A 144,179-nucleotide genomic window follows, 5' to 3' on the forward strand; every position below is an offset into this window, starting at 1 on the left:
CTCATAGGAGGTGACTATGTCTGTAAAACAAATCCAAGCATGCCATTGGCATGGCAAAAGCTATTCTCTGAGCCCACAATACATATATATATATATATATATATATAGGGGGGGGAGAGATTTAAAAAAAATTATAAGACACAAAACCAAAAAATAAAACAAAAAAAATTAAAGATCCCTATCTCAAGGAACTTTGAAACTAAGCATAAATTAAAATTTTACTGTAGTGGACACGCACCAGGCATAGGATGCAGGAAGTTCCCAACAGAGTGATCCTTTAGCATGGATTCACCTTAAGAATGATAAAAGGTAGAAGGAATAGAAACATTTTTCTATTCAATCATATGTTGGTTGAATGTGTTATTTTGAGCTGTATATCTCCCTTGTAGCTTGTAGCTGTTTTCGGGTACATGTCTCCATCAATTACCCCTGTAGGAGAGAAAAATATTTTAATTTCTTTACAAAAAGGTCTGTGTGTGTGTGTGTATGTATGTGAGAGAGAGAGAGAGAGAGAGAGAGAGAGAGAGAGAGAGAGAGAATATCCGACATATTGTTCTACTTCTTCAGGTTGCCTGAAACACAATACCATGGACACACCCAACTGCTGAAATTCAGGGGAAAGTAATATTTCCACATTTTGCTGATCACATTTTGGAGGGTGCTTGAAAACAAATATGGTTCTGTAGCCCTTTCCCTTTTATGCAAGCTGAAATAAATTATAAGCAGCATTTTAAAAATTAGCATCTAAGTGGTTGGGGGAGATAGGGGTTCGTCTCTGGAGTATTGTTGCTAATATTCCATGACAAGTAGTCTAGGTTTCCTATCATATGAATGGTTTAATTTCAGGGCTGATATATTGTTAACAAACGGCTGGATAACTAAACTATTTGCCGTAGAATATCAGAATCAGCATAAAGCTCAGAATGTGCCTAACCAGTGCTCTTTCGGGGGGTTGCGGGGGTACGCATACCCCTAAACATTTTGTGAATCTAAGTTTGGCCTCATTGAGGGGCAGTATTTCAATATGAGTGGGAAAATGAGAGTACCCCTAAACATTTTTTTTAAGAAAAAAAGCACTGTGCCTAACCCTTTTGGTTCCCCCTGCACAGGATCCAACTCCTAAGGGCTGAGTTCCCTTTGATTCCCTCAATAAAATATTTGAAGGGGATGACCCCCTCCCTCCAAATTGATGGGCATTGCCGTTCAAAGGGTGTATGTTTGTGTATCTTGTGATTGATTTAGTGACGCGAGGCTTATCTGCTCCCCAATATTTTAGTCAAGTTGGCATTCCTGTCCCCCCCATTTCTCCTCCCAAAATGAAATGCACAACCCTGGGTTCTTCTTACAGTCTGTATTTCCACATTGTGGAAGACCATTATGATTTTGAGGAGATAGTGCCCAGCAATAGCCCCTCTCCTGAGCAGCTAATGCCTTAAGATCTCGTGGGATTGGGATCTTTAAGAAGCTAATTCTGTTTGTTTCCTATTATTCTATGTAATAGTAGTTTCTTACAGATGGTTATGTTGAGATGGCACCATGAGGATATTTTAGTCTTTCAGATAGGTTTCATACAGTATTGGCTAGCCTTAGAAGTTGTTTACGTTATCTGTCTCCCCCCCAAAAAGTAGCTTTTATCTTGGGTGAGAACAGAGGTGTCACCCAAACCCCACATGTGAATGTTAGCTGTGGCTTACGTAACCCCAATAATATATAAATCCCAAGAGCACACCAGTTGGTTGAGTTCCTATGCGAGGCTATCTGGATAGTGATGCATACTGGCCACTAGCTCAGCCTCAAGAGTCGTGTCCATTGCTGACTGACATCCCAAACCAACAGAGGGCCTTAAGATAATGGCAACTCTTTGTCGATTTATTTGGGCTGTTTAATAAAATATTTAACCTTCACCCCATTTGTTTGTTGATTCTGTTCTGAATCCCCAAAGAGCCTCTGCCTCATTGGCAGAATATAGTCAAACAGAGAAAACATTGGAGACAAGTATACTAAGGCTCATTAAATGAGTAAATTAGCCATTAGAGCATCAGACATACCAGCCTCTGTGTGGTTTGTCTTCATGAGGGTGGCACTGTGGTCTAAACCACTGAGCCTCTTGGACTTGCTGTTCAGAAGGTTGGCGGTTTGAATCCACACAATGGGGTAAGCTCCTGTTGCTCTGTCCCAGCTCCCGCCTAGCAGTTCAAAAGCACGCCAGTGAAAGTAGATAAATAGGTACCGCTCTGATGGGAAGGTAAACAGCATTTCCGTGCTCTCTGGCTTCTGTCACGGTGTTCTGTTGCACCAGAAGCAGTTTAGTTATGCTGGCCACATGAAAAGCTGTCTGTGGACAAACACCGGCTCCCTCGGCCTGAAAGCGAGATGAGCGCTGCAAGCCCATAGTCACCTTTGACTGGACTTAACTGTCCAGGGTTCCTTTACCTTTACCTTACCTTAGACTTCCCTGCACCATGTGAACTAAATGCCAGGACCTGTAAGTTCATGAACTGATACATAAAATGTGCACATTTTATGAAAATTTTGTACATTGTATGTAAATTGATTTATTGTTATATTAATGCCAGTTACATCCATTAGTTAGACTGAACTATTTTAATAATGCACAACACATGACACAAAGTAGATAACAGCCTGTAATATGTAATTTTGTTATCTGTTACCACATTGTGCAGTTAACACATTTTGGGCATCCATTGCTGCATCTTGCATGCAATGTGTAAATAGATCTGGATATTAGCCCCTAGCAACCTTGCAGCTTTAAGAAAAACACACAGATGAGATATTTGAATATTCATGTCTTAATTCTATAGTCAAACTCAATTAGGTGTGTACTTTCCTAGTTGTGTTTTTCAAATTAAGCTGTGGGTGAATATTGTGCATTAATATGTTAAAAAACAGAATCAGATATATCTTCTAACTCCAGTAGATTTCTAGCTGAGCTTTGTAAGCAGCTCATTGTGCAGCTCATCTGCAACTATACCATTTCAGCCTGGGGTGGGTGGTTAAGTATTTGAATGCTCCCCTTTTAAAACAACAGCACCCATTTCCTGTGAATGGATAGGAATTTTCTTAAAGAGTTCGCACATGCGAGTAGGTGCTTGCAACCAAGATTTTGACTCATAACACCTTTGTACACAACATTTCCCAAATTCATCAGCAGCTCATGGGAGAATAGCCTTCTTCTATCTGCTGGTCTCATTTTTAAGAATTCACTTTCCTCCAGTACTGACTCCCCAATCAACACCCTTCATATTTCCCTTAAACCCTAGAGCTCACTTTCCCCCCAAAGATTTTAATCACAAATCCCACTCTTTTATTTCCTCTTCTATCCCAGCTCTCTCCCTCTCTTCCATCTTACCTTTCCACATGGTATCTCTTTGTCTGTCTGTTTGTTTCTCCCTCCTTCCCTCTATGTCCTTTCTGATGTGTACACCACTGATGACAAAGCTTTTCAGGAGCAATGTGTTATAAGATGTCTCTGTCCACATTTCTTGTAGCTTGGCTCATTGGCTTATTAACACAAGTTAAAGTTACTTAAGAAAATATATGGTTTTATTATTTGTACCTATATCCAGAGCTTGACTCTGGACTCCCTGTCCCATCATCCCTGACCATTAGTTTGTGGTGTGTTGTATTGGCTTTTCCATTCAAGTGGTCACTGGGTAAATTCTAGTGAGCACATCATGAGCTCTGTGAGTACATTGGAATTTCCAACCAACACAAAATCCCTGGATACAGTAATCATGCTGCTGTTCCATGCCTACAATGCTTTGTAGGGTCTAAAATTCTTCTACTGATACAGGATCAAGGTGTTTTTGCTTTTGCTTCCTGGATGGTGCAGATCACAAATGGTGGGTGATGTGCAGTCCTTAAGCATTTAAGTTTTCATTTTTTGAAAATACTTTGGCTTTCCCTGATAGTTACTAGAAAAATAGGAGGACAATAACCTCGGCCAAATATTCAGAAACCAATGGTATTTTAGACAACTTTGCTTATGCAATATTTAGTATTGTATTGACAGTCAAACAGAAGACATAGAAGATGAAATATAAAAAAATCTCTTTTCAATGCTGTAAGTCAGTGACACTGATTCTGTGATCAACTGTAGCTGAGCTTTAATAAGATTCCCCATAATATTTAGAGTACTTGTAAGCAATGTGTTTGGAGGATCAGGAGATAATTCCTTTGGGATAACTGAATATTTAAGCCCATATGAGTGGGCTAAACAGAATAATAATTCAGCCTTAACTGTCCCTTGTTCAATATATGATTAATATAATTTGTGTTAGTCTCAATATTTTTTATGTTATATGTTCATTGATGGATGGGTGTGTGGAAGGAAAGAGCAGGGTGAAGCTTTTTTAGCAGCTTTAGACTTTTAAAAAGATATATATAAGTGTGATTTTCTGTTCACCATAATAATTGTTGAGTACATGTAAATTCTTGTTTATGGATTTTGTATGTTATAAAATTATTTTTAAAGAGAAAGAGAGAGGAATAATATTGAGCTAATGAGCTATAATATTTGTGACCATTTGTCATGAGTATGTCTATATATATGCAGCAGGTTGTCATCCTAATGGGCCATGGTTGTATTGTATTGAAAAGCAAATACACAGGTTATATTATAACATGAGTCTGATGCCATGCATGCCAGTGCAAGTAACTCTGTGGAGTAAAACAGGCATGTTATTATTATTTTTTAAATGATATTTATTGAAAATTTTAGAATTACAAAAAAAAAAAAAACAAAGAAGAAAAAGAGAGAGAAAAACAAAGGGAAAACAAACCACAATCAAACAATACAAATTAATAGAAATCAAAATCAAAAAATAACACAACACGATCAAAAGACAAAAATATACCACAGACGTTTTAAAACAAATCCAATATTCTCAAATCCTTAACTGTCATTACCTTCTTTCTTTGACCTCCTCCTCCTCCCTTTTTTTGTATCCTAGTTGTTAATTGTCGCAGCAAATCCTTTCCATATTTCATAATATTCTGTCATTACATTACCTTAATCTATTTTAATCTTATCTTACTATAAAAAACCTTAAAATTTAAAACTTAGATCTTATTTTTGCCAATTTCTCATAACCATAATAGTCTTACATAATTCTTTAAACATTTTTGCTAAAGCCAAATAATTTCGTTCCAACATTTTTCTAACATTCATCAATTTTATAGAACAATCCTAATAAAAAAAATTTTTTTTCTTCCAATCTTCATCCAGCGTCTCTTCCTCCTGGTCCCGGGTTTTGTCAGTCCTTTCTATCCCATCAATCTGGCGCATTAACCTGGTAATCTTATGTCCGAGGCCCTTAAGTCCCTTCCATGTCCCTTCCGCGGCTCTTCTTCATATTTATAACTGTACTTTCCTTTGTCTCCTGCTCCTTTCACTCGTGGGAACTCCAACTTGACAATGTTTTTGACCCTTCTCGACAAATCAGCCCCTTTTCCATAGTCCACACTAAACTCCATGTGGTATTTAAAAACATGTTTCAAAGTCCCTCCAAACTTAAGAGCCCCCACAACCCCAAACATCTCACGGCCCATTGCCAGACTTGAAAAGTCCAAACATCCCTGCATGGGGGGGGGGGTCTATCCAACCCCCCATTTCCAAACCAAACCAAACTTTATCTTTCCAAATCTGGCTTTTTCCAAGTTTATTTGTCAAATCCAAGAACTCATGTTCCTGCTGGGCCACAGCTCCCTCCATCTCTGGCGCCCAAGGTTCAGCAACATCCTCTTCCCTCATCTGTTCTGTCAGAGCACACTCCTGATTTGATTCCTGGGTGGGCTCTATATAATTTCCCACTGCCTGTCCAAAATTTCTGATCGCATCAGTCATCAAGTCTGTCTTCTCGTGTAGCTGTTCCAGTAGGGCACTTGTTTTACAGAAAGCACGCAGCAGAGCTTCTGAATACATTGTCCTGCAAGGTCAGAAGTCTATTCCCACGATCGTAATCTGTAGCAGCTGCAAGCTCCCCGATTCAGAGTTAGTTACAGTTTCATAGGCTCCCTCTAGGGGAAGAACTTCTATTTGTTCTTTTCTTTTAAAGACAGATCTAACAACAAAGTTTCCTTTTTCAGATATTTTGTCAATATTTGTTCCTTTAAAATGTGAAGGGGAACAATGGAATCACTATGTTTCTCTTCTTTTAACTATCTGTCAAAAACGTTTGTCTCTGGTCAATGAGCTTCCCAAAGAACGTCAGTCCTGACACCCCGCTCCAGGATCAAGATGGTGGAAAGTTACTTTGCTTTACACTCTCTTCTGCAGGTTTAAACAGTCCGGAAAAAATCCCCCCTCTTCTCCTGCTTCCGAGGGGGGTTCAACAATTTTAAATGATGAAAGTTAATCCTTTACAAGCGATTTTCTGAACTCTAGTTTGTCATGTCTTTGCTTTAATCTATCTACAAAGAAACGGAAGGCTGACTTCCTGTTTAGACCTTCCCGTTTCAGTGCCAAATTGAAATAAACTTTTAAGTCCAATTTTCCTTTCTACTCGCCAATCATTATTTAGAGTCCAATTGTCCGAAATTTAAGTACTCACGGGTGATTGTTTTAAAAGCCAAATTGTCCCAGGAAAAAGGCAGCGCTCTCCGGCAACGGCTGTGCGGCTTCGCTCCACGGAAGAAGCAGTTGACTCTCAGCACCGCGCCACTTCCCCCTCTTCGCTCCGGAGCCCGTTAGTGGGTTCCTTTGCGGGTTGGGGGGGCGCTAAAGGTGCCCACCGAGTCCCATGGTCACAGGCTTCATCCGCCTGTGATTTTTGAAAGGGTCCCCACTTCGCAGTAGTGGAAAAGACCCATTTCCCGTGGAGCTGGTCCCTCCAGATCAGAGGGAGTCCGCCATTACCGATGGCGCCACCCTGGAAGTCTCTAAAACAGGCATGTTATTGCACATAGCTACTGTATACCCAGAGGCTTGAATCAATATGCTGACGTACGTACTGACAAAAAAAATATGTGAAAAAGTTTGTTTTGTCAATGTTCTTGTTGGGGTGCTAGACAAATATTGTCTTTCTTCATAGAGTTTAAAGCTATCTGTGTTTGAAGGGAAGGAGATTCATCCCCCAAATGTGCAAACATTAAAAGCATAAAAACCTTTCTGGTTTCACTGGAACATTTCAATAATGAAAAAAGTAACAAAAGAGAATGACCAATTAAGTGGAATTACTATATTCACTTTGCTAAATGTACTAGCATCTATTATATTTTCTGCCGTTGATCGATTTATTGATTCTGGTTCACAGCTTCCTGAAATCAGCAGAAAGCCTCCTGTTAATATGTTTGCCAAGCACATCTATTTGGAGTATTTGCAGCCAAAATCTTGGCATTGTACCTTGATAAATAGAAATGCTAGGACCTAGTTTTGGAGAAAACATAGAAAGGCAAAAGCAATTTCTTAGTGCAGGCATGGGGAACCTGGGGCCCTCCAGATGTTGCTGGACTCCCTGTCCCATCATCCCTGACCATTAGACATGCTGGCTGGGGCTGATGAGAGTTGGAGTCCAACAGCACCTGTAGGGCCACAGGCTTCCTATCCTTCCACTAGAGCTTCAGTCATGCCAGGTAGGCAGTATTCCTCCATGTAGTGCCCTCTAAATGTTTTGGACTCTCTCATTGGCACCAGCTAGTAGGGCGAATGGTTAGGAATGATATGAGTTGTGGTCGAAAACATCTGGAGGACTCCAGGTTAAGGAAGAGCTGTGTGAGCCATTTCTGGGGCATTAGTGGATCTCTCAATTCCCAGACCACACTCCCTGCTCCATAAGCTGTTGGATGCTCCAGTTTGGGAATGACAGGTAAAAATTAAAGACGCAAGCCCTCATCAGACAACTGCCTGCCTCACATGTCCAGTGAGCACACCTGCTGACACCACAGGGCTTCTACTTGCATAGAAGAGCCCTTTTCAGAGACTCTTTGCACCTAGGCTCCCCTTCCACACTCCCGTCAGACACACAGCTCCTGGGGGCATGGATAGTGCACATGAGTAGCAGGCACAAACCCAGCTAGGGAAGGGTGATAGCTCCATGAAGAGCATCTACTTTGCATGCAGAAGGGAATGTTTCTGGTCTGAAACCCTGGAGAGCCACTGCCAGTCAGCATACCTAACACTAATCTAGTTGAACTAACAGGCTGACTGAGTATAAGGTTGTTTCCTATGTTCCATTCCCCCATCTTGTGTTAAGTGAATGCATGGAAGAGATTTTCTGGAAAGGGCTATAGTGAATTGGCTCTTGTGGTTCTGGCATATGCTACACACCATCATGATAGCATAATGCTGTGTAGATGGCATGACTGTGGACTCAAAAAATTGAATAAAACCCAAGCCTATCCCTTTTTAAGTGGACTTCATTGTGTAAGCTCTGGGGTACAAATATTGCAAGGATTGGAATTTGGATTCCAACTCACGTCAACCCCAGCATGGCCAATGGGTACTGAAAGGGAAATTGAATCCAATAACATCTACAGGGCCTGCTCTATAAGCTTCAATGGCTAGGAAAGACTATAGGAGTGGATTCTGTTTAGGAGGTAACTGGCTTCAGAATGGCACATTTCTCTGTATCACGTCAGTGGTAGACATAAAGAGATCCTAAGTGGTCAGACCTTAATGAAATCATTGTACTGTTATGAAGTTGTCCTTCATAATAACCACAAAGTAAATTGGTGCACAACTGCTAGAGCAGAACAAAGTGAGCTTCCCTGTAGGAAAACGTTAATTGATCACAAATTGCCTTGAAAGTAAAGGGGGTGGGGATAATGGATCGGTGCCTTGATTTGCAAACTGTATTTATAAACCTAAGGCACTTTCTTCTATGGCTATTTTTGTAAAGACCATTTCAGGGTGAAATACTCATATCCTTGTGAGTTACGTATCACTCTTCGAATTCTCAAAGGAATGTAACATTTAATATTTATTCTTGTGATATTTGATATATATTGTCCCAGACAAATACAACTCTATTTCACTGAAGGCTTTCATGCCTAGGATTTAAGATCCCACTTTATGTGTTACTAATACCCTGGTACTCATTCATTCATTCATTCATTCATTCATTCAGCCTTTATTGGCATAATTAATACTCTAGTACAGGCATGGCCAAACTTGGCCCTCCAGCTGTTTTGGGACTACAATTCCCATCATCCCTGACCACTGGTCCTTTTAGCTAGGGATGAAGGGAGTTGTAGTCCCAAAACAGCTGGAGGGCCAAGTTTGGCCATGCCTGCTCTAGTATTTTCTTCTTTTTCTGCAAGTGTGAGTGTCAATGGTATAAATGGTATAAGGAATCTTGAAGCTAATTTACATGCCATTTTCATGGGGTGAGGTGTTGGCTCCTAGGCAAGTGGTGAGCAGCAGCATATCCTCCAGGAAGTTGTTGCAGAGCAAAAGGCAGGACAAGGCTCTGAAAGAAGTGTCCAAACATTAGAGATCCATCAGTGGAATGTGGCCTTTATTTGGACTTCCTCTGTCAATCACTCAACTAGACCAATAATGCCTTTTATGACAACCTAGCATTTATCACAGCTTGTCAATAATGAAATTAAGTGATCAATTTCTCAGTGGTTTGGAAATGAAAATGAGTTCAGAAACTATTGGGGATCAAACATGGCAAATTCCAAGGATGTACAGAAACAGAAGGTGGTTGAAGGGGAGGATGCAACTTTGAGGTCCGCTCCCCCCCCCCACTTCACTGCTGTATCTTTCGAATCCCATGAGATTACATTTCTCAGTTCCATTCTTACATTTAAACCTATAAAGTTTGAGAAACCATAACTATTCGGCATAGTTCTGCATATCAAGGGAACAGCATTTATGGGAGCCTACCTCACATGATAAGAAAATTCTGGTTGCAGAACTAAGGTTATGGGTTGGAATCAGACTTCGCCTTTTTCAGGCAGAAAGATTCCTTCCATCAATGAAACAATTTATGAGCCAGCAGGACCAATGGTCTGGAACTGTGCGGGAGGTAGCGGTGTGGACTGTAGTAGAGTTTCTCTCACCACCCTGCACCAGTTGAAGAGTCTGTCTGAGTTGAATTTTGCTCTGGGGATGCTGCTCTTGGAGGAAGAAAAGTCTAGATGCAACTCATTTTCAGGTATTGGCCAAACAGCTTATGCCAACATTATTTCTCCTATTCTTCTGTATTTCAGATAAATAGAATCTTCTGCATAAATAGATTTCCATTATCATCCTTATTTTGATTTCCAGTCATTCTTGGATTCCACAACGATAAGAAGTGATTGTTTTGTACATTTACCTGATTATGTATTTTTTTAAAAATAAATCAATAAGGGGCCTGTGTTGCCTGTTCTGTTTACAATGGCTTGTGTTGTGTGAAGGCATATCAACTGTTGTATGATATTTTTCTTATGTAAAATTCACGCTGAAAAGACCATATAAATGTATGTGTGTGTATGTGTGTGTATTGGGATTTTGTTAAACTCTACTGGTATAAAAATGTGGTTCTAACTACATGAACTTCTGTGATAAATTTTTATCATAAAAGTTTACATTAAAAATCAACAACCATGCTGGCTCAGTTTATATCATTATTAATTAACCATTAGAACACAATTGCAAATACGAAATGATTGATAGATCAGACCTGTGTGGGGACTGGCAATCATCACCAATGTCATATTAAGGGCCAGACTCAATGTGAGATCAAGCACATAATTAGCCCTTGACATTTGTTTTTTAAGCAGCCACTATGCTTAAACCTGGCCTCTTTTGTTTTGAATAAATAAATACAAATAAATACAGACTCAGGGGAGGGCAATGTGGCACTGTTTACTACAGACAAAACCTTCATGAGCAAAGAACAGCTCAGTGGGAGGGGGGGTGATTCTGGGCTGGAAACTAGTGGTAGACCAAAACCCCACCTTCATTTTCATGTGATCATTTGCTCTCCTGTAATCCCACTATCTAAGGTGCCTTCAGTGGTTTTCAAAGTGGTGGAGGAATACATTTATAATAATTTTTCATGGGTGAATTTTTCTGGGGGTGGATGGAGTAAAATACTGAAAAAGGGGGAAAGTTAGTTTCTCACTCAAAACGAGAGGGATAGTGCCTGTTCATTTTAGCTCTTATCTCAGGTTCTACTAACACAACTTGTGTTGAAACTGTGAACTATGATTTATTTCTCCACCCTATAGAGAACCACATCTTCCTGAGTATCTCTTGCTGTGTGAGATCTGGCACAGGAAGTGGAACTATTTTATTTTTTTTTACTCCCCCTTTGGTATAAAAAATGCAATACTAAACTGGGGGAACCTAATTCAAATTGGGATGACGGCAGAAGGGAGGGCATGGTTAATATTTTCCTCTCCAGCTACTATTTGAGGTAGATGAAATGACTAATTGCAAAATGACTAATTGGTAGCTGGCACCTTGGGAACCATCAGCATCTATGGGAGAAGATCGTTAACAAGCATCTTTCCACACTTTGTTTATTTTCTCATTTCACTGTAGTAAGCAAACAAAACAGCTTCCAATTACTGTGGGCAGAACACTAAACAGCTGGCTTTCACCAAATATCTCCCAAATGTCACAACTCTAAAAGCAAAGTGGCTGGCATATGAAGCTCTCTGATACTGTGTAAACTGAAGAAGGTTTTTTCCCCACCAGAGTTCACTACCAGCTGCTGGGAGAGAGTGGTTGCATTCACATCAGATTGCTCACCATGGGGACCAGTGTCTCCTTCTCCTGCTTCTGCTTGCCATGTCATTTAGATAAGGGATGGTGTCAGAGCTTGGCATCACTGGGCACCTCTTAAGTTCCACCTCTCTGCATGGGGCCCACAACAGATCACCCCCCCCACACACACACACCTAGGCCCCTAATGCTCCTCCTGTTTGTTATTGCTACCTGTTTATATGTCTACATCTCTTGCCAAAGCTTTCAATTTATGCATCCAGTATGTCTATCAAGGAATCCATTCATCATGATGTTTCTCCCATCCCTATCTAGGTAGCCCAGGCAGCTGCTCATTCTTGAAAGCAGCCAACTTTTCCCCAAATTTTGCTTAGCAGCATCTAAACCACTGTTCTCCAAACTTGGGTCTCCAGATGTTATTGGACTATAAATCTCATAATCTCTAGCCATTTTAGCCAATGCTTGGGGGTGATGGGAGTTACAGTCCAACAACATCTTGAGCAAGCAAGGTTGAAGAACACTGATATAGCTGTCCAATGAATATTCCAGAGTCTTTAAAAATCCAAAGCTCGCAATGTAAAGAATAGTGCAATAAGTTAAGAAAGAAACTCAGGCACAACAATCAGATTTATGCACAACTTGAGTGGAAACCAGACTGAAGGGAAGGAGAGATTAACCGCCACCCCAAACACACACTCTCACACACAGTTCTGTATCCCCCCACCCCAGTTCAAAACCATTTGTATTTCTTTTCATTTATTCATATTTTCTTGGCAGCCAAGCTGCAACGACACAGAACATTAGAGGAAGGAAATCAAAATTAATTATGTGGCAGTAAACAAAAGCTTATTCATGTTTAGCACTTTGTCAGCAGACAGAAATGATGCTTGAGAGGAAAACAGGATTAAAATATATTAACTATTCTGCTTGTCACAAAATATAAGTGCCTTTGACAAGTGAGAGACATTCAGGAGGTGTTTCCTAACGAAATATGATAAAAGAATGGTCGCACTGGAAGACAGAGGAGGCCTTTGAAGACGCAAATAAATCCTCACATGGCCCACAACCATGCTGATTCAGTGTTAATAGGTGAAGGGAGCTATCCTATGCTCCTTGGAAAGGTGGTTGCCAAAATATACATTTATTGTTTGTTTCATACAAAAATTATATACCCCTTGATTGTGAGAAAACCTCAAAGCAGTTTACAAAAGGTAAAACAATAAACATTTCAATAAGAAGAATTAACACCAATAAGACTTCAAAAAGTTAAAATAATGATAAATTCAATATAGATTGAAATTTTCCTACACTTTCTAAATATCTGGATAGGCTTGTCTGAACAAAGGCAGCCCTGTTCAGGGAAGTTTTTAATGTATGACATATTAGTGTATTTTTGGTCTTTGTGGAAGCCGCCCAGAGTGGCTGGGGAAACCCAGCCAGATGGGTGGGGTACAAATATATTATTATTATTATTATTATTATTATTATTATTATTATTTCTAGCAGGTGCCCAAAAGAGCACAGTGAATGTGCCAGCCCAATATCAATGGGCAAGGATTTCCATTGTTTCTGTTCTTGAACTACCACTCTCATCATCCCTGATGGGAGATGTGGTCCAACAACATCTGGGGACCCAGCATTGAAAAACTGTGTTCTAGAGTGGCTGTTACTGGAGTGCTGGTTCTGGATGTGGGGAGGAAAGGTCCAAATTCCAGCTTTGTTATGAAGTCTGACATCCGATTTGACCAATCTTGAACAATTTAATTGGAAGACTTCCAAACTGTTCATTTTCAATATATTTTACCAAATTGAATCTTCTTTAATTCTCAGTCTGTCACTTGATAGAGATAACATCTCCCCTTTTCATTTCATTTTGCCTTTTGTATCTTCCTGGTAAAACATTACTGTCACTGAACCTGCCATCGCTTATGTAAATTTCAATACTGACAAAGGATTTCCTGGTGAATATTCATATAGATGCCATCATTAAAGCATACTTAAGCTTTTGCAAATTAATTCTGTAGAGGGTTTTGGTTTTTCCCCCATTTGCATTTGCATGTAATGCATTTAGTTATGATGGATCCCATTCCTTCCTAATTAAAGCTGCTATTCCAAAGTATTCTTCAGTTTCTGCCTTGGGGTGATATTTTTCTTTTCTGTATTATATCTAATTTCTATTCAGTGCTAAAGATTACATCTTCTGGCTTTCATAGCAGATCACACTATCATCTGGCTGTAATCCAATCTCTAATGAAAGCAATGGCAAATCTGCAGGGACTTTAGCTAAGCTTTGATTTTACTCTACAGAGAGCCATGTTTAATAAGGCTCTTTAAATTTTTCTCTTTGCCAGTGAGAGCTAGATCTTTTAAACTTTTCACTTTTCCCAAACTGGAAAGGAAAGGAGATGTAGCCAATCAAGTTAGGTAAACAGGCTCGCAGCCATGAACATCTGCAATCATTAACAGTGCGAACATTTTCATTGCCATGCTTGGGGATGTGCATTAACCACATCCATGGCTTTGAATAAAACCAACTTTGAATGGAAGCAAGCCACTTCATGTATGGCCATGATCATGATCAAACGGCAAATCCTTGAGATTTCAGATGGTGCGACTTTCAAGGGACCTAAAGAATGTACTCTCAAAACTGCAGGCCTCTTATTTAAACATTATGGTGAACCCTAGTATGGTGGGGCACAAGATCTTATCCACATGTGACCACCTCCATCCTCTTTGCACAGTCATCAGGATGCTTGGAATACTATACACATGTAAAGACAGTGCCTAGACTCCTGAAGCTCTGCTTGGCATATGACTGTGCTGAGCAAGGGCTTATGTGAGCATGGCAGTGGAAGTGAACAGCATCATAACCTGAACAACAACAAAAATGACATCTTTGGCATCAAAAAGATAAGAAAGATGGTGTGAGGACAATAATATCTGAAGCATCATGGCAGAGCAAGCCCTGTCTCTAGGTACCACCCATCTCTCACATAGGCAGTTGGAGGGAGAAGGCTTTCACCCTATCTTAATTTTCAATATTCATTAATAACATCTGTAGGTTGTCCTGGACTTCCATTAAAAGAGCAGCATCCAAATGTGATTGATAAATTGTGAGAATTATGATAACCTGAGATCTAAGGAAGCAAAAATACATTTATCCAAGCTCTTTGGTTGCCCATTTCCTTCTGAAATGTTGTGAATGTACATTGTTAATTAAAGTTTTTCTGTGGTTAACCTGGAAATTATGCCACATGCTGCACATGCATTCGGCAGGCACTCTGAACAGTCCTTGTGTGTATTTCTGGGACATTATATTGCTTTGTTTTATTTTTAAAAGGTGCAATTATGCTCTTTAGGGCATCATTTGTCATTTTGCTATGGCTACTGGTGAGTCACTTTCTCTTTAGACACCTGCCTCCTAGGTGTGTGATTATAATAATCTGAAGCTTGAAAACTTGTTGAGAATAATCACTTTGTTAGGTACTATTCAGTAAAAATCACAGTCTTGCTTTTGTGTCATGTAGCTTTTGCATAACCATTTTCTGCCACTGAAAATGTTAACACCAATCACAACCTGGACTTTCCAGACAAACACAATCTTTGCCTTCTTGTTTTTACTGTTCCTTTCAAAAATAATGGGGGGCACCTTACTGAGGCAGGCAGGTTGTGCATGGAAATATCCTCTAAGACTTGTTTCTTTTTCTTCCTAACTCAGCATATGCACATGGGTACTTCAAATCATCCTGGTACATTTCTGATCTCATCTGTGGTCTGTGATAAGACCTGGCTTTTTTTCAGGTGATGGTAATGTTACACAGTTGCAATGCATTGTTGGTTTTGTAATGTTGGGGCTACAAAAATCACAAGCTGTTAATATTTCTCATCAATGTATCCTTATAGGAAGTGGTCTCTTTGGGATATGTAGGGGTTGACATATCAGGAGAATAAAGGTATCACAGGAATGAGTTGGTACCAATAACAGAATACTGCTGAAAATGTGGCACACAGTCCAAAATAACACCGGTTTGGGTAAGACAACCTGTGGTAAGTCATTTTTTCTGTTTTGTTGTACCCTAAATTTTGAACCGCACACTGTTTTGGATAGAATACACTAGCAGGAACCTCGAGTTGTTTATTCTGCAGTTTTCGCATCTTTGTAAAACAGTGAATTCCACCCACCACAGATAAAAGCCTTCTTCACATTTACATGATTACTTACTTCAGTAAAGCTAAGTCAAGAGCCCTTGATCTGCCAGCAGTTGTTGATGGTCTTTCAACATATTTAATTTCAACCTCTGATTCACCTCTTGAAAGTTTAAACAAATCAGAGGGTAATTGAAAGTGCAGCCCTCAGCATCCCAAGTGTTTAAAAAAGTTTCACAATTGAGGGGGACGGGGTTTGCTGTCAACATGGCTCAGCATGCAATGTTTCTTTTAAAAAAATAAAATCCCAGGCAAGGTCGCAATCTAAATATCCATCTACATATGCATATACTCTTTAGAGATAAGGCTTCCATTAGGGCTGAGCAGACTGAAGACAGGATGCTTTTTGAAAACATCTACACCACCTTTGAAAGCCACCCCTTTCTGCAATTCATTTGGGAGGCCTTTTTCTACTAGGGTTGGGAAAGCAGAGTCCTGACTGACTCCAGCTGCAAAAGCTGAGGCTTTGGGGCTAGGGTTTTGTTTAGAGGGTTTTCTATGCGGGGGGTGGGCTGTTGTTATAATTTTTAATATCTTTATTTTAGATTTTATAATGATATATGTGGAAATTGTTTGATTTGGTTGTGTACTTTTTGATGTTTTATTGTTTATTACTATTGGTTATGCTGTAAATATGTATTTTGTCATAATGTAAGCCGCCTTGAGCAAGGCTATATAACGATGGAAAGCCAGTGTACAGATAAAATGATGTAGGTACGTTAAAAGAAAGGGTAAAAGTCTTCGCAACATGGTTCCCTTCAAATAGCTTCTGAGAGTGAGAAGAACAACACCTATTTCTGAACTGGCTTTGTGATATAATGTAGCCAAAAATGACTGGCAATATAGTGTTACCACAAAGCCAGTTCAGAATGAGAGCTGGAAGCCTTGCTCCCACTTTGAACTGACTTTGTGTTTTCGTCATATGCCCATATCTGATTGGCTTCGTGATGTTAGTGATATCATCCCCTGTCGTGGTGTGTGTGGTGAGGTGGAGTCTCCATTCCAGCAGAGGTGTCACTGTTGCTCACCTGGATGGGCCAAGGCTAGGCAGTGATAAGGTTGGGGCAGCACCAATCCAGCACGCCAACTGTGCAGCTCCAACCTGTCATCACCCCACTGCATCCAGGTAGGAAGTATGTTGTGAGTTTCCTGTTTGACTATTGTGCATGGCTCTGACACTATAATTTGTCATGAAAGTGCAAAGAAGAGGCCAGGCATAGGGTAGAGGCAGCTAATAAAGTTGACAGTGTGCCCCAATGCCAATGTAGGCCTCTTGTGAAAGAGCAAAGGGGGTTGTAATGTTCATCCATGAAGGCTTATACAGAAGAACCATCCCTGCCAAAATGTAGCACCAAAATTGCCACCAAGAGAGATAGAGAGCTTCATAAACAATGGCAATCAAGAAAGAGAAGGGAGTCTGGAATGCACATTTCAATTCCTTCAAACCCACCTTTCATGCCACAGATATTTGATCCTTAAACGTTTGTCATGGCCCCAACTTTTGCTTTTTCAATGGACTGAAAATCTGTGTCCTGAGCAGCTGCGTAATAGACAAAAATTTACAAGTGAAGCTTTTTGTAACTTACATATATAAAGACTGCCTGTTGCTTTATGCTGGTGTCAAAAGCTGCCAAACTCTTGACATTATATGGTGTGGTGTAAGTGGTCCTAATTGGCAAAGGCAGTTTTAGAAATATATTCCAAAGGGATTCCCAGAAATAAATGCACTTTTCAGATTTCCAGGTCATCCTACAATACCATATTATAGAAAGCAGAAAAGTCACTGGATTTCACTGCACAATCTGCAGAAAGCCAACCCCCCCTCCCCCGCCGCTTGTGACCTTCTAAAAATAGAGCTGTATGTTTCAATTAGAAGCTAGTGATAAAACACGACAGCATTCTGCACCTCATCGTGTGGTGTGAGCTTGCTTTGAATGTAGGGCAGGGAAGCAGAAAACCAACACTGAAATCACCTGTATTCACCACTTGAAAATCGACACAGGATCTTTAACAATTAAAGTTTGAAAGCGACAAATAAAAATAGCCTGTTTAAACCCCTTGGAAGGAGCAGACTGCATAATAATTGATTGCATGTTCATTTTTAGAAGATTGACCTTTCCTTCCAGTTGTGTGATGTGGAGATTTGCTTTCAGTACTTTAGCTATCATTTGCCTTTGTTTATTCCATTAAAGAAAAAAAGGGGGGAAAGGGCGGGGGGGAGCCTCTTCTCTGCCCAGCATGGAATATCACTGCTGATCTCATTTGGTGTCTTCTAATAATTGCAGGTTTTAAGCAAGCTGGAGACATCAACTTTCGCAAGAATTAAGCATGCAGTGAAAAGGAACAAGGGGGGAAATGAGTGGGAGTATGGTAATTGCATCCCTCTAAAGGCAGGGAAAGTGAAACAGAGCAGCAGATGGTGTCGACATCTAAAAGAAAACACGACGTGGACAAATGCAGACAATAGAAAAGGAAATTATGAGATTTTTAAAAAACAAAAAAAATCCATAAACCATGGTTCTACAGGGCAACGAAGACTTTCTAAAGGGCACTAAGAGGTGGAAATGATTACATACACAAGATCATTGCACTGGCATCGCTGTAGAAGTTAGGGTAGTGAATGGAGGGGAGGAGTCTGCTCTGACTCCACAATCATTTTTGCAGGTTTGTAAGAAGCACTCCTGCAAACTCCGGGAGGCAGTGGAAGACAAGAGTTCCTGGCGTGCTCTGCTCCATGGGGTCACAAAGAGTCGGACACGACTAAATGACTAAACAACAACAAGAAGCACCGTGACAGAGGATTTTTTTAAAAATCCAGTAAATTCCCTTTGCTCTGTCTACAAACCTGCTCTTGCTTCCAGTCCTATTCAGCAGAGGATAAACGTCTGAACCTGAACTACGCAGACAGTGGATAATTGGGTAAATTGTGTACCTGGACTTTGCCACTTCATCCTGCAAGAGGAGAATTGTATCATCTGAACAGTTTCCTGTATAGCTAGCTAGGTAGATGCTATATCTATATAAAGCCTCTGCTGCAGTCAGGCAAAAACCTTGAAAGAGAGTGTAGGAAATGGCAGTGGTCTTGGGAGTGTCCAGAAAGGGGCAGAGAGAGTTCTATGGAAGCCACATTCAGTTGGCAGGCCAGAGATTCTCCTCCCACCTCCCCAGAATTAGCAGATTCAAGGAGCGGGACCTTCTGATTTCCAATGCTACAGTTAAGGAATTCCCTGCTTTTGATCAGGTTTTGAAACTTTTATTGCCTTAGGTATTTGGTGTTGGAGATTTCTCTTGTGGTTAAAATAGTTTGACACTAGTTTTAATGCCTCTCTCTGGGCTTATCCATACTTTCTTTTGTTTCATGTTTCTATATTGCAGCTTAAAGCAACTGGAGGCATAAAAACTGACTCCTTCTGGAATAAAGCATTGTTCAGACCCATAAATTGTTATTCAAAACTTTAGTTGCAGAACTTCATTCAAAACAGAACAAAAACATCAAAGATACATCCAAATAATTCCATACAATATATTGTGCATGTCCAGCACAGGCTCGGCATCTTATAAGAAATAAAATATAGTTTTGAACAAACCTAGAAGCAAAGGTCTGTCTCTCTTTACAGCCTCCATTTTGCCTGGAGCTGTATTCACTCTCTGGAGAGGGTCTTTTACACATTCTTACTCTCACAGTGTAAAGACAGCTCCCTTTCGAAATGGAGATGTGCAACCAAATACCCACATCACATGTTCAAAGGTAAACATTCAGTTTTAGAACAGATAACATTTACAGTTCATTATCAACCAATTAAAGCTCAGAGCCCTTTAGTATGCTGCCATGGAAAAACCCCAATGTTAGCAATACACATTTAGCCATTCTCCATTTCAGTGTCAATTAAACAATTATACTTAATATTCTAGGCACAGGTCAGCACTTTAAAGCTCTGTATCTGAGCCCATCACCTTTTTGGGTGCTTTTCCTATGAAGACCTGCTATCACAGAATTGGAGTAAACGGCAAACCACATCAAACTTGAATTGCTGTTTGTTCTGATTCAGTGTTAAAGAGTGGGTTTTCTTGGGGGAAAGTGGTGTGGCCAAAAGAAGGGGGGGGGGGCTCAGACAAAGAGCTGACCTGTACCTACAAAGCATAGGCAAAAGGAAAGTGTGAATGCGCCTCCTCCTGCTATATTTGTACTAAATCTAGTACAAATATTTGTACTATTTAAAATCTATTATATTTATATTATATTATATATAGTATATTATATATATTTATATTATATATATATTATATTATAATATATATTTAAAATCTATATTTGTATAAATCTAGTTTGATTTGTACTGTTCTTGTATATTAATATATTATTGTTGTTTATATTGCATTCTGGTTTGGTTAGATTTGTAGAAAATGGGGTAGAAATTAATGAATAAATAAAGTTCCTTAATGGGGCAATTCTATAACTTTCCACTGAAGATGGTTTATCCCTGACACTGGTGCACATCTCTGAGGTTTTTTTCTTCACTGCTCTGCTTAAGCACCCCAGCACAACATACCCCAGCTTCTCTGTAAAGGAATGGCTTTCAAGGGAGCCGATCAAATTTACAGCCCAGATTTAAAATATTTCATGTTAGACTTCGTCTAGAACATAGCATAGGTCACCACTGTATTTTCAATGAACTTTTCAGGTATCATTAATAATAAAGACTACGTTTCTTCAGGCTGAAAGTGTACTTCTGAATACAACATTAAATATGAAGAAACAGATGTTGTACTTGAGATTTGCCAACAGTTACACCACACTTTTCATGCTGCTGTTGCTGTTGCTGCTGCTACTGCTGCTGCTGTTGTCATCATTATTAATTTCATTTATGAATTACTTTCCATGAAGTATCCCAAACAATATACAAAGGGCTGTTATTTACCAATGACAACCATTTCACAATGCTGTATTGACTAGTTGCGTTCTGACCATCCTGGCCAATGCAATTTCATTTAAGCCCAATATAGGCTTGAGTTTAGTTTCAGTAATCATGATTTAGAGACAGCTATGCAAACAGGTCATTCCAGGGTGTTTTGGTTATAACCTCTTAGCAGTTATTTCTAATTATCTGCTGTGTTTCTCAATGAACAATAGTCCACAAATCAGAGATAGCAACGCTGCTGTCGAAGCCATACTTTTCACTTCCCAATGATGGCAGAGGTGAGGGAAGAGCCTTGCTTTTGCCAAGTCGCTAATATCCACAACATCTTCTGTTTCCCCTCTTTGAATGGAGATTTGTTATCTGCGAATAACTAGCAGAGTACATTAGCCTTGCATGTTGCTTCACTGCGCACAGTGCGCATGGAGGGGAAGACTGCACCTTCTGGCCACACCTCCAACTTTGCCTACCAGCTTCACCCACATCTGAAAAGGAGAGACTATGCATGGACACATAGTATTATTACACTAGAGCTGCTGCCCCTGTTCACTCGCCAACCCCATCTACCCACCAACCCCTTGCTTACCTGTCTCCCTTTATGCCTGACCAAACCTCCCTCCCTTGATACCTCACCCAAAAGAACCTGTCTTATCACCTCACCCAAACCATTTACCACCTTGCTGAAAATCCTCTCTTCTTCCTTTGCACCTCACTCCCCAAAAGCCCAGTCTGTCACATGATCTCATCCCTGCCCCATTTTCTTAGCTGATGCAGATTCCCCAGCCTTGCAGTAAAGTGAGGTCGCCATGATGAAATCCAAGAAGCGATGCATCAAGGTTTATTGAGAAAATAATGTTTAAAGTTATATTTCCCCAGTGTAACTGTTGTCTGTTTTATATATATATAAAATACAGCCCTGACATTTGTTTGCAACATGTTTATTCCACATGCCACTGGGGAAAAAAATCCTTGATATTTTTCTTGTTTAATATACGGAATAAGCAATATCTACTCTAGTTGTGCAGTCATTTTGTCTTCCCAGATAATAGCTCTTTTCATACAATCAACAGTTTTGTCCCTGATTACATTTTTATTCCGTGGAAAAGTAAGTGTTGGGAGTTTATATTTAGGCATGGATGAAGAAGGATTTTTTTCATAATCTATTTCATATTTCACACAGCGCATTAATTATTTTAGCTACTGACTTAACAGTGGCAATTTCCACCCGTATCTCATAGTTGGATAGTTTCTTTACCACATCTAACAGGAAGTTTCAGATAACCAGGTGTCAAGTAAGATGTAAGTCACCATCAGACTGCCTAGATGTTCTGCAACATTCAGCATAAGTAATAACTGAGAGAGAAAAATACCCATTACCCACTTGTCATTTTTGAGAAACAAAGATTCAGGTTATTATCATCCCATTGTCCTTTACATCACTGAACATGAAATATCACTGTTGCTTTATGAATATACTGCTTGTTGGCCAAACCACAAACACCATTTGCTTTTAATTAAGTTTCATCTGCTTGTGATAATTTAATGGGCCCAAGAGCACTGCCCCTATTCCACTTACCCTGCACTCGGCTCCCACCTGTGGCTCCTAGAAGCTGTTACCATGCAACAGCGGCCACACCCAGGAACTGCTTCAACTGAACGACTAAACCAGGTGAGGAGAGCCGATGGGTGTCAAGCCCTCGTTGAGTTAAGGACTTCCCCTGCATGCAAAGATATGCTCTGGCAGATTGAGCAGATGAAACCAATAGTAGGTCCAATGGTCTGCATGTGCTGTAGAGGTAAGTGAGTGGCAGATGGGGCTTATCAGCCAGGGAAGGTAGCCCATCTAGACCATGCCTCTAAACTTCAATGGGCCTACTCTGAGTAAGACCAGCATTGGCCACAAGTCAATGTATCTCACCGTGAACAGAGGGTGAGGGGTCATGAAAGCCAGCCCTGCCCCAAATATCCCCACTGCCTGTTCCACCCCCAACTAGGAAGATCTGAAGGGGTGCATTTGAGTGAATGTACTTTCAGGACTCCCACAAGTAAGCCTGATAATGCAGGATTTCCAATTGTGGGGAGGCTTCTATGTGTGTTCCCACAAACTGTTAGAATCTTCCTTCATATCTTTCCACACAATATGAAATCATATAATTGTAGAGTTGGAAGGGACCTCAAGGGCTACCTCAACTGCCTGCAATGCAGGAATCACAGCTAAGGGGAAGGTTGAATAAAGATAAGGAAATGGGGGGTGGGGCCAGAGCTTAAATCTTCTGTTCCATGAACACTTGGTATGCTCTCTTCAGGATCAGTCCTTCCCAGTGCAAAACATGTTTACTAGGAAGTAAGTGTCACTGTTTCCAAATGCCTAGGGTTCAGGTGGGTTCAAATATGCAAATTTCTCCATAAAAGACTTACTGTGCTTCTCATTAAATCTGAGTTGATTAGTTCTGATCCTGATGCAATTATATAAAAAATGTTTTCCCAGGACTGTATTAGAAGTACAAATATTGTTTATTCTCAGCAAAAAAATTCAATTAAGAGAAGAACACAGCACATTCCAATTATATAATACCTCAGGCTTCCTATGACTCACTCAAACCTATTGGCTCCAAGTATACTGATGGGTTTAATGAAGCATAACAACGTAAGCAAGAGTAGACGAGATGCCACAGCGGTCACATCTAAATGCTTTGTGGATTCCCTATAGTCTTTACATTGGGAGTTCACATTAACTGATTCTCAAACCCTATTCTTGAATCTAGATTACCTGCAAATATAGCAGATCTGTTTTGAATCAGAGCTTAATGTATGCAGTCAAAGTGCAGGAATAAAATGCAGGCAATTCATCCACAGAAAAAGATTCTGGAAATTACTGGCAATTTGAAAGGAATATTCCACTTTAAAAATTGGAATGTTAAGTACTTTACAGATAATTTGACTTTAATGCCTGGGGTTTAAGCATATTCACAAACTGAACTTCTTGAGTTACATCAAACCATTGGTCCTGGCTTTCCAAGGGTTCCTTATTGTGTTCACCATGGGAGGCAGTTGAGGAAAAGAGCGAGGAGATAATCCTGTCCCTGGCGCTGCTGGTGATGAACTAGGGTATCTGTTGCCAAGTCATACCTCTCCTCCAGAGCAAATTGGCTGTGCCGGAAGGCCTCTAGGGGTGGGACACTGGAGTGGATGCAACTTCTTCCTTAAGATTCACTCCCAGGCTATCATTGAGGCCTTACCTAGTAGCAGATGGTGTGATGGGGCTGCCCTCACCTGACCTCCAGGGCACAGAATTGCTGCTGCTTACTGAGAAGAAGCAGAGGACCAAGTTGGTAGGGAGGTCAGTGCAGTGCACACACACAAGTGGAGCCCAACCAGTGTTTCTGCTGCTGTGTTTGCACTGTGCTAACCTCACCAATGCCCATCCCCTCCCCTCTCTTTCCCGATAAGCAGCAGAAATTCAGCTGCCTGGAGGTCAGGTAAGTCCCACCGCCCCACCATGCTGTCCACTACTGGCCTTATCTAGAACTCCAGGACTGGAGTAATTGACTTCTCCGCCCAACCATGTTTGTCATTTCTATGGACAAAGGTTAGCACCACTGGTTGGTGGGACTTTGGTTGCCATCCATCAGTTTTGGGAGGCAATGGTAAACTGCTCCTTCAGGGCTGAAGTCAAACTGTTGAAGAGTTACAGTACCTGCTGTGGCTGTAGAGACCGATATGTGAGAGACATGTTTTGCTGCAGTTGTGGCAGATGAAGGCATCCAGTTGTGCTCTCTGCACCCCTCCCAGCACTCAGTGATCCTCTAGACACTGCTGTGGCTTCACGACTTGGCTGATGGGGCTAGGGAGGAATTTTATGTGCACTCATAAGCCAGCTTCTAAAGATTTTTTTACCATAGATCACTTGAAAATTGTTGTAGAAATTGTTGTGCATTGGGCTGGATGCTGGATGGTTTTTATTGTATTTGCATTGCTTCTTATAATAGAATCATAGAAATGTATGGTTGGAAAGGAACCAAAGGGTCATCTAGTCCAGCCCCCTGCAATGCAGGAATCACAGCTAAATAATCCCTGACAGGTGGTCATTCAACCTCTGTTTAAAAAGCTCCAGTGCATGAAAGTCCACTACCTTCCAAAGTAGTCTGTTCCACTCTTACCATCAGAAAGTTGTTCCTAAAGTACTCCACAAAGTGGCACTAGGCAGAGAGAGCAAATATAGACTTATTTTGTACGTAGGAGTAAGGAAAGGAGGAAAAGGCCCCTTTTGTGAGGTGAAAAATTGAAAGAGCCTCTGAGGTTTGGCCTACGTAGCAAAAGGGATGCCACTTTCAGTAAAAATAATAATTGAAAGTTCACCCATTAGTGTAAATAAGGTGTCATCCTCTAGAGTCCCAGTTTTCAATTCCCCCTGCTTCTTGAGTCAGCGGATGAGGTAAAACTGAAAACAGTCTTAGATTTACAGAACGGAAACATACCTTTCCTTCAGCAAGAGCCGTCAACAGATTCACAGTAGATCTAGCCATTCTAGCAGATCGGAGCAACAAGCAGAAGTGGATTAAGCAGCCACTTGTAGATAAATCAAAATTCGCACGCCACACTCTTCTATAAATATCTAATTCAAAACCTAGAGTGACGTCAAGCAATAATACATCCTGACAAATGCTAGTCCGTTCAGGTGACGAAGTATATGCCTGAATGAGAGCAAGTCTTTGGACATTTTGAATTTTTGACTCATAGCTGAACCGCCACAAGATTGCATTAAACGTGATGGATTCACTGCCTCTGGGCACAGTTTTATTGCTCAGAAACTCTCTTGCTGTGTCAAAGCAAAGTGGAACAATCCTATTCCAGATTCCAGCCTTTTCATGAAATATCAATACAATAATTTACATTATGTTCAGAACAAGACTGTGCCTTAAGTCCCTAATCCTGAGAACTGAGATCCATTTAACAAAAGCATTGTCTTATTCGGCCAGGGCTTCAGAATGATTCATATATGACAAAAACTACACAAAAAGCGCCTACCCACATGGGTACTTCATGAGACAGTATTGTACTTAAAAGATTTAAACTCCATGCTTTGGTCTACATTAGGGTTGCCATATCCCAAGAAACGAAAATCCAGACACAGATGTTGTTGAGCTTTCTTGGCAAAATTACAAAAAATTATGTTTTTCAGCTATTGGGGGTGGGGTGGGGGACGGCCAAAGTGACATTACCGACAAGGGTTGCCATATACCTGGATTTTCCAAAACATTTTGCCGATTTCCAACAGGACACTGCTTCCAACTGCAGTATTCTGGGTATGTCTAGGAAATTCTGGAAATTCTGGCATAATCAGCCTTTGGCTGATTATCATTCCATGTCCTTTTAAATGTGCTTGTGGGAATGGGTTTATCGGTTTGTTTTTATTTTATTATGTATTTTGTATTCCCATTTTGTTTGATTTTTCAGTTGCGAACTGGTCTGTGATCTTCGGATGAAGGGCGATATACAAATTTAATAAATAATAATGGTGATGCAGGAGAGATCCAAGACCCAAACAAATTTGAGGGATTTGCACAGCCATGCAGTCAAATTGGGGGGGGGGGGGGGAGAGATGTACTTCCCACTTCTGACCACATGTTTAATTACCACAACAACCATTCCAATCTTCTGCAATTCATTGGTCAGTGCCCAGCAGTTCCTCTATCTGCTCCTCCTGTGCCAAATCTCTTCTGGTTCACAGGACATGCCACTTGCTACTTGGTTGTTAGAGGAGAGATTAAAATTAAGCCACTATGAACAGTCTTCTGGGAGAGCATGCTGGCTGTTCCTTAGCAACCCACCATTTTTTCTGTCCTGCTGCCTCCTTAGAAGGTGGCAGTTCTGCTCTGTGTCAGTCATGTGAGCATGCTTTCTCGGACAAGCAGAGGGCTTAGGGAGAGAGATATGGGGTGATGGGAACATTTTCACTATATGCACTACTGGAAGTTAGGATTGACAACTGAACAGGAGGTAGGAACAGTGCTTGATAGTACCCTGATGTGGCCAGGGGATTATGTTACATTCTCATTAAAGGCACAGCTATGGATGCCAGTTGAAAAGCTGGCAACCCCAGTGAGAAGTCAGTGGGTCTAGGGGAAGTTTCATGCTGGGAGAAGGCTGGGGGAGAAGATCTCCCCAGGTGGACCTGCTGTGATCCAAGGCTGTCTCAACCTGCTCCAGCCAACCCATGGATTGACCCAAACCTATCTGATTTCATTTGGGATCTGGGATCCCAATTCACAGCCCTAATAGATGCCATCCATTATGGAGAGCACAGTTATTTTGTATAAAGATAACCCTTTTGGGATGGCATCGTCACTCAGTGGTCCAGCACATACACAAGGTCCCAGCAGGGGTGTAGTTTGGTAACCTTTGGTAATATGGTGCCCTGAGCAAGGCTAAAATTTGGCAACCCAAATGGATTTTCTCCATTATGGATCTTCTCAATTTTGTACCCCCTTCCCCACACAACCCTATATCCAGCACTGGTTCTAGATTCAATCCCTGGTATCTTCAGTTAAAAGGAGTAGGTAGCTGGTGATGTGAAGTCCTGCAAAGCCACAACTAGTCAGCAGCAGACAACATTGGTGTTGATTGACAAAAATACTCACCTGGTATAAGGTATGTTCACCATGCAGTAATATATGAAAGGGAAGACAATCCTTTTTTAAGCTTCCCGTTTCCTTGTAATCTAAAGGGAAAGAAATGGAATTTGTATATATGTGCCCTTCATAATCAATGCTTTGTGCTGGTATCATGATGCACACATACACACAGCAGAGGTTGGATGCCTGTCATAGATGCTTTCGTTGAGATTCCTGCACGGCGAGGGATTGGAATAGATGCCCCTTAGGATCCCTTCCACCTCTACAATTTTGTGATCCTATGACATACATGCACACATTCTTCAGCCTCATTACCTGTAAGCAAGCACTATCATCAGTTGGCTGCAGCGTGAAGACTTGCAGTGGTTGGAATGTACGTGCTGCTTGCTTTTAATGAGACTTAGTCACTCTGCACATTTTGTGGCTTCTGTTCATCACAGAGGATATGTTGGTTAGTGTTAATAAATTGAATATAACAAGTATGTTGCACATCCACTGTCAATTTCCTACTTGCAGCAGTTTTATTTTCTTTAGTTCTGAATGTGACTGAGACAATCATTATTATTTTTTTACACGTCTCACAAGTATATACTGAGTAAGACAACCACTGCAATTAAAAAGCATAACCGTTAACAAACAGTGTACAGTAGTACCTCGGGTTACAGACGCTTCAGGTTACAGACGCTTCAGGTTACAGACTCCGCTAACCCAGAAATAGTACCTCGGGTTAAGAACTTGGCTTCAGGATGAGAACAGAAATCACACGGAGGGGGCGCAGCGGCAGCGGGAGGCCCCATTAGCTAAAGTGGTACCTCAGGTTAAGAACAGTTTCAGGTTAAGAATGGACCTCCAGAATGAATTAAGTTCTTAACCCGAGGTACCACTGTACTTAGGAGGGCTCAGTAAAGTCTTGTTACTATGCATGATTCTATATGTGACACAACTGGCTTATTTTCAGACATAAGAGAAGAGTTGAGGTTCTGCCATTGAATGGCATAATAATGTTCAAACCCTATATAACTGATACAAGCTTACATCAAGTTACACAAGTTGAAGAAAATGTGCAGTACTGACTGGTTGGTTGTTTTACAAGCTGATCTCATTCATTTATAAAGACAGTAGCAACACACCGTTTTCACATACATTATCCTTATATCTCTGCAAGGCAGGTAAATACTGTTATTTCTGTGTTGCAGGTGTGACGCAGAGATGAAAAAGAATCAATTTTCTAAGCTCACCTGTTGAGTTCATGGCAGCAATGTCTTGATTCAGGGCCCAGTTGCTGTGCTCCAAACCTCCTCATCTTTCTGGCCCATCACAATCTAACTATAAAGAAGCCTGCTTTTCAATGATTTTAACTTGGTTATGTCCTGCAAATCACTAGGAGGATACTCAAGCTACTATTAATGTTAGAGAATGGAAGTTTCCCTGGTATTCTATCTGCTAAAGATTTCTCCCTCTCACTTGTCCAGTGAACCTGGAAGTAGCAAGAATATGGAACACTAGTTTAAAGATGATGTTAACTTTATAGTGAGACCAAATATTGAGGTCACTTTTAACACATTTGCAAGGGTGGTGCATTTGTTAAATATTCAACAACAATATGGTGACTGGTGATGGGTAAGAGTGGTCACTTTTGCAGAGCTATTTGCCCACCAAGCTGTTGCCTTCATGACATCATGCTGAAATCTGTTCCAACATGGCCCCAAGTTGGACTGATCTGGCACCACAAAGGTGGTATCTGAAATAACTCTTGAAAGGGCACCATTTTAATTGCTTTTGCTTTAGACATCTTTGTTCACTTTTGCATTTTGTTTGTTGGATTAATGACAGAACAGGTGCCACTGATAGTATCTTGGACAGAATCTGAATTCTGTCTCCCAGCTTAAAAGTATTTCAGTGCTGAATCTTGAAGTCTCATTTCCAACCCCAAACCCAACCCTTGTATTCACAGAATCTTTAGTTCAATGGTTTCAAGGAAGTACATGGTCTGAGGTTGTGTATGTGTGGAATTTCTTATGGTTATAAAGCCTCTCCTCTGGGTCAGAGAATACCGGTGCCACATGCAATTGTTACGCATCAGATCTTTTTAGAAGACAATATTTTATTCCACATTTTTCAGATGATAATATAAATCTAACATTAAGTAGTGGAATCCCAAGATATTCTATAATAAAAGATCCCTAATACTGTCAGACAGGGTTGATATTACATTCTACTACGGGAGTAGGTCTCAGTTTAGATGCAGAGCATGATAGCATAATTTGTTACACTGTAGAAAGTTGTCTATACTGCTGGCGCCTCTGCCTTGCTCGCTGTCTGTTCCGCCGAAGTGACAGACTAATGGGCTGTTTCCCAAATTTCTCCATGATCTCTTTGATTCGGGCCAGGTTGGTTTTGCTGATGGTGAAGTCACACCGGGTCGCACCCATGTCATAACCCACAGCACAGTTTTTGGTGGCAGCAGTATAGCCCTCCGCTTTTGCAGTGACGACGTATTCTCCAGGGTTTAGAAGGCGCCAATAATCTCCATCGCTTGCTGTTGAAGAAGGAAAGAATAAATATTGTGATACATTTTTGTTTAGCCTTAACTTCCATCTTTCTATTTAGTATCAAGGAGCTTATCTATCCTTGCACGTGAAATTATTGCTCTAGGATGGGGATTTGGGGATTGGTATAGGAAAAAACTTAATTATCTCCAAGACTGGTCGCTTGTAACCTTGGGGATTTAGCTACCATTTTCATGTTCTAGTTATATAGGCTTGAGTTATTCAATTTATTGTTTCCAATTTGTAATGCTGGGGAGTCCAGTCTATATTTCGTACCAGTCCACCTAGGTTTGCAACAGTTCCAGTCAAAGTTTCACCCAATAGCTTTAGAACCAAGACTGGGGCAGCTGGGGACATGGATCTCTGGTGTGGTTTTCCTCATGTTTGTTTGAGTTTGTTTTAAATAAATAATTTTGGTCACCGTCCTTTGTGCCAAGACTACATCTTCCAATAGTTTTCCTTCCCCAAACCTTCCCCAAGGAAGTTCTAACCAGCCTTTAGGAGCCATTTTCATCTGATGGAAAGAACACTGGAGACTTATGGCATCTTTTTAATAACCTGAAAATATACAGGTTGAAGAATAACTTAAGGCTTGCAGATACTAACACACAGGTAGTGTGAGCAAAACAGCAACATCATTCCCTCAAAATTAACCTCCGCAATGCAACAGAAAGGATGAAGAGCAGTATACAAGTTATAATAAATAAAAAATAAAAAAAACCATTTCCTACTCCACTGTTAGCAATGGAGGAGTAGGTAGATAGAACTAGATGTCACTGATCAGTAGTTCTGGAGATTCATTTTTCCAAAAGTCAAGAAAAACCGGGTTCTGTTTGAAGAATCCGAAGAAACAAAGGAAAGATTCAATGCTCTGCACTGCATTTCATTTGATAATAGATTCTTGCATCCTTCAATAGGGAAATGTAGAAGAAGACTCTGTATGATTAGTAAAAATGTGAATTGCCATCATGTAATACTGGGTGTGTTCGCATTACCACTTATTCCACATCCAGTGCACTCCCACTGCTAGTTTTTAAAGCTGCGTTCACACAACTTTAGCCACAATCATATAGACCCTGTAGTTTATCAACAACAACTGCTGTCTGATGCACTTTTCCTCTCAAACCAGATTCAATCTGACTAGAAAACCTAAGCTGCATTCGCTTTGTATTGACAGCTGCTACACATGCGCAAACAGCAACTTCACGAATAGGAGTTCCAGGGGGGTTGCAGGGGCAGGGAAGCCAAAAAGGTCAGGTGCATCAGGAGAAGACTTCCCTGCCCCCTCTTTGATGTAAACAACACCATGCAAATGCAGCTTGAAATTCAGCGGGGGGGGGGGGAGGACTTTGCTGCGTTTTAAGCCACTGATGTGAACATAGCCACCATTACAGTGTTTATGTCTCATTCTATCCTTCCACAATAGTGATTCTGCTGCCTGGGAAACTAAAGCGTATGATTAAACTTTGTTTGAAACCCATTGATTCCAATGAGACTCAATTGGCTGAAATCTAAATATTGTGAATTGGGCTGCTAATTAGCAGGCTGGGAATCTGTTGTGGATCACAGCAACACACATACACACACGGGGGTTCTTTTGGGGTGGAGTTAGTACAGTATATGCATGATTTAACTACTATGAGCTTTGCGGTATAAGAGAATGTTAACTGTTAGAAAATAAGATAAATTATTGCGTATGAGGACCGTATCTGTGCATCCTGCAGAGTCTCCTTTATTTTTCTGAGCGCATAATAGAGACACAGGAAGCTACCTTATACTGGGTCCGACTGTGGGTTCAGCTATCTCAGTATTGTCTACAGTCTGGCAGTGGCTTTCCAGGGTTTTAGGCCACAACATTTTCTCCAGTCCCTATCTGAAGACTCCTGGGATCAAACCTTTGACATTTTGCATTCTGCATTCTACTGAGCTGCCTTTTCTCCCAATACTTAATACAAGCTGCACTTCTTCTGGAGCTTACAAGGGAAAGAGGTAGGCAAATATTTGAACATATTTTCAAGTTTCCTATAAACAATTCCTATGAAGAATGTAGAAAGTCTCTTGCAGTTGACATTTCTTGCACGATGCAGGGCATTTCGAAAGGTAAATTGCCTGCACTTTGTTTTGAAGTATTGTCAGCATGCTGAATCTGGGTTATTCCCTGTGAAGCCAGTGACTTCTCCCGCAGATTACCTGTAGCCCGCTGAGAGCCTTTCTCCATGTTTCTGAGCATGTAATGCTACATAAAAACATAAATACACAAAACAGCTCCCTGTTTTCACACTAATGCAAAATGACACCGTTACTATTATTTGTCTTGCCCGTGGGTAACTTACAATGCCCTGAAATACTATACTAAAAAGACAAGTTACATTAATGGAATGCATGTTGATCATTGTTGGGCTGGTACGGCTCATATTTAAGAGGATATGAATTGTGCCCCAGAAGATAAGTGGGTCATGAGTAGCACAAACAAACAAAAAAGCTTAAGCCTAACCTAACCAGCAAATATCCAAGGTAACTTCTCTACCACTTCCTGTGAGCAGCTGAGAGTTGAGACTAAACCATCTATACTATAGCAGTGAACCTGAAAGACCTTGGCAAATTATACTAAATTGTTGAAATGCGATAGAACACACAGAGCAGGCTGATTGGTATTCAGCTCACCTGACTTTTCATACTGACCCTCAAAACCTATTTGCTTAAGAATGGCACACAGCAAGCAGGTAAACATTCCAAACAAAGCTTGCCCAAATATTTGATACCTGAAGCACAGGGGTTTTGTTTCCAGATTAAAACTGGAGGCACATGTCAGTCTTCCACTTGGAAAATATTCTAGGTATTTTTTTGATCTGCAACAACTGGCAAACGTTCTGCCTCCACCCCCAATTTCTCTCAGTAGGTTAGTTATCCTGCCCTCTGTTATTTTTCTAGTCTGGGCTTGAGGAGGAGACTTTGCTTTCTGGGCAACAGTGATGCTTCTGAGACAGTGATATACATAGCAACTGTAAATATAGGCTGCCTCAGGGAATGCTCGACTTCTTCCCTTGCTATGGTGTCACAAGCTATACACTGTCTAAAGTAGGGTGTCAAGAAAGCCTGGTTTTGCTGTTCACTGAATTCAATGGGTTCCAGTTCTGAGTAGACATGCATAGGATTGCACTGTAAAGATCTGCTTCATTTTTTAAAACAACAACAACAAACAAGCAAAACCTGATTTTTCAAGACAGTAGATAACTGACATGCATACTTAGACAAGTTATTTTATGCCATATGGCATAAAATATGGGTCCATCATGCAGCAGCCTTGGCCCTGTATACCTGGAGTGTCTCCACCCACATCATTCTGCCCAGACACTGAGGTCAAGCTCCAAGGGTATTCAGGTGGTTCTCTCACTGGAAGAAGTGAAGTTACAGGGAACCAGACAGAGGGCCTTCTCAGCACTGGCACCCACCAGCTTCCCAATCAGATGTAAAAGAGATTAACAACTACACCACTTTCTGAACACATCTGCAGGAATCCCTGTTCTTTGATGTTTGATGTTTTGCTGTGCTTTTATTATGTTGGAAGCTGCCCGGAGTGGTTGGGGCAACCCAGTCAAATGGGCAAGGTAATAATTAATAATAATAATAATAATAATAATAATAATTGTATACCACCCTTCATCCATAGTTCTCAGGGTGGTTCCCAACATAAAAATACAAGATAAAAACAAAACAAAATCCACAACAAAAATAGGAACTAGAATAAACCAATACCTCCCCCCATTGTGATGTTAAGTGGGCAGCTCCACCAACATGACAAATTTAGACCACAATAATGCTGTGCAGATGTTGTACCAAAGCCCATGCTCAACTCAACCAAGTGCCTCATTAATAAAGTTGCCAGCTAATTAACTTGGCATTGTGTGTTCCAGCCCTCCTTCCAGCCCTTCTCTTCCGACACAGAGGCATGCAATTACCTGTGCGAATGTCGTGGTTAACGCCTTCTACAGAAATAATAGCATTTGGAATCCCCTTGCCATGTAGATCCCTCACCATGCCTTTAATGCCTCGGTGCACCTGTCAGTAGAAGCAAGTACATGGAAGTGAAAAATTAGGCATTGACAGAAAAAGAGAAGACATGCCAGTCATGCTGAACCAAATGATGTCAGCTAAATCATAGAGAATGGTATTTTTGCATGATATATATGCTGTTCCAAAACTATGTAATTCACGTTAGGTCAAAAGCCTGAAAAGAAACATATGCTCTTAGAAACAAGAAACAAGTAAAGTGATGAATGTCAGAGGTGCCCATGAATGATATTTTACTGTAAGTTTATGAATGAGATCATTTTCTATCAATATTGGGTGGTGCCATATTTCCAGCATCAAACATGACATGGATCTTGTGGGATATATTCAGTTGGTATTTATTGACTGCGTGTGTTTATGCTTTTTTCTCCTTCAAAATATGACACCTTAGACCCTACAAATGTTATTAAAATGATATCTACTAAAGCACATAAAAATAATTCCCAAAAGTGTATTTAGCACAAACACACACAAACTTGAAAAAAGACCATAGCTCAGAAGCAGAGCAATTGCTTTGCATGCAGAAGCTCTCAGATACAATCCATGGCATCTCCCAGTAGGGCTGGGAAGGCCCATCCCCAACCGAAATCCCAAAGAGCTGCTGCCAATGGAATGACTTGATGTAAGCCAACTTCCTATGTTCCTAAACTCCTCCCATAGCAAGGAATTACCTCACCTTGAATGCCCATAAAAGCTTTGTTTTAAAACCTTCAGCGAAGGGCTCCGATGGAACGTGATAGGCAAGTTGTTCCACGGCCTTGGTACCATGACCCAAAAGACAGTGTGTCCTTCTTTCACACAGTCCTCCTCCCCTGGAGATCTCACATGACATGACACGACCACTCTTTATGGCAGGTGAAATGCCACAAAGCATTTAGCACCTGCACACAGCGACTTGGTTTGCATGATACGCATATCGTTCAAGATCCTTCCCATGGCCTCTTGAGCATGCTGTAGGATGGATAGGAGATGGCTCTAGCAAGATTGCATTAAATAATCCAAGCACACAACATGACCTGTGCACCTGGTGGCCATGGGTATTTGTATCATTTATATAAGAAGGGTGAGGGTTACGTGTAGATGGGCAGAAAAGATAAAAGCAGTGCAGATACGTCAAGTGGGGGAAAGAGTTGCTGATGTGTAGAAAAAGAGGAAGGCAAAGTTAATGCCGAGGACACATGCATAGGTGCGTAGAGTCTCACAGAATTTTCAGCAGTCATTGCTTATCCAAATGTACTTTGCATCTCATCCAAATCCACATTTAATAGCATAAGGAGAAAATCAAAGACCCTGTATTTTGTTTACATTTAGAAACATGTTCCGGTGGCATGAAATTCATGGAGATGGCAACATGTACGTATGTCTATTTCTGACATGTACGTATGTCTCTGTCTACTTCTCTCAGAAAGAGACACATACATTACCAATACTATATTGCAGTTATTTCTGTTCTAAGATAGGGAAATGGTGGCGCATGTTTTTCAAAAGCAACATTGAAAGCTCTAAGTCTTGGATCCAGTGCTGCCATCTTGCTCATGTATCAGACTTCTGCTTGTGCAATGTAACTTTCTCCTCAACGCTGCAGCCTCCGAACACCTTCTAAATATGCTCTGAAGCTGATTCTGGGGACACAACCTCAAGTTTCACGGGGCAGGCCCCACGGAAGTAATTTGTTTTGACTTTTTGGGACGTGATGTGCCAGATGTATACCTTTCTGTTCTGAGTTAGTGGAGCATGACCCAGATTTTGACTCAACTGCCAGTGTCTTTGGAAAGACTTTGCATTCTGCTCTCCCCCTTGATAAACTCATAGGCAAGTAATGGAAAACAGTGTTGTGGTAACCAGATGTAAAACACCCCAATTAAAGAAAAGGAATTCACTTGGAACAAAACCAGTTTTGAATCAGCCCAAGTGTTCTTATTTCATACCTGCTCCATGAAAACAATAAGGGACTCCCTGTTATTTTCCCACTCTTCAGGTAATTCACTTTCGTGGGGATATTTATCACAGCCAACATATATGGATAGTTCAAAACAATTTGTATGTAGGTAGCTGAAGTCATTTATACCTGTCAATGCAATGAAAAGAATAAATAAAAATAATGTAATAAAAAAATAAAATACAGCTTTTATTTAATCTAGGAACTAGACACAATCATTTTAAATAATTAAATTTTCCTAATAGTTGTGTTAAAATAGATTCGATAAAAAAGCTTTTATGGAAATGCATGCATTTTGTAATGATATCAATAATTTAATTAAAATGAACTCATAAAACATTCTGCCAGTAAAATGTGGAGATTTATATTCATTTTTAAAAATATAACAGACATCTTGAAATTTAGCCTGGCCTTGTATTCTGTCAGGGTTTCAGAATCTGGATGGACTTCCAGGAACTTTTTAGAAAGTCATGAATTTTAAGATGGCAATGTTACAAAAGTCTTCAGTTTCAAAACGCTTGACATGCATGTGATTAAATTGTAAATATTATTACTTTCTCATCCAAAGAGGATAATGTCAGGCCACCACAACTTAGTCTGCAGGTCATCAGGATAATGTTAAATGGTTGGTAAAAAAAAAAGGGCATTGTTCCAGAAACACTTGCTACTGTCAAACTGAAATTAATTTATAAATATTATTCACAAAAATGCAACTAAATTGCTGATGCCAAAGGTATGTGTACTATTCCTTAAACAGTTGTTATTGTATCTGGGAAATTCATTTTTTATTATTATTATTTTGCATGCATATATATATATATGTAGTTTTGTCTCTTTATTTCTCTTAGTGGGAATAGGAATACTTTGTTCGTGAGCAAACTGAATTTCAAATTATATGGCAAGTTTTAAGCTTATAGATGAATTTTAATTGTTTTAATTCATTTACTTTATAATGACCAAATATAGAAGAACATGGATGGAACTAAGTGAAAAGAGGGTGGGGGGCAGGAATCTATTACTATACAGCTGCTACCGAACACTTAATGAGCCTGAAAACACCTTCTGGTTTCTCTGTAGGAGGATTATGTAATGCAGATGTTAAGCTTGTCGATAGGGAAAGATTAAAATATCACAGTGCCGGGCTCTGCTGGTATGCTAAAGCTTTTCTCCTTCCCAATTAAGAGTAAGAAACATTTTTACTCAGTCTGAATTAATATTTTTCCAAAGATGCTTTATCTACAAAGTTTCATTCAGTTTTTTAGACTGTCCTAACCCAGAGATAGGTGCACGGGTGGCGCTGTGGGTTAAATCACAGAGCCTAGGACTTGCCGATCAGAAGGTCGGCGGTTTGAATCCCCGCGACGGGGTGAGCTCCCATTGCTCGGTCCCAGCTCCTGCCAACATAGTAGTTTGAAAGCATGTCAAAGTGCAAGTAGATAAATAGGTACCACTCCGGCAGGAAGGTAAACAGTGTTTCCATGTACTGCTCTGGTTTGCCAGAAGTGGCTTAGTCATGCTGTCCACATGACCTGAAAGCTGTACAGCAGCTCCCTCGGCCAATAAAGCGAGATGAGCGCTGCAACCCCACAGTCGGCCACAACTGGACCTAATGGTCAGGGTCCCCTTTACCTTTCTTTAACCCAGAGATGGGGCACCTCTGACCCTCCCAGTGTTGTTGGACTACATCCCCTATCATCCCTGACCATCCTGGATCAACCTGATGGGAGTTGAAGTCTACCAACATCTAGAGCAGGGTTCCCCAAAACCTCAGTTTCCAGCTGTTTTGGAATACAACTCCCATCATCCCTACCTAGCAGGACCAGTGGTCAGGGATGATGGGAACTGTAATCCAAAACAGAGGGAGACCCAAGTTTGAAAAATCTGATCCAGTGGCAGAGCAAGCTGCATGGGCAGCTTGGATAAACATTACTGTTAAGAAGATCATAATTAAAATGTAGCAGGAATTCTGCGAAGTACTGTAATAGAGTCAGATATTTATTGAACACATGCTGTGTAAAAGCTGCTCTCATTCAATTAACACCTTTTAGCTAATTCCACTTTATGTTCATTAATCTGAGACAATTCTTCTTGTATGTCAAGAGTAAGTAGATGGAATTTTAAGTCAATATTTGAGAATCATCATCACACAATGATCCAAAACTTATCATTGCATTAGGATGCATATTATTATTATTATTATTATTATTATTATTATTAAAACAAATCAGAGTATAATATAGCTGTAAAAAATGAATTTGATGAACTAAATCCAAAGCAATAATTGCTGCTAAGAAACCAGGTAGTACTTATTTTTGTGGTTAAAGCCCTAGCATTCTGGATCAATTCATTATCAAGTTTGCACAGCACTTAAAAAAATGAAAGTCATCAATTAATGAAGCAGTCAATTCTGAATTTAAAATGCATATTGTATGGGGGGGGGGGAATAGGACATGTATTGGGCCAACTTATTCAAATGTTTTTTTTATGCTGTACCACAAACATATGAAACTATCTCCATTTCCTGAGTTCAAAGAGTTTTTGCAGACAGCAAAAGAAATATTCTGCATGCTGGCATGTGAATCATTATGTCCAGGCCAAGATTAACTTCATGTGGTCCAATGCAAATATTATAAAATTAGCTTCCAAGTTGTGCACTGTTTGTTCAGTGAAAGCGCAGCTTGTAGCAACGAAACAGGCCAACAAAAGGACTGCAGGAACTGTTATCCTTATTATTGCTAAAGAGACAATGATATGGAGCCATTCATTACTCTGTGCCCAACACACACAATTCGCTTGAGGTGTTTTTAGCTTGTTTTTACCAAGGTTCATCTTGATGAGATTTATGCCAAGCAAATGTTCAAGCAGGAGCTTTGAAAGCAACTGAGATCTTGCCCACCCTGAATCCTCTACTTTGCACACAATATCCATGGAAGCCAGTTAGTAGTCTCATGTGCTTCTAATTGGGTACCCAACTGATCTGTAGGCAAAGGCATAACAGAACGTCTCTTCTCTCTTTCGCTGTTAGGCGGAAACAAGAGAGTTGGATGTGACTGATCATTTCTGGTCTCTGAGTACATCACAAGGACACTCCAGGAGAGCACAAGGGATGGAAAGGCCTTTATACCCAACACAGAAGCATTCTTCTCCCGCTCATATCCCAAAATATATTAAATGCCTTCCAGAATGATGATGCCGTTAGAATTCATCAGTATATTATTCTTTTCTTAACATAAGATAACTGAATATTTATTTACCGATAGCAAAAGCAGGTGCATATGTGCAGCTAGTGGTTGGGTGCATGATTTTCAATGTATTGTCAGGTTTCAAGAAGAGAGTTTTCTTCCCAGACTTGTATGTGTTAATTATATCATTTAATGCTTTAAACACCAAATCCCTCCACTGCAAGGTGAGATTATATTGGGCAAAAGATTCCTTTTTTTTTTTTAATGATATTTATTAAGAGTTTTAAAGTTACAGAAAAAACAGAGAAGAAAAAGAAAGAGAAAAAACAAAAGAAAAACAAACCACAATCAAACAATACAAATTGATAAAAATCAAAATCAATAAATAAGAACAAAGCACGTAACAGAACACAATCAAAAATCAAAAATAAGCCACAAAAATTTAAAAACAAATCCAATATTCTCATATCCTTGACTGTCATTACCTTCTTTCTTTGACCTCCTCACTCCTCCCTTTTTTTGTATCCTAGTTATTAATAGTCACAGCAAATCCTTTCCATTTTTCATAATATTCTGTCATTACATTACCTTAATCTATTTTAACCTTATCTTACTATAAAAGACCTTAAAACTTAAAACTTAGATCTTATTTATACCAATTTCTTATAACCATAACATATTCTTACATAATTCTTTTAACATTTTTGCTAAAGCCAAATAATTTCTTTCCAACATTTTTCTAACATTCATCAATTTTATAAAACAATCCTAATAAAAAAAAAATTTCTTCCAATCTTCATCCAGCGTCTCTTCCTCCTGGTCCCGGGTTTTGTCAGTCCTTTCTATCTCATCAATCTAGTTCACTAACCTGGTAATCTTATGTCTGAGGCCCTTAAATCTCTTCCATGTCCCTTCCACAGCTCTTCCTCATATTCATACCTGTACTTTGCTTTATCGCCTGCTCCTTTCACTCGTGGAAACTCCAACTTGACAGTGTTTTTGACCCTTCTCGACAAATCAGCCCCTTTTCCAAAGTCCACACTTGACTCCATGTGGTATTTAAAAACATGTTTCAAGATCCCTCCAGAATTAAGAGCCCCCACAACCCCAAACATCTCACGGCCCATTGCCAGACTTGGAAAGTCAAAACATCCCTGCATAGGGGGGGTCTATCCAACCCCCCATTTCCAAACCAAACAAAACTCTATCTCTCCAAGCCTGGCTTTTTCCAAGTTCATTTGTCAAATCCAACAACTCATGTTCCTGCTGGGCCACAGCTCCCTCCATCTCTGGCGCCCGAGGTTCAACAACATCCTCTTCCCTCATCTGATCTGTCAGAGCACACTCCTGATTTAATTCCTGGGTGGGCTCTATATAGTTACCCACTACCTGTCTGAAATTTCCGATCGCAACAGTCATCAAGTCCGTCTTCTCATGTAGCTGTTCCAGTAGGGCACTTGTTTTGCAGAAGGCACGCATCAGAGCTTCTGAATACATTGTTCTGCAAGGTCAGAAGTCTATTCCCACGATCGTAATCTGCTGCAGCTGTAGAGCTCCCCGATTCAGATTTAGTAACAGTTTCACAGGATCCCTCTAGGGGAAGAACTTCTATTTGTTCTTTTCTTTTAAAAGCAGATCTAACAACAAAGTTTCCTTTTTCAGATATTTTGTCAATATTTGTTCCTTTAAAATGCGAAGGAGAACAATGGAATCACTATGTTTCTCTTCTTTTAACTATCTGTCAAAAACGTTTGTCTCTGGTCAATGAGCTTCCCAAAGAACGTCAGTCCTGACACCCGCTCCCAGGATCAAGACGGTGGAAAATTACTTTGCTTTACACTCTTTCTGCAGGTTTAAACAGTCCGGGAAAAAATCCCCCCTCTTCTCCTGCTTCCGAAGGGGGTTCAACAATTTTAAATGATGAAAGTTAATCCTTTACAAGCGATTTTCTGAACTCTAGTTTGCCATGTCTTTGCTTTAATCTATCTACAAAAAAAGGAAGGCTGACTTCCTGTTTAGACCTTCCTGTTTCAGTGCCAAATTGAGATGAATTTCTTAGTCCAATTTTCCTTTCTACTCGCAGGTCATTATTCAAAGTCCAATTGTCCAAAATTGAAGTACTCACGGGTAGTTGTTTTAAAAGCCAAATTGTCCCAGGAAAAAGGCAGCGCTCTCCAGCAACAGCTGTGCGGCTTCGCTCCACGGAAGAAGCAGTTGACTCTCAGCACCGCGCCACTTCCCCCTCTTCGCTCCGGAGCCCATAAATGGGTTCCTTTACGGGTTGGGGTGGCGCTAAAGGTGCCCGCCGAGTCCCATGGTCACAGGCTTCATCCGCCTGTGATTTTTGAAAGGGTCCCCGCTTCACCGTAGCGGGAAAGACCCGTTTCCCGTGGAGCTGGTCCCTCCGGATCAGAGGGAGTCCGCCATTACCGATGGCGCCATCCCGGAAGTCCTGGGCAAAAGATTCCTGCATTGCAGGGTTTAGATTGGTGACCCTCGGGGTCCCTTCCAACTCTACAGTTCTATGATTCTATAATACACTTGGACCCTGAAACTCAGACGTTTTGGCTCCCGAATGGCCCAAACCTGGAAGTGATTGTTCCAGTTTGTGAACATTCTTTTGAAACCCGAACATCTGACGGGGCTCCTGCAGCTTCTGAATGGCTGCAGGAGCTTCCTGCAGCCAATCAGAAGCTGCAATTTGGTTTTCAAACATTTTGGAAGTCGAAACAGACTTCCAGAATGGATTCTGTTCAACTTCCAAGGTATGACTGTAATTAGAGAAGAAATAAACTGCAGTAGTGTACACCTAAGGCATATAGCTTCTGATCCCTGAATATATGGCTTATCAACTAGGTACTTTAGGGCTTAGCTATATATTACATTAATTGCAAGGTTTGCGGCCATATGTAGGAACCTTTTTTAAAATAATCATCATCATCATCCTAGGTGTATCCTCCTCCTTGATTTCTATGACAGGAGCAAGTAATGATGGGAGATTTGACTCTTCCATCTTCTACAATGATCCAGCTGGAAATTAGTCCCACACCATAAGTAGTGGTTGAGAAACATCAACAACTTCCCATTGTCGCAAATGGGACCTTTTTTTATAGATAATTGCAGCATTTGCCACTGCAAATGGGGGAAAGATTCCATTGGGATTGTGGTTAAGGAGAAAAGGATTAAACATCACCCTCTCTACATGGCAGTTGTGATGGAAAATGAGCCCCCGCACCTTGAATGAACCTTGCGACTTGGTTGCAAGTCACACGGTTAACATGTAGCCAAGCCCTTAGTTTCATATCAATTGCCGGTTGCTTAAACAGATGCGTAGTCCCTACTCTATTAAATCGCTTTGACAGGTACCATTTAAATTCGTTGCACTATAACGGCAGAGTTGTATGCACAGCTGTTGAGATCAGCAACAGAAACCAAAACCTCCGTGGTGAAAATCTGACAGCTCTGCATCAATCCAGGATGCATTGTAAAACACAAAGAGGAAAAGTTAGTAAAGTATTGTTTATGCGCTGCGTAGGTGGGTGACAGCCATTCAATTTAAGTTAAGGTGCTAGAACAAATAGTACAGGCGGCCTTCTTTATTTTTGAAAGTTTAGGGGTGTTCTGCTTTACAGACACTTACTTCCTGCAACAGTATGCCATGAAGCTCCATTTACAGTCCCGTCTTCCTTCTGGAAGTCCTCCGTATGGCACACTCTCCGGCGAGCGTCTGTCATCAGCCGATGGGTGGAGGCATAAGAATATGCCAGCCACCTAAAAACATGGTCATCTGGGGTAGGCGTGTGCTCCTGGGTTTTCCACGTCGACCGGACCATATCATAGGGGTAGGCAACAACAAGTTCTCCACCTTGTAAGTTGCCACCAAGCACAAAAGGGTTTTTCTCCATCCAGGCAATCACTGCTCGTGTTTCAACTGCTACCTGGGAAGTGAAGGAAGAAAAATAAAATCAGTTCAAGAGGTATGAGAAACTCATCTTGGAACAATTGCCACATTTATTTATTTTTTAAACCAAAGGCGTTTTTAAACAAATGGCAGCCATTTTTAGCACATCTACAGAAGAAGAAAGTAGTCCCAGTTTAAACACTGTAGTTTCTTGGCCCATTGAGGGGTGTAAATGGGAGAGGTATGGATGGGAGAGAGTCCCAAGGGCCAGATAGGGAAACATGGATGGCCGCATTTGACCTGTTTTAAACCATTTCAAACACAGAAGGTGAGTTTCCTTCCCAGTAGCACTGATCCTACTCACTGTAGCGTTTTCAGACAGGTACCATTCTGGTATTGGTATGTGATGATTTGGGACCTTTCTCATAACCCTTTTACGATCTTCAGATTCCCAAAGCAGAGTATTTAAGTCAGGGAAGTTATTGTTGATGTCAATGCCATCTTGAGTCCACCTTCCTAAAGACCAGCCTCCTAATTCTGAACCCTGTAACAAATTAGGTTAGGTTGTATTATAGTGACAAAGTCTGTGTGCCTTTCTTATAGTAATAACACAAGTCTCCTGAATGCCTACGATTATGGCAGAGCTGCAGCGTTTTCAGGACCTTGGTGTATTCCCCTTTTCTAGAAAGCTCACATTCCTCTAAAAAAAAAATTTATGGCACTCCTGTTTCCTTTGTAAAATGTATCCCACTGCATGGCTTATGGCCAAAAATTGTGGTTTGCTGAGTGGAGATTTATAAAAGCTGAAAGTGAATAATATTCAGAGAAAACGCTAATTAATTTGTAGAAAGAATCAGTGCTGAGCCATAATTTTTAAAAAAATTACTCTGGTGCAATAAAGCATTGTTTATATACAGCTTCAGTTATTAACTTAATTGCAAGCAGGAGAAGAAATAAATTCAATATCACTTAACTGCAAAAATCTATCTAAAGACTCTTTATTGCTTCTCCTGACCACTCTTTTAAATTGCAGAATATGCCACCAAGGCACTTTTAGGTCTTAAGAAATGTTGGTGCTTTGATCAAGATGTCACGTTAAGTGAATTACTGGAAGAAAGGCGAGTCGAGGAGGTAATACCAAATCAGAGAAGAAACAAAATCTCTCAAAGTTTCAGGGTGTTCGTATTTTGAAAGCTGAATTTTGGTGTGGACATTTTTCCTTAAAATATGACGCTGGAAATTCGGGTTCTAAATTTGGCACCAGAAATCACACATTCTGCTTATTTAAATAAAGTCATAATATAACATTAACCAAATTATGTTGCATGCCACCTATCATATACTGTAAAGTGCTGCTGCCAGTATTTTTGCTTGCGTTGCACTCCCTTAAAACGTTATCAGGATGGCATTGTATTTGACTGCCCATGAACAGGATGAAGAAAGGTAGGGGTGGAGAACACTTCAACTCAGCCCTGTTTATGACCACTATTGTGTACTCTTGTAGTATCTATACTCTTATACTTCTTGAAATTGTATCAACATGAATTACATAAAAAAATCCAAGCACACTTCTTCAGATACACAGTATATCTGTATATCTTCAGATATATATCTGTGTATATATCTGTGTATCTGAAGAAGTGTGCTTGCACACGAAAGCTCATACCAAGAACTAACTTAGTTGGTCTTAAAGGTGCTACTGGAAGGATTTTTTTATTTTGACTATGGCAGACCAACACGGCTACCTATCTGTAACATGAATTACATATTATTCTAATATCTTCCATTTAATTTTTTTCATGTAATCCTACCAAATACCAGGAAACAATCTTCTGACTCCAAACTCCAACTGAAAGTTCTATAATGCCCATGTTTCTATGCCTCAAAAGGCAGCATATGTCTTTTCTATTAATCGATCAGCTTCATCCCAGTGCAGTTCTTCCTTACCACTTCGTAAGCCTTTTCATATCCGTCTGGGTTGATTGAAGGGAGAAGGTGGATTCTGGTATCCTTAATGAGGCGTACAATACGTGGGTTCCCAGCCAGATATTCCTGGCACATAAACTGCATTAACAAAAGCAGTAACTCGCGTCCGAGCACCTCATTCCCATGAGCCCCTGCCATGTACCGAAATTCTGGCTCACCTGTTCAAAAAACAAAGGAAGATGTGAGCACACCAAAAACAGAATCCAACTAAGGTAATGGGATTTGGAGGGTCTGGCACAGAAGGAAGACACAACAAAACTTGGTATATTCTAGCATGTCATTCATGCCTCTTCGATACCATATGATAGGGACAGGCAACTACATGCCTGAGGACCAAATCTAATAGTTTTATAACCAGCAAAGCTATGTTTCCAAAGAAACTTCATCTCCCAAGTGTATCTCGGTGACTTTTCTCTAAATGTGCAATGGAGGCAAAGGGGTCTCTTTAACTCCCTTTCCTGCGCTTTGAACAGTAGGAGAGAAGCTTTAGAACAGTCATCCCTTATTACATATATCAGCTGCTCTTTCCAATGTACAAGGAGAGATCTGTCAATTTTTATTTCCCTCAGCTTCACATTTTCCCAATCTTAAACTCAGTTCTCCATATTTCCCTATCAGTTTGCAATTATTATTGCAAATTTCAGGGCAAATTAGCACGAATTTCTTCTAATGGCATTGTCTCTGTATACATTTGTCCCCAATTTGCAATTTTTTGCAAAACAATTTCTCCCAATATAATGCTTTTTGTGTGTGTTATTTTCCTAAATATATGCATTTTATGCACACTTTTAGTCTGTGCACTTTTGTACAGAATACTTGGCTAGAGAACTGAACTGCAAAATTCAGAGAATCTCAAATTTCAAAGGCTGGCTGTGTTTTGGTTGGCATATTGTTTCACAAAGGGCAAATTAGGTGGGTTCACCTTTAAATGCAAACTGAATCAGGTTTCTCACCCACCCCTATGCACAAGACAGGGGAACTTCTGTGTGATAAAAATTGAGCCCACTAAAGCCTCCGCTGCTCTTCACATGGAGGAACAGGCTAAAGGGCTGTTTGTTGGTAAGTCAATTGGCAGACAGTGTTGCTGCCTTGCACAGTCAAAATTGTTGCTGACTAGGACCACAAACTCTTTCTCTCCACATTTATGTATTCCCCCTGCATGATTATGCAATTTGAACCACCACAAAGCACACAAATATTGGGGCAAATGTTTTCTTCTTACATCACTGTAACCATTTGGTTACTAATAACTACTTCATTATTATTAATAGTTTTTTAACTATAGTACAATATGACCAGCAAACATTCATAATCTAGATTTTATTTATTAGTCTACAAAACCGCCAAGTTATGTTATACAGCATGTGTGTGTGTGTCTGCATATATGCACAGAAAATTCATTAAAATATGTGATTATCTCAAACCATGAAGTCAAATATATCCATATTCATGAATATATGTATGTGCATATATAATAGAATTTCTCAGTTCAGAGTGCTAAACTTGAAAAAATCACATTAAGCAACCATCTCTCTCTTTTCTCTCTCTCTCTGATGATACAAGTTCTCTATGAAAAATATTGAGAGGGGTGAGGAAAGGCTAGGATACTTTAATCAGTTGGTGTAGCCATATTTGAAATATCAATCCTGTCAATGGTAGTTCTGTTTTGGCTAGGCTGGGAGAGAGAACACAGGTAAATGCTTTTGCTTCCAAGAGTGGATCCACAAGTCATTTCCTTGTTACAGGGCTGACTTACATTTGTTGTCTACACAGGAGACAAATAGACCAATATTTTCACATATTTGATATACCTTTGTTCAAAGGTGGAACGAAAAAAGATTTTATTCAAATATATAGCAGAAATTGGGGTGGGGTGGGGGTGGGGTGGCTCAGAACCATAGCCTGGTGGGGTGGTGTTTAACACCATGGTTCTGATCAAAATCTAGTAGCCTCATATTTACTATATGCAATTAGAGGGAAGCTCCCATTGGGACCATGCAGCATAAAAGTGTAACATTAAGAAGGCCCTCAGATACACAGAAATTGTTAACAAGATTGTCTTCTAGCTCTTGCTGTCTATTCTGACAAGGACTGTCAGTGCATAGTTTTCATCATTAAAGTTGGCTCCATTTTTTATTATTGCAAAAGAAGAATATATGATTAGCATAAAGGAGTTTGATCCCACTCTTTGGATGGCTTCTATTTATATTCCTCTTCTTCTCTAATTAGAAGAAGTATAATCAAAATTCCTCCCACATGTACTCAACACCATGACTGCTTGTAGGCACATGCCTCCACTGCGAAGTGCTGCAGACATGTGGAATGTTAAAAATTTAAACATTCTAAACCACTTCATCCACCAGTCCGCCAGCCGGGATTTTATCTGGTCAGAATATATCGTCCTAACCAACTTCGTGTTCTCCTGGGTTGTCTGAGATTTCAACAGCGTACAGCTTTAGCCCTTGGTGGCTTTTCCCAATATTGTAAATTCTTGTGATATTTGGACACATCTCATTCACCACTTTCATCAGCTGTAAAATAATCAAAGAAAGAAAGACATTTGTACAAATTAAAGAGAGGTGTGATATAGATAAAAGTGTGTACCTCACCCCATGATTGTTTCCATGTTGTAAGACGTGGGGACAATGAGTATCACAGGTAGCACTTGACAGGGATGGGAAACTAGTAGCCCTACAGATGCTGAGAGACTCTATTGCCCAACATCCTTGACTATAAGCCATGTTGGCTGAGGCTGATAGGAGCTGGAATTCAACTTAATCTGAGAGGGGTGTGGGTTCCCCAGAGCTTGAGGCAGTATGCAATTTAAAAAATTGCCCTCTGGTGTAGGATTATGTTTAATGTCTATGAAAATGAAATAATTATGTAAAAGGGAGGAATAGTCCAATAAGAAGGATGCAGGGTTTTTAGCATTATTCAAGAAACTTTGTGCTTCATTGATTAATCATTAAAGAAATTGGAGTTCTTGTTGAAACTACACTGAAAAGGATATATCAAGAACTCTGGCCAAAAGTTTCAATATAAGGAATAATTCCTACTCAAGAGTTGAAATGAAAAACGTGTGTATTCTGCTAAGAATAACAGTTTGAAGCTAGTAGTAGATTTAAACACAACGTATAAGTATGATAGTTTTAAAGTAATGGTAAGTTTGGATACAACGTTTAAGTGCAGAAATAATGTCGTTTCAAATATACAATGATATAGTACAAAGGTACATGAAATACCAGTGCACAACAATTGTTTTATACAAGTCTCAATAGCAGTCAAAACAAGTCCACATTATATAAAATTAGAATAAAGAATAAAGAATGAAGGATCAAATGGGGCCAAAAAGGAGTATCCGGAGTGTGAATCAGATGTACGGTTCAGTGGTGGTAACCAGGACAGGGCCCTGTTTCGGAGTACACGCCTTCTTCAGCTCGGTTTTTTGACGACACAGAGAAACGCAAGAAAACTTGGATGCAATTATCTAAGACGCATGTCGAAATAGAAACATAAAAGAACTAAATGATACAGACTTCCAACAGATTTATAGTCGTCAAAAATGTGGACTCGTTTTGACTGCTATTGAGACTTGTGTTTAAATCTACTACTAGCTTCAAACTGTTATTCTTAGCAGAATACACACGTTTTTCATTTCAACTCTTGAGTAGGAATTATTCCTTATATTGAAACTTTTGGCCAGAGTTCTTGATATATCCTTTTCATTGATTAATCATACAGGTGTTGCTTTAGGGCTTCCCAAAAGCATCTCGTTGGCCACTGTGATAACAGAATTCTGGACTAGATGGGCTATTGGCCTGATCCAGCCAGCTCTTCTCATGTTCTCTTACCACTTTTTCAGGGTTGATTCTTATCTAATAGACTAAATATGTGGTTGGTTGGGCTGTGTGTATAGTATATACAACAGTTTCCACCATGTGTGTACTCTACATAACAATTTCTCCAGTTTGAAAATGTACCCACAGGGCCAAAATGTGGGTGACATTTTGACATGGGTGATATATAGATATATGATGTTTAAATTAAATGACAATAGCAATTGCTTGGTCTTATGGTAAAATGACTTTTCCGTTTTTTTCCAGAAATGCAGTAAATAAGAGAAAGCATTTTTTTGCCCTATTTCCCTCTCGTTTCCAAAGCTGTGCAGTACAAATTGCATATTTGGCAATGTGATATGTTAATGCCTGCCTCCCCCCTCCACCTTTTGCTTGTGTTTGCAGAAACAGAGAAGCCTCTGATAATATGCCGTCAAAGCTATTAACAACCAGAAGACTATAAATCATGCCCAGAGTAAATTTGCTAATAGACAATTATTATGAGTTGTATGCAGCAATTATTTCTTCTATTAACTTTCTGGCAAAAAAAGCTGCATAAATTCCCTCAGAGAACCCATTAGTTTCAATCTCAGCTCATGCGGTGCCCAAGGCTGCAGAAGGATTTTGAGAGCAAATCTAAGCCAGTTGTCGCAACCTTTGAGGAGAATGTAGTGCTGTGGGGCCAATTTATGACGAATTCTCTTTCAGGTTGTTGACTAGGTCCTTAGCCAGACTCATTCCATATATTTATCTCTTTCTCTTTCAATAAGCCCAACATTATCTGTTACAAACCATATGAGACTAATGCAGAGATCATTTTAAGATCTCTTTCCTGCAACGTGCAGCACATGCTGACATTCAATTGTGGTCGCAAAACACAACACGGCTTCTCTTGGCTCAGGGTTTCTTTTTCATTTTTGTTATGACAATTTATTTAGATATAGTTAGATATACAGTGGGAAACTGTTTGGTGTGTCCCGTCCCCCCATTGCATTGCTTCCTGGAACCTGCACACAGACTATAACAAGTCTACGAAACAGACCTACTAAACCTATATTCATAATTGCCTGGAAGTAAGTTCCATTGAACTCAATAGAGCTTGCTTCTGGGCACACATTTGAATAAATCTCTGGCTCTCCAAATGTTGTTGGACACCCACATCCATCAACCCCAGCCAGCATGGTCAGGGATGATGGCAACTGTAGTCCAACAACATCTGGAGAGCCACAGGTTCTCTATCCCTGATGGACAGGATTGCACTTTAAGGTAGTTTTTGAAGGCTGGTTGAGACATTTTGATAATAACTAATATAATAAGTAAAATAAAATATCACCTAGCCAAAAGTGATTATGTAACATTAATCTCGCATCATATTGAGTATGTGATCCTAGAATGGCTGGTATCACCCACGTGATCAAAGAAGGAAGAAAAGGACCCAATTATTTTCTTTCTTTTTTGAGAGGTGGCGGTGGGAATGGCACCTAGATATCAGCAAAAGGAAAATCAATGCTAACAAGCGACAAAGGTGAACATTAAGTCAATTGTGGGACATATTTTAGCCCCTTTGAGATATCTAGTTCTGCCCTAAAAATCAAAACAAGCAAATATTACCTCTAAACACACACATTTCTTAGAATTAGCGAATCACTTTTTGATTACACCGTAGCTAATATTTGGATTGTGCAGAATCAATATCAGTGAAAAGAGACAACTAAATGCTGCTTAATGGCCCAATTATAATAATACTCTCCAAAGGCTCTGTGATCAGAGAAGCAGAGAATGTGGAAGGCTCTGATGAAGGATTTTGCTCTCCATTGACCAGTTAAGCTGCTGCTACCATTTAATCACATATCTTTTTGCTCATTATATAAGACCAGAGGAAATAATTTTCTCCTGCTTTAAGCTATTAGTTTTCCCCAAATATATTTCAAACCTGACCAACCTGTCTTTGCACAATTAGGATCTAAAATGCATTTAACTTTATTGTTCTTGACACTAATTATGCCAATTGCATTTCTACTCATCTAATCTGTCTGCTGAAAATATAGGCCATGAAATCTCTTGTGAGCGCAATATGTGACTCAGTACACAATTGCTCAATAAAAAATGAATGATGACTCATTCAGTATGAATACGCTGAAGATTCAGCACACTAAAAATGATTCACATACTTCTTGTCCAAACATATTACCTTTATATATTTGAAGAAAAAGATAGGAATAAATATCTTTAACGCATTCTACACCTACATCTGTGGTGATATAAATCTGTCCACAGTGCCATGTGCTTGAAGCTAAAGGAGCATAATTATAGCTGGTAGGTCTAAACTTAGACTGGCAGGGATTAACGCCTATGTGAATCTTGGTCATTTGTGTGGCACAAGCCTTCTGTTGCCAGTCACAGTACCTGTCAACTCTAGATGAAATACTGTTCATGTCTACAGTGGTATAAAATTATAGCTATAGAACTGTAAGGCTGGGACCTTCCTGAAGTACATATGCCTAAGATGATCCACACATTAACCCAAATCCATGCCACAAATTCACATAAATGGTCAACATTGTGTTGTATTACAAGGAGAGAAGGGATGGATGAATCAGTCCTTTTCTGATCTATTTCATGTGTTCATCCAAAGTATGTTCCATCATGTTTCTGCATTAATTTGCTACTAAAAAGAACTACATGAAAATACAGGTGTTAATGTATATATTTATCTCAAAGTTGATTTTTATTTATTTATTTATTTGTTTATTTATTTTTTGGAGCCAATAACTACATCAGAACATTTGGGTAGTGTGAAGTCCAATGGATAGCTATGTTCTTGGGGTGTGGGACATACAGGAAGTCCCATCCACTCCAAAATGATACTTCTGATTGTAGGCCCTTCTCTTCTTTAATACTCATCAGTGGAGCAAATGTTCTTAATGGACTTGTGTGGAGCACAAGGGTCTACATCTAAGTGGTTTTGGCGCCAGCAGACTTTCCTTTTATCTCATACAAGTGGGATGAATATCCCCCATTCACATGTGCAGAACCAACCTGACAAAAGTCTTTCAGATAGAACAGTTTCAAAAATTTTGTGGAGTGAGGAGAGTTCTCCACTTGTGGAGGTGAGGACTTGTGTTCTTGTCTTCAACCACTTACGCAAAGTGCCTCGGCCCAGTTCAATCTCTGCCTTTCTCTCTCATTCACATACACTAAGACGCATGGCATTCTGGAGGGTCCTTTAACCCACATTCTGCTCATGGAAGTCTAGATCCATGCATAGGTATCCAACCCAAAGTTCACAACTGAGGAATCTGCAAGCACACATAGCTTTTTTCTTCTTAAACAAGTAATTACCTCACACTCCAGCCATAATGCAAAAAATTAAATTATTTGGACAGACGCAGTATGAATCTTTATATGAATATAAGTAAATTTCAGTGGGATAAGATTCAGCAGAAATAGTTTTTATGTAGCGTGCTCTGAAACCCACATATTGTTTCAGAACATGCTGAATTTGAAAAGTGATTCAGGTGGCCTATTATTGCAGTGCTAATGATCCAGTCTTTTAAAGGTCACCACACAAAGACATTTGCACCAGAACCTCTATTTGTTGTGTCCTACCTGCCTCATTTCTTTGTAGTTGTGGTGCTTAAAATCAAGGTTGTCTGTTGTTGTCATTTCATTTCTTCTGTGGTAATAATTATTTGGGTCTATGATAAAAAAAAAACCCAGGAGGATACAATGAAGAACCACAAAACAATTTAAAAGTAAAATACTTTTAATCTAAAATTGGGGTCCCCGATGCGACTCTCAGACACCCACATTGCCACCCCCTCTAAAACTGAACTCTACCATGGTACCCTTGAAACCCACTAAAACCCCCTCCCTTTCCATTTCTTTGTTTTTAAAAAAATATCCAGACATTTTAGCTTGAGGAGATGTTAGTTGATGGCAGATACCAATGGGGATATCAGAGAAGGGTTGCCTACTTTATTGTCTACGGTGTACTTATTTTGATGGGGATATAAGTGTTTTGCCTGCTTTTTGGGGGGAGGGAAGGGTATATAAGCATCATCAGTTTCTCTTCTGTGAAATGGGTACCTGAATCCAAATGTGTACCAGGCCCAAAAAGGTTGAGGTTTTTTTTTTAAACAAAAAACAAACAAAACAAAAAACAAAAATGGAAAACCTGTAGCCCACAGGCCCCTTGGAGCAAGCAATTTGACCTGCAGGGCCTTTTCCTCCAGAATAGGCTCACCTGTTAATCAGCTGGTATTACTTACGATAACTGCTGATTTGGGGGCAGGGGGGGAGGTTGAATTTTGCATTGACTTTCCAAGAGTGAATAGGCACCTTCAGCCAATGCAGCAGTCAAGACATGTACTGGAGAATTCCCCAAGTACCATTTCAGAAGAAGTGCCAACTTGGCCCTGCAACCGTGAGTGCCTGACCCCTTCATGGGGAATTTTGTGGGTGCTTGGGCACCCAGGGCCCCAGGGAGTTGGCACTTATGGACTTCAATGTGGTTACGGAGGAGGAACAGATGCTAGTAGTCATCTTCTGATCTTCTGATTCAGACAAGTAGCTGGCTGTGTGACTATATTGTTATGGAGACCACAGCTTGCCCAAGACCACCCAGTGAGTCCTGAGCTAAAGTACAGTCTGGATCTACGTTGCTATCTGCTACATTACCAAGTGCCTACAGGTGCATAATGATTCTCATTCTGCAAAAAATGTCATCCTGCCTTGAAGCTACCAATTCTATGACATACTCATAAATAAATAAATGTGTGTGCTCAAAGACATTTCCTTCTCTGCTTATATCAAGATACTTTCTTTTTTGAAAGTAATTTCCGGGTGGTTCCCTCCCCCCCTCTTTTTTTTCTTTGTGTTCAATTTGTGAGAGAACTAGAAATAAAAGTACATTGATCCCTTTCAGGCAATTGCAAATCTCTGTATGTCATTCTGTATCCATCTGCACAGCAATATTCTGGAAACCAGAGAAGAATCTGAAGAGCTTTAGCTTCCTCCTCTGAGCCTTCATTACCTTCCTCTTCAGTCTGTGCCTGTCATATTTCCTCTTTCCTTTTTGAAGACCGTTTTGCTGATTCTCCACTGCTGGGACTATGAACTGGTTGAAGCACACCCCGCCCCCCAAGAAACCTCAAACATTAATTGCCTGCTTTTAACCAGCTTGGTGATTCACTAAGGAATTCCAGAAAACTTTCTGGGGATTCTGGGGCTATTCAATAAGGATGTTTCATTAACTTTATCCCAGAGTAATACAGAAGAATTATTCTGTGCTCTGAAAAAACATATCCAGCACATCCCCTGAACCAAGGGAGACAGGCAGGATGCTTGCCATCAGGCACAGTTGTTTTAATAAATAATTCAGACAATTCCCACTGGAACTGGTCCAGGAACTTTGCTATTATGCCAAGCCTGGTCTTAAGCTTGTCACTTACCTGGGAGAGGGCAGCCTAGGATTTCCAGCCTCATGCATATGCTTCCATCTTCATACCACGTCCTAGGGTTTATCCGAATGTAACGTGCAACAAGAGGTACTGGCAGCTCATTGAGGACTGGGATCTCCTTTTCACTATTGCCTTCAAAAATCTATTTCAGCATACAAGTAAGTGAGCATCGTTAGTCACAACACCTGGAATAAATCAAAACGTTTTCTCCCTCTTTCATAACACTGGGTCTCGTGGACACCCAATGAAGCTGTGTGTTGGAATTTTCAGGACAGATAAAAGGAAGTATTTCTTCACACAACACATAGTTAAACTATAGAACTGTCTCCCATGGCAGGCAGTGATGACCATCAATTTGGATGGCTTTAAAGTAAGATAAAGATAAAGGAACCCCTGACCATTAGGTCCAGTTGTGGCCGACTGTGGGGTTGCGGTGCTCATCTCGCTTTATTGCCCAAGGTGCTGGCGTACAGCTTCCGGGTCATGTGGCCAGCATGACTAAGTCGCTTCTGGCGAACCAGAGCAGCGCACGGAAACACCGTTTACCTTCCCACCAGAGCAGTACCTATTTATCTACTTGCACTCTGATGTGCTTTCGAACTGCTAGGTTGGCAGGAGCTGGGACCGAGCAACGGGAGCTCACCCCGTCGCGGGGATTTGAACCACCGACCTTCTGATCGCCATGCCCTAGGCTCTGTGGTTTAACCCACAGCGCCACCCAAGAAGGCAGCTATTGATGGCTACTAACCACAATGGCTATGTTCTGCTTCCACAGACGGAGGCAGTAATGCTTCTCAATGTCAGCTGCTGGAAATCACAGAAGGGGAGAGTGTTCTTGTGCTCAAATCCTGCTTGCTGGTTTCCAACGGGCCACTGTTAGAACAGGATGCTGGACTTAGATGGGCCATTGGCGTGATCCAGCAGACTCATCTGACGTTCTTATCATTAAATCTGGCCAAACAGAATGAAGAAACCAGAAGCACAGGATATGTAACTGGAATCCAGTATCAACTATCAGATATGCCTTTTGCCAATTTCAGTTATTCTGCTCATGAGAACTTGACAAGAAAAGCCTCCACTGAAATTGAGGGAGTGAGTGTTACCCTTGAGACATTTTATCAAAATGGAGCTGTGATAAACAAGTGTGATGGAAAAAAATATTATGTTTTGCGATACTAACCATGTCTCCAGAACCATTTTTGACAGTGATCCATGCATGGCTGTCATTGCTCACCATGACTTTGTAAGACGTTACCCAGTCACTCCTAGAAAGAATCAAAAGGTTTTCTTTGTTAAAAAATGAATATTGATTTACTGACTCACACAATCTTCTAGTAAAATAAATCCAAACAAGGGAAGTTATAGAAATGTAAATTTAGCAGACAATGCAAGAAAACCTAAGCTTATGAGAAGCATGGAGTAAGAAAAGTAAATGTGAACACATCCCTCAAGGAAATTCTCATGCTGAAGCACCTTCAACATAAATGGGAGCTGTACAAGAGTGCTTGCAGAGTTTAAATTCATTTCAGTGGGAGAACTCCCTGGAGAAATTTTTGCCCATTCTTGTTTCTCATCTTTTCCTTTATCTTTACTGCAACAAAAACTATGCATGTCAATATAAAGTCTATAACTCTGCTTACTTATATACTAATGGCTTGCAGATGAAGTGTTGATGTGTTCAATGAGTTGTTCACCGGAACATGGTCTTGCTTGCACACTATTTGAATTTAATGGTGCTAAACTCTAAATGAACTACATTTAAAGATCCACAGGATCAAAATTGCTTTTCCAAATCAGATCAAAATGCATCACGTCCATCATTCTGTTTTCGAACGACACCCTGCTCCCAATCAAATGGAACGGGAAAGGTCCATGATTAGGTCTTCCAAAATCTTTTTCTTTAGATAAAAGCAACAGGGGTGGGGTGGGGTTTGAACTGAATCAGCGCTCTTTCCTTCATCCACCATTTCCCTTATTTTAAAGCTCTATTCAGGCATTATGACCACAAATAAGTAGATTCTCCACATGGTGTAGAACACACTTTAACTCATAGAGGGCAGCCACCAATGCAATCATCCCCATGTACACATTTCCCCATACCCAGTAAAGGCTCATAGGCATATTTATATCCCGTCATTCCTTCCCAAGGAGCCCTGGGTAGCAAACAGATATGCCATTTACTTATATGTGCATCTGTCAAAGTGAGATGGTCCTGGGCTACTATGGTTTGGCTGCTATTTTACAATTGGATAGCACATAGCCATATCACCCCTTGTAGTTCTACAGGAAAGGAATCACTAACCCCAAAAAAGTTCATACACTCGGAAATTAATGCGAACCTTTTTGCAATGCAATTTGCAGGCAGTAGAGCCCCTGATGCAAATTGGAACCATAGTAGGATGCAATGAGTTAAAGTCTCCTACCTATCGATTGTGTACCCGTCACCCACCCACACTGACAGTCTGTGGAAACAAAAGCAAAAAATCTTGTTCACTCAAGGACAGAACTATGCCATCTAATTTGTCTCTCAGTATAACACGACCCTTAGGTTCTTGAGGGGCAGGTAGTAAGGATAAATGATATAAAATTAATGTAAGTTTTGAACATAGATATGTTCTCTGTTTTCTATTGTGTGACCGAGTTTGCTCTCTTTCTTGACAGATCACATTGGACTAAAGTAGCAGGATTGATCCCACTTAAATGAATAGGTAATTTCACCATTATTTCAACAATCTGGTATTTAAAAAAGAAATCTGCTGAAGATACTCGGGGGGACGGGACAGATTTGTGGATTATGTTTGTATTTAAAAGCTGGAATCCGAGGGCTTTTTATACACTGGTTTAATGCTTGTCACACAATCTTTTGACATCAATAGCCCCAAAGCCCTTTAAACAGTTTCCTAATCTTCTATCTGTTTAGAAATCTCTAAGGGCTGAACTTTGATAGAGTATTAGCTCAGGGGACGAAACAGAGTGGCGTCTCAAGTCTTTCTAGATGTAAAGTGATACAAAATAATGCAAGTACGAGCAATTTCAAAGCTTCATACAAGTTCAGTAACTAATCTCACTTTGTTTATCCTTCCCTGCTCCCCAACCACATTAATGAAAATTATTGTCCTACCTGATCCTACTGGAAAGGTGAATATTGCTTTGGTGACAATATTCCATCTAGCAGTGTTAGAGAAGAGGAACCCAAGCCAAATGCCAATTAAAGAGAAAGCCAGTAGAAGAGTGCAAAGAGAAAAGAAAAAGCAGACAAATACCTTATCCTAAACATACAAAATACAACCACTAATGAGATGCAGCACTACTGAATTTGTTAATGAATGAAATTGCCTAATTAGTTAAAAGCAGGGCAACTGGAATTTTTAAAACTCTAGAAGCAGTGGCCAGTCCAGATTTTTAGTTTGCCTTATATAAGCATTCCTCACAATGATATCAGTTCAACGCAACTTAGAATTACCAGGAACATGTAAAAAGCATCTGGCCATGTTGTTCATCAGTCTTAGGTATGTCTATTTTGGAGTCAGGCATCCTCAGAATAACAGTTCTGAAGGAAGTCCTGCTGAGTTTGATGGGGCCTACTCCTAAATGGGATGCGGGTGGCGCTGTGGGTTAAACCAGAGAGCCTAGGACTTGCCGATCAGAAGGTCAGCGGTTTGAATCCCCGTGACAGGGTGAGCTCCCGTTGCTCCGTCCTTGCTCCTGCCAACCTAGCAGTTCAAAAGCACGTCAAAGTGCAAGTAGATAAATAGGTACCGCTCTGGCGGGAAGGTAAACGGCGTTTCCGTGCGCTGCTCTGGTTCACCAGAAGCGGTTTAGTCATGCTGGCCACATGACCCGGAAGCTGTACGCCAGCTCCCTCGGCCAGTAAAGGGAGATGAGCGCCACAACCCCAGAATCGGTCACGACTGGACCTAATGGTCAGGGGTCCCTTTACCTTACTCCTAAATAGGTGTACGTATCAGAGTGCAGGTCTGAATCTCCCATCAGGAAAAAAGCATGAGATTGATAGTATATTTCACGGTGAAGCATTTTGGAAAGAAAAGTAAGCACTATTATGTCTTCTCATTTATTTCTCCCTTCTTCCTATAAATCTGTGGTCAGATTTACCTATTAGTAAACAGATGCATGCTCTCCATGTTTCCAAACACACATTGGGTATGGCCAAACATACTTTTGGAAACGCACATACAAAATGTAAAATGTGTCACGTATGCAGCAGGCAAAAAAATCCTAACTATAGGAAGCTAGCTGGAGTTTCATTGTCTTAAGTTAAGCTGGAAAAAGTTGCTCCAGATCCAAACTCCCAGCAGGAGCAGGGCTACTGCCAGTTGATCAAGCTTTAGCCTGGCAGAGGGAAAATAAGTCTTTATTTTGACTTACACCACCATTTTCATATGTTCTGCTGGGTTGCTAGATCATGTAACTGAGCTGAAAGGTGGTTGGACTGGGTGTAAATCTGCTCTTGTTTTGTTCCCAGCAATGAGAGCTCCCCCCATGGCCCCAGAACACCCATTTCAGGAATTACACCAGCCTTGGTTCAATCAGCTTCTGCCGAGTCCAGACTGAGTTTGATGAGGCCCTAAACTACTGAAGGTAATGGGGCCCTTTATATGTCCAGCTGTGCTTTGTCAACAACAAATTGTCACTGTTTTTTGTGTTGAATATATGCTATATGGTAATTCACCTAATAGGTATCTAAAGCCATTTGTACATAACAAAACATGTATTTTATCAAAGTAATTGTTGAACTGAAATACAAATCCATCTGAACTAGGATGAGGGACTTCAGCTGGTGTAGCCTCAGCTGAACCAAACTTTTTCCACCTCAGCCAGAGATCTGCTTATTCCAAACTTGCCCATCCTGGTGGATCTTGGGTTTGGCTTATGGTTAAAAATGTAGTTTGTGAAGTACAATACATATACACACAGTGAAGTACATCAAACTGTGCACAGATCACCCCCCCCCCCAAAAAAAATCTCCTTCCTTTTTTGGGCAGAGTAATTGCGAGGACCATTTCACTGATTTTCTCAGGGGGGAAGATAATTTCTCCAACAATTTATCAGGGGTGGGATTTACCATTAGGACAGCCTTTTCCACCTCCTTGGTTTTTCATTTTCTGTTTATTTGTGTTGCCTCTTCTGAAAGTGGTAGCAAGAAGTACTGTGTTGGCATTCTCCATAATGAGCAACGTCTTGGATCTTCCACAATGCTCTAGGACCTAATGTCATCCATAGGCATTTGGGAGATGTTGCACAGAAACATGGTGGAGAATATTCAGAGAAAATTTTCTTTCTTTATTGAGGGGGAGGGAGAAAAAGATAAATCATTCGAATGTTTTGAGGGGGGTGGGATGTATTTTGAGAGGTTTTGACCCAGCTCTGATTGCAATTGTCTTCTATATCAAAAATAGCTCACCCATGTTTATGTAAATAAGCTGCAATAAATAAAATCTGAAAGAGATTTTTCATGTAATTTTCAAAAATGAAAGATGTTTTTTAATCACAGAAAACATGCTGAGGGGCTGAACTAAATTAGTTCAAAACTACTATATGCCTGTAGCATGCAAAATTAGGGATATGCATCCCATTTATGGCTATATAAAAATATAGGAGGGAAAATCAACCATCTGCATAAGAATAATGAATTCATTATCAAGGCTATTTTTGAGCATAGAACAGACAGTTCAAATCTGAATTTTTAAAAGCTTAAAAAGCAATGTTGTCACAAATATATTTGTGCAAGCATGAACTTTCATAATTCTGCACAAAAAGCTGAATCTAAAAAGAAAGAAAAAATTTAAATATTTAGCTATTTGACCAATTGGGGTCATTGGAATCCTGTTAGATTCAGATACTTGATACGAATAAGTTCTATTTTCCGTTTGAGTCCCTTTTTTGTCAATTGGTTTAGCTTCAGTACATAGGAACAAAAGGAATTGCCTGACACTGTGTCATACCAATGGTCTATCTACCTGAGCAATATCCACACAGACTGGCAGTGAGTTTCCACCCTACCAGGAGATCCCAGGGATTGAACCTGTGCTGTTGACATGATCATTCCCAAGGGTCCTCTCTGGTGTCGCAGAACCCACACTTCAGACAATGAAGCAAACTGGGAGACAACTGGAACTCAGGTGGTGGAAAATTCACACCAAAGCTGGTTGAACACTTGTTAGGCTACATAATTCTGCCTACCAAATGACAGGGAAGATGGCAAAGGAGAACTACTTTGCGTTGCAGCCTCAAAGAGTTGTTTTGGGCGGTCACAGTGGTAGATGGGCCTCTGGTGTACTCACAGGCATGCTGTGACCAGTTTGCATGGCACTTTGACAATAAAGTCATTAAATTCCATGTTGCCTCAAGTGGTGTGGCTGTCAAATGCAGCAGCTTCCTATACCTTCTGGAAAACAGCTCTGGTGGAGAGCATTGTCAGAATCATAGGATATGCAGAAGAGGAGGACTAATACCCTTCCCTGCATACTGCAGTTCCCATCCCAGTTGCCCCCTTTCCCCACAGCTGCTATTTTTAAAATAAGAAACAAACACATTAAATGCTGTCATGCACTTGATACAATATTCTGAACACAATCACATCCACTACTGGCCTACCCCCTAGAGAAGGCAGGGCTCCAGATCACATAGGCACAACACACACCTGTATAGTTTGTATGCCTTTAGACCTTATGATGAGCATGCATGGGGTCATGATCCTGCTTCTTCTTCCTCTGTGTGTGCTCACAATAACTTCTCAAGAGGGCCTTCATTTGAAAACATGGGAAGTTTCAATGTTGGAATTTCCAGAGGTGAATACCCAAGCAAAGCTTCTGCCTTCATGAGTTTGTCAGACTAGCTCTAATCCCCAAAGCACTTAAAGGATTTGTCCCTATCACCACATAACCTCATACTTCAATGCAATTCAACATGATTGGCAGTTTCTCTTCAACAGAGGGTCAAGTCTCGAATAGCAATATTGGAGATTATTCATTGGGGAAGTTCAGGGAAACGCTCTTCGCAATATATGCAGCACCTGCAGATAGAATTCGCCTTTCATTGCCGCAGAAACCCAATTTAACTACATTACACAAAGCCATAAAGAATGAATGGAAATTCTAAATAGTCAAAAGAACAGGTTTTCACCTTAATCATAACCTTCCTAACATTTACAACTAGAACACTTTGAAGCAAATCACACTCAAAGACCAGGTTGAGATTTTCTCTCTCTAATACTTTAATTTGGTAGTTGTCTCCTATGCACAGCCAAATGACAAGAAAAAAGTATAAAGCTAAAGGTACCCCTGACCGTTAGGTCCAGTCATGGACGACTCTGGGGTTGCGGCACTCATCTCGCTTTACTGGCCGAGGGAGCAGACGTTTGCCCACAGACAGTTTTTCCTGGTCATGTGGCCAGCATGACTAAACCGCTTCTGGCGAAACCAGAGCAGTGCATGGAAACACCGTTTACCTTCCCGCCTGAGTGGTACCTATTTATCTAGGGTGGTACCTATCTTTATCTGAGTGGTACCTATCTTTCGAACTGCTAGGTTGGCAGGAGCTGGGACCGAACAACGGGAGCTCACCCCGTCGTGGGGATTTGAATCGCCAACCTTCTGATTGGCAAGCCCTAGGCTCTGTGGTTTAAACCACGGCGCCACCCGCGTCCCTATAGTATAAAGGTACAGGTAAAGGTAGCCCTGACTGTTAGGTCCGGTCGTGGATGACTTTGGGGTTGCGCGCTCATCTCGCTCTATAGGCCGAGGGATTTAAATAAATTTGTGCCTGAAATGAAGTTGGTCCTCTTGGGCAATTGTGTTTTGCTTTGTCATTTTTTTAAAAAAAGCAAAGGGGACACTCAACTTATTTTTCTAGTTGCACATAAAATTAAGAAAAGGGGGCACATATGGGTAGGGTGCCAAGAAGGGAGCCTCAGGGCACTATGGTGCCCAAGGGCACCATGTTAAAGACCTGAGGCTTAGTAAAGCTTCAAGGCAGGGTTGGTAATCCCTTCCAAGTTTATTTTTTTTTTTTAAAGCAATTTATTGGGTTTTACAGTAAAAAAATAAACATAATAAACAATGTAACCTTTGTCTTAACATAGTTTCACATTTTCTTTGGACTTCCTCACATCTCCCGCTCCCACTTTCATCGTTGTAACATTTTGTCAGCAATTTATCATCTTATTTAAATTCTTATATCCCTTCTTTATTTCATGATCTTATAATTCTCGAAAGGAGCTAAGTTTTCACAGTCTTACTTATTTTCTTTAAAACTTCTAAATTTAGTGGTGCTCAGTTATTTTAGTCTAGCATCTTATTTAGCATTCACTCAAATTACAATGCTTTTGTAAATAGTTCTTAAATTTCTTCCAATCCTCCTCAATCCTCTCTTCTCCCAGGTCACGAATTCTGCCGGTCATTTCAGCCAGTTCCATGTAGTCTATCAGTTGCATCTGCCATTCTTCCAGTGTGGGTAGATCTTGAGTTTTCCAGTGTTTTGCGAGAAGTATCCTTGCTGCTGTTGTTGCATACATAAAAAATGTCTGGTCCTTCCTTGCCACCCCTTGGCCGACAATACCCAAAAGGAAAGCCTCTGGTTTCTTAGTGAAGGTATATTTAAATACCTTTTTCAGTTCATTATAAATCATTTCCCAGAACGCCTTCACTTTAGGGCAAGTCCACCAGAGGTGGAAGAACGTTCCCTCACACTCTTTACATTTCCAACACTTATTATCAGACAGGTGGTAAATTTTGGCAAGTTTGACTGGGGTCATATACCATCTATAAATCATTTTCATTACATTTTCTTTCAGAGCGTTACATGCAGTAAATTTCAATCCATTACTCCACAACCTCTCCCAGTCCTCAAACATGATATTATGCCCAATGTCCTGTGCCCACCTTATCATAGCCGATTTAACCGTTTCATCTTGTGTATTCCATTTCAACAGCAAGTTATACATCCTTGAAAGTACCTTAATCTTTGGTTCTAACAATTCTGTTTCTAATTTCGATTTCTCCACCTGGAACCCTAGTTTCTTATCATTTTTAAAAACTTCTTTAATCTGAGCGTAATGTAACCAATCTCGCACTTTGTCTTTCATTTTCTCCAAACTCTGCAATTTCCAATTGTCTCCATCCTTTTCTAATATTTCCCAATATTTTGGCCATTTAGCCTCCATATTGGGTCTTTTTCGGGCCTTAGCTTCCAGAGGTGAAAGCCACCTTGGTGTTTTATTTTCCAGCAAGTCTTTATATTTTGTCCAGACATTAAACAGTGATTTTCTGACAATATGGTTCTTAAAGGCCTTATTTGCTTTAACCTTGTCATACCATAAATATGCATGCCATCCAAAAGCGTTGTTAAACCCTTCCAAATCTAACACGTCAGTGTCTTCAAGAAGTAGCCAGTCTTTTAGCCAGCAGAACGCTGCGGCTTCATAATACAACTTTAAGTCTGGCAGGGCAAAGCCCCCTCTTTGTTTTGCATCGGTTAATATCTTAAACTTAATTCTGGGCTTTTTGCCCTGCCAGACAAACTTAGAAATATCTCTCTGCCACTTCTGAAAGCACTCCGTTTTGTCCAAAACCTGAAGTGTTTGAAATAAGAACAACATCCTTGGCAATACATTCATCTTGATAGCAGCAATTCGGCCTAACAAAGAAAGTTTCAATTTTGACCAACTATCTAAGTCTCTCTTGATTTCTGTCCAGCATTTTTCATAATTGTCCTTAAATAGACTTAGATTTTTTACTGTTATGTTTACCCCTAGGTATTTTACTTTTTTAACCACATTAAGTTCCGTCTCATTCTGAAACCGTTCTGACTCTGTATCAGTCAAATTTTTCCCCAAAACCTTGGTTTTCTGTTTGTTTAGTTTAAATCCAGCCACCCGACCAAAGTCATTAATCAGTTGTAATACTCTTTTCGTACTGGGCTCTGGCTTCTGCAAAGTCAAAACCAGGTCATCTGCGAAAGCTTTTAATTTATATTGTTTCTGACCGACCTGAATTCCTTCCACCAACCGATCCCCTCTAATCATGTTCAATAGCACCTCCAGAACCGAAATGAATAGCAAAGGGGAAATAGGGCAACCTTGTCGTGTCCCTTTTTCAATTTTGAACTCTTCTGTAACCACATTATTAACTATCAATTTAGCTTTCTGTTCTGAATATATCGCCTCAATCCCATTCTCAAAACCCCGTCCCACTCCCATCTCTTTTAAATTTCCCATCATAAATTTCCAGGAGATATTGTCAAAGGCCTTCTCCGCGTCTATAAAAATTAAAACTGCTTTTGTATTTATATCTGTTTGCAAAAGTTCCAAAATGTCAATAATGTTCCTTGTATTAGCAAACAGATGTCTACCTGGGAGAAAGCCGGCCTGGTCCTTATGAATTACTTCATTTAAAACTTTTTAAAGTCTATTTGCCAAAATGTCTGCAAATATTTTGTAATCCACATTTAAAAGAGAGATGGGACGGTAGTTCTTAAGTTGTGTCTTTTCAGCTTCCGACTTTGGTATTAATGTGATGAACGCTTCCTTCCACGACTCCGGTGCCCTCTTCCCCTCCATAATTTCATTGCTGACCTCCATCAAGGGTTGTATCAAATAGTCTTTTAATACCTTATAGTACTTGGAGGTCAGCCCATCTGGTCCTGGAGATTTGCCGAGTTGCATGTTCTGGATGGCTTGTTCAATCTCCTGTCGTGTTATTTTAGAATTCAGGATTGTCCTATTTTCTTGTGACAATTTAGATAGTCCGTTTTTTGCCAAAAATTGTTTAATCTCAACATCGTCTTGCGGCCCTTGGGTGTATAATTTTTTGAAATATCTCTGGAAACACTTTCTGATGTCCACTGGATTCTGAATGTTTTTTCCATCAACCTCTAAGTTTATAACAGTATTTAGTCTTTGTCTTCTCTTCAACTGCCAAGCTAGCAGTTTTCCACATTTATTCGCCGACTCAAACGTTTTTTGTTTCATTAATTTAACCTTCCATTCAATTTCCTGATTTATCAATTTAGAATATTGTGTTTGATAAAGTTTAATTTCTCTCAGAGTTGGCTGTGACTTCGGATTCACTCTTAATTTCTTCTCTAATTCTTTTATTTTATCCAAAATCTTATCTTTTTTCTCATTTTGTGTTCTTTTCTTTACTGCATTCTGTTGTATCAAGAATCCCCTCATTACAGCTTTACTTGCGTCCCAGACTATTCTTTTTTCCACCATATTGTTCATGTTTATCTCAAAGTAGTCCTTCAAAACTTTTTGGGCCTTCTTGGTAATTTCCTGATCTCTGAACAAATTGTCATTCATCTTCCATCTAAAGGAACCAGTTGGTAATAGTGTCATATCCATCTTTACTGCATTATGGTCGGAACAGGTCTTTGGGCAGATTTCCACTTTTCTGACCTTAGGTGCCAGGCCTCTGGAAATCCATATTTGGTCGATTCTTGTCCAGGTCAGTTGGGCTTCAGAAAAGAATGTTCCCTCTCTTCCTAGTGGGTTCTTTGTCCTCCAAATGTCAATCAAATCCATATTGTCAGTCATTTCAAAAAAGGTTTTAGGTAGTCTGCCGTCTTTTGTAACATTTTGACTTTGTGACTTGTCCATGTTAGTTGATACGGCCCCATTCATATCTCCCATCATTATGATGTTGTTGTAATCCAGATAGTCCAGCATTGTCTCCTGCAGCTTCTTGTAAAATTCCGATTTCCCTTCATTAGGTGCATAGATTCCTAATATCAACAGTTTCTCTCCTTGGTATTGTATCTCAATAGCCAAAATTCTTCCATGTTCATCTTTAAATAAGAATTTAGGTGACAGGCTCTCTTTTGCATATATCACCACACCTCTCTTCTTAACTTTGTCCGACGATACAAATTCCTGGCCCAATCTTTTATTTATTAACACTTTTCTGTGGAGCCTCGTCACATGTGTTTCTTGTAAACAAATAATGTCCAATTGTTCTTTTTTTAATATGTGAAATATTTTCTTCCTTTTTTCCGGAATGTTACAACCATTAATATTCCAACTCAGCAGTTGCAGAGACATCCTGGATCAATCTGGCTATTTCTCCAGGGGTGGTATCTTCTCTGAATCTTCAGGTTCCCCAGGTGCTGGTGTTGATGCTGGCGTTGCCCCAGGCCCAGAAGGTAGTTCAATTCCTTTTTGAAGATCCTCTCCGTATGTAGCCAAAAATTTGTCTCTCTCTTCCAATGTTCTAACTTTGACCTTTCTCCCTCTAAAGGTAAAAGATATTCCTTGGGGAAATTCCCACCTGAATGGAATTGCGTTGCTCCTTAGTAGTTTAGCAAGTTCAGAATAGGCGGCTCTAAGATCCAGCAGTAGTCTTGGGATATCTTTATAGATTTCAATTCTTCTATCCAAAACCTCCAGTGATTTTACGAAATGTAGGCCCAAGATCTTATCCCTTTCCTCCTTTGATCTCAATGTTATCAAACAGTCTCTGGGCCTCTCCTTCTTTATGAATCTTCCAAGTCTGAAAGCTGACACAATTTTAAAGTCCTTTTCTTCCAAATTCCAGAACTTGGAGAATTCTTTGGTCAAAAACTCAGTTAGATTTCCTTCTTCTGCCTCTTGTAAAGATCTAATCCTCAAATTATTCTCACGATTTCGCAATTCTATCATAGAAAGATAAATCTGATGTTCCCCAACTTGTTTAGTGAGTGGTCTTACCTCTTGCTCTAAATTTTCCAATTTTTGTCTGGTGTCCTCAGCCAATTTCCGATTTTCTGCTGAGGCCTCCGTTAACTGTCCAATTGCTTGTGTATTCTGTACCACTTGTATAGTTAGTTTATTTAGACATTCTGTATTTTTATCAATCTTTGCTGTTTGCACATCTACTTTCTTGTCCAAAGCTTCCAATTTTTCAAAAATTTTGTCTAGAACAGAAACAGATACTCCTGAGGCCATATCTTCCAATTGTAACTGCTCTGCTTCCCCCTCTCCCTCTTTTGCCTGTGACAAGGCAACTTCTTCAACTTCTACTTCTGAGGGCAAAGTAGGTACAGATGATCTACGTGTCTGCGAGGCTGAGGTTAAAGTTGTTAAAGTTGTTTGTCTAACTCTCCCTCTTTTTCTTGTGCCACTCATTCCAACGTTATCTATCAGTCAAGGTCACACTGAGTTATTCCCATGGGAATGGAAAGGCCCAGAGCAAGCAAACAACAAGGGAATCGAAAGTAAAATGTACATGTAAAGTCACTGTTTTAATCCAATCCTCTAGAGGGAGCTTAAAATGTCTTTCAGAGTCTAATTTAATGTCCAAGAACCTTCAGATACAAATATTTAGCAGAGCTTATAAATGGTCACTTTGTTACAGACAGTGCTTATTTATCTCCAAAAAGAATGTTTCAAATTTAAAAGGTCTCAATACCCTCAGATTGTTGCAAGTTCCAATATACAGTATCCAAATCTGCAGTGCTGACAGCTCAATCTCTTAATGCTCAGGCAGCTCCTGACTCTGGGTTTCACCTTCTAGTTTGTAATCCAATAAAAGGAGGAAAGTCAAGTGCAAGTAATAATCCCAAATCTTTAGCTTAAAGTCTTTACTTTAGAATGCAAGTTCAATAGATGCTTAGATCTGTAAAGTTTAGAGTCTCTTTCTTTTAGCCTCCACTCCTCCAGCTGATTGCTTTTTTCAAGTTCAATGGCTGCGGAAGACGGACTTCCTGTTTCCACGTCTCTCCGCTTTCAGCCAAGTTCAAGCCAATTTAGGTTTTTCCTTTAAAGTCTCTAATTTCAAGTGATTCAGTCTTTTACTCACAAATTAGTTGCTTTTCGTCCGGATCCGTAATTTGACAGGAAAAGGGATCAGCGCTCACCGGCAGCAGCAGCGCGGCTTCGCTCCACAGACTGTGAAGCAGCTCTCAGCGCCGCAACCCCCCTCCGCGCTCCGGAGCCCCTTACGGGGTTCCTTTAGCGCTTGGAGGGTCGCTCAAGGCGCCCGCCGAGCCTCAAGACCCCAGGTTCTTGCTGCCTGGGGTTTTCCGAAATGGGTCTCCGCTTCGCCGTAGCGGACGACCCGATGTCTGCGGAGCCTCCTCTCCCGTTCAGAAGAGGACCGCCATTGCCGTTCGCGCCGCCCCCGGAAGTCCCCCTTCCAAGTTTAAAATGCATTCATTTCTGCAAGCCAGGTTGCATGTCTGGTTCTCATTGGTGCCTTCTTTTTATTTTTCTAGACAGCCTCCTCAGGTTTAACCTCCTGCTGGAAAGGCTTTTTGGCACGTGGCCATTATTGATGTCTGTTAGCAGCTTCGTGGAGCCACCAGCAAGCATTGAGTATCTGACTGGGAAATGAATGCCTCTTATAAAAGAATGTAGCTATCCTCTGGCAAAGTGCCATTGCTGGAAAGACAATAGAAACTGTGTGTGTGTTTGTGTGTGCACGCACACACATACACATAGAATTTCTTAAATGCACTTTCTTAAGTTTTCAAGTAAACACATTTATTTGAAGAAAGAAAGAAAAAAAAAAGAAAGAAAGAAAGAAAGAAAGAAAGAAAGAAAGAAAGAAAGAGAAAGAAAGAAATTGCTGCATAATGTACAATATTTGGATGGCATCCAGTTTTCTTTCCAATGTTGCAGCATTGAATAACCTATAGAACAACCTCATCCCAAAGCCAACCAGGTAGTCAGTATTTAAACAATAAGTGTCCAATTATCTCTGAAGCTCAGGAGCGTCTGGCAATGGAAAGGGAGGGAAGGGTTGCACAAATGTCCTCCTGACAGCAGGATGCTTACCTGCTTACCTGGACAGGACAGGACCAAGGGAGGGTCAAGGTTGGAGCTGTGCAGGTACACTGCCAGAGCCAGTCTAGTGCTACTGCACAGTCCCATGCCTTGCCTATTCTTTGACCTGATCCTGCACCATCCCCATAAGCTATAAACAATCGCAGGCAACATGCCTGTGATTGTTTATAAGTCCTGTTTTTGCAACACAGGGAGTTTCCTTTGTTCCATCCCCATAAGCAGCAGTGATGCAGCTGCTGAAAAGGCAGCTCCCCTGTGCCAGCTCTAGCATGACACTTCCAGACAGATTTTTTAAAAAGAAAAGGGAAAAAAAAGAACAGCCAGTGTGAAATATATGAGCACTGAATTAAATCCACCACTGAATTATGGTGAAAATAAAGGCCTCAGCATTCAAGTCGAATGAAGTAATACTTTGGCTGTTGCAATGCTTTATGTCTTGTTGTTTAGTCGTGTCCGACTCTTCGTGACCCCATGGACCAGAGCACGCCAGGCACTTTTGTCTTGCACTGCCTCCCGCAGTTTGGTCAAACTCATGCTGGTAGCTTCGAGAACACTATCCAACCATCTTATCCTCTGTCATCCCCTTCTCCTTGTGCCCTCCATCTTTCCCAACATCAGGGTCTTTTCCAGGGAGTCTTCTCTTCTCATGAGGTGGCCAAATTATTGGAGCCTCAGCTTCAGGATCTGTCCTTCCAGTGAGCACTCAGGGCTGATTTCCTTAAGAATGGATAGGTTTGATCTTCTTGCAGTCCATGGGACTCTCAAGAGTCTCCTCCAGCACCATAATTCAAAAGCATCAATTCTTCAGCGATCAGCCTTCTTTATAGTCCAGCTCTCACTTCCATACATCACTACTGGGAAAACTATAGCTTTAGCTATACCGACCTTTGTTGGCAAGGTGATGTCTCTGCTTTTTAAGATGCTGTCTAGGTTTGTCATTGCTTTTTTCCCAAGAAGCAGGCATCTTTTAATTTCGTGACTGCTGTCACCATCTGCAGTGATCATGGAACCCAAAAAAGCAAAATCTCTCACCGCCTCCATTTCTTCCCCTTCTATTTGCCAGGAGATGATGGGACCAGTGGCCATAATCTTAGGTTTTTTTTATGTTGAGCTTCAGACCATATTTTGTTCTCTTCTCTTTATGTCTACTGTTGCACAAATACCGGTACATCCCTAAAGGGAAAAAGCAGAAGCACCACACAGACAAGACCAGTAAAAGCTCTTCTTACCTAGGTAATAACCCCAGCTTAGGTGGTGATGAATAGTTTCAGCTCTTAATTAAAACTGTCAGCTGGTATTTGTGTTACGTCAATAGTTCCCCCCCCCCCAACTTTCTCATAAACTGGTATTCAGAAGAATACTGTCTCTGACCATGGAGGCACCACATAGCCTCTTAAATGGCTAATAGCTCCTTTAACAACTGGATGTCAGGCATGTTCTTTTAACGGGACATTTAACTACATCTCAGGGGAAATGTCTCCTGACATGTGGCTGTTGAAGGCAAACCAGCACACAACATAATTCTCCAGGTCTAATCAGGAAGATTTCCCATTATTGTTCATTAGTCTGAATAAAAAAAGCTTCATTTTAATCAGCACTCTATAGACCATAAGTGTTTTTGTTTAAGCATCTTAAATTAGTATTTTGATTGAGGCTACAATGCTAAACATACTTACTTGGAATAAAACTGAAATCAGCAACTTGCATCTGGGAAAATATGTTTTGGGTGAGTGTAATAATAGGAAAGAAAGCTCTAATCTATGCTTGGAAAGTTATAATATGTGAAACAAAGCTTCTTTCCCCAGCCAAATATATAGTTTTGCTCCTCCCGGCCCAACACACACATTAGAGTGAAGACATGAGGCAGAGTTATGGTTATAAAGTGTCTTGACTGTGTGGTGGGCTGGATGAGGGCCAATAAACTGAAACCAAATCCTGTCAAGAGATAGGCCCTGTAGGTGAGTGGTTCCACAGTCTAGTATATAAGCCGATTACCCATTCTGAGGGGGTTACACTCCCTCTGAAGGGATAAGTACATAGTTTGAGAGTAATCCACAACCCACTGTTTTCCTTGGATGCTCAAGTGGCCTCAGGGGCTAGAGATGCTTTTTACCAGCTTCAGCTGATATGCAAGCAATGACCATTCCTGGAAAGAGATAGCTTGTCTACAGTGGCCCATGCACAGGTGACCTTGACAATGGATTATTTCTATGTACTCTATGTTGGGCTACCTTTATGTCCAGAAGCTGCAGCTAGTGCAGAACTGGGCAGTGCCACTTGTGGCTGGCACTGCCTTCTGTCAGCATGCGACACTGGGGCTGAGGAAACTGCACTGGCTGCCAATATGCCACCAGACCAAGTTCAGGATTCTGTTGTTGGTATACAGAGCCCTAAAGTAATCAAGAGCAAGATTCTCTGTTTCCCTGCTCGATCACTATGGTCATCTCTGCAGGCCCTCCTTCTGGTACTGCATGTGCCAGAGGTTTCCTCTGTGACTTTTTGCCCCAGAGCCTTGAGTGCAGTGGAACCTGAGCTGTTGAACATGCCTCCCCTGAAAAATAAGACACCAATGACCAGGACTTTCCATTGTATGCTAAAATATTTTTTCTTTCTTTCTGTAGTCTTCCTAGAAATAGGAGCCTATTCCCTGATAGGAATTTGTTGTCAGATTTTTTTAAAAAAGAAAATAAATGGTTTTTAAATTTTAGTTTTATTTCTTGGTACACTTATATTCCAACTTCCTTCCAAGGGGCTCAAGGTGGGATACATCATTCTCCCTCTCCTTGTTTTATCCTCCGAAGAACCCTGTGAGGTAGGTTAGGCTGAGAGTTGGTGACCACAGCACCACATTTTCTGCATTTTGATGTAGGTTGATCAATTTTTTTTTGGTGGTATGATAGCTCTAAATATTTCCTGGTTTGTACATATTTCAAATAAATCTAAAGGGGCCATGCACACTAACTTGGCGATCTGCAGCAAACATTGACAAATGTAACTATCCTGAAAGAAGACATAGGAACAGCCTCCCTGCTTTCTGCCTCTGAACAATACTGCCCTGGCTCAAAAGAGCCAGATTGAAGAGAGCCAATCCATGCCTTTCATCACTTACTCAACCAAAAGGAGTCCCCCACTGGTTGAGTGGATCTGTATTTAGGTGCACAAGGGCTCCAGCACCCAAAGGGCACACTATTCCCACATCCTCTTGCACCAGCTGGCAATGAGAAGTAGGTTAGGTGACTGCCCCTTCAGCTTCCAGGTGCTTCAGGACAGCCACAGTCAATGGCCAGGAATGGTGGGAGTTGTGGTATATCCCTGCACTAGAGAAACATTCATTCCACACCTCTGCACAAGATGAATGTCTCTTTTAAAATGCCATTGGGCACGGAGAAAAAAACATAACCAATTCCCAGGAATGTTTGTGTTACCAAACCCTAACAAATTCTTGTGGAAGGATAACACAAACAACTTCTGAGCACTTAATATCATGGATGTCTTCACTTTTTTGGTACTCATGCTCCAGAGCAGAAGTCATAATAAATAACCACTTGCACTGACATGACAGATCTTAACAGCTCTGCTTGACAGTAAGCAACAACATCTGCTCTGGGGAAACAGTTAGAATATATCATCCAGACCTTTCTCTTGACTTTGTTTTAGTTTCACTGGAGCAGGCTCACAAGAAAAGGGTATAGTGCATGACTCTTCAACTCAACAGCAAAGGCAACTAGCTTTGAAAGTGCATTGACAGCATTAATAGTAATAACATTAGATGAAAATGGTAATCTGATTCTTGGCCTAGCAGAAAGTCAGGAAGATCTGTGTGATGCTTGCTAGCAAATGCTAACTAGATAGTGCTAAGCACTGGAGGGCTTATCCTAAAAGCCACAAGATTGTACACAAACACCAAGCTATGAAAGTGTTCCTCAAAAAGCGGAATGTATCCCAATTGCTACAAGTAGTGCAAAATGTCCCTGCCTTCTAAAACAGGAAAGTAAGCCGTGATCATGCCTAGAGCAGGCTGGTAGAAGCAGTTTGGCTACAGACTCAGGATCTTTTGTTTACCGCGATTCCAGGCTTGTTCCATAAATACATGGCAGGTAGGAACTTCATTGTGTGGCCTGAATTATCCACATCAGAAAAGCAGTGAGGTAAAAGTTTGCAGAAGAATAAGAGTTGAACATGAATTGAAATCCCTTTTTCTGTGTATACAAACTCGATTAACTAAGGGTGAAGTCAGCTGGATCATAAAAGGTAGGCTCAGTGAACTGTAAGCACAGTTCACCACTGAACAGATGGACAGACTCACCAGCCAATCAAACAGTGGTTCAGAGAAAGATCCTGCCCTTCCCTGCCCATCTTTCCACTTACTCTTTTGCTTACGAATGCTCCTGCTGCCTCCTCCTTCTCTTTCTACAGCAACTGGGAAAAGTTCAGTGCCCTGAAGTCAGATGCCTGCAATGGAGCCAACACTGCCTTCCTCCCATTTGAAGCACCTGGCAGTGGTGTGCTTCACTACAAGGGTCACCAATGTAAGGCCCATGGTTGCACATGCACCCACAAACACCTTTCCTCTGCCCTTCGCCAACTGAAATAAGACCTGGAAGAGGCATTCTGTTGTAGCCAGTAGCAAAAGAGGTGTGTGTGATTGATTGATTGATTGATTGATTGATTGAGTGAATGAGTGAAGGTGCTTTTGTGTTTGTGTGGTGCCTATGAAAGTTTATAAAATCATGGGACAGCCACATTACCAGAATATTAATTAATATTAATTAAATGTACTTTCCCAAAGAGACAGAGCAGTGGTGGGCAATCTCCAGCCAACAGGCTAAATTAGCCCTGTCTGTCCTTCCTATTTCTCTCAAGTTAAGCTCCAGTCAACATGAGTGAAAGAGAATAATCAGTCCCAACTTAGCAACCTGTCAAGAGCATTTGCTAACAAATCCCAGAAGCCAGAGTTGAGGAACTTCTGTACATGATGGGAAGTAGTGTTGGTTGTTTTAAAATATTGTCTTTCCCTTGCACATTATGAACAAGGCTTATTTCTCTTGCGTTTAATTATGTCGGTATCATTATTATGCATGCTATTGACTTTTTATTAGGTTTGCGAATCTGTCAATTTCAGTTTCTCTCAGTTTCTCATTTTTCCAAACTTAAAGTTAGTTCTCCACATTGCTGCATCAGCTTGTGATTCCCACCCACCCCCACCCCCATTTATAGAATCATAGAATCATAGAGTTGGAAGAGACCACAAGGGCCATCGAGTCCAACCCCCTGCCAAGCAGGAAACACCATCAGAGCACTCCTGACATATGGTTGTCAAGCCTCTGCTTAAAGACCTCCAAAGAAGGAGACTCCACCACACTCCTTGGCAGCAAATTCCACTGTCGAACAGCTCTTACTGTCAGGAAGTTCTTCCTAATGTATAGGTGGAATCTTCTTTCTTGTAGTTTGGATCCATTGCTCCGTGTCCGCTTCTCTGGAGCAGCAGAAAACAACCTTTCTCCCTCTTCTATGTGACATCCTTTTATATATTTGAACATGGCTATCATATCACCCCTTAACCTCCTCTTCTCCAGGCTAAACATGCCCAGCTCCCTTAGCCGTTCCTCATAAGGCATCGTTTCCAGGCCTTTGACCATTTTGGTTGCCCTCCTCTGGACACGTTCCAGTTTGTCAGTGTCCTTCTTGAACTGTGGTGCCCAGAACTGGACACAGTACTCCAGGTGAGGTCTGACCAGAGCAGAATACAGTGGCACTATTACTTCCCTTGATCTAGATGCTATACTCCTATTGATGCAGCCCAGAATTGCATTGGCTTTTTTAGCTGCCGCGTCACACTGTTGGCTCATGTCAAGTTTGTGGTCAACCAAGACTCCTAGATCCTTTAAAAAGTCCTTGGGAATATTTACCAGCATTTTCATTTCTCCTAATATCCACATTTTTGTTTGCAATTTTGCCTAATGCACACATTTTTAAAAGCCATTCTTTCTAAAGCAATGCATTTTCTGTGTTATTTTCACTTTATGCATTTTAATGCAAACCGTACCTTAATAAAGTATAAGGATTTTTGTACACATTACTTGGCGAGAGAACTGCATTGCAACATTCAGAGAAGTGTGAATTTTGAATGATGGCAGTATTTCAATTTACATCTTGCTCCAGAAAGTATGAATGTGGTACATTTGGCTTTATATGTTCTGAATCTAATTTCTCCTCCAGTCCTGTTTTTATATAGCACAAAACTATCACCCAAATTTCTGGGTTTTCTGTAGAAAGTCAGAAAGAATCCATGCACTTACAGCCAGAGAGAATTCCTTCCTTGCGTGATAACTCCTGTGAACTTTGTTAATCTCCGAGCATCAACTTCAATCCACTGGTACGGATCATTTCGTCCTGCACACCAAGCACCATCATAAAAATCATTTTCATTAACACCTGCCTGAAAAGAAGGCAAAGCTGTCTTTATAAATATGAATAGATACATTTTGAGTTGTTGTTGTTGTTTTTTAAAAAAATACACAAACAATGAGAACATGAAAATATTGTTTACTTCATTTTTTGTCAAGACTGATAAGTCAAGGCGGGGAACATGGAGCCATGTTTAAGATAGTTGTCAAGACTGGAGAGTTAGAACTGCCTTTCTCTCACATTTTTCAAAGTTAAATTCAGTTTTCTGTAGTTTCTCAGCAACTTGCTTTTTTAAAAAATGGGGGGGGGGGAGAGAAAAATCCTGATTAAAATCTGCCAGTATTTTAGTGCCAATTTATCCCAATAAACACATTTTAGTACACATTATACACATTTTTACAAGAATTCTCCTTTCCCTAGACACACATTTCTACCTATCTTTTACTGCTAAAGCCCCGTGCTATATCCTTGGACTTAAAAGAATCAGAACAAAAATAATAAATTTGTGGGATGCAAAACAGAAATGAGAACAGAATTATGTAAGCTGGTCAATACATTCTTCAGATGGCTTGGACTACAATTCAATCATCCCTGACCAGTGGCCATACTGGCTGGGGCTGATGGAAGCTATAGTTCAACAACACATAGTAAAGGGCACCAGGTTGAAGAAGGCTGAGGCACAGGAAGCCATCATGCACGATGGATGGTACATCTCTGTTTACCTGGAGCTCTTTTAATCTAATGTTGTATTGGACAATTATGCACAAAAACTAGGCATCTTTGGAGTGCTTAGAGGATCCCTGCAAATCTAAAGCAAGCAGAGCTGTTGCTACCATGCACTGTGCAATATCCTGAGCTTTCTTAACAATAAACTAGAGTCTACCCCCGCCCCCAAGAAACACCTCTTCATTGACCCAAAATCCCAGTCTAGCAGCAGCTAGACTGGTGACTGGGAGCAGCCGCTGAGACCACATAACACCGGTCTTGAAAGACCTACATTGGCTCCCAGTACATTTCTGGGCACAATTCAAAGTGTTGGTGCTCACTTTTAAAGCCCTAAACGGCCTCGGTCCAGTATACCTGAAGGAGCGTCTCCACCCCCATCATTCGGCCCGGGCACTGAGGTCCAGTACCAAGGGCCTTCTGGCAGTTCCCTCATTCCGAGAAGCCAAGTTACAGGGAACCAGGCAGAGGGCCTTCTCGGTAGTGGCACCCGCCCTGTGGAACGCCCTCCCACCAGATGTCAAAGAGAAAAACAACTACCAGACTTTTAGAAGACATCTGAAGGCAGTGCTGGGAAACTTTTAATGTTTAATAGACTATTGTATTTTAATATTCTGTTGGAAGCCGCCCAGAGTGGCTGGGAAAACCCAGCCAGATGGGTGGGGTATAAATAATAAATTATCATCATCATCATCATCATCATCTCTGCATGGCTCAAGGTGTCATCAAAACCACAATGCTCCTCTGATAGGCAGGACAGTTCTAAAGGAAGCTTAAAGTGAGAAGTTTAAAGCATTGCACAATCTCTGATGGCATGGAATTGTGATGATTGAAACAATCCCAATTAGCTCCTTAAATGATTTGATGCAGGGGTTTTCAGGTGCTACCAAGCTTCTAATCAAGCCAGATGTCTTTGCTCCACAAACACTCAGCAAAATTACACGTTTCTTGCTGTCATCGTCAATATAAATAGCAAAGAAGAACTAAGGATGTCTCTCAGCATACTGCAACTGGTCCTCCTAATCAGCCAACTCAATGGCTCGCTCTCCCTTCTTCGTACGTATATTGGGTATCTGGCACCTGGGGACAACACTCCATACATCTGACTAAGTGGGCTCTGGGAGCACATGAAAGCTGGTGTCACAATACATTTGCTGGCCTTTAATGTGCTACCAGGCTCTTTGTTCTTTTTACAAATGCTGTGCATTTGATTTTAAATTCTGCTGACAATCGTACAGTGAAAGACTTAAAGATGGTTTCCTTTATGTACACAAGTTTCCTGTACATTGTAATCATGTTTATGTGATGAGTTTGAGTGATTTCTTCGTTGGGCAATTTTATTACACTTTTCCTAAGCTTCTAAAATAGTAGCTATCATAAAGTGGCAAAACTGGCAAGGACAAACCTAAGGGAATGGAAAATCTAGAAATGCCCCCCCCCCCCCCAGTTCGAAGCGACTTGGAAATGATTGATTTGAGACCAGAATGATCTTAAATGGAAAGGATAAAGAAAAGAGTAGCAAAAAATCTCCCATTGACACAAACTGTCAGTCATGGTGCACCACATGAATGGTTGATCAGAATTATGAGATTTAGCACCTGGTTATCTGGCTGCCACATAGCAGGAAGAGTGGGACTCTAGCATTACTGGGCATGTCCATTGCAGATAAAGTTATATCACAGAAAATAGGCAATGTCTGAACAGGAAAAGCCAAACAGATAAACTCAAATGATTAAACACTGCCATGGATTATGAACTTGAGTGCCATTTATCAACATGTGCTCCTGAGTGACAGGATTTAATATATATATATATATATATATATATAGAAAGAGAGAGAGAGAGAGAGAGAGAGAGAGAGAGAGAGAGATAAAACTAGAAGTCAGAAGCAACAGAGACTGCTGAACAGAGACTGGATAAAATCTCTATCCTATGGGAAATGATAGTGTTGTGGCTACTGACCTCACACAGAAGAGAAACAATAGGTCAAGTCTAGAATGTGAATGTTTCAGTAGGCTTTGAATTGAGGATCCTCATTCTAAAAAGTGACTTAAAGCTGAGACGTCCACATACCGGTGGAGTTAACCCACCTGTAGCTTATTATAGCATATGTGGGCTACATAGAGTCTCCTTGAAGTTTTTATCAGTAGCTATATTAGCATCTTAAAAAGTAGAGACATCACCTTGCCAACAAAGGTCCGTATAGTAAAAGCTATGGTTTTCCCAGTAGTGATGTATGGAAGTGAAAGCTGGACTATAAAGAAGGCTGATGGCCGAAGAATTGATGCTTTTGAATTATGGTGCTGGAGGAGACTCTTGAGAGTCCCATGGACTGCAAGAAGATCAAACCTATCCATTCTGAAGGAAATCAGCCCTGAGTGCTCACTGGAAGGACAGATCCTGAAGCTGAGGCTCCAATACTTTGGCCACCTCATGAGAAGAGAAGACTCCCTGGAAAAGACCCTGATGTTGGGAAAGATGGAGGGCACAAGGAGAAGGGGATGACAGAGGATGAGATGGTTGGATAGTGTTCTCGAAGCTACCAGCATGAGTTTGACCAAACTGCGGGAGGGAGTGGAAGACAGGAGTGCCTGGCATGCTCTGGTCCATGGGGTCACGAAGAGTCGGACACGACTAAACGACTAAACAACAACAACATATTAGTATTGCCATTATTATGGGAGTACACTTTGGAACCAGAAAGCCTTTAAATCTCTTTTTTTTAAATAAGTTATTTATTAAGATTTTTTAAAATATTACAATAAAAAAGAAAAAAATAACAAAAATACAAAATAAAAATGGTTAAAAACACACAGATTTTCCATTACTTATTTTCCATTAGCTTGTTTCCCGGACCTCCTCATACCTCCTTTTTTTGTATTCCACTTCAATCTGTTGGTTCAGCAAATCCTTACCCTCTTTAATTATCCTAATCCTTGATCTTAGAAATAATAGCATTAGATTTTTACCTATTTATAACCCTTTTTTCATATTCCCTTAAAGCATTACAGCTGGAAACCACTTAATTTCTATCCAACATCATACTAACATTCATTAATTTTACAATATTTCTGTAGATAATCTTTGAATTTCTTCCACTCTTCTTCCACCGACTCTAGAAAACCTTTAAATCTCATGCCAAGAGCAATTTAAAAATAAATAAATTCCCAATATCATTCCAATAATAGTCTCATTATAACAGTACCATTTTTATCCAATTAATATAATTATTAATGTCAATTATTCAATTATAATTATTCAAATGTCAAATTATACAATTTAATTAAACTGGCCCCCTCACATACTAGAGTTGATGAGTTCATCCTTCTACATTTTTTCTGCATTCCAAAATTTTAATAATTCCATTCCATTCCATTCAGATGGGAACAGCTACAATTCGTGTTGGTATAATAGGTAATTTATGAAGTTTCAAGTGAGGAACTTTAGCTGTAATCCTTATTCTTTCCTGTGTGTGACAATTTTTTCCATGATGTTTTCCCATCCATATATAATGTTGTATCCTTTACTCTCACAGCTGGTAGACTCCTTTCCTCCCTGCAGCTCATTTATGGCCATTTATCTCAAACACATTCCTTTGTGGATAATGGAGGTTAGGGAGGATTTTGCTCTATATTTTCAAAGCATAGCATTTCTTCCCCCCTTCCCTCTCAGTTCCTTTCTCTCTCACACACAGTTACAGTTTTGTTAAAATCCATACAATATTCCAATTTTCTCCATCCTCACTTGTGCAGATATTATTTAATAAAACTTGCATTCTGGGGTGGGGGTTTGTCATATCATAAATGTCAAGAAAAACCTTAAGTAAGCAAACCATGGGCTCTCCTCCTCACATCGTCTCTTTCACCAAATGAAATCTCAATCCAAACCTTTCACATCCTTGTAGCTGGGTTGTTTTTGCAGTTTCTTATCTCATTGTCTCTGGCATGTGCCTGTAGTTTACTCCAATTAAAGTCCAATTAACAGGATGATCTGTGCTTCCAAGAACGGGAGCGGAGTGGGGGTGGGGGTTGTGGCAGCCAGAGTGCTCCTTGCATCCAGTGCCTTTGCCTGCCCTCACATTCCATGGGGAAGTGAGTGCCAGACCACCAGGCAAACTGCGGATGAGAGACTGGTTCCTCTTCCAACCCTATCATTATCTGATTATCTCTGTCTGTCTTTCTCCCATGTTAGTAGGAGAAGCTCTGTTCTTGGCACACCGGAAACAGGAAGCCAAAAGCAACTTGTTTAACTTTTGTAAACCTCCCTGCTGATAGTTCCCAAAGTCATTTTTTATCATCTGTGTTAAATTTTCTTTTGGACATTAATGCCAGAACATTCAGAGTAAAGAAACAACATTAACTAGCATATATTCTTTAAAACAAACAAATTAACAAAAAACATGTTAGCCATCAGTATGGTCAAAATTTGTAAGTGTCCTTTGGGGGAAATTGCAGAGCAATCCCATCCTCTTGACCCGTTGGAAAGGTGAACCTACCTGAATATTTAGCCGTGCTCTGTGGGCCCCAAGGCCATATCGCTTTACAGTAGAAGCATGGAGCTGGAAGTCAGTAATTTTTAATGTTTCAAGACCAAGTGGAGGGCAACCTGGAAAGCAAGGATTTATATCTTAAGTTAAGAAAACAGTGTATGAACCACTATATTTGATTGTGTATATGCACAGGTTATATGTGTATAAACACATTTTCTGACAAATGCATCTCAGAGATAGATTAATTAGTTTTACAACTTCATATTTTTTTTAATTTCAATTTAGCAAGCTGCCATACAGCCCAGGTTACTGTTTTTAATTAAAACCAATTATCAAGTCCTTCATCCTTCTTTCCCTTTCCCTTTGAAATGAACTCAGTCATATCTTTCCAGATTTAGACTGAAAAATGTTTTCCACAGCCCAAACATTTCAAGTTCTTCCACTCACAATCTCCCTTCCTGGGGCTTTTGGGCCAACTGAGGAAGTGAAAAGCAAGACTGCAAATCATAGTTCTTTAATCTTTGTTTCTAGTTCATCCACTTCCAACTATTAAGTTAGTATTTAGTCAACATACCAGTAGAATAATATCTGTGTTCAAAGTAACCACGGCATCCTGATTCCTCTAAGGTCAATCGCCAGGAGTTAGTAATGATTTAGAACTGTGTTGTCTTCAGTCTAAAAAGCTATTTAAAATCCATAGCAATGTCTTTATTAGTCCCATATGAGGACCCGACCTCTCAGCAGTCCCTTTGAAAAGCACAAAGTTTTCTAAAGAAAGGGTTGAGCCCTTGAGTAGATATAAACATGCTGGAGATACAAAGGACACAGTTTGAAACAGTTTGAAACAAAGTTGGTGCGATGCTAACAGAGGTTTTCTCCCATTTTATTATCCGTAATTTATTCACAATTGTCTCATGGCATCACTGCAGCCATATTATTGCACCCTTCTGCAAAATGAAACCACTTGCAGCATGACTTGTATTAATTTGGCTGGATTTAGAAAACAACTATCATCTGAGCCATACACATGGAGGAGACAGAGGAAGCAGTGCCTTGCCTGCTCACCTGTTACCCTTGTCCTGCCTTCAGTGTTCTAGGATGTCCACACAGGGCACTAATGTCTGAATAGCTCTGGTGTAAATAAAATCCAATATACAATGGATTGTGTGGTGGATCACCAGTCCCCCCCCCCCCCCGAAATAACTGAACATGCGAAACCGAATGGAGGATTTTATGGTCCTTCATGCAGGGACGTCCTGGGATGTTGTCACTGCTGTCTCTACACGTGGGGCAGATTCAGGACAGGTGTCAACCAGCCCAGCATCATAGTGGTTGCTACATAAAGCATCCTGGGTGAAACAGTGGAAGGATGATCAATTGGTGTTTCCTAAGAAGTAACAAATGACTGGAGATGTTTTCTTGAATAGGCCATTTATCTGTATGGTAGTGTCTACTCTGTAAGCGGTGATGCAAGAGAAGAAAGAAAGCAGATGGAACACTGACCCTAGAGCTGACCTCTGGACTCCTCACTGTTCAAAGAAGTGTGGAGAACTCAGCTGTTATGTTGCTGAAGTAGAGTCAGAGATGTTTCTCAGTAATATTCTACTAAAATAACATGGGAGGATCATATGTAATGATGTTGGGCTCTTTCATATGTCAGCGTTGTCTGTAAGAAGAAAGCACATGGCTTCTGATTCTGAATGTTACCAGAATGGTGTTGGACTGGACCTCCAAATGTACATAAGAGCATAAGGCCAAGGGACTATCCAATCCAGTACAGCATCTTGCTCCCCTCCTGGCCAACCAGATGCCTATGGGAAGCCCACAAGCAAGACCTGACCACAAGAGCATTTCCCCCATTTGCAATTCCCATATTGTCTCCAACAGTGGAGGGAGATTGTAGCCAGCATTGAAACTCTGGCAACATACTGAACATACATATTCCTAAACCTACATTTCCAAAAATCTACTAAAATGAGTTCACACTGACCCTCTCTTCTTTAAGGAAAAACTTGTTAACATAATCTCATTACAAACAAACTGCAGTATAAACCCAGGGTTATGATTATTTAAAGATTTCTACCCCATCAGAGCAATATGATGGGGCTGAAGTGCCTCTCTCCGGGACAGCTCTATGGGAATAAATCTGTTGCCAATGATGTTCCCACATGAGGTATTGGCCAAAACAAGGCATTCCATGGCCATGCTGTTACCGCCCCTGGATCAAAAGTCCCCTGTGCTCACAGATTGGATCCTGCCGTCCCTCAGTAACCTAGCCTGCTACTGGCAATACTTAGCTTCTCTCCCACTGGTGTCAATCGGATGGGAAATTATTGGGTTAAAAAAAATACCTGCTGAGATAAATAAGCAGTAAAACAACCACCTCAACTCCCGCCCTGACCAGATTTAGATGGCACAACAGGGAATTTGTTTGTTTACTAGTCCGCCCTTCCTGCCCAAACAAAGACAAACAATTTAAAAAAAAACAAACCAAAACAGTTAACTTATAATTGCTCTGTAAGCTGTTCAGATAAGAAAAACAGCATTGATTCAACCTGCTCAGTAAAAATATGCAATGCCACACAAGGGATAGAAGCTGGATGGTGCCAGAAAAATTATGAGTATCTTTTTCTTTCTTTTTTTGCAGATTTCTGCTATTCAGTGTCTTTCACATGCATAAACTGATAGAAATTCAAAAGTCACCTTTGCATTTCAGTGACATTTTTTACTCTCTGCAAGAACTCCATTATGAATATCTGACTAGGTCTGCCAATATTAAATCCAGTGATAGTAAGGCTTTTACGCTGATGTAATTAACTACTTGATCTTTGATATTGAACAGAAGAAAATGCAATTGACATTAACAGCAACGAGTAAAGATGTGAACAAGTTACAGAGAGTGAGGAAAATCTAATATTGGCCATCTCTGCTAAGTACAGATGTGAAGTTTTAATAGAATGCATTGTTTTTGACAGGAGAGGTCTGAATGTGATATCATATCTAGAAAAAAATACAACACAGTGTTCAGCCTTCTGTTCTCAAGCATGAAGCCAAACTTTGGATTTGTAGATGTGCAGAAATGTGCCATATTCATTGATCTAAATTTGATTGTTACCAAATTTACAAATAAACAAAAGGGGGGACTGGATTTAGTTTTGGAGGCATGGCTCTGATTCGGAGCAGAAAATATATAAACATACAAACACTGCAGATAGAGCTGAATAATATCTGAGTTTTTAGGCTTTTCTTCCAGCCTTATGCTAAAACATGGTCCAAAATTAGTTTTTGCGTGTCGAGGTCCCCAGGTCCACCCCAATAACTCACACACCACACAGGATTTTTTGTTTAAGATTTTTGGCATAATTAAAATACAAATTTGTGAGTGGTTGCTTAGGCATTGGTTGTGACTATCTGCCCCCACCATGGGGGACAGACTGACATTCCGCACGATGCGAAAGTCAGTATAGGGGAATGCACTTGCGGGTAACGCGGAGCAGGGAACCTGCCCTCACCCCAAATGCAACCAGGAGCTCATTGCTATGGCCCGAGCCCCCTTGACAGAGTGGACAAGCAATAGTTAGCCCCCAAGTCCTTTAACGGAATCCCTTGCAGCAGCAGCATTAGAGGGGAAGGCACAGCCAATCCATGCCCCTCAACCAACCAAACCATAAACCAATGCCTAACCGCCAACCTTACAAGTTGTGACGATTTGCTACGCAGTAGGCAAAAACCAAATGGCCCCAGCCAATCAGCCAGATGGACAAAATTCCTACCAGGCCCCCGCTCCAAAGCAGATGACCCCATGACAGGCATAGCAAGGTCAAAGCGAACAACCCTATTCTAGGGAGGGAGGGAGGGGCAATCTGATGCACGGGCGAAAAGAGGAAGCCCTAGCCTCGTGCAAGGAGTTTTAGTATTTCTGGCTGTCAATCAATAAATGGCAACATTAACTTCTCCCCAACAACAAGGGAAGCCCCAATCGCATCAGTGGCCAACGATCAATTAGCCCGCCCCCCAACTTTGGAGTGTCCTGGCGGCCCCCCACCATGAAGGAGAACACGCTTTGCAGGCATGGCTAAGCTGACATATTTTCATAGATATCAGGAAGGAAAACATAGACAAGATTTCTTGGTAAAGTTAACAGAACATTATTGACTATACTAAAAGATAGGGTTCATTACCAGAATTGAGTTATGGATTTACACTTTTGATGATCAATCAATAATTAGTAAATAGCTTCAGATATAAGTATAATGATGATCATCACTGTTGTTTTTCTTCTTGTTATCCTTGTCTTGTAACCGACATCCTTTGAACTGGATTACATATGAAAGATTAACATGCATGGGACTTACTGAGAAATTTTTTCTTCTTTGTTGATTTATTTAACAGAGCTATGGGTGTCTGGGACGCAGGTGGCACTGTGGTCTAAACCACTGAGCCTAGAGCTTGCCGATCAGAAGGTTGCAGTTTGAATACCTGCGATGGGGTGAGCTCCCGTTGCTCGGTCCCAGCTCCTGCTAACCTAGCAGTTCGAAAGCATGTCAAAGTGCAAGTAGATAAATAGGGGAAGGTAAACGGCGTTTCCGTGCGCTGCTCTGGTTTGCCAGAAGCAGCTTAGTCATGCTGGCCACATGACCCGGAAGCTGTACAGCGGCTCCCTCAGCCAATAAAGCGAGATGAGAGCCGCAACCCCAGAGTCATTCGCAACTGGACTTAACTGTCAAGGGTCCTTTACCTTTACCTTTTTATAGGTGTCTAGCTGGCTTTCTTCTTTCTTAGTCTTAATTATCAAATTGTTCATAATCATGCTGTTATGGAATCTTGCAAAATTTAATAGTAATAATGATTTTAAAAATAAATTAATTTGGTCTTCTGAAAACTCGGTTTTGGTAAATTAAGCACTGTTACTGATGACCAGCCCATTAGCACATCTTAAGAATAGTTGATGGTCAACCTTCCACAGGAGGTATATGCAGGAAGTCACCCTCTCTGTTTGTTCCACACTTTTCAGTGTCCTTCAAGACCCCTGCTTCACTTTGTTGTGTGTGGTAGGCAGGATTCTCCAGGTATAAATCAACCTATGAGAAGGATCCGCAGTCATGAGCTGGCATTGTATTGGATAAAATATCAAGAGCTTCATTTCATGTGGATTACTGCCAGAGAATTTCTTTGTGGGACACTCAAATGTTTCCATCCCTTCCCCTTAGTTAGGTTTGGTTCCCCTCCTGCCCTACCCTTCTCCTTGTATACAGGTCCTCCATATGTTGTTATACTACATTCCTCTCATTCCTGGCCATTAGCCATGCTGTCTGGGACTCATGGGAGTTGGACTACAACAACATCTGGAAGACCAGAGGTTCCCCATCCCTGCTGTATTCCTTTCTTTTCTGTTTTAGTTGTTTTGAATTTGACTCAGGGCCCCAAGAGAATATATTGCCATGCACATTGCCTCTTAGCCCTATTCAAGGAAGAACCACAACCAAAAAGGCTTAAGGAACCTGTAGGCCTGCTAGCCTTAACTCTCCACTAATACAAACCCCAGGAACCCCAGATGGTTCAATGCCAATAAAAGTCTATAGACTTAGCCCTCATCTCCTTTGCTCAGGCATCTGGGAGGTAATATTGGTAAAAGTGATGGACTCAAAAGATTGACTTACAATGCATCTGAATCTTGCCATGTGACCCACAGGATTTACTCAGTATAGGAAACAATAGATGCACCGTTTTCTGCCACGAAGCTTTTTTGAGTTGAAAATATGGTTTGATCACTTGGTGTTGTTAAACATTGCCGTGGACAGGCTTTGTGGAGGTAGGATGAGACTGAACAACATACTTCATACAATTGAAATAATTCCGTTTTATTTATAGCTGCAGACAATTGATAGGGGGCGGAGGATAAATTGCAGCTATATTCTGCCACCTTGAGGATGGATCCACTCATATGATATTTCCACATTTGTCCCTAATTTATATCAGATGCTTGGTATATTAGAGTTTTGAGGGCTTAAATTCCAAACATGGAAGTTTGGGCATCTTGAATACCCCTTACAAGTCACCAGCAAAGAATCAAGTTCTAACATTTTCACACTTAGCCATTGTTGATTTTTGGAATGATGTTTTGTGTATTATGGGCCAGAGTTAAACGCTTAATTTGTTTCTTATATTTTTAAAGCAACAGCCAAATATCAGCATTGGAAAGAAAGAGAAATTGATCTCTGTGTGCAGTTTTGTCTTTCTTAAGCCACAAGCAGCCCCTGTTTAACATATCCTCATTAGAACACCTTCAATTTGGCCTAATCCTAACTTTTGCCTTTAAGTAGGGTGAGCGGACATGGCACACCACGAAAAAATAACCTCCTTCCCTACAGACCCTTCTTGGGTGAAGATTAGGTGAGGAGGCCCTCCTTCACCATCAGAAGTTTGGGAGAGAGGGCATTCTCTGTGAACACCCCTAAACTGTCTTTTTTACATTGTTGTAATCTGCCCTGGGACCTTATGGTGAAGAAATTTAAAACAACCACAAAAGTGTGAAGAGTACTTGAGAAAATTGAAACCTCTGAGACTCTTGAGGTAAGCAGGGCTGGCCTAAGACATTTGCTACCTGAGGCAGAACAACAAAAGACAGTTTTGCTGCCCACCAGCACACACAGGTCAAGGTTCATAATACCCAAGGCCAGCCAAATTATTTTGGTATCTAAGACAAGTGCCTCTCCCTGGGAGTAAAAAACCTGTTTTTCTTTTTCCTGGAAGAAAAATGCAACAACAACAACAACAAACCATTTGCTAGCCTTATTGACATCCAGAATGAGCTGCCTGCAGTTTCTTTCTAAGAGTTGAACGAATACATACATACATACATAATTTTGTATGCCACCTTTCCATAGTTCAAACCATGCTCAAGGAGGGTTACAACATGAAAATAATACATAAATCTGCAACATAACAAAAGTAGCCGTAAACAATCATTAGAAAATACACAACCAAACTGAACGATTTCCACATAAATCAAAGCAAGATTTAAAATAAAAATACAAAGATGCCAAAAGAAAAAACCCAACAGCAACAACCCCCGCCCAACAAAAAACAGCAACAACCCCAAACAATACCCCAGCCCAAGAGTGTGTTCAGCAGCAACTTTTGTAGCTGTAGTGAGTCAGGGCCCTGCCCTCCTAAACCTGCAAGGTTTTCCAGGACTCATAGCCTTAAGTACTGGCTGATACCTTTTGTCCCTGCCTGATCACTGAGGGCCTTGGGAAGTCATTATTCGTGGATTCCTTTGGCTCAGGTTTATGGTAGGGCTTTTCCCAGACATTGCTGGGATTTCAAAGGTGGAATTGAGGTATGGGGAGAATTTTGGGGGGTGGGGGGGGAGAGAAAAGCTCAACAACTTTGGTGGTGGCTTCATAAGAAAAAGCTCAACAGCTTTCAGTTTACGGCTCACATCAACCAGCAGCCATGTGTTTAGTGTTGTAGGCTAACTTCTTTGGAACTCCCAGCTGAGATCAGAAGGGCCCCCTCCCTGTTGAACTTCAGGTGCTTGGTGAAGACCTTTTTATTATTGCAGACATTTTAGCTAAGCTTTCCTGATTTTATGTTTAGTTTAAACCAGGGGTCAGCAAGCTTTCAGCAGGGGGCTGGTCCACTGTCCCTCAGACCTTGTGGGGGGCTTTTTTATTTTTTGAAAAATAATAATGAACTAATTCCTGTGCCCCACAAATAACCCAGAGATGCATTCTAAATAAAAGGGCACATTCTACTCATGTAAAAACACGCTGATTCCTGGACCGTCTGCAGGCCGGATGTAGAAGGCAATTGGGCCGGATCCTTAGTTTGCCCTAGTTCCTTAGTGGGCCTTAGTTTGCCCACCCATGGTTTAAATTGATTTTTCCCTTTGTATCTCTTTAGTGACCTCAGTGTACGCTGCTTTGAAACAATGGTGTAAGTGGCATGTATAAATTGCTGAAATAAATAAAATAAAATAAAAATATTTCTGAAACAGCCACACTCTGGAAGCCTTTCCCTAGAAAAGCACAAATGTGGATTTTCAAAAGCAGGATGGGGCCCCCTCAGCTCTCCATTGTCTTTGGAATTTCATAGGTCTTCACTTATGCCTTTTAAGAGCTTAATGATATCGTTCCCTTTTCTGAAACCAGCTGCATCATGTCGCGTTCACAGAGACAGATCAGAATGCTTCAGCTTGTTGGAAATATTTTTGGAGTTCAGTATCAGTATTGGGGGTAATGCCCTCTCCTCCCACTGAACATTTCGTCATTCTTTGCATGATAGCAAAAGAACAGGGAGATAATTATCACTGTGGTCCCTCTACTCCAAACATGGAATTGTTGAACCAAACATTTTGGATATTTAGAAAGGCTGAATTGTTTATTCATCAGTCTCCAAAGGAGTGCTCCTTTGCACTTCTGGGTTCCAGCTGGCTGTGTGGCTGCCAACTTTTTTTGTTTTTAAAAAGCACATTTAACGTTGAGCTTCTGTTATTTTGGCAGGCTTGAAAGTGGGAATTTCCAGTAAATCTGTTCTCATGAGATTTCCTCTCCAAGTTTTCAGACTGAAGAGGTTCAGTTAAGCTTTAGATAACATACAACAGGATATCTTTGAAACGGGTATGTTTGAAACTACTGCTGTTGCCTTATCTTGTCTTAAGCAATATAATTTTATGATGCTCATAAAATGAATGCTGTATATATATCAAAGACCCTGTGGACATCCTGTTTTCAAACTGTTCTAATGATTAAAAACATAGCTTGAAAAGAGGTTGCTTTCCTGTTTGCACGCACAGTAACCCAATACCAAAATGCAGGTAAATTATTATCATGTTCCTCCAAGTATATTGCTGTGATGTGTATCTCTAAAGCAGTAATGTAATGGAGCATCAATATATTTATTAAAAAACCAAGAATCAGAAGGGATTCTCTGAGCAGAGAAATTGCAAGTGGTAAGAAAGACACTGAGGGTAGATGCTATGTGTGGCTGAGTAGTTAAAGTGCTAGATTAGGATCTGGGTGACCAGGGTTCAAATGCCCATCAACCATTAAACTCACTGGGAGACCTTGGGCCGGTCATGAACTCACACTAACCTACCTCACAGGAGTGTTGTAAAGATAAAATGGGGAGGAGAAGAACCAGGTACACCACTATGAGCTCCTTGGAGGAGCAGAACATCAGTAGTGGCCAAACTCGGCCCTCTAGCTGTGTTGGGACTACATTTCCCATCACCCCTGACCACTGGTCCTGTTAGCTAGGGATGGTGGGAGTTGTAGTCCCAAAAACAGGTGGAGGGGCTGAGTTTGGCCACCACTGACTAAATGATAAATATGGAGTAGAGAAATGTTAGGAAAGGATGAGGTAAGCAGCCCCTTCCCTAATAACTTTTCTTGTTTAAAAAGAAGCCCCCTCTTGAAACTGTTTTGCTTTCAAAATAAAGCACAAGGACTCCACTACAAATCTTTTCATGTACTGTTATTTAGAATTCTTTTCTGAAATCTCTATGCTTGAAGGAATTCTATCACCGAAGCCAGAATTCTGATATAAGAGCCCCTATGTCCTCCTCACTAGGATGCCATTTGCTCCTAAGTCAACAGTAGGAAGTAAGTCTGGTTTTGTTGTGGCTCACTCCCTAGTGCATGCGCTTCAGGATTATAGCCTAAGCCTTGGAACAAATTGACAGCAATAGCTATGCCACTAACAAGGCCCTGGTTATAATAATGCAATTGGAGCTCTTGAGACCTTCCTAGGTTGGGACCTCACAGCTGACCTAAATTCCCAGCTTCCAGTTTTTGAAAAAAATCCAAGTCTCTAGTCCTTATAGAACCCGAGATGGGAAATGCTTTAGATCAGAGTGAACTTGACAACATTTCCAGCACAATCATTTTGCGTTTCTATACTGGCATGCAACACAAAAAGACTACAGTGCAATCTGATCCTGTGGAGCAGAGGGACAGAGGACATCCCTAGGAACACCTTCATACAAAGAGAGTTCATATATGCAGCCTAACCTTAGGAGAATCCCTGGACATCTCAGAGATAAAACTGGAAAAGCAAGCATTTACTACTAATGACCAAGGACAGGTTAAGGTTGTTAGAAGACTAAGAGCAGTTCCAAAATTAACAAACAAACAAAAATCCATATGTGCTTGTGGTGTGGTTCATCACCTTAGAAATTATCCTCACAGAATCCATAGTAGTGACCTCTACTTTCTTGCTCACAGCTCAAATGATAAAGATTTTTTAAAAAATAAAATCCACTGGATGCGTCCAACCATGCCTAAACCAGAACTTTGGATCCTTGCCAAGGAAAGACAAATATCAGATCAATCATGGGTTAAGCCAGGGTTAACCAAAATGGTGCCCTCCAGACATTGCTGGACTACAATTCCCACAATCCCTTTCCATTGGCCATCCTGGCGGCTGCTGATTGGCACTGTAGTCCTGGCAGCCACTAGCTTTGAGAGTGTATGACTTTGTTTTTAGACATTTTCAATATGTTATTTTATTTTAAAATGCATTGTTTTAACACGGATGTGTTTGCCACCATGGGTTCCCTTGGTATCAAAGATAGATTATACATTTAATAAATAAATAACATTAGAGGACACCACATGGGCTATTCCAGGGACATAGGCACTGACTCCTAGGGGCTGAGGCAGTTTTGTCTACCCCCCCCAAAAAAAAAATTATAAGGGGGCCAGGCCCCCTGAATATTCAGGGGATGTCACATCTTGGCACATGCTTGGCAGGGGGTTGGACTCGATGGCCCTTGTGGTCTCTTCCAACTCTATGATTCTATGATTCTATGACATTGTGCAACCTCATTCCCGCCCCCTCCGCCTTATCCTCTGGAGAAGCTGGCACCTCTGTCCGGGGGTAATAAGCTATGCAACTACTAGTATTAGGTAGGTACCATCATTGTATTGCTTTCACAATACGGATCTACTCAGGCATGCTATTTTTATTAGATGCATATGTTTTTGCTTTTGTATTATTAAAAAATCTTCCAAAGTTATCTCTATTTTGATAATTTTATCATGTCAACTTTAAAAAAAAAAAAGTTATGTTTTTATTGCTTTTTAAATGAGCCACCATTCATGTAAACTAGTTAATGATTTATTTAGCGGTATATACATATTGCTAAATATATGGTTTTCTTTTCCTGCCAAGACACTCTGACTATAATAATCTTCATACAACAATCCACCAAATATTCATTTTTCATAATGGAATCAATGATGGAATGGTTTACAAGTCAAGATCCTCTTGAAAAGAAATAAATATCAGTAGACAAAAGGAATCACATATAGGGAGAGCAAAATAAGCAGATTTTTACACAGTCTGGTATGCATGAGGAGGCAGAGCAAGAAAAAGATGGAAAGGAAAATTGCTTTTTTAAAGTAGGTAACCAATATACCAATCAGTTGAAAAACTGGATCGTTTCTCCTCTTCCAAAATATTTCCATTTGCTTTCTGGCAACAAATGCTTTCTTTTTTAGGTTGCTTTAAAAAATCTTCAATTCTGCCAGGCACAACAAGAAAAAAACCATTCTTGTTTCCCTACAGAACCCTCATGAATGATAGTGTCTCTTCTCTGCATGAGTATAGGAAATGAGACTTATATAAGTTAGTTTAATAAAAATGCATAGGCCCATATCTATGTCAGCTCAAAGATTTTGGCTCATGTCTTCCCATGTACAGCATGGCCACAATGGAGTCTATTATTTTTCAACAACTACTATAGCTAGTTAAATGTGATTTACATTCAGTAATCAAGTTCAATTAGAAAGCAATATGCAATTTGTATCTTAAGATTTAATTGTAATGAATATTGCCTCTCAGGATGTCATGAACTGGCAGGATAGCAGGGAAGAGGATCCCAGTGAGGGGGGCAGCTGACACTGGGACACACCAGGGCAAACAGGATGGAGAATGAAGCGCTCACAGCATGATGGAAGATGGCAAGGGGATGAGGACCAATGCACAGAATCCGGAGCAGCAGGACCCATCACCAGAGCCAGAGGGACTCCTGTCCTCACAAACAAGGCAAGCTCTGAGGCACAGGGAACAGCAGTTAGGGTGCTCCAGGAGTGAGGCAGGCAAGGGCCCACTGCCCAGCTCTCTAGCTAGCCAGGTGGGGCTTGTTAGCTCTGGGATGAGATGTGTGATTCCTCAGCTGAAGTAGGCTCAGAACAGGTGAGGCTCACCTGCCTCATCAAGCCCAGATGCTGCAATCAGCTTGCAAAGTACAAAAGGGAAGCAGAGCTGAGGTGCTGTGTCTGCACAACTGCTCGTGTTGTGAGGCCTTGACTTGGATGCTCCTGGACCTCTATGGGATTGTGTTTTGGGTTTGACTGGACTGTATCCTGACTGCTGGACTTCAGACTTGGCTACTTGGATTGACCCTGGACTGCATTTCCTGACCTTCGGATTTTGTGTGGCTCCTGCACTATGAACTTTGGACTTGGCTTACTGACTTGCTACCAGGTAGGCCAGGGGTTCAGGACACAGGAAAAGTGAAGAATAGCGTAAGTTCTTTTTGCAATAGAGTTGAGTTTATGTTGTTGGACTCCCAGTCAACACAGCCAATGATCGTGAATTATGTGAGTTGTAGTGCAATAGCATTTGGAGAGCCACAGGTCAGCTAGCTGGGTGAATCTCTTGATCTGCACCACACCTCTCACTCTGTGAGAGGTCTGCCACTTCAGTTAGGCAGGAACCTGACAATCTCTAGCTAAGCCTTGAAGCTAGGTTATTTTTCTAATGTTAGTACATGTAAATGAATCAACGTATCCAAAGACAATGGCCTTTTTTCTTTCTAGAGAGCAGATGCTTTGAAATTCCTTTTTATACTGGGTGAGAGATTTCTTTGGCAAAGATTTGTGATTCCCTAGAGGATGAAATTTGGAAAGCCAAAATGCTCCATAACAGTAGTTGTGCCAGTACAATGCCTATCAGGCCAAATTCTTTAAAGCTCCAGTCCAAACTATTAGTCATATATGGTTTGGCTTCTTCCATTATAAAACAAATGCTTTCTTTGAAAATACCTCTTCTGATCCTATTTCGCATCTCATGGGGCAATGAATAGCCTTAACTCAAAATCTGCCAACGTTATTGAAACAGGAAGCTTAGAAACTTTGTAGAGGTATTAGTCAAACATTATTTCAGATGAAAGCTTTCTTTCCAGTTCACCTGATTCTACTTTATTTCCCTTCTCCATCATAAAGCAATACCCCCGTCTCTTTTAAGGTACATGTCAGAGCCCAGAACAACTGTATTCATTTTTCCTTTTCATTGTACTTGTTTAAACATGCCTTTCAATGCTTTTTTCCAGTCAACCCTTGATGGTTTATTCCTAATATATAATGTAGCTACTTTACAATGCTTCATTCCAAAGATCAGACTGTTTGATAATGATGTACCTGCTCTCTGTAGTGGCAGATTTGCCTCCCCCCCCCCCCCATGAGAAAGACACTCAACTTGGTCTCTCCCGGAGGGAGGGGGGTCATGAGTCACCAGATCAGAGTGTCCAATGGAGTGCCAGAATAGTAGACAAGTCTCTCCCTGCCCTAATTGGAGATGCATGGGATTGAGCCTGGGACCTTCAGGCTGATTGGTTTGACATGGCCAGAAAAAAGCAGTGAGATGTAAACAAACTGGGACGAGCACAGTATTTTCTAGCTGGTGCTCTTGCTTAGTCAGGAGGGAATGTAACTGAACCCAAAAAACCCTGATTGTCCTGGCCAATGGTTGGGCCACAGCATGATTCCCTTCTACTTTGTTATCTCAGAGGAACTGACAGAACCAAATATAATTTCTGAAAGGCAGAGGGAAAGGAAATCTGCCATGACTGTTCCTGCTCTGGATGAGGGATGAGGCCAAGTTGCCTCCCCCCCCCCCCTTGTGTGAATATTCTTCCTAGAAGGCAAGAGATGCCACTTCTCTGTGGCCCTTGGTCCCCTAGGTGATGGATGGGGGCAGAGTGTCCTTCCCGCCACTCCATAGTCCCGGGAAGTGTGACAAATGGAAGCATGATTCAGAATTTGAAGTCTGACTGTCAAAATGTGTTTGGCTATTTTTAAGTCTATATTATTGATTTATTTATTGGTTTCCATGTGGATGCAATAATTTGAATCTCTTGCCAGATTTTTAAACATAAACAGTGATGGTGTTTTGGCTGGAGTGGAACAAATGCAAATCATTCAGATTTGATTTCGCTTTCACTATTGCCAAACAAACGAGCCTTAACATCTGTTTCGAATGATCCTTCAAAATTGTCCTGGATACTAGAAGGAATATAACCAAGCAGCCATTCAAGCTCTAGGGAGCCATGCATCCCAAGTTAACCAAGGAAGCTCCTGAACAAAGGCGCTAAGAATCCTTGGGTTTGTATGACCTGACCAAAATTGAGGTAAGGATTAAGCCAGGGTTGGAAAACATGTGAGCCTCCAGGTGTTGTTGGACTCCATTTCCCATCAGTCTTGGCCAGCATAGCCACTGGTCAGGGATGATGGAGTGGTAACCAAACACCTGTACATGCCTATTCCCACCACAGGGTCATACTGTTCCAACGTGCTGCCAGACAACAGGCTTGCACCTCCTTCCCCCAGCCTGGGAAGCATTTGCCCAGTTTTGGGAAGGAGGCACGATGCTCTGACAGAGCCCTCCCTCCTCCTTCCCTCCCACAAAAAATAGGACAGAAAAAAGCACTGGCTGCTAGCCACGATTACTATATTCATGATGGTACAAATGTTTAGGTTTAGCCTCCTAGCAATACTTTAATTCCTAATCATTTCCTGATGAGATTCAAAAGCATCAAAATACATAAGTATATTGATAATACAACTGAGACTGACCTATATTTAAGATAATGGCTGCAATCCCACACACATACTGTACATGCAAGTAAGTCCCATGGAGTTCATTACTGTAGCCTTATTTCTGAATAAACTTACATAAGATTGCATTGTACTAAGCATGCACTTAAAATACTATAGCATATGGGGGGGAGTGTTTTTTCATCCTATTTTTACTGCAGATGTACAATTTGTAAAGATGAACTTTGCACAGCTCCCTAGGGGGAACCAACCAGGAAATGTTCAGAAGCCCACAAGTGTGTAGTGTTTGCTCAGTATGGTGTAAATCTCTGGAGAATAGTTTGAAATTGGTCTGGTGTGGCCTATCATTTCCTCATGATTCATTTTCATCTGTTCTATGGCACTTAAATAATATTTTTTTCTAGGGTTATACAACATCCATTAGAATTTACCTTTTGAGATAGTTCAACTCTATATTGTGGGGTGGGCTACTGGCATTTATTTTGAAGACTCTATAGATTTGATGGAACTACTTAATGCAAAAGTAAACTTTACTGCTGCAGAAGTGTTTCTGCAAATTTTCTACAGGAGTCTAAGGAGAATGTGAAAAAATGCATGTCAAGTTTCGTGTAAAGTACAACTCGAATTATTTTTTCTTAAGTTTGCCTAGTTCCTGAGGGCCATTCTGTGCATAATGCAGAGTGAGGTGCTAGACTGAGGTAATTTTGAGCCTGACTCCTTCCTACAGAAAGAAGGACCATATTTTTGAATGCTCTCCCATCATAAAAAGAACCTCCCTGCTGATAATAAATAAGCGCTTTGGGAAGAAAGTTATTCTCTGTTGTGTGGCAGTTCACTACCCGCAGGGTGCTTCTTTTAATCCAGTCAAAAATTCAAAAATATGATCTTCCCTTACAATATGATTTCTGTCTCCCTGATATGCTGGATTATTACATGCAGGTATTTTTTTCATTTAATCATTCAAAAATATTATGCCTTCCCTTTGCTGAATGAAGTGGTTCAGTTCAGAAAGCTACCACCTACATCTGTCCCATGCTGCCCAATGTAGACAACATTCAGTCCTGCTGCTGTTTCAGAAACCCACCAATCAAGTACCTTTACAATATTCGTGGAAAACTAGTTTTGTTGAACAAAATCTTTCATAGGAATGAGGGCTGCCGCTAATAACTAGGCAGTTTATTCATCCACCCTTTCCCTTTTTGTGAGTTCAATGGGAAAAACTGGGGGGGAAACAGTCTCAAGGGTTAAATGTGGATTTCCACCCCTCTTTACCTGACCCACAGAACTCTCCCTAGACCACCTTCACCATTTCCCCAGGCCACAACCCTCACTAGCTCTCCCCCCCCCCTCGTGTGTGTTTTTTTGTGTTTGTTGTTTTGTTTTGTTTTTTGCCTGGCTGGAATTTGTCCTTGAATTCTGATAATTCATGTTGCTTGTCTGGATGTGACATGGAGAGGGCTGGGTGAGTGCCCCCCCCTCCACCCACTTTAACATCTTAGCTCTGCCCACCACTTCCATGTGGCTCTTGGAAAGTTGCCAGAAGGGAATGTGGCTTTCGGGCTGAAAGAGGTTTCCCATCTCTCCCAAGACTGATCAACATGGCCTGAGGTGTAAATTAAAAGTAAACACAACAGCAAAAGCTGCAGGTTTGGAGCCTGTAGTTTTGGTCAGCAGCTAATAAGAAGGTTCCAGAACACACATCTGGAACTGACAAGTGTTTCGTAATGAGCTAGGCTCTCTTGAGGAGGTACCATTTCACCTTGTTATTTCTCTCACAAAATTGATCACCAAAGAATGAAAAAAGTAAGATGCCATCTGTGAGGATTCAAGCTTACTTTCCCAGCTCTCCTCATAAGTGCTTCTTCTTTCGTAGTCGCCATCTGGTGTCCTTTCATTGCTTTTCTTGTTTTTCTCACCTTTCTTGTTCCCATTTTTAACTGTAAGGAGAAAAGAAAAATATGGTGTATTGTTTCCCCCCAAATATAGACGATCGAAACATAAAATATAAAATCCACTAAATGAAGGGGGGACCCCCATATTTTAATCCCTTCCTCTTTCTGCCAACAGCAAAAAATCGTTCCGGTGCCTTTTTCAAAGGCCTCAAAAATCAGATGACTTGGGGGGGGGGGAAAGGGTCATTGCTCAGTGCTACAGCGCCTCTCTTGCATGTAGGGGTAGATGGGCCTGTCAGTTATAGGCCTTTCTCATTTTCCTACTCTTAAATTCAGTTCTCCACACTTATTTATTTGGGCGGGAATATCCTCTTGAAAATTCATATTTATTTACTGTTTCATAAAATTCATATACCACTTGGTTGTAAGAGGAAACCTTAAAGCAGTTCGCAAATTGTGGGCGTTGTGGATTTATCCTAACAAACACATTTTTTTGCATGCAGATTTGCCTAACATACACATTTCCTGCAAAGTACTTCCCCCTCGTATAATTCACATCTGTAGGTTATTTTTGCATTTTTGTACCCAATCCTTGGCTGTCAAACTGGGCTGCAAAATTCAGAGAAGTCTGAAGGGTGATTTGTATATTGTTTCTGAAAAGTGTGAATTTGGTGAGTTTGCCTTTTGAAGCAATCTTAATGGAATTTCTCCCCCATTCCTATTGGAAACACTAGAGAGCTACTGCTGGTCAGTATAAAGTATACTGCTAGATGGACCAATGGTCTGACTCAGTTTAAGGCTGTTTGCTAAGTTCCTAATATTAGATACACTTCCGAAAAAAGTGAAATGTGTCTTATGAATTCCCATGGGGCATGCAGTGCAATCCTGTGTGTGTTTATTTGGAAGTGAATTTCACAGATTGCAATAGGACTTGCTCCCTGGGAAGCATGCACAGTTTCTCCAACCAGTAGTCTAAACATCTACATAGACAGATTAATGGCACAGTGCACAATCTAGCCCAAGTCAAGCATTTTAAGTCTACTTTCAGCTGAAGATTTAAGAAACACACACTTAACTGTTTCTCCCTGAAAATCAAAGTGGTGTGCAATTGCTTAACTTATGTGGCAGAGTTTTACCAACAGATGTCAGGACCTGGTTCCTGTATGAAATCGGGATTCTTAACAGTGACATTCTCAGTTTCCAGACTTCAAGTGTATCTGTATCAGTGAGGATGCAAAGTTAAGAACCTTACAGTCCAATGGGTTGATTGTGACCTACAGTATGTTTTTGTAGGCATTGCCTTATATTTTGGTACTCTTGACATGACTCATAGAGAGCAGACAATTTCCTACAGAAGTTCATGACCCAAATTCCCATAAGTATGCTGTAAATCTTGATATGAAGGTACCGACTACTTGAGTCTCGGGGAGTAGCATTAATAAAGGCTGTAAGAGTGGAACAAGCTGTGAGCTGGAAACACTCTTCCATCACTGGCAAGTAAAGGAACATGGCAGGCTTCCTATTTTATCTTCCAGACACAACCAGTGAATTGGTTTAAATTCCATCAGGGGCAGAAAACAAAGAGGCAGTGTCTTTCACATGTTATGCATTATCCATAGACAAATTAAGGTGCAAATTTAGATCCTGGCCTTCACCAAAGTATTGGAGCTTGACTATATTTGGGAGAGTGCAATTGTGCTCATGAGCTGCTTGTGAGTTTCCTATAAGCAATTGTTTGGAGACTGAGAACAAAATGCTAGATGAGATGAGCACTTGGCCTTATCTAGTTGGGTTCTTTTTAAGTTCTTACGACCTAATACAGAGTTTCAGAACAGGCATATGATTCACATCTAGTGATCTCAAGGAAGTTTTGGCTTGTAAACACTTAGCTGGGAGTAAATCCCGTTGATCTTCATAAATTTTGTTTTTAAATTATGTTGCTTGTAGGGAGGAGGACTCCACCATACTTGGATTCCAGAGCAGACTCATCAAATCCAGTCAAGGTAGATCTTGACCCAGATGAGATCAGTGGTCAGCTTCAGAATCCACAGTTTGGTGTATTTTTATCAGGTGATCAGAAGATAGCACACTGCCCCCCTGCCAATTCCCACCCCCTTTAAAACCTTTGAAATAGGTGCTCATAGAACATGGTAGTATTCTATTGCTACAAGGGGCAATTGTACAGAAGAAAGCATGGCAGTACCAGTGTAGAAGGGGCAGTCCCATGTTGGCTTTGCAGTTGCCACTTGCCCCATGCAGACGTCCCTGATGCCTTGTCTCTCTTCCTCCCAGTCTTTTTTTTGGGGGGGGGTCGCAGGGGTACGCATATCCCTAAACATTTTGTGAATCTAAGTTTGACATCAAATTAATTAATTTTATAATGAATGATTTTAGAGTGTTTGTGTTGTACTTTTGTACTGTTTTATTGTTAGCCGCCCTGAGCCCGGCTTCGGCTGGGGAGGGCGGGATATAAATAAAATTTATTATTATTATTATTATTATCATCATTGAGGGGCAGTATTTCAATATGAGTAGAAAAATGAGAGTACCCCTAAACATTTTTTTAGGAAAAGGACTGCTTACTCCTAATAAGCAACAACAACCCATGTGTTTGATAGCTGGTGTAATGGCTCCACTCCACCAGGCAGGCTATGTCTGCTCCAGAAGCCAGCCATTTTTTCATATAATTCCCCTGGAAAGGGATAGAACATCTCCAAATCCCATCATTCTCATGGGATCTTCATGTACTTTTAATACATATAGTGGCAAGTAGCGCTAGCCCCACAAGTTTTGGGCAATTAGATACACTATTTCAAATGTTTTAAAGGGGAAAACCTGGGAGTGAACAAAGGCCGCTCACAACCTTTGTACCACCTCTTAAGTACTTTTAAAGGTGTACTTGTGTTTTAAGTGTGTTTCCAGGCATTTTTAAAAGGATTTTTCATTAACAATCTGCATCAAAGCAGGTCAGGACAGACTTCGCTCTGTAACCAAGAAATAGGATGGGCCTGATTTTAATGGGTCTATCAATCCCAAGTTCTTAACCATATTAGGCATCCTGGTGACAGGTTGGAACAGCGGGATATAAATATTTTAAATGAATAAGAAACAAATGTGGAGAGTCAATTAAGGACCATTTCTCGGGATCCTCTTGACTACCCACTATTCGAATAATTTATACTGATTTCACACATGCTACTAGAATATGCAGCTGATAAAAACAGTGGCAAAAAAGAAGGGAAGACTACAATATGCCATTTTGCCACTTGTAAGTCCATGAACCCTTAGTCTTATTTTGTGCTCCCTGAAACCACCCCTCTTTTTGTCCCCCTTTCAAATTCTGAGTCAAAAATTTGAGAATGTGAACTTTTGTCACACCTCTCAGCCCAACTTTCAGTAGAGGCTCTTTGGAGCCTCTCACTTTCTGCTGCAGCTTGTGTGTAAAAGACTTAAAAATTATTATCATGCAGGGAGGCGCATTTGCAATCAGTTTTTGAGTTTCCTGTGGCTTTTGTATCACATGTGAACCAATTGACATTCTTTTTGAAGAACATCGTCCGCTCCCCTTCCCCCATTTCCCCCCACAGGGCTGGAATGAGCATAAATGAGCTTATGTATAGTTTAAGCTTTCTCCTCTGAATGGAGTCCCTCTCTTTAGTCATTTGCACCATATTAGGAAAGTTAAAAAGTCTTATTGCCTCCCTGCTAATACTTTCCACTGCAGCAATCCTAGATTGCCATCATGTAGGTTTGTAGTGCTGAGGTTTATGCTCGAAAACACTGCTGCTACCAACTGCACACACAACATGCAGCAGGGAGATAGTGAGAGACAAGAAAGGGAAAAGAGATCCCCACTTGCTGTATTGCTGCAGCTGTTCTCACTGAGCAAGCCTGAAAAAGAAGAAAGTGAGACAAGAAAAGATGCAGGAGGAAGCCCTGATTCAGAGCCAGACACTTTAGTTCAAAGCAAGACGGGGAAGAGGGTGGAAGTAAAAGAACAGTGTGTGTGTGTGTGTGTGTGTGTGTGCGCGCGCACGCACGCACGCACGCACACACTCATTCAGCAAAGCAAAATAGTACCACAGCAGCAGAAAATACTGACAGTGTACACCGACCACAAGATTCAGTTCAGAACCTGACTCAGTGCTTCAGAAAACAGCCAAATTTGATTCAAGACTTTTTAGAGGGTATCGTGCTTGGAGAAACATCCAGTTTTGCCAAATTAAAGTTATAGCTGTGCGAGCAGTGAGAGGTTAAATTGACAAAAATGCTTGCCTTGTATGCAATGCTATCAAGGTCAGCCTTACCTTTAGGCATAAGGAGGTAGCTGCCTCAGACAGCAGATTTTGGGTGTCATGAAATCATTGTTATCAATGATATGTTTTTCCTTTGAGGTGGCGGAGTGGGGGGAGGTGCTTGCAGGATTTCCTGCCTGAGGAAATAACATAATTTGACCAGCCTTGGATGCTACCCAACATGACTTGGACCAGGAAGGGGGCACCATTTGCTGCTCCCACTCAGCCAGCAAAATGTCCTGGGATAGCCCTGGAAATAATTGCTTTGCATTGCAAGGCAGAGGAGTGGTTGAGCAGATAATGTAGCTAGATGGGGTAACTCGATGTATTGTGAGTCTGTTTCAAAGTCTAGTTACAAAGCGTTGCAGACCAGAATCCAAGATAGGTATGAGGTGGAGTATCTGCACTAGTTGGAGGGGAGGTGACTGCATAACTTGTGTGTGGTGGTGACAGTTCATTAGGTGCACGGCAGATTCCTATTCCAAGCAATCAATGAAATGCTTAAAAATGTACATTTCATCCTCAGCATTCATAAGAAATTAACCAGAAATGGAGGCACATGTTGACACTCATGGAAACGAGCACAAAACTAGGTAAGCACTTTCAGAACCATTTTAAAGATGAATGCATTCCCAAGGAACTTTTCCTGATGTATATACAAAATGCAGAACAGTCGGGATTTGTTGGTTTGGCACATCAAGATTTCAGAAATTAGAAACATAATGCAGTTTGAAAGGCTTGTGTTTCACAGGAATGCTACGGAGAAGAGACGTTTGGCATGGAGGCATTTCGGAATAAGGAATGTTCCCTTAAATAAATTACATCTGGCAACTCCGGCAAGATATTTTTATCCTAGATTTACTTAGATGGAAAACATAGTTCTCATCCTAAAAGCCTTTCTATGCAATCTTTCCCTGCCAATAAAATCTTTATATTAGGGGTGGAGGGAATACAATTTCGTTGGCTACTTCTCGTCTGGTGCAACAAGGATTTATTTATTAGAAAAATAATAATGCTTAGCCTTTCTTTAGTGTCTTGCATCAGCCTTCACCAACCTGGTGCCCTCCAGATGTTTTGGACTACAATTCCTAGCAGCCTCAGCTAGCCCAGATGTCCTGACTGCTGCTGATGGGAGTTGCAGTCCAAAACTTCTGGGGGCCAGCAGGTTGGCGAAGGCTGCTTCACATGTATTATCGCAGTCCTCCTTGCAACTACCTGATTTATACTTGATTTATACAGGAAGCAGAAACAGTTGGTGGAGGGGGTCTGCCAACTAAGTGCTTATCCTGTCCATGTTTGCAAAAAGTGCCATGCACTCACTGAAGCACATACGTCACAAGCTCCTCATATTCACATCCTATATTGCACTGCCTATAGATTTATGATGCATGCAGCTATGGCAGGCTTCCTCAAACTTGGCCCTCCAGATGTTTTTGGCCTACAACTCTCATGATCCCTAGCTAGCAGGACCAGTGGTCAGGGATGATGTGAACTGTAGTTTCAAAACATCTGGAGGGCCTAGTTTGAGGAAGCCTGAGCAATGGTAAATAAATTGCACACACAGCTACTATGAACCAGAAAGTCTCCTTTCAGGATGCAGTGAAGAGAGTGGGCTGTGCACACCCTGACTCACCCCAATTCCCATAGGGCTTCACCCACCACAGTACTTGCCAGGGCCTCAGATCTGAAGGGAGCACCCAGGTTCCTCATCCTCTGCCCCACATCATCCCAGAGTCTTGGGCAAAAATGCTATGTGAGCCCACTCAGTGGCCCTATTCCCCCTGTAGGACATAGAATCATAGAATTGTAGACGACCATGAGAATCATCTAGTTCAATCCCCTGCAAAGCAGGAATATGGGGATCAAACCTGCAACCTTGGCATTATCAGCACCACACTCTAACCAGCTGAGCTAGCATGGACCACCAGTGGTCCTCGAGCTTCACTCAGGTTGTCCATAGCATGTCTGTGAAAAACAGTGGGAGCAGCAGGCATGTCAGCTGCTCCATTAGTCGAAGAACCCACAAAGTGAGCAGAATAGACCACTGAGGGTGGGAGGAGGCCAGAAGAAAAAGCAATTGCAAGTCAGACATCTAGCACAGTTGCTGCAATGAGCAGAAAAATAATTAAGTGCCCTTCCAGGACCCTCAACAATTTTCAGGTGGTCTATGGGGTTGGAGTTTGGGAACCACTGTTGCAGAGCAAGTCACCAGAAGTTCTGCAGGCTCTCACAAGGCATCCTGGCTTGGGAAGGTGGTTGTGGCAAACCTATCAAAGCCATAGCAACATAGCATTCGTCATTCTCTCTTTAGTTACTGACCTACCTACCTACCCTTGCTTTGATAGTAGCAACACTGGCTTGCCACTTGGGCACTGGCCTGCTTTGTTGTGGTTGAGAAAGATGTCTGCCACTTGGGGACCTTTCTTGCTGCTAGCTGAGTTGTGGTCAGGGCCAGGGTTCCAGGCACCACCCCCCATGGTAGATTTTTCATCTACCCTGAATTTAGTAGGTAACCTACTATCTTTCAACCTCTGCACTACATATGCAATGTGTGGTTAAGAAGACCTGATATATACAGACTACAGGTCTTGCCAATGTGTGTATTCCTTGTCTATCTGGTCTCTCTCTCTCTCTCTCTCTCTCTCTCCCTCTCCCTCTCTCTCACTCTCTCTCTCTCTCTCTCTCTCTCTCTCTCACACACACACACCTACTCCTACTCCTACTCCTACTCCTACTCCTACTCCTACCTCTACCTACCTACACCTATCTGAAGCCATCAATTGCTGGTGCTGTAATAAGATTGCCTGCTTATGGACCAAATGATTCTCCATGCATCCTGTATAAATAATGGAGTGTTGAAGCTGAAAGATACACAATTAGTGAAGGACACCTACTTAGTTCATGGTAGCGGCAATATCTGAACTGAAACTTCCCAGGTCAATCCGTTGGCTGCTATAGTATCTGCATCTGTATAATTCCCAGAAGTGAATTATAGGGTATAAATATGAGGAAGGCACTTTAAGAAGTGTGTGAAGCAGGGGCTGTATGGCATTTATCACTTCAAATATGATGTGATCCATGATGTGTCATTGGTGGGAAGGCGAAGAATAGTCCTGTCAATTCATATTTATGCATTGTAATAAAGTGTAACTTAGAACTGGTCCAATGCAACTGATTTAAAACAATGGAAATGGAAGGCAAGCTAGCTAGCACAGTGTTTGAAACAACTGCATTGGAACTTTTTATCCCCATTAGTTTACATTGAGCAAACGTGTGTATAAGTGTTCGTAGCGTTCAGACTGCAATGAATTTTAGCCCTACTCTGATTCAAAGGAACTACTGATTGGTACCAGCTGCTCAGCCAAAGGGCAGATCACATGTTCCTAATTCCTGTCCGTCAGCTTTGCTTCATTCCAGTGCCGACCCAACTGATTGCTTGCTACAAACACCTAATTAATCCCACATGCCTTTAGTTCTGCCGAACTGAAGACAAAAGGTGGTTTTAACGCTAGCCAGTTGAATTTTCCTCTTCTGTACACAATCTGTTTTCTCAAATCCCATTTTACACAGGCAGGCTGTTGTTCCTGCAGGCAGATTCACAGCTGTAAATTAAGTTTCCTTATCTCCTATTGGTACTGCCCTATGCTGTCCTGCCCTTAGGAAAATAGTGTTGTTTGTCTAGGCACCCTGTGTAATTAATCTGCATAGAAGAATCTCACAAAGGTCTATCTAAAAGTCCCATACATCAAAAGACATGCAGAAAGGCAGTCGTCATGTTGCTACATTTCAGTGAAGTGAGACTGGTGCAAGCAGACACATCTTTAAGGTGCAAGGGTTCCCTAGCAGAGTATGCTGTACCAGCATATTCCTCCCAGAGCACATCCCTCTATCTCATAAAGCCATATCATAACTGCACAGGTCCTTAATATGTTTCCTGCCCAACATTCAAACACTTTATGGTCCTAAAAAGAGGGGGGGGGAGATACCTGTGCTTATATATTGAATGCAAATAAACAAAGGGCACAACTGATACAGTTCCCAAAATCTGTACCTTTAAAGCAACAAATCCAGGTGAAAATTCTCTCTCAACCATGAAATACCTTGAGCAGTTCTGGACAAATATTTGGACCATATTTCAATATTCTGGGCCATATTTCAGCTGCCTTAGCTTACCACGCTTAAAGTGTTGATGCAGGAATAATAAGCAACTTATGTTACATAATGTGCTATAAAATAATGTAATAGTAATAATAATATAATCATAGTATTGTTTGCCGAGGTCAGATTTGCAATCATAACCATGTCTACTTAGAAGTAAGTCCTGTTGAATCCAGCATGGCTTACTCACAGGGAAGTGGAGTTAGGACTGCAGCCTCAGTGTTCTGACCCCAAGGCTGGTACCTTGCTGGTAACATGACCATTTTACTAAGCAAAAAAGAAATATGCTGTTTGTTAGAGGGAAGAGTATGCACACAGGATGTGTGACTTCAAGAAAACTTTTCCTGAAAACCTTTAGAGCAGGAAAGAAAAGGAAGTGGAAGCAAATTTTAGTCTTCCCAAAAGAGTGAAGGCAGGGGTTAAAATTAGACTTTCAGACCAGCATGATCACTAATTCTGTTAGTATAACAGCTGTGATTAGTACGAGGGTGTTTAACGTCATTAGCAGTGCAGTTACTATTTCTGCTTTTCTGCTTCGGATATTAACTTATGGGGGCGAAATCCTTTGAGAGACCCATCTGGAATCTCAAAATTTCGGAAGTGAAAGAGGAAAGTTACCTGGCGGGGTCTCGAGAGTGGATTTATCTTTTTTGTTGGCTTTCTTCATTTTTAACTCCTTCTTGCCCAGCTTGAATCTTTGGGGTTCTTCTGTCTCCAAAGGGGGCTCGGTTTCTTCCTCCCTTGGCTCTTCTGTGAAAGGCGAATACTCCTCTTCAGGATCTGGAAAGGAATAATAATGATCCCTGTTGATGATCTCCTGCAGATAGTAATCCTGCTCTTCCATAGGTAGAGCCCAGGTTATATCCCCAAGCAGTGTCAGATCAAAAGCACACAGCGCGAGGCAGAGCTGAGCAAAAGAAGCTTTCTCGACAAAGGAGGTCATTATTATTTTTTTGTTTTTTTGCAGTAGAAAGCTCCTCTGTGAATATCCAATGTAGGATCAGCAGAGAGGGGAAAACAGAGATCTTGGCAGTTAGCAAACCCCAGAATCAAGAGCAGAGTCTGGGATAAGCACTTCAGCTTTGGAGTAGTTTGCAAAAGTTGCAAGTAATGAAGTGGGAGTGAGGACTGGAATCAGAGGGAGGGAGGTGGTTGCCTGAGGTCCATGTGATCGTCGGGGCTCACCAGCCAGCCAGACACACATGCAGACATACGGGAGAAGAGAGAGCTGGCATTTGGCAGGTGTTGGACTCTGTGAATCCTTTACAGATCTTTGCTCCTTTTTCTGCTTTCTCTTCCCTCCTGCTCCTCCCCGCTCCCCAGGCAATTAAAAACTTTAATCCAACTCTTGGCACCTAAGATGCTGTGTTTTGAGAACTGATATTAACACAGAGTCTAAATACTGTATATTCAAAGAAATGAAAAACTGGCCATGAGCCTCGCTCTCGAAATCCCTGTACAAAAATGTATCTCTATTCTCTTGCCAGGACTATATGCAGTGGGGTGTGTTTGGATGAAAACTTGGAAGAGGAAAATGTTTTCTCCTGTGGTTTAGGGGTTCCTGCTTCCCCTTAGAGAATATTAAGATTGCATTCGGATTCTATGGAACAGAAAGGAAAACATGCTTGTGAAAATTCCTTCTACTCCTCCAGCTCTTGATAAAAAACAGGTGCAGACAGTCAACAGCATAGAAAGTTTACATTTTACATTTATAATCCCTTGATAGACTAAAAGGTTAATAATCAGGATTCTTTCTTTTGCAGATTTTCAGTTTTACTTTATTTTATTCCAGGCATTATTATTTTTCTGAAACCCCCCCCCCCTTAATCAGGTGGCCCTGGATAAGAGATCAGTTACCGAATTCTCCTTCAAGTATGTAAAACAGTTCCACTTGAAGGTTTTTCAAAACAGGAATGAGTTAAAAGCATCAGAAAGATACCTCACCTTCCAAAACACATTTCAACAGCAAATATAAAATGCTGACATTTCTCTTTACTGGAGTTCTGTATCTGTACCAATATAATAGAAAGGTACTACAAATCCCATGTAACTTTTTGCCATACACAAGTCAGTGTCATTGCTAATCCCCAGCCAAAATGACAAGCCCATTTTCACATTCATTTTCATCAATTGCAAAATAAAAAGAAATCAAGTACTATTCTCAGCTTTCCCCCTGCCTTCCCACTTATGGCCAGATGGAATTTGTGTAAATGGTCTTGCAAAGAAATTAAGTGACATCAGCTTTTAATTGCATAATCACAGACAACTTTCAACTTCCCAAATTTGCTCTAGCTTCTTACCAGATGTCAGTGATGGGAGTAGGCTGTGCTATGTCATACACAGCATGGGAAAGAGTTTTAATGCAGGGGTGCTCCTGAATTTATCTAGAAAGGTAAAATGGAACCAGTAATTCACCAATCAGCTCTCTTGTAGAACAGAATTTCATGGATATGCATTTTGGTATGATTTCATATGATGCAGATGTTGATGTACTTACTTTTACTTAAACCCTTTATTAATTGCTCTCCATTGCAGCAGCAGAATAAACAAACAAACAATAGAGATTATAAATAGTATATCAATCCACTCTACAACTGGAAAACTAGCACAATGATAAAGCTACTGCTTAAAGGTACTTAAAGGTACAAAGATTCAGCAAACATCTTGCCAAAAGGGTGTGTCAGCAGCTGGAGACAGAAAATCATAAGAGGTGATAAAGTGCATATTCTGTACATAGATTAATTCAATTTCTGGTCCATTGCCTTGATTTGAGTGCATTGTGAATATAACTTGCTTTCATAACAGAGCTCAGCTGTAGGCACAAAAAATGTCAGTGGTTGGCTCATCCTGCCTGTATCTGGACACACATACCTTCCTCCAGGCATGTTTAACCTCCACCTTGGACAGCAAATTCTTAACAGCAGTCATTAAAATAACCACCAAATTGAATGCAACAGGGTTGGTCTGTCAGGTTCACAGTCTCTATCAATCTATATCAACAGCAGGTAAATCATACAAGAAGTTGCACAACTGTGAAAGCATACAGATATGCATCTAATGGGACCTAAAATGTTTTTTTGCAGCTGATCTATGAAAGATTGCATCTTGCAATACCTTGTTACAAAATGCAACAAGGGAGACATGCATGCACCCATCCCTTATCTCTAACTAGCTATACAGTGGTACCTCGGGTTAAGAACTTAATTCATTCTGGAGGTCCGTTCTTAACCTGAAACTGTTCTTAACCTGAAGCACCACTTTAGCTAAAGTGGCCTGCTGCTGCTGCCGCCACACGATTTCTGTTCTCATCCTGAAGCAAAGTTCTTAACCCGAGGTACTATTTCTGGGTTAGCGGAGTCTGTAACCTGAAGCGTCTGTAACCCGAGGTACCACTCTACTTCTAAATATAGGAGCTCTTCAGCAATCTTCTGGCACTAGAACACTTTATCATGGTACTGGTGCATTATTTGCTTGCTACTAATAGCACCTTAATTGACTTTGTGATGCTCTTACAGCTAGTAAGAGAAATGTTTGTCTGATATTGTGATTTTTATTGGAGTGAATTATGTTCTTCGTTGATGCCAGAGGGGAGGGTGGTAGAGACAGCCCAGATGAAACCATCATGGATGGGGGGGGGGGAGATGCAACCCCATTATCATAGTCAGATCATTTTCTCATGAGGTTTGGAGTGGTGGTAGCTTTGTTCCCCAATATGATGACCCCCCCAAAAAAACCTATGAAATCTGAAATTCCTGAATGCTGTGATGAGTTTCTGTTGGACAAAGGTGGCCATCCTGTTGGGTGCTGGAGATCTCACTGCGGAACAGTGTGGTGAAAAGGGCACCATTACAGTCACTCCTGAGTGCTCCCTCCCACATTGCCAAGCCCAGAATTCCACCTGGTTTTCTATGGAACTTTGGACAATGAAGCAACCTGGATAACAGTCAGATCACAAACGGCAGATAACTCATCCATCAGATGATTGGACATGGGTTAGAACACTATCACGTGGTGGTGAAGACAGCAAAGAGGTCTTCCTTTTCTGCTTCTACCCCACCCTCAAGTAGCTGTCCCTTAGAACTGGTTCAAGCGTTGAAGGACTTGTTGCTATCAGCCCCAGCCAATGGGAGGCTGAAACACTTAAACCCCTGCTATGACAAGTTTGCAAGGCACTTATGTGTCTGTGCAGCTTTTCTTTTGGATTTATTGATAATCTGCATTGAGTATAAACCAGATATACAGAAATTAAAGGTAAAGGTAAAGGGACCCCTGGCCATTAGGCCAGTTGTGGCCGACTCTGGGGTTGCGGTGCTCATCTCGCTTTATTAGCCGAGGGAGCCGGCGTACAGCTTCCAGGTTATGTGGCCAGCATGACTAAGCCGCTTCTGGCGAACCAGAGCAGCGCATGGAAACGCCGTTTACCTTCCCACCAGAGTGGTACCTATTTATCTGCTTGCACTTTGACATGCTTTCGAACTGCTAGGTGTGCAGGAGCAGGGACCAAGCAACGGGAGCTCACCCCGTTGCAGGGATTCGTACCACTGACCTTCTGATCGGCAAGCCCTAGGCTCTGTGGTTTAACAGAAATTACATCCTCCCAAAACCTGTACCAATATAGACGGTTATATGCAGCAGTATCTCACCCAGTCTGGTGGAGCTTCTCAACAGCAGTGTTGCTGCTGTGTACCAGGAGGTAGAAGGGGCATGGTAGGAGGTGGCCTGGAGATTGTGGCTGTGTGGGTATGTTGATGGAGCTAATCCAGTGTTCCTGACCCTCCTCCTCTCCAGCAGTGGAGGACCAACACTGCTATGAAGCTAGCACAGTCTCTCCACCCCACTGTTAGAGTGCTATATCATAGGGAGAAAAATTCTGGTACAGTAGCTTTCTACATACATGGAGTTTTCTATATACGTAGGGTGAGGATTATGTGCAATATATTCCCTCATGTGCAATCTAAAATCATATTATCCAAGAAGTGTTCTGAATGAACTGCATGCTGTTTGTGTGCATTTAAGTGAGTTCTACCAGATTTTAGCCTTGGGTGCTGAAGCCATACCTGGGCTTTGTGTTGACGCCTTGTTTGTTGGTGAGCTATACAAGGATAAAACTCAGATGGTGGGCCACTCAGTGAGAGCCAACTATCCACATCTCTCAGCAATGCGTAACCCATTCATAGCTGAAAGTTGTTCAAACATTCACTCCCTCCTTGCCAAAAATAAACTGTGTCCCTCAAAGCCAGCTTCGGTTCAGAAAATGAATGCCTGAATAAAATTACTGATACAGTTTATGATTAATTTCCTTATAGAATGCCAAGGTATTTAAAATTGCAGTGATTAGCTTAGTTATGAAAATGCACAGTTGATGAAGTCTGGATTTAGAAAGAGAGAGTGGCTACATTAACTCTTTGAGAGAGCACATATGGTTTCTATATGTTTTAGCAATAAAGTATTGCTAAATGTAGCCTATCCCCACCCCACCCTTCACCACCCATGAAGAAGCAGGGAGGGTATTGTCTCTCAATACTTAAGATCTGGGATAAATTGTGGACCATAAAATGGAACAGAAAAATGGAATTACATTTTTTTAAAACACTCCCCTTTTTCCTTCACAAAAACCATTTACAGTATACCTGCTGTCTATGGCATCAGAATTTACAACCAACCACAAGGCCAGGAAATCTTGAAGGTGCTTTTGAAAAATACAAAATAATCTGTGTTTAAACAATGGGACCATAATTTTTAATAAATAAAATCCAAATGACATTAAGTACTTTTTCATTCTGAGCATCTCCTTCATTTTGAGCATCTCAAATCCTGCCTTCAGCTGTTATATTAGTTAAAACTTTAACAAGTTGCTTTCACTCATGTCCTATAGCAGGAGGCTGTCATAATATAAATGAAACAGAATTTTTAATATAAACTGGGTTTAGGGGAGCAATTGTCTGAAAAAATCACTGAGTTAATCAATTTTTACAAACATAATATAAAATCCATGTTAGACAGAGATGGACTTCCGGATATGTTTGGACTAAAGCTCCCATTAACTCTGAGTGTTGCCTGTGATGGTGGGACTTGGAATCCAACAACATCTGGAATGTCACTGCTCCCTCATCCCTGATGTTAGGGATGCTTCCAAACTTTTTACATTGGATTTTGGAGTTTGCATGATCTGATCTGGTTTCTGAAGTGGAACTGTTTTACCAACGTGCAGGTTTTACAGCATATGAATGCACTGAAGAGCGGGGGGGGGGGGGACATCAGGGGAAAGTAAGTGAATGAGCAAACCAGTGGAGGAAACAGTTTTATCAGTATGTGAACAGGCCAATAGAAGTTAGGAATCAAGCAGAGGCACTTAAGCAGCCAAAGCATGCCAGCCAATGGGGTATTGTGATGGGGATGGTATTTTTGGAAAACTCCAGCAGAAGACGGTGCTTTGGCCACCAACAGAGGTTTGGTAGGAAGGAGGGAAAGTTTTAGCAAGGCCCTGGAGAATGGTGGGGGCTGGATTTGGGAGCCTGCAGAGATAAGATGCAAAAGTTTGGTGGGGGAGGGGTGTTGGCAAGCCTGTCCCAGGTGAGCAAGGTCCAGGCAAGCCACAGAAGGTTGGCAGAGGGAGAAGGAGGTTTCAGCAAGGAGTAAAAAGAGAGGAGATTGTGGGTTTGGTGAAGAGGGTTGGGATGGGTGAGTGAAGGGAGCAGGGTTCATATCCTCCAGCATTTCTCTGATTAAAATAGGGACATGCTATTCAATAATAATAATAATTTTACTTATACCCATCATCTGACTAGGTTGCCTCAGCCACTCTGGGCAGCTTCCAACATATATAAAACATAATAAAAAATTCAACATAAAAAATCCTTATACAGGGCTACCTTCAAATGTCTTTTAAAGGAGCCAAGGTCTCCTTGGCTCAGGGATCACATAACTCCATATCCTCCAACATTTCATGAATCAAGTTTGCTTTTGTTGAATCAAGGAGATGTGAAAAAGTCCTATTTTTAAAATTCTGACTCTTTGAGGGGGGGAAATGCAGCATATGTTGCTTTAATTAAGCCTCTAGGTTAATACTGAAGCTTGTTTAAATTATTCAAGGAGACACACAACTCCAGATTGGGTAAAAATATAGCATTGTCTTTACCTTTCCCCACAAAATAATTCATTATATTGCCTTTCTACTTTCATATAATGAAGGAGCACCTATTGCCATGGCAACAAAAAACTTCCTGGTACTTTTATCTCCACCCTAGGCAAGGATGCCATCACCATCTGACTTTCAAACTTTCTTAAAGAGATAGTTTGGGTTGTATAATTTAAGCTATTATTTTTCATACACCAGAAGGCCTGATGGAGAGGCCCCTAATAGATGATGTTGAGTCATTCTCTGCAGCAAGCAGCTGGGGGAGAGCAGGAATGAATATTTCACAGCACAGCCCTACTGTATTTTTATATTTAATTATTCCACACTATTCTAGACAAACTGTGTAAGAAAAACAACCATTTAAGGGAGTGGGAACATTATACCGCTCACTGTGCCTGTGATGACCTCACAAAGGCTGTGAACACAGTTAACATTTCTTCTGGCATATTTGAAGGGATCTAGCGTTTCTATTTTAGGATCCTGAGAAAAGCAAATTCCTCCATGGAATGGTATGCTTCACAGATTGAACGCTGCTCAATCAATTGACCTGTCTTAATGAATGCCTGGGAAAACCTCCTCCCACAATGCAAGGCATGAGCGGGGGAAAAACCTGTGGTACAGTAGTGTATATATATGCCTACAGCAAACATACCTTTAGAAGCATTTGGACATTTATTTCAATTTTATCCCACTCCTTTTCAAACAGGGAGTGGGGATCTTCAGGCCTGGGGGCCACATCAGCCCTCCAGGCTCACTATCTGGTCACAGACAAGCCACGATCAAGCCACGTTCATTATCAAACCCCACTATGCAACCTCTGTCATGGACTGGCTGGATGTAGATGAGTGGTGGAAGGCACCGGCTGGGGAACCCCCAATGGAAGAAGGTTCAGAGCCCAGGGGGTTGGTGGTGGGATGACGATGAGCGGCCAGAGGGAGAAGAGCAGCAGGCCAGGAGGAGGAGTTGTCAGAAGCTGCAGAGGTAACAGGGTTTAGGGAGCAGGAAGAGGCTGGGGAACAAGGAACAGGGCAGTCCAGAGGCAGAAGCAGAGGCTGGAGAGGAGGGGTCTCAAGAGGCAGAGATGAGACGGACTTCTTCAGAAGTCCCCCTCCTGCTACAACCAGCTCCCCTCCCCTCTGGTCTCTCGGAACCCACAGAGGTATGAAGAGGGTGGAGCAGAGGCAGGCAAGATGACAGAGCCTCAGATTGCTTGCAATGGAACTGGGCTAGGAGGAGACTTAGAGAGCTGTGGGAAGGTGGGGAACTTGAGTCCCCACAACTGCCTCACTGGAGGGCTGATTTGGCCCCCCCAGGCCCACTGGGAAGAGTAGCTGTGCTCACTAGGCCTGAGCTGTTCGATTTCTTTGAATAAAGAGTTAACTTCACTGACACCTTGCAGGTTGTTGCTGACCAGCTCCCAGCTCCCGCCTTGACAACCTCCTTGAGTGCTTTTGTCTGGCTTATATGTGTGTCTGAATTCTGATAAGGCTTCTTGCCTAGATGGAGGATAGAGAGGGATATGTGAGTGTGAAGGAACTAGACTACTGTACTAAAGGTAAAATCTGCATTCATTGCTCTACCACTTTGCCTCTGGCTGTGCCCACCACTGGCAAGTGGCCCTTAGGTGAGTGTTTAGAAGGGATTGTGGCCCTTGAGTTGGATAAGGTTGTCTACATCTCAGCACAGCTTTCAAAAAATCATCAGCTGCCTAATGTCTAATATACAGATTTTTGCAAGTAACTTTTCTTGATAGAATGCATTTTGTATGCTATTTTCAATACATGCATTTGACTGCACCCCTAATTTAGACATTTTTGTAACACTTTTGGGGGGGGGTTGGCAGAACTGCATAGCAAAATTCAGAGAACAAATTTTGAAGGCTAGATGCATTTCCATTTATGTATTGTTCCAGGGAGTGCAAATTAGGGCAGAAGTTCCCAAACAGTAATTCAAGGACCATCAATCGTCCATGAGCTTCATGGAGTCTCTGTGAAGAATACAATAATCTGAATTCTATGGAATTCAAATTGTAATCCAATAAAATACTATATAAAAATAAAAGAAGCAATAAAAAATACAATTTAAAACCGCCCAACATTGAGCACATCACATTTTAATTGCTACAACAGGCAGAAAAAAATAATTGTTAAGTGTTCCACCAAGACCCTCAGAAATTTTCAAGTGATCTGTGTAGGAGGAAGTTGGGGAATTAGGCTTTTGCAGGTCATACAACAAAATAAATTTTATGACAATTTAATTTTCCAGCTGTGTAACAAATGTGCTCAGACCTGACTTAAGAATCATTAAACATGGGCCTGTGCCAGCATGTCAGATGAAGTTATTTTTAAAAAGGTGAAATTGCAGACATGTATTCAGTCCGTTGGGACGCGGGTGGCGCTGTGGGTAAAAGCCTCAGCGCCTAAGACTTGCCGATCGAAAGGTCGGTGGTTCGAATCCCCGCGGCGGGGTGTGCTCCCGTTGCTCGGTCCCAGCGCCTGCCAACCTAGCAGTTCGAAAGCACCCCCGGGTGCAAGTAGATAAATAGAGACCGCTTACTAGTGGGAAGGTAAACGGCGTTCCGTGTGCTGCACTGGCTCGCCAGATGCAGCTTGTCACGCTGGCCACGTGACCCAGAAGTGTCTGCGGACAGCGCTGGCTCCCGGCCTATAGAGTGAGATGAGCGCACAACCCTAGTGTCTGTCAAGACTGGCCCGTACGGGCAGGGGTACCTTTACCTTTTACTTTTATTCAGTCCGTTAAAGACAAAATAATTCCTAGTGTATTATTTGATGCTTAATACAGAAGGAATTACACAAAAACATTGCAGGCCCATGTAAGTGACAGATGCAGGCCATTAGTGGAGTAAATTTGACAGTTATTTGTTATTTACCCACTGGAAGACAGTCAGATTGTTGTTTCTGTGAACATCAAGGAGGTAGCAAGATTCCACAGGAGACATTGGATCACATTTTCCAAAGCTTAAAGAGTTGTAGATAAAAGTCCAGAAATACCATAGTGAGAAAAACCAGAGGAACATGGGAGGAACAAAGCATGACCAAGAAGAAAATGCAGATGTGGTTAAGGTTGGGTTTGTTTTTTTAAAAAAATGGTTTCATGTAGAGCTAGAAAACCTTGAACGATTTATTTTTATCTGTCTAGGACCAAGTCACAGAACTTGCTCATGGGCAGATCAATGTGGAATAGCTGTCAACATTTCCCTTTTTTTAAAAGGAAATTCCCTTATTCCGAATAGGATTCCTCACAAGAAAAGGGAAAAGTTGACAGCTATGATGTGGAGTGCATGAACTTGACCACAGCTGAGATAATTGTGTCACTGATTGTGGTGTCACATGAGAGGGTTCACTTGACCCCCATTCATGCATTCACAAATTCATGTCAGGAAAGCAAGGGTTTGGGCTGTCGGCCATGCCCCTTGCACAAGCCCCAGCAACCACATGTTCAGGATCAATGTGTGAGCCACATATTTGCACCAGTGTCCATTCTTAGGTGTCTGTGTAGGGCTCCTCCACAAAGGAAGTCCTGGGACAATCAGGATGTTCCATTTTCACCAATGAAAAACATAAGGCCAGCTGGCATTGTGGCAGAAAGGTACAAACCCATGAAAACCCACTTTCCCATCTTACATTTGAACCTCCTGTTTTTTGTGGCTGTGCAGAGGCACAAATGATTGACGGCTCTGCTGTACCTGCTACTAAAATCCAATATCTGAATGTTCCTAATGTTTAACTGGATATCTCTGCAAATGAGCATGGAGAGTTCAGCTGAATGGGACACAGCTTTAGGCAGCCTGAGGAAGTACCAACCACCTTGAGCCTGCCCATAAATAAAAAAACCAATCTAGGGTGAGAGACTAGGCCAGGCACCCCCACACTTGGCCCGCCAGATGTTTTGGGACTACAATTCTCATAATCCATGACCACTGGTCCTGTTAGCTAGGGATGATGGGAATTGTAGCCTGAAAACTTCTGGAGGGCCGAGTTTGGGGGTGCCTGGACTAGGCTGATGTCTGCTGTTTCCAGAAATTCTTCTCATTGTGAGACTTTTGTCGATGATCTGAGTATTTGTTTGAAGCCTGGATGAGAACACAGAGAGAGGGTGTGTCAGAAGGAAAGTGAACACCCCCCAAAAAAAAAAAATTATATGTAACTGTGTATTTTTATAGTATTTTAAGTTGTCTGTTTTTGCTTCAGGGTTTTTTGTTTTGTTTACTATTCCACTTAGAGATTTTAATATATTAAGCTGTATAGAAATTAATCAATCAATAAACAAGTCCACAGCCATTGTCTAGAATAGAAATGTATGAGCTTAATACAATTGATTTCAATTTAATGTGCTCTTAGCGTTAATTAATTGTGCTTGTCACTTAATTGTGTTGGATAATGGCCCATGTGGTTTTAATACTCGTGCCATCAGGTTATACAACCGATTTAAGGGTTCTACAATGAACGTAAGGGCCTTTGCTCAACAATAATACTTTCCTTGTGGTTTGTGAACCACTAGCCTCTGCAATCCCTGTGCAGTTGTCAAGGACTCTTTCTTTTACACTTAATTGTTGAGAGGCGAAGGCAGCTACAGATATATTGCTTGATTCAGTAGTCTTCCCACCTCCCTGCAAGTTCAATTTAGGTAGCAGAGAAAATCTTTCCACTTTCCCGCACAATGTCTTAATTTCAGATATAAGACGAGGGAGTTGAACTGTAGGAAAGGGGGAAAGCATTCAATAATGCTGGCAGGGGTAGTGCAGCAAATTGCTAGGTCTTCCATTTGTCTCTTTCTGTTTAAACCTTTTCCTTTCTTATTTTATTCCCCAGATCTTCCTCTGGGTCACTGAGTATCAGAATTCATGCTATCCAGAAAGTGAAGGCAAATTAAGCCTTCCCTAGATAGGTTTCTTCTTCTTCTTCTTCTTCTTCTGAAGAACTGAACAAGCAGTGGGGTGGATTGAACTGCTGCAGACTCAATTGTTACTATGCAGAAGCCCTGCAAACTTTCCTGGTTTGGTAGCAACTAAAACGGCTGCTGTCCTGACAGTCATCTGGACATATCGGTACTGGGGAGGGGAGGGGTGTCACAAGCTTCAGATGAACTTCCAGAGCAGTAGCCATAATGGCAAAAGCAACACAAGAATATTGTGGCACCTTAAAGATTTAAGAAGGATTGCAGACCACTTTTATCAGATTTTGTGTACTCCAGTCCACACTCTTTAAGGTGTCACAAGATTCAGCCAGACATGCCATCCTGTGAACAGACATTTTTCCATTTGCAGAAGGGACTCTGATCCAGCAAAAGCTCCAATTGGAGGGAGGGGAAAAGTGATTTTTGCTGATTCTCCCCACCCCCCACACACACAACTTTCCCCACAGCCCCATCCTACCTCCCCCACATCTCCAGAGGGTCCCCCAACCCCACAGAGCAGTTTTTGCAGGAGGCGCTAGGGAAGAAAGAATCGGTAGAATGCAATTTGTGGCTATCCTGCATTCATGGGAGCTTTAGCAGCCAATGCAATATCATCCAGTGGCACCATCACCTGTAAACATTGGAGTCATGAAATTCTAAACCTTAAATTGCAAGGATTAACTTTCTAACAGTCTAATGAAGCATTATTTAGACTACTCTTGTACTCCTCAGTGATCCTATCCATAGGGATCTTGAGAACCTGGAATCACAGCTGCAACACAGAGCATGCCTTAACTGCATATACTCTTTTTCTAAGCACCATTTGCCAAAATAATGAGCATATCATTAAAAAGCCCAGAAAATACACAACCTGAAACATTCTTCTTAAAGGCATGTTTGCCATTGTGGCTTCCAGTGCATTAATTTCTCTATAAAGGGATATTAATGGCCTTTCATCTGCTGTATTTGCAGAAGCATGGATCTAATAAGCATAATTCCTCAGATAGTTTACTAAAAGCTGTCAAATCAAAAAGGGATTACATTTCACCACACCAAAATATGCCCTAGCATTCATCTTGGAATGTGGCCATGACAGCTGATACCTGGAGAGGGAACCTCAAGAGAGCCGATTCTGTCCTTGTGTTCCCCTGAACTGAAGAAGGCAATTGACAGAGAAACTTTAGACCATGCACCCCAGGAGATAGCTCAGTAGCTCCAGCATGGTTGAACACCTGCAGGCACTGAAGAAAGATCACAAAAAAAAAAGTATCTGTATGTCATATGAGCATATAGTGACAAAGTTAGGGAAGATGAGGGAAGAATCAGTTTCAAATGGATTTATGCACAAAATGTAGCTGTTCTGACCCAACTGAGCCTTGCCTACATCGGAGCAGCTCTTGCATTGAGCGCCAGCCACTTTCACATTGTTGATTTTCTTTTTTTAAAAAGTCTAAATACAAAATACAAAATATGTATATTATACGCATAATAAGAATTTTAAAAGTCAAGTCCCATGCGATGCTATATTTCTGTGGCACAATTTTGTAAGCATTAGCATCTATGTCTTTTTATACAGTTACAGTGGTACCTCTGGTTGCGCACGGGATCCGTTCCAGAGCTCCGGTCGGATCCCGAGGTGTGCGTATCCAGAGGTGCTGCTTCTGCACATGCGTGTGGCACGGTTTAGCGCTTCTGCGCATGTGCGCACGATGAAACCCGGGAATATACTTCCGGGTTTGCCTCGTATATATCCCGAAGGATATGTAACCGGGGGTGAACACAGGTAGAGGTACCACTGTATATGCATTGTTGTATGAATCTGTTTATGTTCTGGTAAAGCTGGAGCATATCTATGTACAATTGCAATATATCCAGTGACAGTTGGTGCCCACTAGACCTTGTAGGGCTGCTAGGAGGTCCCAGAGGTGTAGCCAAGTTGTTCTGGCCAGGGGCGTAGCTAGCTGCTCCGGCACCCGGAGCGGCGGGGGCGGGGAGATCCGCCCATGGGGGTCAGGCGATCTGCCCAGGGGGGTGCCGTGGCGATCTGCCCATGGAGTCCACCTGGCAGACACAAGCCCCAAGGTGCCGTTTCGGGCAGCGTGTGGCCCTAAGCCACCACGTCACTCCCAAGAGAGACGCGTGGTTCGGGCACGCTGCAGGCCAGGCCCCATGGTAAGTTCCGACTCCCATTGTGTGCCATTTTGTCACCCTCTCAGGGATGACACCCGGGGCGGCCCACCCCCCCTTCCTACGCCCCTAGTTCTGGCTTTCTCTTCATTCTCCTCCCTTGCAAAGATACCGTGGACACTTGAGATTGCAGTTGTACAAATACTTAGCACCCAAACCAATTGAGAAGTATCTTTACATTGGTTCAGATGGGGTCTCTACTGTCACTGCTGCAACTCTGGTGGGAGAAAAGGTCTCTCTCTCTCTCTCTCTCTCTCTCTGTGTGTGTGTGTGTGTGTGTGTGTGTGTGTGTCCTCAACCTGTTCTGATCCTCTTTCTGCCCTCCTATTTTGCAAAGAAACAGTGGACACTGAAATGATAAACTTTAATAAAAGTGCAATGTTTAAGTGTCCTATTTTGGTTCAGAAGGGGTCCCTTCTGTCATGATTTCTAGTGCGGATTCATTCCAATGTAACCATTTGTTCTTCAGAGGTGAGTTCCACTGAATTCCACTAGGATTTCTTCATGATTAGTATGTACAGGATTGCAACCTAACTGGTTAGTCTTGAAAGTGCCATGCAGGACTGTTAACAAGGGACCCCAACAATTTCCAGATGATGGGGAAAGATTATTCTCTCTTCCCAGCTTATTCACTTCTATGTCACCTTTTAGTAATGTGGAATAAGTTGGAGGGATATTAAGTGGACTAGGACCAGGGCACAATGTGAAAAAGAGCAGCTTTCTGTTGCATTCTTCTGCTTCCTGTTATTTTACTGATGAGAGGGTATCACATATTGGACTAATTAATTTAAAGCAGCATGCTGTCTGGGCTTATGTATCTCAAATGGTGGTTCCCAGCATGAACTATGCAGTATCCTGAACACACGCACATGCCATGCAGCTGCCTTCATAATAAATTATAATTGCACTTTAGATAAATGTTAATTTATGCTTATGTCTGGAGGGATCCCACATTTATTACTGAATGTCAGTAAACACCTTGAGTTCTGTGTGCGTTTGAAATAACTGATAAATAATAATTGCCTTTCAAAAGTTATGAACTTCCAAGGATTGTCCATAGTAATGAGATTAATCTCACTGAGATGCACACCAGTGGTCAGGGATGATGGGAATTGTAGTCCCAAAACACTTGGAGGGCCGAGTTTGGCCACCACTGTCTTAACCCCTTCCTGCATTGAGTTAAGCATGTTGGTTATAGGAAGCTGATTTATCCCACAGATCCCAGGATTCTTTGAGGGAAGCCCTGACTGTTTAAAGTGGTATGATGCTGCTTAAAATGTATGGTGTGGTGTGGATATGGCCTTATACTACTCACATGTAAACATACATGCTACAGTGAGAAAGGGATGCTGGCAAGCCTCTGCATGTCTCCTTTAGCCATTTTTCAGCTCTTCCTGAGTGAGGGGACCATGTAAATAAGGGAGCCTCTACTTGCATAACTTCAAATGCAATTTAAACTATTGAATGTGCTCTTTAAAGCTCCAAGGATTCTCAGTGGAGGGTTTATTGCATTCAGTCAAGCAACATTAAAAGCCTTCTTCAGGCCTTCATGCTAGTCCTGTGAAGGTCTAAAGAGCAGACTGCATACCCAGGGACATTTAGGGGTGGGCTAGTGTCCCCTAGTTTTATAGCCCCCACATTCAGGCAAATGCTTGAATGCTGCTCGATTCGGGGTTACATCCTGTCAGAAGAGGATTTCAGTACAGAACACAAAAGATGACAGCATGCCGACAGTGATAGGACTGAGACGCTTGATTGCTCAGACAATCTTCTCTTGCAGCAGGGGAAAAGGGAGGCTTCTCATATTCACAGAGAGGTTGATATGAGAGGATGTGCAATTGGGAGGTTATAATTGCCAGTCAACTTTGTCAGGTTCTAGCAGTGACATGGAGGTCAGAACCCAATAGTTGCCAGGTTGATGAGGGAAAGTTCTTGCAGCGGAGTCCTATTTCACTCAGAGTGCCACTTAGCAGGGAAGAGCAGAAGGCCTTGTCATCCTGTCAGGATCTTTTCCACAACAACAAGGCAGTTGTAGAATACACTCCTCCCCAGGGAAGCTTCCATTTTACAATTTGGAAAACTTGTAAAACCTTTTACCCCACAGATTATTATTTATTATTATGCCAATATTTTCACTGTTTAAAGTTTAAGCCCCCATCGTGCATTACATGGGTGAAGTGGGTCCACAATACAGATGGACAAATCAGACAGTTTTGGTTCTCCCCATTTCTCATTTTTCCAATCTTAAATTCAGATCTCCTCAACTTGTGAATCTTTTTAAAAAAAATCTTGAAGAGAATCTGTCAGCATTTCAGAGCGAATTTCTCCCAATAAACAATTTTTTGTATGCAGCATTGACAATGATGCATTTGCAAGCAATTCCCCCTAATATAATGTGGTTTTGTTTGTTAGTTTGGGCTATATCTGCATTCTGTGCACTTTTATATGCACTTTTGTACACATTTTTTGGTCTGAGAACTGCACTGCAAAATTCAGAGGGGTGTGAGTTTTGAAGAATAGCTGTGTTTCAGCTTGTGCGTTGGTTTGAGAAGTGGGAATTAGGTAGCCCTAGCCCACACATGAAGTAGTAGATGCTGATGACATGTCTGAACCTCTACCTATGAGCAGCTCAGTGTGTGGGCATCAGGGTGGGTAGAGGATATGCCACCCATGTGGTTTTGTCGGCAGGGACCATGAACCTTGTTGTGTGCCAAGTCTTTCTTCAAGGATATGATTTCTCTCTCACTCTCATTGCCAAATGGCCACACTCAGGAACTCCTTTTATTGGTTTTTCAATTATAACCAAACTATACAATACCAATTAATTCCAAATTAATACATTAAAGTTGTTTCCTGAGCTCCTTGTCCTATGCATTCTTTATGATCTAATATTACTGTGTTTCATATTCCTATTACAAGCATATGATTTCTCAAGGGAGCTGTGGTTGTACACTGCTTTGGGCATCTTCTGGCAGAAAGGTGGCAATGAAATTGCAGGAAAAATACATTTATTTTCATTCTAGTGTATTTTTTAGCAGCCAATGCATCTCAGGAAAGATGTACTTTCTCAATTAATTTCAGGAAGTTGTCCAAGTCTTGTGGGCTGATCTTCCAGTGAACACAGCTTTCCAAATGGATAACCATGTAAACATACACTTGGTGACAAAATAAGACAATTTTGTAAAAATTAAAAAATAGTTGAACAAACATATTTAAAGTTTCAGCTGTTGCCTGGTGTGCATCTCTTTGCCAAATGCCATTCATACAACATGAGGTAAGTGATCATAAATGTTGTCCAGATGTTTCCCTGTCTCAGCTGAATGGTGATTAATTTTAAACTTATCTGAAAGGTTCTCCATGTGCCAGATGCAATTTGTGGCCTGGAAGTGCTGGGTATTAATGGCATCTTGGGCTGGCCCTCAAGAGAAGCTGCTGCTGCAATGGAGGCTGTTATTCACCCAGCCCCCACCAGCTGTCTTCTTACTTACAACCATTCTAGGGGGCAGCAATGCCTGTACCCCTTCTAGAACTCAGCAAAGAGGAAGATGGTTGGGGTGGCGGAACAAAACCAGAATTAATAGGCTCTGTTCTTGGCTCTGTTGGCCTCCCTGCGTCTTCCCTATCGGTCTCAATGGGCACCAGCCCCCATGGACTTTACAGTTGTTAAAGAAATACATGTATTATTTGTACTGAGGATGAGACCATAATAGATTGTATATTTACAGACCAATCTGACACTGACCTAGGCATACAGAAATTCCATGATTTCAGGGAGCTTCAGCAATCAGCATATCTTACTCTTTATAGGACTAGGCCATTTGAAACATAAGGCACTTTATAGGAAATCCCTTAGGCTTTTAAATGTGTGTGATTATGTATTAGCAGCCAGAGGCCATTGAGCCTTTGTTGTGCTTTTAAATGGAATCCAATCAAGTTATTTGACACAAGAAGCAATGTGTTATTAATCACATTCATGGATTTATTCACAAGCCAAGCACCTTACTACAGTTAGTAGTAGCTTTCCAAGGTAGAACTTTTGGGATTCTTGAAACAAAAACGAATCAGAGTTTATGGTTATTTAAGATAGTGAAGAAACTACAAAAGATCATGCCACTAAGAATTAAACCCCCAGTCCTGTACACATGGTCACTATTCACTTCCTGTTAACATGTGTTAGGAATGAAATCCGAACGAAATAGCAAGCACCTGGGTAGGTGACCTGAAAGAATTCCAGTGGGAAATATTACAGGTCAAACATGGTGTGCCTGCTTTTTATTTAAGCTAAAAGAACAAAGACCAGTTTGTCATTAAATGATTTCATGGTACTTGCTCTTAGGTACCAATCAGGTGGTTCTTTCATCATAGCATTTAATAATGCATTTGACCTCCTATGATCAAATGAAGGGCCTTCATAGCTATTTCCTGGGCTACATTATTCAGTGACAGCTCTTTGATCAGCCATCTGTCACATTATTTCTTTCATCAACCCTCCCCCCCCTTTCCAAGTTTTAAATAATAATTATCAACTGGCATTTGAGGGTGGAATAGGCATTTTTTGGCCATATTCCTATCAGTTTGATTTATTATATGGAGCTCCTGGCTTACACAGAAGGGGAGAGAGCTCTTGTACTTGAGGGCCCTGCTTGTGGGATTTGCTTCCCATAGGCATGTGGTTGGCCATTGTGAGAAGAGGATGTTGGACTAGATGGGCCATTGGTCTGATCCAGTGGGCTCTTTTAATATTTTATCCTTAGCATTTTGGAGGTCTGTGTTTTAAATTTCTATGTTTTGTTGTTGTAAGCTGCTTTGAAGCCTACATGGTGAAAAGTTGTTTGTGTGGATTGATGGATAGCTGATAGATAGATAAAACACATAATACATTCCATGCCCTGGGTAAGGTGGGCCAGGAATTATGCATGTTTTTATTTTATTTTGTATACTGAGGAACCATGTGTTAAACATTGCAATGTTTAACTATGTGTTGCTGTCTGCTGTGTTGCTGCTTCATGTGCAAGAATGCCCTCAAGGAAATTATGACACTGCCCCAGGCAGTACTGAGACTATAGACAGTTGCCATCTGGGTCTCCTCTAAGAGTGTCTTCAGTTAACTTTTCTCTATGTGCATTTTTGAGTTTTCTATAGTGCCTTTCCGATATCAGCAGCTGAGCACTTAACACAAAACCACACACACACGAAATCCATGTATTGGAATATCATAAAGTGCTTCTTCAGCTATATGTGATGTTGATTTAAAAGAAATTAACGTGCTTTAAAAAAAAAAAAGTAGCTACAGTGGGAAAACCCAATCAGGAACATGGTGTGCAGGTTCAGCTCTGTTCCTCCCACCAAGCAGCAGCTAGAAGGAGATGCTGTAGAGCTGCCCTCCTGACTGTGGCTTTGCCGCCTTTTACCTAGCTGGTGCAGGGGCAGGGAAGGGCAGAGGCAAGGCCAGGGCTGTGGGGGCTCACTCCCATCTTTACACCCCTGCAGCTCTGTTGTCGTTCCTGCTCTGACCCGCCCATGTACCATCCAGGGAAGCAGCAGTAATGCTGCAGCTGGGAGAGAAGCTCGATGGAACCACCATATCACACCAGCTGCTCTTGAGGGCACCAACAGGAGCTTCCCTTGAGGGCTAACAGCAGCTTCAGGTTGGTGATATTTTATGGGAAAGGGAAAGGGTTTTACTCCCTCTTACCCTGGTGGTGCTGTGGTCTAAACCATTGAGCCTCTTGAGCTTGCCAATCAGAAGGTTGGTGGTTCGAATTCCCACGATGGGGTGAGCTCCTGTTGCTCTGTCCCAGCTCCTGCCAACCTAGCAGTTTGAAAGCATGCCTGTGCAAGTAGATAAATAGGTACCGCTGCGGTGGGAAGGTAAACAGTGTTGTCGTGCACTCTGGTTTCTGTCATGGTGTTCCGTGCGCCAGAAGTGGTTTAGTCATGCTGGCCACCTGACCCAGAAAGCTGTCTGTGGACAAACACAGACCTGAAGTGAGATGAGTGCTGCAACCCCATAGTCGCCTTTGAATGGACTTAACCGTCCAGGGGTCCTTTACCTTTACCTTTTTTTACCACGGTCCTGCCTGTCATATCCCCCACAGTGTTTACAAAATGCACAAAAGGGAATGCAATGAAATGTCTGAAAGTGTAAAAATTAAAAACAGTATGAAAGGTTTTAACTTGGCATCTAATAATAAAAAGAGACGATCCCAGGGAGTCTTTAGGGAGAGGATATTCCACAGTGGTGGTACTACTTCCACAGAGTATGTAGTCAATAGTCAATAGTAGTCAATAGTTTCATCACTCAGTGATAATGGAATATTCCACATAGCCGCTTTAGAGAATCTCCTTTCCGTGTGATGGTGGGTGCAGGCCATTTAGGCCTGTTGCATTTTTAAAAGTCACAACCAGCCCTATATTGTCCTTTAAAGGTCAAGACAAGTACAGGTGAGCTACAACTGGTATCATGGCTTCTCCCTGAATCCTTCCCCCACCAAAAGGCAGCATTTTACACTGGACATTGTTCCACACGTTGTTTAAAGACATGATAGCACAGAACGAAAAAGAAAGTATCATGGCCTCATCATTTCAGTGCACTCATTCTTAGCATCAGCCCTGGGAATGCCAATCACAGTTTATATTGTCCACCAAACAAGAAAACTCAAAAGCAAAGAGCCATTACCTTATACTGAAGTTAGGTTGTGTGTTATGATGAATTGCAACACAAATGCTACAGCAGAGACACATTCTCTGTTCCTAAGTGGAAGTGACTTGTAAAACGTTCAGAGGGAATCTAGTTTGGAGGACAGCCAACTTAAAATATCACTACCATTTTTACACAAATGGGGGACACGGACCCCAAAGCACAGTTCTCCCAAGGGCAAAATGTTATGCTGCTGATTTTAAAGGAAACACGCGAATAATTCAGGGGCCACTAACTTTATTTCAGTGCATCTATTCTTTCAGACCCTTGAAAATATGTTTGGATAAGCATTTGTGTTGGCAAAAAATATTTCCTCGCTTCCTATATATAGAAGCAGAATTTATTGTTCTAAAACATGTCATAAAACCCCTATTGTATTTCAGTGTCAACACTCTGAAAATACCAATAACCACTTGGAGTTCCAACAGATGTGAATGTGAAAACAATAAACAGATGTGCACTTTTAAATTCTATGTTCTTATAGTAGCTTAAAGATGCAACTATGCACATTTACTTGAAATTAAGGTTTGTAGTCAACTGTCATTTGTTCAGAGTTGACCCACTGGAATGAATAGCCATGACTAATTTAGATCCATTAATTTCAGTGGGTCTACTCCAAGCAAAAATTAGTTGAATACCACCTTAAATCCCTTTGGATTTAGTACAAGTTACTATTCAGTTGGCATGTACGTATAGGATTGCGCTATAAAGTGTTGGAGCAGGATTGGTGGAGGGGGTGTTGAAAAAAGGACAGATTAGAAAAATCACAGAATATAATTATACTGGGAGAAAATACGTATGTAAAACAATACATTAATTAGGAGACAAATCAAAAATTCATTAATTGCCCAGGGATTAAATTCTCTCTCTTTGCAATGCAGTCAAGCAATTGAGCACTTGGGGGTGGGCAAAAATAGGAGAAAATGGGGGGGGAGAGATTAGAAAAATCACAAGGAGTGTCAACAGAATGGGGGGGGGGATTACTCAAGTGCATTTGGGGGTTCATTGGTAGAAGCAATACTGTCAATATGTTGAAAACATAGTATCAAATTATAGAAGGAAAAACCTGAGACAACACCCTTACCTAATTTAAGAAAGGAAATGACAGAAAGATGGCTGAAGAAGCTCTTGGGAAGAATCTATGAAGCCAATCTAAAGAGGTTTGTAGGGTAAGAAGATCAGTAGGTTCAGTTGATGTATTTAGAGTTTCAGGGAGAAGCTAAAGTACATACCCAATGGCTCAATCCAGTGCACTGTTAGGAATGTTTGAATCTCACTGAAATAAAGGGGCTTATGTATGCTTACCTCTGCAGTAAATTGCCCGTGCTATAATGGCATCAGTTTATTATTTTCTTTTGTCATTTTTAAAAAAATACTAATTCAATTTCATTACATTCCTCTACATTTTGAATTTGCATCTCTCTGTGCATTGTCACTCCTTCTGTTCCTGTGCTACTTAAATCAACGATACCCCTGGCAGCACATCTATGCTGACAATTTACCTTAAGACACCTTTTGTTCGGGTTCCTCTATAACACAAACAGCACAGAACAGAGAAAGAAAGGAAATCTTTAGGATTACAGGAGACACCTTTCCTGTTCTATAATACCCACTAGGATTCAATACTCTCAAGTGACTATAGTGATTGCCAAGGCAGAATAAGCTAGTATAAAGATCTTTTCAGGAGAATGATTGGTGGAATAATTTTGCGTGGACCTGGAAGTGACATTCTCTTTCCCCTACCTGTAAGGTGGGAGTCCCCTGTAGAGGTTTGCTAGTTAGCGGAGGAAAGGGTCAGAGCCATTGAGAGTGCCTGTGAATGAGAGAGAACACCAACGCATACGACACCCCCCCAAAAAAACCCCCAAATGGGTGTGCATCAAAATTTTAAGTATGCAGCCATCAGGCTAACAGCAGCAGCTCACCTTCAGCTATTAGGCCTCTGGTCTTCACACCATGGTGCAGGTAGGCACCATGACACCCTCTAACCCACCACCCTTGGCACCTGCCAAGGCCCCCCGCCCCTCCCATATTTATTTTTATTTAAATTGAGTTCTGAGGGGCATGTGATTTGGCTGAGGGATGTATGGTTTGGGGGTAGTTTACATTTTAATCAATTTTTAGAGATGTAAGAATCATAGAATCATAGAGTTGGAAGAGACCACAAGGGCCATCGAGTCCAATGCCCTGTCAAGCAGGAAACACCATCAGAGCACTCCTGACATATAGTTGTCAAGCCTCTGCTTAAAGACCTCCAAAGAAGGAGACTCCACCACACTCCTTGGCAGCAAATTCCACTGTCGAACAGCTTTACTGTCAGGAAGTTCTTCCTAATGTTTAGGTGGAATCTTCTTTCTTGTAGTTTGGATCCATTGCTCCGTGTCCGCTTCTCTGGAGCAGCAGAAAACAACCTTTCTCCCTCCTCTATGTGATATCCTTTTCTATATTTGAACATGGCTATCATATCACCCCTTAACCTCCTCTTCTCCAGGCTAAACATGCCCAGCTCCCTTAGCCGTTCCTCATAAGGCATCGTTTCCAGGCCTTTGACCATTTTGGTTGCCCTCCTCTGGACCCGTTCCAGTTTATCAGTGTCCTTCTTGAACTGTGGTGCCCAGAACTGGACACAGTACTCCAGGTGAGGTCTGACCAGAGCAGAATACAGTGGCACTATTACTTCCCTTGATCTAGATGCTATACTCCTATTGATGCAGCCCAGAATTGCATTGGCTTTTTTAGCTGCCGCGTCACACTGTTGGCTCATGCCAAGTTTGTGGTCAACCAAGACTCCTAGATCCTTTTCACATGTACTGCTCTCAAGCCAGGTGTCCCCCATCTTGTATTTGTGCCTCTCATTTTTTTTGCCCAAGTGCAATACTTTACATTTCTCCCTGTTAAAATTCATCTTGTTTGTTTTGGCCCAGTTCTCTAATCTGTCAAGGTCGTTTTGAAGTGTGAACCTGTCCTCCGGGGTGTTAGCCACCCCTCCCAGTTTGGTGTCATCTGCAAATTTGATCAGGATGCCCTTGAGTCCATCATCCAAGTCGTTGATAAAGATGTTGAATAAGACCGGGCCCAAGACAGAACCCTGTGGCACCCCACTAGTCACTCTTCTCCAGGATGAAGAGGAACCATTGATGAGCACCCTTTGGGTTCGGTCAGTCAGCCAGTTACAAATCCACTGAGTGGTAGCATAGTCAAGACCGCATTTTACCAGCTTCTTTACAAGAATATCATGGGGCACCTTGTCAAATGCCTTGCTGAAATCAAGGTAGGCTACATCCACTGCATTCCCTTCATCTACCAGGCTTGTAATTCTGTCAAAAAACAAGATCAGGTTAGTCTGACATGACTTATTTTTCAGAAATCCATGCTGACTATTGGTGAGCACAGCCTTCCTTTCTAGGTGCTCACAGACTGTTTGCTTAATGATCTGCTCCAGAATCTTCCCTGGTATTGATGTCAGACTGACTGGGCGGTAATTATTTGGGTCCTCTCTTTTCCCCTTTTTGAAAATAGGGACAACATTTGCCCTCCTCCAGTCTGCCGGGACTTCGCCTGTTCTCCAGGAATTCTCAAAGATGACTGCCAGTGGTTCTGAGATCACATCTGCCAGTTCTTTTAATACTCTTGGATGCAGTTCATCTGGCCCTGGAGACTTGAATACATCTAAACTAGCCAAGTATTCTTGTACTATCTCCTTAGTTATTCTGGGCTGTGTTTCCTCTGCTGAATCATTTGCTCCAAATTCTTCAGGTCGGGCATTGTTTTCTTTATCGGAGAAGACTGAGGCAAAGAAGGCATTGAGGAGTTCAGCCCTTTCTGTGTCCCCTGTTTGCATTTCACCATCTTCTCCTCTGAGTGACTCCACTGTTTCTTTGTTCTTCCTTTTGCTACGAACATACCCATAAAAGCCTTTTTTGTTGCTTTTAACCTCTCTAGCAAGCCTGAGTTCATTCTGTGCTTTAGCTTTTCTGACTTTGTGTCTACACGTGCTGGCTATTTGTTTGAATTCCTCTTTGGTGGTTTCCCCCCTTTTCCATTTTTTGTACACATCCTTTTTTAATCTTAACTCAGTTAAAAGTTCTTCAGATAGCCACCCTGGCTTCTTTAGGCACCTTCCATGTTTCCGTCTCATTGGTATTGCCTGAAGTTGTGCTTTTACTATCTCCCTCTTAACAAACTCCCAGCCATCATGAACTCCCTTTCCTTTTAGTATTACTGTCCATGGGATCTCACCCAGCACTTCCCTAAGTTTTATGAAGTCGGCTTTCTTAAAGTCAAGAAATTGAGTCCTAGTATGCTTGGCTGCTCCTTTCCGCTGTATAGTAAACTTCAGAAGAGCATGATCACTCGCGCCTAATGATCCTTCCACTTCTACCCCACTAACCAGGTCATCAACATTGGTTAGGACCAGATCTAAAATGGCTGTTCCTCTTGTTGCTTCTCCCACTTTCTGGACAATGAAGTTGTCTGCAAGGCCAGTGAGTAATCTGTTTGACCTTACGCTCTTGGCTGAGTTTGACATCCAACAAATATCCGGGTAATTGAAGTCCCTCATTACTACTATCTCCCTTCCTTTTGCATGCTTGGCCATCTGTTCCAGGAAGGCATCATCTATGTCCTCCGTTTGGCTTGGGGATCTATAGTAAACTCCCACAATGAGGTCACTGTTACTCTTCTCTCCCTTGATTTTGACCCAAATGCTCTCACTTTGGCTTTGAGGTTCTAAATCTTGGATCTCTTCACAGGTATACACATCCCTGACATATAACGCCACTCCTCCTCCTTTCTTGTCTGGTCTGTTTCTCTGAAATAGATTGTATCCCTCCATTATTACATTCCAATCGTGGGACTTATCCCACCAGGTTTCAGTGATGCCTATTATGTTATATTTAGTTTGCTGTACCAAGAGCTCAAGCTCATCTTGTTTATTTCCCATGCTTTGCGCATTAGTGTACAGACATTGAAGTCCATTAATCATTCCCCCGTGACTCTTATTTAAGGATTTTTTCCTCCCACCACTAGGTCTGCGTGCTGTTTGCTCCATTTGGTCTATGACACTTGGATGATCATCTTCATCAATTGATAGACTCCTACCTTCAGGAGCACTGTCTCCCTCCCCACATTAGTCAGTTTAAAGCCCTCCTGATGAGGTTTCTGAGATTTTTGGCAAAAACATTCCTCCCAACAGTTGTGAGGTGCAGCCCATCGCTTGCCAGAAGTCCATCTTCAAGAAACTGCAGTCTGTGATCTAAGAATCCAAACCGTTCCTGTTTACACCATTTGCGAAGCCAGCTGTTCACTTCCACTATTTTTCCCTCTCTCCCTGGGCCACGTCGTTCAACTGGGAGGACAGATGAGATGACAATTTGTGCATTTAATTGCTTCAATTTCCTGCCCAGAGCCTCGTAGTCTCTTTTGATCTTCTGGAGGCTATTGCTTGCAGTGTCATTGGTTCCCACATGAACCAAGAGGAAGGGGTATTTGTCAGTGGGTTTTATGATTCCTTGCAGTCGTTCAGTTACATCTTGGATCTTAGCCCTGGGGAGACAGCACACTTCCCGAGACATCTTGTCAGGCCCACAGATTGCTGCTTCTGTTCCCCTCAGTAGGGAATCCCCTATCACCACTACACGCCTCCTCTTAGGTTTGGTCGGGGTTCTTCCGTGAGCTGCCCGTTCCAAGGTCGCCTGCACATTCCCTGAGGACTGACTTTGCTGCTCATCTTCATATACCTGATCGATTGTAATGAGGGAGAGAGCCTCAAATGGAGTCTGCTCTTCGTCTTCCATGCTAGGGGAGAGGACCTCAAAGCGATTGTGTATTTCTAAACAATCAGAGCGAACCCTGGGCCTCCTACTTCTTTGAGTCACGTTTCTCCATATATCTGGCTCCTGTGTTGGTGAACTAGCCTCCTTCTCAGGGGAGTCCCCTGTCTCCTCCTTGGTGGAGACGGTGTGCTCTGTTGCTTCCAAGAAGAGCTCCAGCTCTCTAATTCTTTGGAGCGTAGCTACACGATCCTCCAGTTGCTGGACTTTGTCTTCGAAGAGGGCAATCAACATGCAATTACTGCAGGTAAAGCTGCCTGCAACCTTTGGCAAGATGGCAAACATTGCGCAGGAACCGCAGGTGACTGCAGCTGTTCCCTCCCCCTCCATCTTGAGAACGTGTCGTTGGGGGTGGCTACAGCGGTCCTCCGTCATAAAAAGTGTGAAGACAGGACAAATAACTCCCCCCCCAAAAAAACCTAGGTCTCCCCCAACAAACGTTTGAGACTAGCTCCCCTAAATCTAAAAGATGGATCAAACTAAAAATCTAAATCTAAAAGATGGATCGAACCTTGCCTGGATTTTTTTTTGGGGGGGGGGGGAGGTTATCAGTATCAACATTTTCTACTTTTGTGAAAAGGGTTTTTTGTGGTGCCCGTCTGCAGCTTAGACTTGCAACTCCTCCAGCTCTCTGAACAAGGAAGAAAAAGAAGTAGGAATTCAAATCAAAATTATACTAATAACAACCTGAGCATATGCAATTATGACTTCTCTCAGTATGTCTTCCTAAGCAACTCAGGCTGAGTGAAGAAACTACATATACTCTTAAGGAACTGGTTGACTGTAAAAAGATTTGACTAGACTCGTTCATGCTGTCTGAGTGATTAAAATTATCCAGATGGATCTGCAAAAGACTAAGGTCATATAATTGCTTCCCCTTTAAGAAATAAATTCTTTCTTGAGGGTGTGGGTGTGCGCACATTCATTTTCTCTCTAACTCTCATTCTCACACACATGCGTGCGTACACACACACACACACACACACACAAACCCATAAACAAGCCTAGATCTTTGGATTTCCATCTGGATCCCAAAGCAAAACTGGCTTAAAATACAGCTGTTGCCTTCTTACCGATAACATGTGGTATTACTATATTTCCTGTCATATTTTTACACTTCGTAAAAGCATAAGCCTTTTTATGAGCAACAGGCCCAATAAATGCTTTACTTTATGTTTTTTAATCTTCTTTCATCATCTGTGGCTATGTGTTATATTAACCACAGATGCAACCGAAAGAAACAAAAGGGAAGAAATTAATTAGAAGCATTTTCAATATAATTATACAGTCTTTTCAAATGTAAGATGAAAGAGCTTTTCCATGTAAAAACTGAGTTTTTTGTAGAAATAATCTGGTAAATGGCCACTTGTGCTGCTGTTACAGAAACGCTTGTGCAAGCGCTAGTGGAATTGTCCACTCACGCTTCAGACATGCATAAACTCTTGCTGTAGCTGATCCTGTCTGGGTTTAGCTTTCCCTTTTTTTACTGCAAAGATAGGAAACTGGATGAGATGTAAGCCTTGGGCCTCCACATCTGGATTCCTTGGCCCACTCTTCCCCTGCTGCAATTAGATCTGAACAAAATCCTTCCATTGGAGCCAGTGTAATACTCCCCTCCCCCTTTACAAACCCACACATGCAAGCCTATTTGTGGCTTGGGAACCTTGGCTGGAGAGCCTGTGGCTGGGGACTGAAGGACTGATTTCCCCTTCTCACACACCCCCAATTATCACCACCACCCTATTGCCCTCCAGAGGGTGAAGGTCTGAAGTAAGGAGCCTCTAATTGTGAAGGCTCCACATGTGATTTTGAATCCCAATTATGCATCTTTCTAAATCCAAATCCACAAGTTGGAGAGCAATGGGGTTAGTGATGGGTGGCAGAATTAGCATGCTTATCCCTGATCTCTCTACTCACTTGTGCAAGCAGAAGGCTGAGATAGTCCACAATCCACAAATATGTAATCCATTCACTCAATAATCTGAACTCTCCCACTGTTGTGCCTTCTTCTAATAAAATTAGCTCTGTGTCTGCCTCCTTCCTCCAGGTCATTTAAACGGGGGGGGGGGGGGTAAACTAGGTTACTGAAGGAGAGAATCTACAAAGATTGGCTCCTTATCATTTCTGTCTTTTGGCAGTTCCTTGTGAATTTCCACTTCACATAGCAAGGGAAACGTCAAAAGCAATTATGGTTTGTTTCTTGTATGGGATTTTGTACAAAAGTGAAGTCTAAACCTCCAGAAATAATGTGATGATATTTTTAGCCTCATCCAGTAGTAATTCTGCTCTCTGGCACCCTCACCCCAAATCATTATAACAAACCTTGATGTTTTGCAGCATTTCATTATCATTCTGTTTTTCCTTAATTGCACGTTTCAACAATTTGTATTTGCATTGATTTTCATCAGGTGTACAGGTGAATGCACTGGACTGCCGCTTTTAAATGCACAGATTTGTATTAGATCGTACAACTCAGCTAGACTGGTAAAGAAAAAGCAATTTATAGGCATTGTATGTGTGGTATAACATTGTGCCACCAGATGGCGATGTGGAGTCCCATTTTTCTCTCCCTGTTTAAATTTACATTACTTTAAACTGAAAGCTTCTTTGATGTGTCGAGATCCAGCCTGTGTCCGTTTCAACACAATCCCTTGTTCTGTTGTGGTAGGCTGATTAGGTGAATTATGGCATTATTTATTCAAATGAATATTTATACCTTTGTTTGAAATGCCACAAGTTGGTATACAGCCTAACCAGTCCCCCAGGAAACTTAATTTTAAAATTTCAAATGAATAAAAGCTGGTCCACGAAGAATCTCAGGTGTGAAAGGCCTGTCTGAATGATACAATTTTAGGAGACATCTAAACACGAGAAAGAGTGACTCCTGCAAGGAGTGCCAAAGGTTAAGGCCAGCCACACTAATAGCTCAGTCCCTGGTAAGAGTTGCCAAAACTTCAGAGGCACCAGAAGTGCCCTATCACAAGGCCTCAGTATTCCTAATGCTAACCATGCCTACCCAAATGTAAGTTCCATTGAATTCAGTGGGGCTTATTTACAGGTAAGCAGAGACATCATCTTGCCATCAAAGATCCGTATAATTAAAGCTATGGTTTTCCCAGTAGTGATGTATGGAAGTGAGAGCTGGACCATAAAGAAGGCTGATCGCCGAAGAATTCATGCTGTTGAATTATGGTGCTGGAGGAGACTCTTGAGAATCCCATGGACTGCAGGAAGATCAAACCTCTCCATTCTGAAGGAAATCAACCCTGAGTGCTCACTGGATGGACAGATCGTGAAGCTGAGGCTCCAATACTTTGGCCACCTCATGAGAAGAGAAGACTCCCTGGAAAAGACCCTGATGTTGGGAAAGATGGAGGGCACAAGGAGAAGGGGATGACAGAGGATGAGATGGTTGGATAGTGTTCTCAAAGCTACCAGCATGAGTCTGACGAAACTGCTGGAGGCAGTGGAAGACAGAAGTGCCTGGTGTGCTCTGGTCCATGGGGTCATGAAGAGTTGGACACTACTAAATGACTAAACAACAACAACAAGAAGAGTTAGGATTCCAGCCTTAGTTTGCAAACATCTGATTGTTTAAATGATTCATTGCATATTAACAGAAACCTCAGTTTATCTGCAATTTTGAGATAGAAAAGAAACTTCAAAAGCTTGCTATAAAACAAATAATAGCTACCCATCTCCTGGGATCAGAATGCTTCAAAATGCAGACTTGATGTTTTATGCTTGAATGGCCACACCAGTTAAAACAACCTCGCTGCATATCCACAACAACAGTGTCAGGGCAAAAGCGACACCTAGAAAAAATCTCCCTATTGTGCTAATTTGGCTCAAGGAAGGTGTTTTTGACACGAAGGAACAAAACATGATTGCATTCTTCTGTATCTGAAAGGTCCCAGGAGGGAATGTGCCACATGATGTTTTTGAATGTGTAATTTATTTCTTATAGTTTTATAGTTACTTTGCTTTATAGTTAAAGCTCATCTTAGACAGAAAGTATTTCTACCTGTCCTGTTATAAAGGGTATCAAAATATACTGTGCTTCAACATGACATGAGGGATCAAACTTGTCAATTGCAGTTCCCTCTGTTTCTCATTTTTCCAATCTTAAATTCAGTTCCCCACATTTTGCAGAAATTTGTGATTTAAAAAAAAACAACTCATGAAAATTCATAAGCATTTTAGTGTGAATTTCCCCTAAACACATTTTATATACTATTTTGACTCAAGTACACACTTTTGCAAGCATTTTCCCCTAATTCAACTCATTTTTGTTTGTTTCACTAATATCTTTATTTCCATGCACTTTTTACCTGAATATCTGCATTTTTGTAAGCATGGTTTGGTTAGAGAACTGCATTGCAAAATTCAGCTAAGGATAGATGTGTTTTGGTTCACATTTTGTTTTGGAAAATGCAGATGTGATAGTTTCAGCTCTAAATGCATACTGAATCAAATTTATTCTCCATCCTTTGTTGAAAGAAATCTTGTCTGAAATCCTGGGAGCCACTTTTCTCTGCCAGAGGTGGGAAATGGGGCAGGAAACTCGACCCCTAGTTGTTTCACATACATAACCCCATGGGCCAACTTTGACAGGTGGGTGGGGCAATCCATACTGACACCAGGTGATTGGCACATGTGTCAAAAAGGTTAGTGTAACCACCAATCAGCTGAATCTAAAATGCTTCTTCTAAATGGATAAAGTGAGCCAACTCCCCAGTGGGGCGCTCACTCCAAAGCTTTTCCTTTTCCCTTTGTGGCTGCATCTTTTATCTGATGTTGCGCTGTAGCTGCTAACCTGGCCTGCACCTTCTCTTGCCTCTCCTTGATCTGTGCGCAAAGTTTAAGAAGAAGCAAAAAAATCACTTTCAGCTGATCATATGCCCCAGGAAAACCTTTTATCCTTTTGAAATGTGCTCCTAAGTTCTTCACAGAAGCTGGAGACTTCCTTCCTTTGTAAGAGTCACTCTCAGAATGAAAACATATTACAGAACCTCTGTGAACTATATTAGCACTATTGTCCAACATGTGGGAGTCATCCTTTTTAAAAAAGAAAAGCATTTTGAATTGTTCTAAACTGTAATCACCTCAACTGTTTGAATTTACATTTCTAAAGCAAATAATGAACGGGATGGATTTGCTCTTGTCATGTGTGACAGCCTTTAAACTAGAGGTTAATTCTTTGGAATGAATTCCCAGTACTGCCAAACATTTCAAATTAATGGATTTTTAGGGTGGGTGAGATAGTCAATGTGTTTTAAATTAGGAGATTCTTCCGCTAAGACGTATTAAAATTTCATTATATATCATAATGGGAAACAACCAAGGGAAAATAGTAAACATACATTATTAATAAATGTGATTTGACAGAAAACACCATAAAATCATTGATTTTTTAAATAAAAATTCTGAGTACATAATTCATTGCCTAATGTTTTCATTGTGTTGTGTACATGCCACCTGTTAGCAATGGCATTCCCAAAGTTTAAAACCACTCATCTACTTATCAGAATCCCGTTGTTATTCAGGAACCGCCTTGTTCTATGTATCCCTGCCTGACAATTGCACTCCTCAGAGCAGGCATTGTTGAGATAATCGCAGGCCCCAGAGGTATGCTTTATTATGTGCTATAAATTGGGATTTTAGTGTTGCAGCTCCAGCCCTCTGGAATCAGTTATCAACGGACATTTCAGTAGCCATTGAAGACATTTATGTTTAAGAACGTGTTTTCTGAAGTGTCACCCAGTTATCTTATAGAATATTAATTGCACAGCTGTAGAATTTGTTTTATTGTTCTTGATTTACTGAGTAATCTTTTATATTTTATCTTGTTTACACCACTTTGGTGGCTTTTGGTTGTGAAGTGGTTTATAGATATGCAAATAATAAATAAATACATACATAAATACATAAATCCCCTCCCACACATATATCATGTCCCTGATGTCCAGCCCAGCTGCTTTTCACACACTATTGCCAAAAGGTCTGGAAACCTGTTCTGTGTACATAGGCTCCACACACAAATAGTCTGAAGTGACTGAAAAATTAAATAGACATTTGTTTTAATGTAATAGCAACCAATGTGAAAAACAAAGGTGGTTTGATTTTCATGTTGGTCTTCTTTTGTCACATCCTTTGTATGTCAAGCATGTCTGAAAGTTGCCAGGCATTATCCCCTCAGGGAATAAGTTGAAGTGTGCAAATGTCATGCCGTTTGGATGAAAATGCCAGCATTACAGAGAGTAGACACCCGGACATGTCTCCCTCGTGGATGGATTTATAATGGTGCAAATGGTTCAGTTGCACCAGGGCAATGCCTGCTAAGGGGCCAGACTCTGAGCTTTCATTTTAAGAAAAGGAAGCAGACTTCTTAGTAATTTCTGTCGGTTAAACCAGCCTGGCTAGGAGGGCCCTACTCCCAAATAATCTTTTATTCATGAGGAGTCCACTTCTGCAACTGAACACTCCTCCTGACTGTGAGTCTCGACCTGCCTCTCGAGGTGCTGTTGTTCCACCTCTGCTTCAGAGGCCAAGTTTCCTTTCTGTGGGGAGGGAACCCTGCCAGTCTCCCCCGGCTGATGTTCTGTTTCCAAATTTCTGCTGGCTCCTTATCCTCGTCCACCAGATCCCCTTCAGAAGAGGAGTCACCTGGTGGGGGGGAAACAGCAGAGAGTTAATGACTGACCCAAATTTAGAAGTGAGCAAAATCAATTAGAAGTTAGTTTAAAATAGGAAACTGCACATGCTTAAATCATTTTCTTTTTTGTTTTATTAAGGTTGCCAACATGTTTCTGGTTTGTAATTTGGTTAAGAGTTGTACAACTGCACATGCTCAGAATATTCAGTGTTTTGTTTTTTAGCTTATGTTCATTTGTAAGATATCTCAAGTTATATTTACTGGTATCTTATTTTCTGCATACCCTTTTTTTTGGGGGGGGGGGGTCCTATTTTGCGAACTGTACCAGAGACCCCAGTCTCCTTAATCTGACATTGGTCTCCCTTGAAATCGAAGTGGAAATGAAGGCCTGCTAAAAAAAACATGTTGGTAACATGTTTCGTTGTTCTGTATGGGACAATGACAATAAAGATTATCGTATCGTAAATAGAATGATAGAATAAAACAAATGCACTGAACACTTATAATCCCTATTGCACAACCTTATGACTATCCATGCTACCTAAAAGCCTTTTAACTGCAGGTACCTTGGAATGAATCTGAGACTTTCTACCTGTTGGACTTTCTCTGACAGCTTTGAAACCCTGAAATGAAATTGTAAACTGAATGGGGGGTTTTTAAGCATTAGAGAAAGGCAGTGTGCTTCTGAGTACCAGTTAGTGGAAACCACAAGAGCAGAGAGTGCTCTAATAAAGACTCCTGTCAGTAAACACTGCTTAGACTCTTGGGCTTTGGGTCTGGCTCAGACAAAATTCTTCAAGAGCACTGCACATGCTGCTCCTTGACACTACCTGGGGCATTGTCTAGTTTTTCCTTTTGCAGGGGTCTGAAATATCTTCGATGGGGGAGAAAGTTGTTTTAATTGGGGGAGAGAGAACAAACCTGGAATTTTTTTAAAAAAGCTAACTTCAACACATTTGCAATAAACTTTTCTTCCATAAAGCTGTTTAATGGAGCATATCACTTGTTTTTTAACCAGCGGGTCTCTCTCTCCCTCCCGCCCCCCTTGTTTAGTTTGGTTTCTTCAAAATACAGTGTGTCCTCCAGGGGCTGCTGACAATCTCCCATTTCTCCCAACACCAGAGAAAGCTAAAGGCACTGAGCAGCCGAGAGAGTCCTACAAACTGGTTTCATTGCTTTCTCTCCTGCAGGCAGATTCTGTCAGTCTCCCTGTCTGTCTGTCTGTCTGTCTGTCCATCCATATGGGAATAATCTCTAGTCATTAATAATCTAAGTATCAGGACTTCATCAGATATAATAGTACCAGAAAGCCCTGGGAAAACCTTTGTGGAGTGAGCCAGCATGACCAAACAGCGGTATGTTGCACGCTTACATAGCCTGTTGTGAAATGTTTGCAAGAAACTTTGAGGATAAAGTCCCTCACATCCATCCTGGCTTGGACTCTCTGTTCAATGCAATGTCATTGTCAGAGGTGTCCAGAGCAATATCTGGTCCAGCTATGTTGGAACATTTCCAGCTATTGATGTCTGAAGATGGGAACAAGGAGCTTGATCAAATCCAATCAACTATTCTTATGCTCAACCCTTGGCCCCATGGCTTATTAAACTGTACAGGGAAAGGATATCTGATTGGGTCCCAGAGGCTGTAAATACCTTGTTGATAGATGCAGCTTCTTGGGGGGGGGGGATATTCGTTTCACTGGTCTTGGAGAAACCTATTTTGGACCCGAGAGTCGTCAATAATTTCAGGTTGGTGGTCAACACCTGCTTTTGAGCAAGGTGCTCAAGAGAATACTAGCTGGCCAACTCCAGTGCTCCTAGATGAACTTCCTTTCTAGATTCTGTTCAGTTGGGCTTTGGACCTTGTTCTGTAGCAGATATCACTGTAGCCTCTCTGTGAGATAACTACTACTGAAAGAGATGAGGGGAGTATGACCCTGTTGATTATCTGAGCTGATGGCAGTTTTCAATACCATTGACCATGGTGTCCTCCTGGAGGTTATCTAAGCTGGGTGCTGTAGGCAGTGACACTACTTGGAGATGGCTCCACTCCTCCTTGGATGACTGATTCTAAAGGACCACTTCTCAAACCCTTCACAACTGTGCTTTAGGGTCCCAAACGATTCTGTTCTTTACTCCATACTGTTAAGATTCTTTTTTATTGCACTTCACAAATTCACATCTACTCATTAGTAAAATGCTACACATACAAAATTTGTATGCCATGATGCACATGATCACATGTACCAGGATTGCTTCCCCCTTCCGCCCTGGCAACATTTTAGCAAGGCATGCTAAAATATATGCCTTTTGGTACTGTAAAGGAACAGAAAAGATGCAAATTAGCCCAAAGAACTGACAGCTGTAGGAAGCTGCATATACTCCAGTTCCAGAACTAATGAGACATGGTCCAAAATCCAAGACAAGTAAAAACACAGGGCATAACAAATGCACAAGAAGATAAAGTAACAGAACCATGGCAGTTCACTCATCCCTAGTTGGAAGTCATCAAGCATAGACAAAAGAAACCCGCTGCCACAGGCTCAGACTTGTACAAATAGGTGTTATTTGTACAGAACGCTTTTAGCGTCATCTGACAGCTCCTTACAGAGTACCCAGTGAGAGGGAAGAATATATCTATATCCCCCAAAGTCCTTTTATAGTTATGCATGCATTTGGCAGAGAGAACAGTTTGACTGAAGCTATAAAATCTAGCATTTGAGCTTATATTTCTCCCACTGACTGCCAAACATTCTTCATTCCTTTCAGTTCACTCTAGCAAACTAAACAAGAAACCAAAGGAGAGCCACAAGTTTGTCTTTGGCTAGAAGGGAGACTGAAGGAGTACAATTGCCAGCCACCCCTGGTTGAGTTACTGTGAGCTAAAAGAACTTCCTTCACAAAAAGAAACAAGATGTCCTAGCAAGTATAACTCTAATCCAGTAGCAGGAATATATCATAAGCAGGTTGCCTCCTGTTTCTATCTACTGGCTGCCATTGCTAAGGCCATCAGAGGGAGGAGCATCAGCACTCCTGCACCATGCCTGGGTACAGCTGCAGTGGAAAGTTCCTGCTCTGCATATGACATGAGTAGGGGCCGACACCCCTGCTTGCTTTGGTCACCACCCCGACCCCTGCCCACCCCTCCAAATAATTAGTTTGTTCTGTTTTAATGGGTTTTTTTTACATCTGATTGCATATATGTTGTTGTATACTTCCCCGAGAGGTCAGTGTATGTCAGGCAGCAGAGGAACAAATCCCCACAACAGCTTGCCAGGAATAGACAAGACAAGGAAAAGGCCTTACCATCTGCTTTTTATTCAATATTCACAGAGAGAGGCTTGGGAATACAGCCTCTTGGAGTAATGGTGTTGTCCTGAGGGCCTCTCCACCCACTTTGTCTCTCCCCCTTCCTCATGCATCATCGCTATGGGTGCTGAGAAGGGCCCTCTGCCTTTGAGCTCTTTGCTCTTCTACTTTCAATGCTCGCTGGATTCTGGGAGGGGGGTCTGGAATGCTTTCTAAAGACACTGTGTCCACCAGCTGTTACCCCCCTGGTGCTTCTTCCTTCTCTCCCATTATCTCCCAGCTTTCCCTCTCATCTTCCTCTGAGCTGTGATCTCCCTCAAACCCCTGTTGTAATTCTGAACGGTCGTCTTCTTCTCTGGAAGGGTCAGGCTGGGGAGGCGTTCTCCACCATTCCTCCTCTGCCCAGTCCCTGACAGTATATAAATAAACAGCCATTGGGGGAAGAAAAACAACAACAACAACCCTTGAGGACCCCTAGTGGGAAACAACCCAAACCATATTAAATCTCAGCGTCTTTAGTGTCTCCGTTTCAAAAAGAATGATTTGCCCATTTGTCTTTGAGGGCCAGAAGGATCCATCTCAACAAAAACCATATTGTGACCCGAATATTTCCTGAGTAAAACAAAACAAAACAAAATGTTCAGTGGCTGCAGCAAATTGAAACCACAGCCATCCAATTTTCATAAAACCATCTGAACCTCTTAATAAAGGAATGCATGTTCTCAAGCTTTGTCTTGCCGATACTGGCTTGCAGAAAGGAGCAGACTCCCAGTTCCCCACATTCCTTTACTGCCTAATACAGCAGCTAAACAAACAGTATGTGTCACATTACTGTAACATTAACTTTATTCTAGGGCTGAGCTGAAATTGTTCAGTAAACGTCTGATCATTTAAAAAAATATTTTAAATGTCTAAACTATCTAAACTTCTGGAGAATCTCAGTTCTCCCTTGGAGAATATTCAGTGAAATGGCACCCTCAGTTTCACCACCCATGAATTTTGGGCAAAAGCTGATATTGTGGATCAACATTTAACACTGTCTAATGTTATTTATTATCACTGCAAGAAAACCATGGGCTCTTCGTCTTGCAATCCTCCTCTTTTAGCCCATTGCTTTTTTAAGCCACCAAATATTAACTAAGAAGAGAGCTTTAATCAGCATCGAGTCAGCCAATCATTTCTCATAAGGATACTTTCTGGAGGAAATGTTTGAAAGAATTTCACCTCCCACTGCTGAAAATATTTAGCATGATGCCCTGCTGCTTCCAATTTTGCCACCACCCACAGATTGTGTGGAGAATTTTAGAAGGCTATTTTCACTCAGCCCTGTTTTATTTTTTCCTTTCTGTCTCTTACACCAAATCTGCAGTTAACTGAAGGCAGCTATGTGCAGATGGTAGGAATAGTAGCAATATTGGCTGGATGTGTGGGAAGTGGAAAGAGAATAATTGAATTCTGGAAATATTCTTGCTTCTTTTGGAGAATGATGT

General features: G+C 41.3%; 1 protein-coding gene across 1 annotated transcript; it reads right to left on the reverse strand.

Moving 5' to 3' along the window:
* Window positions 1–29,521: 29,521 nt before the first annotated feature.
* Window positions 29,522–107,218, reverse strand: CPXM2 (carboxypeptidase X, M14 family member 2). Its single transcript, XM_081005227.1, has 14 exons — window positions 106,572–107,218; window positions 97,444–97,545; window positions 80,769–80,878; window positions 75,442–75,581; window positions 55,544–55,628; window positions 54,355–54,505; window positions 52,511–52,599; window positions 47,473–47,596; window positions 45,027–45,223; window positions 43,444–43,623; window positions 42,819–43,116; window positions 35,986–36,125; window positions 33,946–34,045; window positions 29,522–29,976 (listed from the first exon to the last, which is right to left on the reverse strand). Exons 1-14 carry the CDS (start codon window positions 106,894–106,896, stop codon window positions 29,705–29,707), a joined length of 2,313 nt encoding a protein of 770 aa, XP_080861353.1. The 5' UTR covers window positions 106,897–107,218; the 3' UTR covers window positions 29,522–29,704.
* Between the last annotated feature and the right edge of the window lie 36,961 nt (window positions 107,219–144,179).

The sequence above is a fragment of the Podarcis pityusensis genome (assembly GCF_964106645.2).
Source record: "Podarcis pityusensis genome assembly, chromosome: 5".
Lineage (NCBI taxonomy): Eukaryota > Metazoa > Chordata > Lepidosauria > Squamata > Lacertidae > Podarcis > Podarcis pityusensis.

What these genes read in the sequence shown, in the direction of transcription:
- CPXM2 (XM_081005227.1), bottom strand. Translation starts at nt 106,896, where the DNA reads ATGACCTCCTTTGTCGAGAAAGCTTCTTTTGCTCAGCTCTGCCTCGCG. An exon ending in ACCTGTCTGAAAACGCTACA is followed by an intron (nt 43,117 to 43,443) that starts GTGAGTAGGATC and finishes TTCACTTCCCAG; the next exon opens with GTAGCAGTTGAAACACGAGC. An exon ending in ATGGCATACTGTTGCAGGAA is followed by an intron (nt 36,126 to 42,818) that starts GTAAGTGTCTGT and finishes TTGCATTGACAG; the next exon opens with GTATAAATGACTTCAGCTAC.